Here is a 142,082-nt window from a genome sequence, read left to right as displayed (position 1 = left end):
TGGGCTACCCTGGAATTTCAAGTTCTATCTCGACTTAGTTTAAGCTCATAAATTAGATTATCTTATTTTTGCGTGTGAACTCGATGCTTGTTTAGATTTGCTCATGTTTTTATTAAGAACAAAAACCGTGCTTTTTCTTCTTGATATTCAGGGCTCCTTTCTGATACTGTTTTCTTCTTTAAGATATATCCTTTCTGAGTTTCTTTAAAAGTTGGAGGTCTCTTGGGAGGTAAACCTTCCCACTTTGTATTGATCAGAATAGTCTTTATTATATCCAGTTCAAGATAAATAGTCTCACTGGATATACAATCCTACCTTGAGCTAAATGTAACCAAATTCTGGTGGCTTTTAAGATCTTTTCCCTTTCTTTGGTGTTCTGAAGATTTACTTCAGAATGTGTGGGTGTGTGTGGATCTCTTTTCCCTTGAAAAATTCTTCCTGAGGAATTATTTTAAGGCATTCTGAGACCCAGAACTCACACTTTTGTTTTTAAAGATTTACTTACTAAATAAATAGAAAGAAAGAGAGACCACACTGGCAGGGAAAGGCAGAGGGAGAGGGAGAGAGAGTCTGAGCCTGAAGCAGACTCCGTGCAGAGTGTGGAGCCTGAGGTGGGGCTTGATCTCATGACCCTGAGGTCAGGACCCCCACCCAAAATCAAGAGTCAGGGCTCAACTGACTGTCCCACCCAGCCACCCCCCACATTTTTATTTTTAAGACCTGAGAAACTCCGAGTTACGTCTGTAATCAGTCCCTTTCCTGCCACCACCACCACCCCACCCCGCCCCCGCCCATAATTCCTTCTGAATTCTTGTCAGACATGCATTCAACCCTCTCACTCCAGCCTCCTGATCTCCTTGTTCCTTTTCTGTTTCTCATTTTCCATCTCTCTGTTTCTACCTGTTGGGTTCCAGATAACTTCTTCATAATTACTTGCTGAGTTTACTCATTACTGCCTAAGTTATTATAATCTGTTTTTAACCGTTCTGTGAAATTTTAGATTCTTGTTTAACACCTCCCGAAATTCTATTTTCTTCTATTCTCTTTTGATCCACTGTTGTTCGTCAGTCAGTCACGTCACTGAGGATCTATTTTATTTCTGGAAGCTTATCGCATTATCTGTTTTATTTTCTGTAGGAAACAACACCAAAGTTTGAAGTCTTTGCCGTTTTCTGCTATCTGCGTTCACTAATGATATTTATTTATTTTTACTTAACATTTTTTTTTACAATTTTATTATTTTATTCTTTTAAAGATTTCATTTATTCATTCATGAGTGACACAGAAACATAGGCAGAGGGAGAAGCAGGCTCCCTGTGAGGAGCCTGATGTGGGACTCGATCCCAGAATCCCAGGATCATGACCTGAGTCGAAGGCAGACACTCACCACTGAGCCCCCAGGCATTATTTATTTATTTATTTATTTATTTATTGCCATTTTTACCATGTTTAAATGTACAGTTTGGTCACATTAAGTACATTCACATTGTTGTGCAACCATCACTTCTGCCTATCTCTAGAACATTTTATCTTCCCCAGCTGAAACTCTGTCCCCATTAAATGCTAACTTCCCCTTTCCCCTTCTTTCGCCCCTGGTAACCACCATTTTCCTTTTTGTCTGTGTGAATGTTATGGTCTAGTTATCTTATAAAAGTGGAACCATACAATATTTATTCTTTTGTGACTGGCTTATCTCAAGGTTCATCTATGTTGTGGCGTGTGTCAGAGTTCCTTCCTGTTTAAGCTTGGGTGATATTCCATCCTATGCATATAGTGCATTTAGTTCAGCCAGTCTCCCGTGGGTGGACCCTATGGTTTGTAAATGTAAATTTGGAAGTCAGCAGTGAATTGTAATGGTAAACAAACCCTCCTGTTTGTATATGCAAGAGAGATATCTGAGAGAATTGGGAGGACAGTTTCTAAATATTTTTTGGACGAATCAATAAATGGCATGACTTATTTTTTCCAGCTGTTCACAGACTGTGTTTGGGCCAGTTACACTATATGCATTGTGATTCAATGTGGGATCAGAAGAATATTCCCACTAGGAGATACGTTGGAACCATCTGGAAGCTCTCTCAAGTTATCTATGTTTTCTTGGTTGAAAAATATTAAAGTGAGGGAATTACTTTTTGAGAACCAATGGGCTAATGTTACTATGGAATCTCATAATGAAGTGGCCTTGGTATTCATTCCCCCTTTTCTAGGAACAGCCCTGGATTTCCATTTGGGAAATCTCTTTTTCTCACTGTCTGGCTATGTGTTCATGGTGGGGCTTTATCCTCAGTTCCAGGGATAAAGTATGTGACCCAAACTTAGATCAAGCAGCAGTACGTTTCCCCCAGACCTTGGTGATTGTTTTAGGAGTGGGCACACCTAAGTTGGTCACATCAGGATAAGTCTTCAGGGTACCTGAAAAGGCTCTTGCTCTTTACGCTGAACTTGAACCTGGAAGACTGTAGAGTCAGAGCTGTAGCAGCCCTACTGCCATCGCGAGAGGTCCTCTTGGACCTGCCAAAGAGCACCCCAGGAACTCGAGAATAAAGACAAGCTGTGGAATCAGAGCTGAAGTGGGAAAAACCCACTCTAGGGGATATCGCTTGAGTCTGAAGCCAGAGTGACTCTTGACCATTTTTAGTATGTGACCAAGTAAGTCATCCTTTGCTTAAGCCATTTGCAGTTGAAACAGTTCTAATTAATAGATGGAGAGACCGAGATATTGAACTGGCATTTGAGTTGGTGGCCAGGAATCTCTAGATCCCAGATCCTGGCATGTTATCAAAGCATCCTGAGCCAGGAGTGAACCCAGGTACTTGCTCGATTGTTGTGACTTGGTGGGATAGAATATTATCTAACCCTGGGGAGAAAAATCACATATGCACCAACATGACTCACATTATACTGACACCACTTCCCTAATTACTGCTCCCTTATAAGCAAATTTGGGTTACAAAACATCTGTGTAGGGGCACCTGGGTGGCTCAATCTTCAAGCTCTCGACCCCTGATTTCAGCTCAGGTCAGGATCTCAGGGTGGTGACATCAAGTCCCACATGGGGTTCTACAATCAGCAGTGAGTATTCTCTTCCTCTCTTTCTACCCTCCCCCCCCACTCTCTCTCCTTCTCTCTCTCAAAAATAAATAAAATAAATCTTTTTAAAACAACATATGCGTAGCATAACTGATTGTATATATTCTTTGCAATGTAGGCAAATATACACACAAATACATATGTAAATGTATGGATATTTATTTATATATGCACAGGGTGGTTTTGGAAGGAAACACCAAAAACTAGCAACATTGACTGCCTAGGGGTGGGGGTGGTATGTATGTGGAATTGAGCATGTAGGAGATGAGGGAGGAGGGAGATTTTTTTATTGTATATTCACTCCTATGTTCTGCATATTCCCTAACCAAAAAAGGAGTTTGAATTAAACCATTAAAAATTATTAAAAATTGAAGGAAGACTTCCCGTAGATCCTTTTTGTCCTCTCTGAGCCATCTGACTTTATTGCTAACCCTCCTGCTTGTGTCATTTTACTTCTTAGAAGGGAGACAACAGCACGACATCCTGTGATCCATGGGATGACACTGCGCACACAGAGAGGAGCCCAGAGAGCAGTCAGGCCAAGGCAGAGGAGCACAGAAAGTTGTAAATCGTGAAGAGCCCTTCCCTAGGATGACTGGGCAGTCTCTCTTGGGAGAGCTGAGATTTCAAGTGGTCCTCCTCCTTGGCTCCTTTAGGGATTGGAAGTCCCTGACCCCACTGCCCACGTGGGGAGGAGCACCTGGAGAGTCTGTGCTTGGGCACAGCTGTCTGAGTGGGTTGCTCCTCCTTCATTTGCAAGGATGAGCAGAAGGCCAAGGAGGTACATGGGGGGGAAGTAGAGGCTCAATGAGCTGAGAGAAAAACAGGCCCTAAGAGAAGCAGAAGGGAAATTAAGAACATCCAAATAGCATATTTAGCATCCTTTTTAATGGCTGCACAGTATTCCCCCCACCCCGCAACCCCCACCCTGGTCTCCCTGCTGAGTCAATGCAGAGCATTGACTTCACTTTTTGTATTTTTGTGCCTGGAAATGGTACTGAGCTGCTGGACTGCACTGACAGGAGCTTTTATTGCTATGAGAAGAAGTCTTTGGAGAGGATTGCTCATTGAAGGGTATAAATATTTTAAAAGGCAATAAATGTCATCAGAGAGCTTTCCAAAAAGGCTGCAATAATGTACATTTCACTGGCAGTACATGAACGACACATCCTTAGTATGTCTCCCTAACCTCATCACTAGTTTTTTTGTCTGTGGTGGATATTATAACTCTTTCCAATTTTTGCAAGTTATTTTAATTTTTACCTCCTTTGCTGTTTGTGAAGTTGAATATCTTTTCATATGTATATTGGCTGCTTATTACACACCTTTGAACAGTCTACACATATGCTGCACACTTCTGGATTGTTGTGAGCTCTTTTTAGAACAGATTTTAAATTTTCATCTTTTTTTCAAATCTGTTGGGTTTTTTTTTTTCCTCTTTTAACTTCATGGCATCTTTGTCATTATAAAGCATTTAAAACCATCTTTTCTTTGATAACTTCTGTCTTCATGTTTTGGCTAAGAAAGTATACTCAACTCTTAGATTGTATAGTTTCCTATATTTTATTTTAATATTTTTGTTCTATTTTTTATAGAAAAGAATTTGCTTCTTCTTAGATTCGTATATCGTGTGAGGTAGGAGCTCAGCTTTATTGTCTTCTAGTTAGAAAATTATTCAGGTCGGCAACATTGACTAAATAAACTGTTCTTTTCTTGACCTTTGTCATATGTTAAATTCCATTTTACCTGGGATTCGTTATGTACTATGTATTATTCTATTGATTTGTCTGTTCTTAAGTCAGTATAAGACTGATTTGATTATGCTCGGGCATTTTTCATCCCATGAGAACCTTAAGAAACTGTTAACTGGGGCACCTGCGTGGCTTAGTTGGTTAAGTGGTCAACTCTTGATTTTGGCTCACATCATGATCTCAGGGTCCTGGGACCCAGCCCCTTGTGGAGCTCCCTGCTCAGTGAGGAGACTGCTTCAGGATTCTTTCTCCTTCTTCCTCTCCCTCTGTGTGAGTGGGGGCACATGTTCTCTCTCAAATAAGTAAGTCTTTTAAAAAGGAGAAAGTGTTATCTAATTCTGCACATGGGAAGTTGGGGTTTCAATTGGGATTAAATGTCTATCAATTTTGGAAGAATGTATACTTTTATAGTATAGTATTTTCATGCAAGAATACAGCATATTTTTCTATTCAGATCTTGTTTCATGCTTTTCAATGTGGTTAAATTTTTTATAATTAAGTATATCATATAAATGAGTGTATGGCCAATGTAAAGAAGATCAAACAAGTAAATATCCAGTTTAAGAAGTAGAGATTGGGGAATCCCTGAGGGGCTCAGTGGCTCGGCGCCTGCCTTTGGCCCAGGGCATGATCCTGGAGTCCCGGATCAAGTCCCACGTTGGGCTCCCTGCATGGAGCCTGCTTCTCCCTCTGCCTGTGTCTCTGCCTCTCTCTCTCCTCTGTGTCTTTCATGAATGAATAGGTGAAATCTTAAAAAAAATAATAATATTAAAAAAAAAGAAGTAGAGTATTGACTTTGAGCCTCTCCACTCTATCCCCATCACTTCCTTCTTGACCACATTGCTCTTCCTCCCTCTCATCGTGGTGTAATCACTCGCCTGTTCTTTATGACCATCATTCCTTGCTTTTCTTTATAGTTTTACTGTAAAAGTTATGTCTGTTGCCCTAAATAATATATATTTTTGTTTTGTCCATTATTAACGTTGACAAAAATTGAATCAGATTCCATGTTCTCCTGGGAATTGCTTCTTTTGTTCATAGTGTATATGAGATCTGTCCATGTTGATGCTGGTACCTGTACTTTGTCCATTTTTACTGCTGTGTATTTTTCCATTGTTTGAGTATTCTGCAATTTGTTTACCCAATCTCCTGTTGATGGATATTTGCCTTGGTTATAGGTTTTAACCTTGATGAGCTTTCATATAAAAATATCATCAAGTGTTTATGTAAGAGGTTATCTAGGGCAATGATCTTCCAACCTTTTTGCTTTTGTATTCACTAAAAGAACTTTAAAAAATCTAAGTGCTCTCTCGAGCATTTTAAATTGAACTTATAAAATTTTTTCATCATGAATACTTGCAAAGAATGCAATTTTTAGCACATTGTAGATATTAAAAAATAATATAAAAACAGAAATTGAGGGCTCCCTGGGTGGCGCAAAGGTTTAGCGCCTGCCTTTGGCCCAGGGCGCGATCCTGGAGACCCGGGATCAAATCCCACATCGGGCTCCCGGTGCATGGAGCCTGCTTCTCCCTCTGCCTGTGTCTCTGCCTCTCTCTCTCTGTGACTATCATAAATAAATAAATAAAAATTAAAAAAAAAAAACAGAAATTGAGGGATCCCTGGGTGGTGCAGCGGTTTGACGCTTGCCTTTGGCCCAGGGCACGATCCTCGAGACCCGGGATCGAATCCCACGGCGGGCTCCCAGTGCATGGAGCCTGCTTCTCCCTCTGCCTGTGTCTCTGCCTCTCTCTCTCTCTCTCTCTCTCTGTGACTATCATAAATAAATAAAAAAATTAAAAAAAACAGAAATTGATACCAACCAGAGGTTATTTAAAAAATGCATGAACAAGCTCTTTCCTAATAGTCTGTTCCTTTTTCTCCTTCACTGTCCATTTACTTCCCCTGCAGAATTGTATTTTATTATAATGGATTTCTATTCCAGGAAATTCTTATCGCCCTAGCTGCATACATCTCTGCTATAAAAATATCTGTGAAAAGAAAAACAATGTGACCATAAAGCTTTAAGTTTGAATAATCTTTTCTGCATTTGGTTATTACCAAATGTTATTAGTACGCAATTGATCAAAGCAACACAGAATATCACATTTAGAGAAAAAACAGTATTTTTTTATTTTGGAAATACATCTCTTAATGAGATGAATGAGACTTTTTCCTGTTTATTTCATATATACATGTGTCACTATTATTCTTTGCTAGAATGAGATAATGTTCAGATTAATTCTATTCCTATATTTTGTTTTAATTGGTGCAGACACTGAGAAGCCCCATTCACATAAATAAATAAATAGGAATGGAAACAATTTTGTCATGACAATGCCACTCAGTTCTTAGTTCTCCTTCCAAGATAAATGTCTCATAACCACAATAGTGATCTATCATTAATTTTTAATTGTCTGTTAATGGATACATCTGCCTTCGTTTTTGTTGAAGTCAAAATAGTCTAAACTGCTTAACTTGCAAAAGGATTTATTAGCCAGTCATTGGAGACATTAGATTTTGCAATCTCTGGGAAGTATATCAAAAAGGCTTTACCAAGACCTATCAAATGACTGTATTATATCTCTTACTCTTTCCCTGAGAGGCTGGAAGCTATCCTTTTTAACACAATATATCTAAAGTGCTTTAGAAAATGGAAATATTGTGAACTTTGACAAACTTTTGTCAATATATTTTGAGTGGAAAATTCTATACAGAAAGGAAGCTGAAAAAATAGTACTAAACGATGTATTCATCATTAGGTGTCAAGTGTCATCATATGTGGCAATTTTGTTTCATCTAAGCCCATCCCTTTCTCTCCTGATTATTCAAAAGCTAATCCTAGATATTATCATTCCATCTGTGAACATTTCAGCACATAATTCTAAAGCAATAGGACTCTTTTTATTAATATCACATCTAGGAGATGAATACTTAATATGAAATACCTAGTGTTCAATACTCCTCAATTGTCATGCACTTTTTTAAAAACATTTTATTTGAATATAGATCTACGTAAGGTCCACACATTGTAACTTGCAACTAGTGTATACTTCCTTTTGGAGGCATATGATATCCAGCTGTGTCTTTTTTAGTGATATCTAGTAATCATTGATGATCCTTGCCTAGGTCCATTCATTTATTAGGGGTTGCAAAATGATAATACTTTTATCATTCCTGTGTCTATTAGCGGGAATATTTCTATAAAAAGAAGGCTTTGGGTGGGTGGGTGGGTGTGTGCAAGCCGTCGCGCACAGGCCCGGGGGTGGGGGTTAAAAAAAAAAAAAAAAAAAAGAAGGCTTTGGCCAGTGGGAACTTTTTCAGGTTGCTGCTTCGGTCCTTTTGATATGCTCCCATATAATCCTATATCTCTCAAGGAAATTAAATCCATACTTTAAAACACTCCAAAAACAAAAACAAACACAAAAACAAAAAAACAAAAAGGAAACTCCAGGGATACCTGGGTGACTCAGTCGGTGAAGCGTCTGACTATTGATTATGGCTCAGGTCATGATTTCAGGGTCGTGAGATTGAGCCCCGTGAGGGGCTCTGTGCTTAGCATGCAGTCTGCTTGAGATTCTCTCTCCCTCCTTCTGCCCCTCCCCTTCCCTTGCATGCACTCTCTCTCTCTCTAAAAAAGATATTTAAGGAAGAAATAATGTCAACTATACAAACCTCTTCTGAAAATAGTGTACTTCCTTACTTTTTGGCACTATGAGATACTCCAGGCTCATCTTGTATATATATTCTTCCTTTGTTCATTTGTAATTTCTTTCTTTGAGAGTGAGAAACCTGGTTCTCATTAGCTACAATATATTTACTGATTGGTTGGACCATAATAAACTATAGTTTCAAAATTGCTAAGTTTCCCATCTTAGGGTGAAATCATTCAGTGTTGCACCACTGTATATTATTAATATAATAATATATAATATAATATAATATAATATAATATAATAATTTGGCAGATGCCCTTTTCCAGATTGTAGAAATTCTTTTCTATTCTTAGCCTCAGAGAGTTTTACTATCGTTCTTGAATTTTGTCATTTTCTGCATCTAATGAAACGATTACATGGTCTTTCTTCATTAGCTTATACACACGGTGAATTGCATTAATTGATTTTTGAATGCGGCTTCAGCCTGGCATTTCTGCAATGAAACACATTTTCATCCTTTTTACATATTGCTGGATTCCATCTCATGACGTTTTGTTGAGGATTTTTGCATCTATGTTTATGAGAGATAAATGAGAATTTTCTTGTAATGTCTTTCTCTGATTGTGGTATTAAGATAATGCTGGCCTCCCAAATGAGTTGGAGAGTGTTCCTCTCTTTTCTACTTCCAGAAGGGGTTGTGTAGAGTTGATATTTTTTTCCTTAAATATCTGATAGAAGTAGATGGTAAAATAATCTGAGCCTGGAGTTTCTTTTCTTTTTTTTTTTTCTTGAATGTTTTAAAGTATGGATTTAATTTCCTTAAGAGATATAGGACTATTTAGGTTATGATCTGTGTCTTTCAAAGAAGTGAGAGACTGTTCAAAGTCTATTTCACTTAATATGTCAAATCTATGGACAGAGGGGGTCGTTCATAAGCATTTCTTTCTGTGAGATCAGTACTGGTCTCCCCAGTTTTCCTGGGGATATTGGTAGTTTATATATTGTTCCTTCTTTTACTTGGTAAATATTTTTTAGAGCTTTGTTAATTTAATAGTCTTTTCAAAGAATGATCTTTTGGGTTTGTTTATTTTTCTCTATTGTTCCTTCTTTTTTTAATTTTATGACTTGTGCTCTCATCCTTATCACTTTTTGGACTTTTGGGTGGCTTTGGGTTTGCTTTGTTGTTATTTCTCTAGTTTCTTGAGGTGCATGCGAAATTACTTTTCTGAAAACTTTCTTCTTTTCTGACAGAAGCATTTAATGCTTGCTGTGATCTGAATGTTTGTGTCCTCATATTCACTTGTTTACCATTAGTGTGGACATTTATCATGATTGATGAACCAGTATTGATACATTATTAATAATGAAAGTCCATAGTTTACATGAGGGTTATTCCCTCTTCCCTCTTGTACATTTTATAAGTTTGGACAAAGATATAATGACATGTATCCACCGTTATATCACACAGAGTAGTTTCACTACCTTGAAAATCCACTTGGTTCCACCTGTTACCCCATTCCCCCCAAACCCTGGCAACCCACTGATCGATAGTTTTGCTTTTTCCAAAATGTCATAGCGCTGGAATAATACAGTATGTAGTCATTTCAGATGGGCTTATTTCACTTAGTGATGTGCATTTAAGTTTCCTCCATGTCTTTTTATGGCTTGATAGCTCGTTTCTTTTTAATACTCAATAATATTCCATCATCTGGGCTGGGCAGCCCCGGTGGCGCAGCGGTTTAGCGCCGCCTGCAGCCCGGGGTGTGATCCTGGAGACCCTGAATCGAGTCCCACATCGGGCTCCCTGCATGGAGCCTGCTTCTCCTTCTGCTTGTGTCTCTGCCTCTGTTTCTCTCTCTCTCTCTCTCTCTCTCTCCCTCTCTCCTCTCTCTGTCTCTATGAATAAATAAATTTTTAAAAATCTTAAAAATAATATTCCATTATCTGGGCGGCCCGGGTGGCTCAGCGGTTTAGCGCCACCTTCGGCCCAGGGCGTGATCCTGCAGACCAGGGAGCAAGTCCCACGTCGGGCTCCCTACATGGAGCCTGCTTCTCCCTCTGCTTGTGTCTCTCTCTCTCTCTCTCTCTGTGTCTCTCATGAATAAATAAATAAAATCTTTTAAAAAATAATAATAACATTCCATTATCTGATGTACCACTGTTTATTTATCCATTCACTTCTTAAAGGTATCTTGGCTGTTTCCACATTTTGCCGATTATGAATAAAGCTGCTATAAATATTTGTGTGCAGATTTTCTTGTGGACATAAGTAATATGTACATATATATATATAAATAATTTTATTTATTTATTCATGAGAGACACAGAGAGACTGACAGAGATCTAGGCAGAGGGAGAAGCAGGCTTCCTGCAGGGAGGCCCATGTGGGACTCAATCCCAGGACCCCGGGATCACAACCTGAATCGAAGGCAGATTCCCAACCACTGAGCCACCCAGGTGCCCCAAGTAATATATTTTTAACTAAAGGGAAAATAGGGGGCTTTCTAAGAATGACAGAAGCCATAAAGAAAACATTTGTTGAAATTTCCAGGCTTAGCTAAAAATGTACCATAAGTAACTTAAGACAAACAGCAGGGGGGTGGTATTTGCAACCTATCTGACATTTGACAGTTCTATTTGACTTAGCATACTGTGATTCAAACCAGACAAGATTCCCAAACTCTTTGATACGATATTTTGTTTTATCTTATTACTTGCATGCCTGTAGTATAAGAGGGAAGTATCAGTGACCTCTGGATTTGTCTAAGAAGTCTTGTACATATTTAAATCTGCTAGGAATTACTAGATTTCAATGTACATCTCACTAATAGAGAAACACATTATTAAGAAAGACAAATATAATTCTACAGACATTCAGAGATGAAACAGGACAGAGCTCCAATTTTCAAACACTAACTCACTGACTCCTTTGTAGGACCAACAATTGCTCTTTTTACCTGCAGTTGTAGGAGAAAAGGAATGATTTTCTCCCATCTTTATTGCTCATATTTCTTTCACCAACGGTTGGAAGCACCTGTGTTTTGAAATGCTATCACTGGATTTCCGTGAGTTAATGCTGAGAGAAAAAAGGAGACCAAATGATTACAAACTCTGAGTGAAAAAAGAAAAGGGCAGAAAAGAATTTTTAGCAGGTGTAACAGAGAGTGAGTGATATTTTAATTTCTTGAATCATAAATAAAAGCCTTTCTTGCACAAGAAAAATACATATAATTTAATAGGAAAAAAAGTCAACCATTCAATGAAGAGATAGTTTAGAGAAAGAGGAAACTGTCCCAAATAGAAAGTCATCCCATCTTGGTCAACAAGAGCAACTGAAGAAATGCCTAAAGACAGAATCAAGGTTCTTGTTTCCAATGATTAATTTGTGTTTTCTCTAATGCACAGAAAGTAGCTGGTCAAGATTCAGTTTTTTCTCTATGGTGGGGACACAAGAGTGTTAGCCTGGGTAGCTTACAGTACATAAAACTACATGTTCATCTCAACCACGAAAAACTCATAAGGCTTGTGTGGGTTTGAAACCTTTAAGCAATGTTCCTTCCTTGTGTATCAACTATTTTAAAAATATAAACTGAGACAGTTAAATGACTAGACTTTAGGAGTAAAAATAAAATAAAATTTATGATAGTTTTGAGCTGATAAATCTCTATTAAAAACAATTATTTTTGTTTTGGAAGAGCAGATCTTTAGCTCCCCTCCTCTTTTTTTTTTTCCTGGCAAAAACGAGATATAAGAGGTGTTTCTAGCTGGTGAAGGAAAACGTGTTTCTAGCTCGTGAGGGAAAACGTCTTCTACATATTAGACGCATGCCTTTCTATCCTCCACAGCAAGAGGGCAGACATCTACCTCATTCAGTGTAATAGGCATTATTATTTGAAAAGTGAAAATTATAGTATTAATATAGGAGGATATTTTGTAAGTCAATCATGGGTTTCATTGCAAAATGTTAATTGTGTTATCTGCATTATAATTGCTCTCCTCTATAAACTAAGCAAGGAACCGAGAGTTACCTGTATCTCACTTTCCTGCTAGAGCTGTTCTTCAATAATCAATCTGAATACAAACATGCAAGCCATCCATGGGACTCTACCCCACTCACCCTAAGGATGTCTCCAGAGAGGCATTTCAACTCCCCGGGAGGAGTCAGGGGCTCTGCAGCAAGGGCCAGTGCAAGGGCCAGTGCAGTGCAGGCAGAGGCGAAACGTTAACCAGGGCAGCGAGAGGGGCCCAGAGCACCCCCACCCCCTGCATTGCCTGTTAGTTTGCCTAATTCACATTGTGGGTGGGGATGGATGCTCCCCAGGTTCGGTGGAAGTGCAAGTCCACTTGGGGAAGACACCTACTAAACCTTGTTTCTACCCTCAGGTCAGAGCATGGGCAATCCAAGGGCAGGGCATTTGGCAGAGAAATAAGAGGGAGAGCAGAGCCAGAGACCATCTCAGTGAGACACTTGCCTTGAACTCAGCCTTCACTGCCATCAGGAATTATGCAAAAGAAACTATCCTTATGCCAGAGAGGTTCATGGTGGGGATGAGGAGATGCATGTCCAGTTTTGAAATCTTTATTTCTTCCAGAACCACCAGATTTGGGTCCAGTGAAAGGCCATGGATAGCTTGGTTTGGGATGCCCCAGATGTTCATTGGCTTCTCTGGATCTCCATTCTCCCAACTATCTTGGGTAGAGAATTTGTTTTGCACAAAACTATTGCAAAGATGTGGTGGGGAGAAAAGAAACAGTGATTACAAAAAGCAGAACAAGACAAAAATCCCTTCTCTTCTGTCATCTCTGATGGATCACCCCAAGGATGGCTTTTTGAGGAAACAATCTGTTCTTTTCGTGTTCCCAGGTACATAGTCTAACACCTCCTCCTTCCGTAGAATTTGTGGCTAGTTTTAAAAAAATTTTATCTGTGTGTGTGTGTGTGTGTGTGTGTGTGTGTGTGTGTGTGTGAAGAGACCAGAAGCCAATGAGAGAGGCCGTATAGGAGAGGAAGGAAGATTCTGCAAAACTTACAAGATTTTCCAGGATCCACTAAGCCACAAGGCTTGCTCTCTCTCTCTCTCTCTCTCTCTGCCTCTCTCTATCTCTGTCTCTCTGTCCCTTTCATCCCAGGTTTACCAGTAATTGCCATGCCAATCTGGACATTTGAACTTCCTAAGCCTCATCTTTATTCTTAAATAATTAAGGTTAACAATTATCCACCCCAAGGTCCCCAAAAGTGCAAGCTGAAAATATTACTGATACTACCTTTTTCAGAACCTAAAATTTTGAACAGAATGAGCTCAGAGTAGAAAAACCCTTTGGTGATACTACCAAACTTCTTTCCCATGTTTGTGCAAAACCGTGTTCATGTATGCATGTATGACACAGGGAACAGCATCCTCTGCCAGCCGGTGTTCCAGTCCAGGCTGGGGAACCAGCCTGTGACCAAAACGTGCCAGGGGGAGACAGGGACCTGGAACGGAAGGAGCACCCTGGTGGTCGACACGCTCAGACCCAAGAGCTGTACAAGGCCATCGGGGACTGCTACCTGCTGTCCGCCCCGGGGCCCCACGTGCTGCTGCTGGTGACCCCGCTGGGGCGCTTCACCGCCCAGGACGCGGTGGCCGTCAGGAGGGTGAAGGAGGTCTTCGGGGCGGGGGCCATGAGGCACGCGGTGGTCCTGTTCACCCACAAGGAGGACTTGGCGGGCGAGTCCCTGGACGATTACCTGGCGGACACGGACAACCACAGCCTGAGGAGCCTGGTGCAGGAGTGCGGGAGGAGGTACTGCGCCTTCAACAACAGGGCCACCGGGGAGGAGCAGAGGGAGCAGCTGGCCAGGCTGATGGCCGTGGTGGAGAGGCTGGAGAGGGAGACGGGCGGCGCCTTCTACAGCAACGACCTCTTCTTCCAAGCCCAGCTGCTGCAGCGAGGCGGGGGCGGCACCCGTGGGGCGGAGCTGGGGGGCTACCTGGCCAGTGTGCGGGTGCAGGTGGAAAAGCAGAAGCGAGACCTGCGAGGTCCCGGGAGTACCTGGGCCTGCCCGCGCTCCTCACATCAAAAGCTGGCTCATTTCTCCTTATGAATTTTGAGTTTGTCTCATCCTGTGCAGCTTACTTCTGCTGATCATCCTGTATCATCTTTAATTTTGTGTCATCTGGGATGTCTGGCTGGCTCAGTCTGTAGAGCATGTGACTTTTGATTTTGGGGTCGTGAGTTCAAGCCCCATATTGGGCATAGAGTTTAAAGATATTTATTTATTTATTTATTTATTTGGCAGAGACATAGGTAGAGGGAGAAGCAGGCTCCCTGCAGGGAACCTGGTGCAGGACTTGATCCCAGGACCCTGGGATCATGACCTGAGCCAAAGGCAGACGCTCAACCACTGAAACACCCAGGTGTCCCTGGGCAGAGAGTTTTAAAAAACATTCTGTCATCTGTATGTCACAGCACTTCCTGAAGTATCTCCTCATGGTTCGTTGTCCTGTGTGTCCCCAGTTCTGAAATTCTCATCTTCCACAGATGACACGGCTTGTTGTCTCTACAGCTCCCATTCTCCTTCTTCCTTACGGACTTAGGGTTTGGTTCAGGTCCCCACCTCTCCTGAACGGAGCCAAGTGCCTCAGAAGAAGAGGACAACAGTTCAGCTCTGGGAATGCCTTGCTGGTCTATATATGACCCCATTCTCTGGGGCAGTGACTAGTTCAAGAATGGGCCTGAGACCCAATTCAGGCCAAGGAGAAGTAAGTAAAAGTCTGTAGAGGTGGAGACAAAAGGTCTCTCCTTTCTCAGGAGAGACCCACAGAGAGAGACAGTCTTCTCCCTCTGGCCTTGTTGGGTGGGGGCGTGATGCTTGGAACCCCAGCAGCCATCTCGCAGCCAGCCTGAGCTTGAAGCCAATGCTTCAAAGCAGATAGAGAAATGAAATGAACCTGAGCCCTGAATTAGCCAGTCCGGAAGCCCACTCTATCTCTGGATTTCAGAAGTGTCTGCCAACACATTTCCTAATTGCTTCTACCTGCATCTGAAAACATGTGAAGTAATGAAGAATTCTCCATATTCCTTTTTAAACATCTTTCATCCTATCAGAGCCTTCTTGTTCTCATGCTTCTTTCCAGGAAGGTGCACTGAAGAAAAATGAACTTGTTCCTAGAATTAGGAAGGGCCCACCTCTACTACTAAAGTGCCTGCTCCGTTGTAGACACTCAGTGAATCATGAGTAAAGTGAAAACTCCATCTCGTTGGATTATTTTGAAAAAAATCAGAGAGGGTAGGGGAATGTGAGCACCTCTGGGTAGGTCTCCTCTGTACTTCCTTCACAGTCTGGGGGAGAGACAGAGCTCACTCTTGAACACTTTCCAAGGAATTACTTTGTTTTTTTTTTTTAAATAATAAATTTATTTTTTATTGGTGTTCAATTTACCAACATACAGAATAACACCCAGTGCTCATTCCGTCAAGTGCCCCCCTCAGTGCCCGTCACCCAGTCACCCCCATCCCCTGCCCTCCTCCCCTTCCATCACGCCTAGTTCGTTTCCCAGAGTTAGGAGTCTTCATGTTCTGTCTCCCTTTCTGATATTTCCCACACATTTCTTCTCCCTTCCCTTATATTCCCTTTCACTATTATTTATATTCCCCAAATGAATGAGAACATACACTGTTTATCCTTCTCCAATTGACTTACTTCACTCAGCATCATACCCTCCAGGTCCATCCACGTTGAAGCAAATGGTGGGTATTTGTCGTTCCTAATGGCTGAGGAATATTCCATTGTATACATAAACCACATCTTCTTTATCCATTCATCTTTCGATGGACATCGAGGCTCCTTCCACAGTGTGGCTATTGTGGACATTGCTGCTAGAAACATCGGGGTGCAGGTGTCCCGGGGTTTCATTGCATCTGAATCTTTGGGGTAAATCCCCAACAGTGCAATTGCTGGGTCATAGGGCAGGTCTATTTTTAACTCTTTGAGGAACCTCCACACAGTTTTCCAGAGTGGCTGCACCAGTTCACATTCCCACCAACAGTGTAAGAGGGTTCCCTTTTTTCCGCATCCTCTCCAACATTTGTGGTCAAGGAATTACTTTGGCAAACATTCGAATACGAATGAGTAAAGGTTTAACAAAACCCTTTCTCCATCTCTGCTATAAAATCTCTTTGGGCTAGGAGAGCAACAAAGAAGGGATGCGGATTATTGCACATCACTGCTGCTGGTGGTGGGGAAACAGGCCCCTTGCTGGGTATGGACTAGCCACACACCTGGGGGGGGGAGGCCCTCCTCTTGCAGCCCTGCTCCCCCATGCTTTCTTGGGCCAAGTTTTTGCTTCATCCAGGTGACTTCCTGGTGGGAGGCAAGGTCACCCACTGTCTCCTGGATCTGGACTTGTGCCTCCGATGGCCTCAAGTTTGGCACATTCAGACCCAACCTTGTTGGATCACCTTCTTTTGCTCAACCCACTCACCCTCTGAAGGCCCAGGGCCCCAAGGCTGAAACCTGGTTCCCTCCCTGATCCAGGAATCCCCTGCTTTTGAAAGTGCGTGTCATGTCATTTCCACTTCGCTTTTATACAACCATTTACATTAGTGCCTGTTTTCCCTTAGTGAAAGAAAACTCGAAGAGGATTTTCATTTTTACGACAAGTGGCAAAAAGTGAAAATAACATTCAGCTGGTTTTGCAATGAGCCGATGGGAGGGGCAGCGTGCATCTAGGGCAGCCAGAGTGGCTTGGCCGGTGCTTCTCCGGGAGCCCCACACAGCATCTTGGTGTCCGCCGCCACAGCTCTGGGCTTCATTCTCAACTGATTTCATGCATCCATTAGCAAAATGTGTCTGAGGGTATTGGAAAAGCCAAAGAAAGATCATTTGGCGGGAGTGGTGGGGTGGTGGGGGTGTCTGGGAATGTTCAAAAATGTTCCATATAAATTAACGGTAATTGTTTCTTTGCTTTACGCCGCCGTGTTGGCTTTCAAAAGGTTTCCTAGGAATGCCCTGCCTTCAGAAATCGGAAATTGGGAAGGGTCTGCATTGCTGTCCAGAACCACCTGGTGTAAATTCCACCCTTTGTCAGGGTGGCCCATGGGTGTCCTCTCCTCTCCATCCCATTCCCTCTGCTGCAGCTCAACCCCTGATGGCTCAGATGGAAATCTTCTTTTCTAAATGTTATCCCTGCCCCCAGGCTTACATTTATATAATCCAACCACCACATTGCTGCCGCGGAATCTTCCTAAAATATGCGAATCTCCTTAAAAACCTCCAGTGGCTCCCTTTTTTTCTTTTCTTTCTTTTTTTTTTAAGATTTTATTTATTTATTCATGAGAGACACACAGAGAGAGGCAGAGACATAGGCAGAAGGAGATGCAGGCTCACTGTGGGGAGCCTGACACGGGACTCCATCCCAGGATCCCGGGATCACGACCTGAGCCTAAGGTAGACATTCAACCACTGAGCCACCCAGGCGTCCCAATGACTCCCTTTTTCTAGAAGACAGCAGTGGAACCCTAAGGGACCTACTGAGATCCCCGCCCAGCCCTGTCTCTCCCTGCACCTCTCAAGTGCTGATTCCCTTCCCCTCCTGGATAGTGGCCTCCCCAAGCAGGGAATGCCCAGAGAGGCCAGCCAGCGTGTTCCTAGACAGACACAAACACTACCCTGTCTAGGGAGCCTGTGTGCTCTCCTTTTGGCCAATATCTTACCTCTGAACAAATTACTCTTACATCCATGTCTGTGTGCCCTTCATCCCTCTATCATGTGATCCCTTATGTAGAGCAGGAGCCGTGTACCATTCATCTCATATTCCTGGTGCCCGGCATAGAACCCAGCTCTCAGCACTCCCGTAGTAAATGGAGCTGCACTGGATTGACTCAAGCAAGGAGAGATCCGGTAAGGTGGCACAAATTGAGAATGCTGCCTTCAGGGGGTGGTCCTTGGTCTGAAAACTTGGTTCCTTGGCATGTCCCGGGTTTGAGGACTTGAATATAACGTCTCTTGACATATCTGGAGTCAATTACTCAATGCAGCTGTAGAGGTCAATGTGGTACCTTTGTCACCCATAGAGGTTTGGAGATTACACCTGGGTGTCACATTGAGTCCCTAAGACTCACCTCAGAATTAGCTATTTACCCATCCAGCCACAGGCTGCCTGGGATGACTGCAGGTCTCCCTCCCAGAATACAAAGGAGCAGAGAAGGAGGGCAGGGGGTGGCTACCAAAGATCCCCGTCATCTGATTTGTCTGTTTCCACTGAATTCATGACCTCGGCTTAGAGTCCACCCCAAGGTCTGCCCTCTTCTCTTTACTACCATTGAAATGTTGGGTACGACACTTTCCTCAAATTCCCACAGAGAGCACATCTGATTGAACTGGACTGTACTGGGTTTGAGGTTAAGATGTTGCATGCGATGTAGCTCGACCAGCAACAGGAAACACACTGTGAGATGGACCCAGTCTGAACTGCGAGGTGTTTTATGCAGCCTGTGAGGTGCGAAAGACCTTCACAGTTTAAAATGGTTGAGGACATCAGAGGAAGAATAATGTTTTCATGGCCACATGTGAAAGTTACAGCAAATTCAAAGGTCACAGTTTGTCAAGCTTTATGGGAATGCAGCCTCCTGGAGCCTGTGGAGGCTTTTGCATTACCAGGACAGAATTGAGTAGACTATAGACCATTTCTTAAAAAGATATTTTATTTATTCATTTGAGAGAGAGAGAGAGGGAGTGAGAGCACAAGTCAGGGGGTGTGGGAGAGGGAGAAGCAGACCTCCTGAGGAGCAGGGAGCCCGACGTGGGGCTTGATCCCAGAACCCCAGGCTCATGACCTGAGCCAAAGGCAGATGCTTAACCCACTGAGCCACCCAGGCACCCAACTATAGACCATTTTTAAGCCTAAAATTTTATTCACTATCCAGCCCTACCACCCCTACTCTAAGAAATTACAGTTCCTTTGTTTTCTCAGCCACTGATAATTTCCTAGTGACTGCTTTTCCTGAGGCTCAGCCCCTATCGTGCTGTTATGACCCCCTCCTGTACCTGTTCCAGGGCCTCTCTGGTCTCAGGAACTGGCCCTTACCCCTCCTCATCATTCTTTCTCCCAGGGGGTGGGGGTGGGTGCCAGCTTTTATGACTAACTCTGATGAAATCAGAGCATGTTTCTGAATAAAATAAGGCATTCTGTCACCAGCTTTTAATATAACACACGTGTCTCCCCTCAACAGCACAACGGCTTAAAGCAGGGCCCAGAGGTGGCACATCCCCATGGCTTCGCCCCCCGCCACCTGCCTCCCTGCACGTCCCAACCACTTCGTGACAGTTTCTCTTGTACCATCACAATTCTTAACAAAACAAAAAAGAAAAATATTTTTTTTCCTTTGGGTTTTATTTACCTAAAAGGCTTGAAGAAAATGGACAGCGTGTCCAGATGTGATGGAGAGAAATGGAACGTGACATTAGGTAAAAAAATCAAAGGCTCTGGCCCAGAGATGGTGACTCTGAACACACAAACCAGCTGACTGCAGCAATCACCTGAAAAGGCTCAGTGCCCATGAGTAATACACAGGTTAATTAAAGTGGCAAGGAAAATCAAAAGGCATATAATAAGGACCACAGAAATCCCGATATGAGAAAGCATCCACTTTGTGATTTTAAGGAGCGCCGGGCAGGCCCAGGTACTCCCGGGACCTCGCAGGTCTCGCTTCTGCTTTTCCACCTGCACCCGCACACTGGCCAGGTAGCCCCCCAGCTCCGCCCCGCAGGTGCCGCCCCCGCCTCGCTGCAGCAGCTGGGCTTGGAAGAAGAGGTCGTTGCTGTAGAAGGCGCCGCCCGTCTCCCTCTCCAGCCTCTCCACCACGGCCATCAGCCTGGCCAGCTGCTCCCTCTGCTCCTCCCCGGTGGCCCTGTTGTTGAAGGCGCAGTACCTCCTCCCGCACTCCTGCACCAGGCTCCTCAGGCTGTGGTTGTCCGTGTCCGCCAGGTAATCGTCCAGGGACTCGCCCGCCAAGTCCTCCTTGTGGGTGAACAGGACCACCGCGTGCCTCATGGCCCCCGCCCCGAAGACCTCCTTCACCCTCCTGACGGCCACCGCGTCCTGGGCGGTGAAGCGCCCCAGCGGGGTCACCAGCAGCAGCACGTGGGGCCCCGGGGCGGACAGCAGGTAGCAGTCCCCGATGGCCTTGTACAGCTCTTGGGTCTGAGCCTCTGCCTCGAAGAGGGAGGGCGTGTCGACCACCAGGATGCTCCTTCCGTTCCAGGTCCCTGTCTCCCCCTGGCACGTTTTGGTCACAGGCTGGTTCCCCAGCCTGGACTCGAACATGGGCTGGCAGAGGATGCTGTTCCCTGTGGCACTTCTCCCGCTGCCTGTCTTGCCCACCAGGATGATCCTCAGGGAGGGTGGTGTTGCAAACCAGTTATCTTCGTCTCTGCCTATAAAAAACCAATTTGTTGTGTCTATTAAGTTAGTGATTATTTTTCTAAAGATTTTATTTATTTATTTGACAGAAAGAGAGAGTGAGTATAAGCAGGGTGAGCGGCAGGCAGAGGGAGAGGGAGAATCAGGCTCCTCATAAGTAGGGAGCCCAATATGGGGCTTGATCCCAAGACCCCAGGATCATGACCTGAGACGAAGGCAGACACATCAACGACAGAGTCACCCAGGCACCCCTAAGTTAGTGATTCTTAGTATTTTTAGGTTATGGGCCTTCATAGTATCTCACGAAAGCTGGTGAACCTCCCTCCCCCAAAACAATCATATCTGAAGAATCACAAAAGTTTGTATACCACTTGAAGATGTTCATGGATCCCAAAAAGCTGACATTAGAAGCTCATGCTTAGACCCACGGCCAAGTGAGGCACTGCCCCAAGGATGCTCTAAGCACTTCATCTAAAGCAGGGAAAACGTGGCTTTTTTTTTTTTTTTTTTTTTCCAGAAAAAGAATGTGTCCCCGTGCTTTTTCACAGATGGTGCTTTGGCCATTTTCATGCTAAATAAATATAAGATTAGAAGGAGGCAGAGGATGAGAAGCTACAAATGAGAAAATATTATCACCTCTTCTCCACCCACATATCCCCAGGCATGCCCGCACAGCAGTACCCAACATTTGCATCTAAACCTCAGGGGTAAAGGGCGTCTCAGATGCCAGCTACAGTACCCTTCCGCCAACGACCAGCTGAATGGCCCTAGGTCTCTACTCTCTTGGTGGGCAGTTGGGCATTTGCAACTGAGATGACAAAAGACTTGTTTATGTCAAGGACAAAGTCTGGGAGATGCCCCTGGACGGGAGGCTGAAGAAGAGAGGAAGAGCAGTAGAAGCACGTGTGTTGGAGAGATCTGTCTGATTGAGTTACCGGAAATGATCACAGAAGTGGTGTTGGGGAGGGTGACTATCGGGCTCCTATATGGAGCCTGCTTCTCCCTCTGCCTCTCTCTGTGTCTCTCATGAATAAATAAATCAAACCTTAAAAAAAAAATCTTCAAGGGATGAAGGCGGGTGAGAACCCCAGGACTTTTAGACTTCTTATGAGTCCAAATGAATTAAATTCATTTCGGTCTCCTAAAATCTCTTGCTTTATTCCTTCTACTTTGTGTTGGTTCTTCCTCTCCTTAAGTATTTGCAGCAAGCACCATTACTCAATCTCTACGGGAACTTAGCCTCTTTCCAGTTCAGAGCAGACCAGGAAAGAGAGATTGTTTTTCACAATCATGTTCCAAATCCTCCAAACTGACGTGGAGTTTCACTTCCACGTTTCCCACAGGTCAGGTGGCATGACAGTGTGCGGGGTGTGATGATAATAGGGAAGGTAAGGAACAAGTGATAATTGCCTCCTTCTTCATTTTATTTATGTATTTATTTATTTTTATTTTAAAGATTATTTATTTATTCATGAGAGACACAGGCAGAAGGAGAAGTAGGCTCCCTGCAAGGGGCCTGATGTAGAACTTGATCCCAGGACCCTGGGATCACGCCCTGAGCCAAAGGCAGATGCTCAGCCACTGAGCCACTCAGGAGTCCCTCTTCCTCACTTTATTTTTTTTATTATTATTTTTAAAATTTTATGTATTAATGAGAGACACACACAGAGAAAGAGAGAGAGAGGCAGAGACACAGGCAGAGGGAGAAGCAGGCTCCATGCAGGGAGTCCGACATGAGACTCGATCCCGGGTTTCCAGGATCAGGCCCTGGGTCAAAGGCGGTGCTAAACTGCTGAGCCACCGGGACTGCCCTCTTATTTACTTTAGAATAGCGGGGTTTCTGTCCCTGTGTTTGAGATGGAGGTGGGTGGAGGGAGAGCAACAACTCTCCCAGGTGCCTGGAGCTCCTGAGAACATCCAGGCTTTCTTACCTTCAGCCATCGTTCCGTATCTGCTCCTCTGAAGCCCTTCCATGCTCTTCTGGAATAGAAAACAGAAAAGGAATAAAAGCAAGTGTCCATATGGGAGTTGCTAAGGCCTGAAACACTTTCAATTCAGACGTCTAAGAATAATTATCCTAGGATAAGCCATTTCCATTGCTAATTTTCTAACTCATATTATACTTTCAAACATCTATGACTAACTTTAGGCAAATCAGGCAAAGCTAGGTTATGTTAACGCAATGCACTGTTGAAAAAAAATTTTTTTCAACTTACAGGAAATTAGGAAATATTTTAAAACAAATCAGTTATCTCTCTCCAACTTTTAAAGGCATAAAATGAAGAGTGCATTCTTCTATGGAAGCAGGAGTGGGACATTACTATTATTGTTTGGAATCAAAGTAGATGAACTTGCTAGAATACAGGGGGAAAAACTGCCTTTCTGTAAATGACATTGATTTGTCAGAAGTCCTGAGAATTTCCAGTCCCAGAAGCTGTGGTAGATGGATATTCCAGGGGCAAAGAGGAAAGTACAAGGTTCCTTCCAGTGGTAGGGCGGAAAGGGGACAGGACTCCTTCAGGGACTGACAGGAGAGGAAAGAGTGGTAGGGAGGTGAGCACTGACATCTTCCTTACCCCTTCCACCCCCAGCCCTGCCCACCCTCCAAGTCGTGGGTAGAGAAAAGATGGTGCCATAGTTGAAGGGAAAGAATCGACATTCAAGACAAATTGAAGATAACCTCATAGCCTGCTCAGATTTTATTTTATTTTAAAATTAAAAAAAAGATTTTATTTATTTATTCATGAGAGACAGAGAGAGGGGGGCAGAGACACAGGCAGAGGGAGAAGCAGGCTCTCTGTGGGGATCCCAATGCGGGACTCAATCCCAGGATCCTGGGATCATGACTTGAGCCGAAGGCAGCCACTCAACCACTTAGCCCATGCCCCACCTGCTCAGATTTTAATACAACTTCTTTCCTGGTGGGCTCTGAGGTTCTGGTCTCCTCCAAATCACCATTTTTTGTATCTCAGCAGATTTAACTGGAAATTGACACAACCATTAGCATAAAAGTTTCATTCAAATGAGGCAGAGTACTGGGTCCTCTTCCTTGATGTTAAAAGTTAAGTGTGGGATCCCTGGGTGGCGCAGCGGTTTGGCGCCTGCCTTTGGCCCGGGGCGTGATCCTGGAGACCCAGGATCGAATCCCACATCGGGCTCCCGGTGCATGGAGCCTGCTTCTCCCTCTGCCTGTGTCTCTGCCTCTCTGTCTCTCTCTGTGTGACTATCATGAATAAATAAATAAAATCTTTAAAAAAAAAAAAAGTTAAGTGTGCACGAGACATGCAACTATCATTAAGAGGAACTCTGAGGCTCTATTATGTGTCCCTTTTCAGTCTGAAAAGTGATGCAGTTATGAAACAAACTTCTTAAGTGGAGGAATACACAGAGTTATAAAACAAATGACATCGTTTGCCATGAAAAATGTAAATATTTCAGCATCTTGGCTGCAGCTGTTCTGTTTGATCGAGAAGTGGAAACATTACACATATGGCTCCATTCACATTTTTCGGCTTCCAATCTTAGTCCCCCTCCCTCTGTCCTTCTAAGGCAACCAATATTCTGAGGATTTTATGGCTCATTCTCATTTGTGTATTTATACTTCTACATACAGTGTCTCTATAGATATTGTATTGTTTTTGTATTTGAAACTTTTTATATAAATGATGCTATTTATGTAGTATTTTATCAATAATTTTTAAAAGATTTATTTATTTATTTATTTATTTATTTATTTATTTATTTATTTGAGTATGAGCAGGTGGGAAAGGCAGAGAGAGAGGGAGAGAGAGAATCTCAAGCAGACTCTGCAAAGAGTATGGAGTCGGACGTGGGCTTAATCTCATGACCCTGAGATCATGACCTGAGCCAAAATCAAGAGTCTGACCAACTGAGCCACCTAGGCACCCCTTCACTCACAAACGTTTAAGCTGTTTCAAACTACATGCTTGCTACTACAAACAATGCTGTAGAATGATCCCGTATATGTCTCTTCGTCACATGTGCAACAAGTTACCTGGGACAGACAGTTGCCAGATGACTAGGTACTACCAACTAGGACCCCAGGATGGTTGGGTGAACTCCCACACTGGCACCAGCCACATATGAGAATTCCTAAACCTAATTAGACTTACTTTTTTTTTGTCACTCTTATGGGTATAATAAGTAAGGACATCTTAATTAGCTTAAACTTGCATTTTGCTAATTTCCACTGAATCAAAAATTATTTTCATAGTTTATTTGCTATTCAGGTTGCTCCCGTCATATAGAAATAAATTTTGCACATTCTTCTATTCACACGGTGGATCTTTTGGGGTCCTCTTTGGGAGAAACTCTCTACTTCCACGTTATCAGAGTATATTGAGACAACTTACTTCATTCATTTCCGTTCTTCTTTTCCTTCTCCTTCCTTTTCCTCCTCTTCTTCCTTTCCTTAAGCCCAGAGAAGAGCGTTTTCCTCACCAGACTACCATGGGCTATCCTAGTCTCTGGTAAATTATACTTCAACTTTTGCTAAAACTGCTCAAATTCTCTGGCATCTTTTGTATTTTAGATGACATTTTCTGAGGTTTGGGAACTTCAGAAAATATTCTGGAATCAATCTATTCAAAAAGCCGATGATAACAGTGGTGAGGATGTTGACAATGGGCTTCATCATTGGAAGCATCCTTGTGTAGCCATCCCTAACCTGAATTCCTTCATATCTGTGATTCTAATTGTTCTTCTAAATTCCTTGTGATGTGATCAAGATAGGTGTTGAAATTTCTTTTAGAATACTAGGAAATTAAACATCAAATGACTTGCCCAAGGTCATCAGATTGCTGTGGAGCTAAGAGTAAAAAAAAAGGGGGGGGGGAATCCCTGGGTGGCACAGCAGTTAGGCGCCTGCCTTCAGCCCAGGACATGATCCTGGAGTCCCGGGATTGAGTCCCACGTTGGGCTCCCTGCATGGAGTCTACTTTTCCCTCTGCCTGTGTCTCTGCCTCTCTTCTCTCTCTGTGTCTCTCATGAGTAAATAAATAAAATCTTAAAAAAAAAAAAGGATTAAAAAAAAGGCTCCTTTACCTGCATATTCTCTTGATTCCACAGGGGGGAGGAGAGAAGATTCCAAACAAGTTCACAAGCCTCTTGGGACACCACATACAACATTACCATCCCACGGTCAGGACATAAACTGATGTTGACCGACTGAAAGCTTGCCTTAAAATCAACACAGAGAATTGTATTGCAAAATTATGATAGCATGTGTCTTTTTAAAAAGATTATTCAAAAATAAAAGTGCAGGAGTCACTCCAAATTGAAGTATTTCCATTTAAAACAATCTGGTGTTTTGATTTAAGTGTGACCAATGGGGCTGACACAAAAGCCAATCAAACTCAGGTTGAGATGCAGCCGGGTCGTTCTCCTGAACCATCTTCTGAGAGGTCAGGCTGCAGGTAGAGACATACGTCTCCCTGAGGGATAGATTTTTAGGCAGATATCGACAAATAAGAAAGTGTCCAGGGGTGGCTCAGTCGGTTAAGCATCAGACTCTTGATCATGATCTCAAGTCATGATCTCAGGGTCCTGAGATTGAGCCCACTGCTTGGCTTCATGCTCTGCCCGGAGTCTGCTTGAGATTCTCTCTTTCTGCCCATCCCCCTACTCTCTCTTTCTAAAATAAAATAAATAAATAAAATATTTTTTTAAGTGTCCAGAGGCGAGTCTGGAAGGATATTGACAGAAATGCTAAAATGAGTCATAGACAAAATATTAACAGGATAGAATAAAGTGTCAGAAAAGAACGGGGGAAGGACTGTACATACACCCAAAGGAATGTGGCGTCAGTCTCAGAGTAGGCAAAAGTGGAAACAGGGAATGGAGGCAGATTTCTTCTCCAAAAGTAAAATTCTACTAATCTTCTCCAAAATGGGGCCAGCTATCACGAGAGAGTGGCAGGCAGCATGCAAGCAGAGATTATGACAATATCAGACAGGGATTGTGGGAGGATCTCGCTTAGGTAGGAGTTTCAAGCAAAGGAACATAAAGTGCACTTTGATTTTAAAATTATATGAGCCAGATTTTATCATGATGATACTTTATTTTATCAAACTATGAAAAAGCAGGCTCTCTAATGCTGTTCTAGGATAGATAAAAGTATTTATCTACCTTATTCATAAGTATCCCTTCACTCATCTGCCCAGTCCCTGTATTTCCTGGTATAAGTCACTTGTTGGGTACTTTAGTCATTGTGATGTTGTGATCTGTGTCTCACTAAGAATTAGTGGACAAAAGGATTGTTTCCATGTGCCCTGAGCATAGTCTGTTTGTCACAGGATAGAGTCTTACATCATGTCACAGGAAATGGGGAGAATAGAATGGCTTTCAGATCAAAGTCATGAGACAATGTCCACAATGTCCTTTGAAATGCTGGGCTCCTGGAGGTGGGGTGGGGAGGGGGATAATGATCCGTATTTGCCCTTTACAACCCTGAGAATCCATCCTTCTCTACCAGACCTTTCTGGGATTTGGCACAAGTCAGGGCTTGGGAGTGGTGGGAGGGCTGAGAGAAGTTAGGAGAGTTGAGAATGAGAAGTGTGTCCCCTCCCAGCCAGGGCACCTCTGGAGTTTGTTTTCTCATCTGTCGAATGGGAGGACATTATCAGTCCAGCTTTATGAAACCCTGCGGGGCCTCGGAGATCGTAGGAGCTAAGAAGGAGGCAACCCGACGGAGAAGACCGTCGCGCCGTGGAATGCGCTGGGTTGCGAGCGCAGGGTCAGGGGGTCCCAGCCTGTTTCCGCGGCCACCCCAGGGCGGCTGTGCCCGGGGCTCTGACCATCACCAACCCGGTCCACCGAGGCGCGAACCCACAAGGACGGTAACCTGGGCGAGATCACACCAGAGTCACCGGCTGGAACCAAATCGTGGGCCCTCAGACCCCCAAAGACGCTGGGACCGGCACCGGGTTCCCCTTACCAGGCGCGGCGCTGCGGGCTCGGTGCTCGACCGCGGCTCTCCGGGCGGCTTGGGGCCTGGAGGCGGGCGGCTCTCGCGGCACAGGCAGCTCTGGGGGCGGGGGGTCAGGCTCTCCGGGCAGCGGGGACGCGGGAGCTCTCGGGGCCGCTGGAGGGGGCGCGGCTCTCCGGGGAGGGACCGCGGGCGGCTCCTGGGGCGGCTCGGGGAGCGGGCGGCAGGGACACGCGAGCTCTGGGCGCAGCGGGGGCGGGGGGCGAGGGCGCAGCAGGAAGCAGAGGTGGGGTGCAGCTGGGGAGGAGCCGCGCGGGAGGCGGTAGGTTCCAGGGCTGGGCCTCGGCGCCACCGGAAGGCAAACTGGTTTAGGGAGCACGACCCCCCGCTCCGCGCCGAGGCGGACGGTCCCTGGTCCCTCGGGGTCCGTGGCCAAACCTGCCCGCAGCGGCCGGAGAGCAGCGTGTGGCTCCCCTAAGGGGACGGTTCCTGCCGGAGCCTACCGGGGTTGCCATGCCCTCTCCCATGTCCTTCTTTTGACTCTTTAAAACGAGCAGAATTTGGAGGTAGAGGCTCTGAGGGCAGTGACGGACCCCCGGACGCCCCCAGTGACCCAGGAAAACCCTAGTGGGGCACCAGGCACTCCCCTCCGCGTCTATGGCAGGAGCACCTGCTCCGCCGGACTCCTCAGACCCTTGTTCCAGGCTCTGCTTCTAGAATGCTCCTGCTTACCAGGGACACAAGGCTGAACTGGTAGACGGAGGGGCTGAAAGAACAGCTCTAAGGACGAGATCTGAAGGACTCTCCAGACCTCCTGGCTGGCTGCCCCTTCTCTGTCCTCTGACAAACCAGCCCTAAGAGGCTTTAGGGGCCTGAAGCTTCTGTGTCCATTTATTGGGAGTGGGGCTGGGGGGAGGCTGTGGTTCTTGTATTTGTCAACTGATTCACATTTAAGGCTAAGGTAGTGAATGTAAAACAATTACTCTGCATTTGTTTCTCATGCCTCAGGAAACCGTTGGGACCACACCAAAATACAAAGCTTCTGCGCAGCTAAGGAAACAATCAACAAAACTAAAAGATGAACTACTGTATTTGCAGCATTATTTACAATTAGTCTCCAAGTAAGAGGACTTGACAATACTATTTGTTACACACAATTCGTCCTAAATTCACCTGCTAATTGGGGTGACCACCTGTGTTAGGTAATTGCCTTTATCCAAGGGGAAAGTAAACTCCAAACCTATTCCTCAGAGACCAGGAAGCACAGCCCCGGGCAAGGATAAAAAGTGAATGCAAAACCGGGAACAATGAAGGGGGTTGATTTGCACAAGAGGTGCTAGAACCAGTTCAGTGACAACATAAGAAGTCCTAAGAGACCACCACCTGCATTTTTCTATGATGCCCAAAGCCTTTGCTGCCATTAACCTCAGGGAGACGTGCTTGCACACATCTGCAAGCTTAACCCAGTGAGTAAATGAGTTCTGTGGAAGCAGAAGGCAAGACAGCCATGGGAGATGAGAGCTAGTAGGATCTCAGAGCTCATCTAGAATAGTTTTTTTCCTTTTTTTTCTCTCTCTCATTTTACAGATAAAGAGACCAATGCCTACAGTAGAGAAATGCCATTCACAAAATCACATAGTTAATTTTAGTATATGGTGTAAAGTATGCATCGAGATTCTTTTTTTTTTCCCCAAATGGATGTCCATTTTCCAGTCTTGGAAAGACTATCCTTTCTCTAATGAATTACCTGGCAAATTTTGCCAAGAATTTATTGTTCATATTGCCATTGGTCTATTTCTGGACTTTATTCTGTCCCACTGATCTATATGTATGGTCATTTTTACTAATACCTTGCAGTTATGATGAGTGTAGGTTTATAGTAAGGCTTGCAATCGGGGAGTGTGAATCCTCCAACTTTTTCTCATTCAAAATAGTTTTTGTTGTTTGTTTTTTCATATAAATTTTAGGAGAAGTTTGTAAATATCTACAAAAAATCCCACTCGGATTTTGATTGACATTGTGTAATGAAATTGGGGGAGAATTGACATCTTAAGAATATTGAATTTTCTTATCCACAAACGTAGGCTGTTTCCCCATTTATTTAGGTCTTCTTTGATTTTTCTCACCAACATTTGTAGTTTTCAGCTTTAAAATCTTAGATTTACCCCAAAGTAGTTTGTGGTTTTTAATGCTCTTGAGTAAGGGACAGGTGGGACTAGGTAATGACAGATAGATAGGGAGCTACAGGATCAGGCTCACAAAAATCCCCCAAATGTGGACGTGTAAGGAAACTAGAGATAAAAAAAAAAAAAAAAACAAAAAACCAGACCATCCTGTCCTAAGTGTCAGAGGTGGGATCCTGTTCTAACAGCTACTTGTGACCAACAAAAAATTACCAGTCTCTAAAAAGGAAGTAAGCCATTAAAGGTGTTATCACTAATCCTTACTCAATGGTGCTATCAGTAGAGATGTTAAAAGGATTTAAATTCCCTGGTTAGCTTTCAATAAAAGTCTGGTCCTAAAAGCCCTCAGTGGCAACCCTGTTGGGAGCACTCTCACTCCTGAGAGCTTTTTCTATAACCTCACCTAATATAAATCTAAGGCTTTACTCGTTCCCCTTTGTCCACAAGATTCATTCTTCTACTCTGTGAGACAGGAACTTCGCTCTCCCGCTTCACTATTATAATAGTACTGATGATTTAATTCCAATTTCCAATGGTTCATTGCCAGTAAACAGACATATAATCAATTTTGTATGTTGACCTTGCATTCTCCTACCTCGCTAACCTAATTTATTAGTCCTGGGATATTTTTCTCCTGAACTCTTTAGGATTTTCTACATAGATAATCATGTCATTTCTGAATAAAGAGCTTTATTACTTCCCTTCCGCTTTCTATGACTTTTTTTCCCCCTTGCCTCATTTCTCTGGCTAAATGTGCAGTATGATGTTGAATTGGAGTGATAAGGATGGATATCTTGGCCTTTTCCTGACCTTAAGGGGAAAGTGTCCAATCTTATGCCTCCTGTATTCTTACTGATTTTCTGTATGTTTTACTGAATACTAAGAAAGGCGATTAAAGTCTCTAACTATACTTTTGGATTTATCTATCCTTTTGATTTGTTTAGCTTTTGCTTCATGTATTTTGAAGGAGTTTTAGGTGAATACATTTTTAGGACTGTTATGTCTTCCTGGTAAAATGACGTATTTATCCTTCTGCAATGTCTGTTTTTACCTCTCTCTCTCTCTCTTTTAAAGATTTATTTATTTATTTGAGAGAGGGAGAGACAGAGCATGAGCAAGAGGGACAGAGGGAGAGAGAACCTCAAGCAGATTCCAAGCAGAGTGCAGAGCCCGATGTGGGGCTCCATTTCACCACTCTTAGATCATGACCTGAGCCAGAATCAAGAGTTGGATGTTTAAGTGACTGAACCACCCAGCCACCTCTTTCTTTGATAATATTCCTTGTTTGTAGCCTACTTTTCTATTAATATAGTGATTCAGCTTTCTTTTCATTAGCATTTTCATGGTATTTCCTATGTATCCTTTTACTTTTAACCTATCTATATTGTTGTGGTAGACAGAGTTTTAAAACTGGCCCCCAAAACCCCCTATGACAGTGTACGTGCCCTGGACTCTCCCCTCTCCTTGAGCATGGGCAGACCTGTGAATAGGATGGAAGCCATTCTACATGATAAAAGTGAAGGGACTCTACCATGGAATTAAGGTCCCTGATCTTCTGGTTCTAGGTTAGTCAAAAGGGAGATTATACCAAAAGGGCCTGACCTAATCAAGAAAGTTTTATTTTTTTAAAAGATTTTATTTATTCATTCATGAGAGAGAGAGAGAGAGAGAGAGAAAAGCAGAGACACAGGCAGAGGGAGAAGCAGGCTCCACACAGGAAGCCTGATGTGGGACTCGATCCCCAGACTCCAGGATCACGCCCCAAGCCAAAGGCAGACACTAAACCGCTGAGCCACCCAGAGATCCCCAAGAAAGTTTTAAAAGAAAGAGATTGTTCTGCTGGCTTTGAAGAAAGCAAATATCCATATTGTGAACTGCCTATCAAGAGGGGCAGCCTGTAGGACCTTCCAGAAGGACCTCAGTCCTACAACCACAAGCTACTCAATTCTACCAACAACTTGAATGAATTTGGAAAAGGATCCTGAACTTCAGATGAGAATCACTGCATGGCTGACTCCTTGACAGAGCTTTTGTGGAACTCTGAGCAGAGGACCCAGTTAGGCCATGCCTACACTCCTGACCCACGGAAACTGTGAGCTAATAAGCGTATGTTGTTTTAAGTTGCCAAGTTTGAGATAATTTATTAAGCACCAACGGAAAACTAATATACTTGTTATATTTATAGTGAGTTTCTTTTAAATAGCATATGGTTGGTCTTGCTTTTTAATCCAATCTCACAGTCCCTGCATTTTATTTGGGGGTGTTTAGACCATTTATCACAGTCTACATGTAAGCAATATTAGGCCACTTCATATGTAATTTAAGAAACTTACACAAGTACTTATAATTTCTACCTCCTGGGACTTTTAGGTATGTGGTAGGTTCCTCAATACACTGTTACTGTTTTTGTTTCAGATAATTATCTTTTAGAGCTATAAGTCCTTTATATTTATCTTCTTTTTTGCCATTTCTGGAGCTTTTTATTTCTTTAGGTAAACACAAATGTCTGTCTGGTATCACATTCACTCCTTCAGTCTAGAGAATTTCTTCCAATATTTGTTGTACTGCAGATGGGCTGGCAGTGAATCAGCTCAGCTTCTGTGAGAGTCTTTAGCTCACCTTCATATTTGAAAGCTAGTTCTATTGTTTTTAGAAATCTGGGTTGACATCTGTTCTTTCCCTGATACACAGATATCTCTCAATTGTCTTCTGGATTGCAGGCTCTGACGAGAAATCATCTGTAATTACAATCTTTATTCTTCTAATATAATGCCTTTTTTCCCCCCCTGAGTTATTTTTAAGTTTTTCTCTTTATCTTTGGGTTTTCACAGTTTGAATGTGAAGGGGCTAGATTTGTATTTGTTTCTGTATTTATCCTGCCTGAGCTTCTCTGGGATTCTGGGGCCCCTTTCACAACCACCTTCTTTTCTCACCCCTGAGCCCTGGGCCAAGTGAGTAGGTGCCTCCTCTGGGATCCACACCTCTTGACTAGAGTATGGCTGATTTAAAGAGAAGGACTGACTTCCTTTAAAGTGTTTTGTCATATTCTGAAATAGAAATAAGGAAATCCTATCAGTTGGTTACACAACCCAAGGAAGGCATCTGATTTTCTAATGATGAGGCTTCAAGTACTTTTGTGGGCTGGCCCACCCCCATAAAACTCCAAACTACCAGCATACGCTCCTAATTTAGGGTGCTCTGAGGCTTTCTGCCAATGCACCTGTGGCTCCCTCTCTTCTCTATTGTCTGAGGAGCTCAATTTTTTTTTGCATAAAAATCCAGATCAATAATCATGTTGAAGACATTACCTAAATTTCTACTTCATGTTGGTAAGCCATGAACCATCATATGTGCTACAAAATTGGAAAATATTATTTTCAGTATAATTCACATTTGTCTTTTTGGCAATAAATTATTATAAAGTAGATAGACTGATATATCAGAAGTAAACATTAACATGCAAGACCTGACATCTCTCTCACAGGCAATAATAAAACCTGGAAGGATCCCAAAGGGCAATATGTAGCCATATATAAGAACTAGACGGGTATTAAGGAGGGTCGGTGTCTGCTTTTGTCTGAATGTTTGTGTAGTTTCTCCACGTTTTGTATGTTGAAAACTCAATGCCCAAGAGGATAGTTTTAGAGGTGGGGCCCTTGGGAGATGAGTAGGTCAAGAGGGTAGATCCCTTATGACTCAGAATTATGCCCTTCTATGTGGTCTATATATACAATGGAATATTCCTCAGCCATTAGAAACGACAAATACCCACCATTTGCTTCAACGTGGATGGAACTGGAGAGTATTATGCTGAGTGAAGTAAGTCAGTTGGAGAAGGACAAACATTATATGGTCTCATTCATTTGAGGAGTTTAAAAAATAGTGAAAGGGAATAAAGGGGAAAGGAGAAAAAATGAGTGGGAAATATCAGAAAAGGAGACAGAACACGAGAGACTCCTAACTCTGGGAAACGAATAAGGGGTGGTGGAAAGGATGTGGGTGGGGGGATGGGGTGACTGAGTGACGGGCACTGAGGGGGCACTTAACGGGATGAGCACTGGGTGATATGCTATACGTTGGCAAATAAACTCCAATTTAAGAATATACAAAAAAAAGAAGAAAGAAGAAAGAAAGGAAAGAAAGAAAGAAAGAAAGAAAGAAAGAAAGAAAGAAAGAAAGAAAGAAAGAAAGAAAAAGAAAAAAGAATTGTGTCCTTCTAAAAGAGGCCCCAGGAAGCTGACTCGTCCCTTCCACCAGGTGAAAACACAGCCAGAAGTCAGCAGTCTGCAACCCAAAGTCTGCTTCTCACCAGAATCTGACCCAGCCGGCATCTCCATTCTGACATCCAACCTCCAGAACTTTGGGGAAAATTCTTCTGTGTTTGATGAGCCGCCCAGTCTGTGGTATTTTTGGTCTTTTTAATATGTAACGGCTCAGGCAGACTAAGCGAGTGTCTAACTTTTTATAAATGCTCCAAATAAAAATGTTTTCTCTTTGCTATGAAACCACTGTCTTCCTCAAAACTACCAGTCACTTCACTATTGTTTTCAAGAAAGGAAAAATGGGTCAAGACTGCTAAAATAAATTACGGATTTTTTTTTTTTAAAGATTTTATTTGTTCATGAGAGACGCACAGAGAGGCAGAGACGCAGGCAGAGGGAGAAGCAGGCTCCCTGCGTGGAGCCCGATCCCAGGACGCGGGATCCCGCCCTGAGCCAAAGGCAGATGCTCAACAGCTGCGCCGCCCAGAGGCCCTCAATTACGGACGTTTTAAAGTTAGACGAATTCATTTAAAACTGTGCAAATAGTCAGAGGTAACCTCTAAACACTTGAAGTGAGCCCTGAGCCTTTGCAGAGTTGATACAAGTGCTCGAGGCTTCCTGGGCCAATCAGCCGCGTCTGACCTGCAGGGTCTCCCTTGGCAAGAGCTCTTCCTCCCGGCTCAGCGCCGAGTGCCCGCGGCCCTTCCCGCCCCGCCCTGCGGTCAGCGCTCTGCGCGGCGGCACCGGGACCGCAGGCGGCGGAGCAGCAGGCCGAGCAGCAGCGCGCGCCCAGCTGCACGAGCACCCCCGCCCCCGCCCCGGGCCGCAGCCGCTCGCACACCCGCCGGAGCCAGCCGTCCGGGGCCCCCCCGCGCAGCTCCGCCGCCAGCGCCAGCAGCGCCCATGCTTGCCTGAAAGAGTTCCAAACACAATTGGTTGGTTCACTCGCTCATTCATTCATCTGTCACCCCTACCTACAATGGGTCAGGCAAGGTCCAAAGAGCTGGTGACACCACAGTGAAAAAGGCACGGTTCCTACCTTCCCCTGAACATCAGAATTTAGCGAAAAACATTGGAAGGACCTGGCTAGCGTTGGAAGGATACCGTGAGAACTTTTGGGGGCTTGTCTTGTCTTTCCAGGGACCCCAAATACAGAAAGCAGAGGGCAGATTATAGCGCATCCTCTGTGTCAGCGAGGGAGCTTTAGATGCTAGTTTTCCCAGGTAGTTCTGTGTCAGTGACCTAAGCTGTGGGTACTAAGTTTTCCCAGGAGGTTCCACAGCCAGGGGAGACTTTGGAAAACCCTGGGAATCAGGAATTTGCTCAGTGACTTGGGGAACCGCCTGAGGGTGGTTGGCCTGGGGAAAAAGCAAGAAGAGAATTTGCCTTTTGTTTTTGGAAATTAGAAAGAGAATATATCTGATCTGAAGAGCCTATGATCAGCTCTCAGAAAACCAAACACTTTGCTTGTGCAATTTGTCTGAATATGATCTGTGTGCTGGAGACATGGGCCACTGCCCTCTGGCTCCTACTGTCCTTGCCCCGAATCTGAGGCCTCTCAGAGTAAGTGATTTTACCCAATTCCGACCTGATTTAATGCAGTTAAACACTCAGTGAACAAGTTTGCCTGAGCACCGGAGTGCCTGGACACAAGCACACAGCCTGTGCCCCTGGATTGCCTGATACTCAGTCCAAAGCTTTTTGTGTTTCTGCAGTAACACCCTTGCCACGTCCCCAAAGTCCTCAGTAAAGTTCACTCCACAGGCCTTAGGTGATTAGTTATCTTATGCATCCAAATCAGCAAAGTCCTATAACTGACCCCTGAGCAGAAGTGAAGAAACAGCCAGAAGATTCAGTGCACAGAACAAGAAAGTAGCTACAGCATGAAGTCCTTGTCAATGCTGGAAATGAGAAAGTGTGCTGTAGGCAATTCACTGAACTTTCCAGTAGGTCCCTGGAATTTTCTGTATTGTTTAGAAAGGGTGTTGAAATGATTTAACCTAGTTTTTAAGAGAGAAGTAAGCCCCAGCTTAAATCTGGGCTCTCAATTGTTGAGACTTTAAACATGTAGAAGCCCATATTCTTAATACTCTGAGTCTTCAAAGTTCATCTGGTTCAGTGTCTCCCAAAATTGCTGCTTTTCAGAATTACTTGAGTGTTCATTAAAAATAAACAGTTTTGTGGGCCATCCTCAGAGTCTGGTTCTTGATCCGATGTTTCTGATGTAATCAGTCCACCAATCAGAATTTGGAAACCAGTTATTTATTCAAACTCTTGCATTGTACAGATGAGGAAATTGAAGTATGCTTGCAGCTGGGAGGGGGAGGCTGGAATGAAAGAGCGGATGACCCCTTTTAAGGTCATGCAGAGAGAGGGGTTGAAGACCCAGTTCCTAACCTCAGATGTCTCCTAAGGGCCTAGAGTGGGCAGTGAGGAGAGGGAGGGGAACAAATTAATTTGTATCTAGATTTCCCACATTGTGACTTGCTCTGAGGTTAGATTAGTTATGGCCCACAGCAATCTTTTGCCTTTGCTGAATATGCAATTTGGGCAATCTTTAGTGCCTTCCCAAATGTATTTTGTTCCTGCACCCACTTCTCTTACTGTATTATGAGAATGTAGAAGGAGACAGGCTTTGCCCCTAAACAGTTGTGCGTACCCTCCATGCGGGAGAAGATGCTTGTCAGACTTCTCTGAACTTCCACTATTTGAAACTCAGAACATCTTTAAAAACCTGGAAGCATGATCTTGATTGCTCTGCCTCTTACTCACCCACATGGTGTTCAGTGGAATGTAGGTGCTCAGGCAATAAACACTCTCAGAACCATGTTCCTGCTGGTTGGTCACAGCTCCCACTGCTCGGGGAGACCCCCTTCCCCTACAGGCTCTCCTTTTCTGCAGCAGCAGTAACAGGCTGTGATGTTGGCTTTAGAGGCCCCTGACCTAGTACTTTCCCTTCAGCTGTGAGTACAGAAGGCTGCTCCCCCCAGTGCAGGGAAGAAGTCTCAGAGCCTCTCAGAGCTCAGAGACCCTGGAGGGAGGGCTCAGTGGTGACAATTTAAAGGGACAGAAGTGTTTGCCATGAGTTGTGGGTTTGCAGCGTTTCTCCTACAAAAACCTACCCCCTGCTGTGACTAAGGTGGTATGTGAATCCAGCAGGGCCCCCAGTACCAAATATTTTGCTCTAGCCAAGGATGGGAAGGTAGGTGCCCCCATGGTCTGACTCTATGTCTTTTTTTTTTTTTTTTAAAGTAGGCTCCACACTCAACATGGAGCCCAACTCAGGGCTTGAACTCACAACCATGAGATTGAGACCTGAGCCAAGATCAAGAGTTAGAACTTGACCGAATGAGCCACTCAGGTGCCCCAGGGCTGACTCGACTTCTAGAATTGGTTACTGATCTAATCTTTAATTACTTTCACTCTCTAGGGATTTTTAAGAAATAAAATAGATCTAGAGAGTCTTCTGCCTCAGAACAAAGAATGTGATAGCTGTTCTCAACACCTATCTATTGATTGGACATTCATGTGGCCAGTGCTACTCTCGGATCCAATCTGTCAGAAGAGTCTGGAAGCAGAATCTCATCATCCTCTAAGAAATGCAGGCTTCCCAGCTCATATAGAAGGCCCAAGGGCTAGCTAGTACATTGAAGATGAGTACCTATACATAGTTCTTAAATTAGCCTTATTACTAGGCTTGGTGATATCTGTGTTGATATCACCAATTCTAGTTCTTTTCTCTTCTAGAGCCGACTGTTACATGGCGAACAGGCTACAAAAGACTGGCGATAGACCCAATAAGGTCACTAACCAGCTGTGTGACCTGACCTAACACACATAAACTTTCTGAAGCTGACTATTCTTCTTGGGGACCCTAGCCTGAGCACCAATCTATTGGGCTGGGAGCTGCTTTTCCATCTCTTTCTTGCTGGCCTTTTTTTTTTTTTTTTTTTTTTCAGGTAGGGAAGATACTCAGCTTCCAGTATTTCCCATCCTTTTTGGGAGACAGAATTTCTTGGTTGACTGACACCCCTACTGTTTGCATTCAGTGTTGCTGAAGCAGAAAGCCTCTTGTTCTCCTACTAAATCAGCAAGGCCCAGGCTTAGTGTGGGGTAACTGTGGTGTACAGAACACAAAATTTAAGGAGGCGCTCCGTCCCGCATCCACTCAAGTGCTATCTCTGCAAGTGAGTGCTTCCTTAAGAGTAAGATGCTGGTTGCTCCCCAAATGTCCATCAGCTCATGAATGGATAAAAAAGAAATGATGTGTATATACAGTGGGATATGACTCAGCCATCAAAAAGAATGAAATCTTAACATTTGCAATGATGTAGATGGAATTAGAGGGTATTATGCTAAGCAAAATAGGACAATCAGAAAAAGACAAATACTGTATGATTTCACTCATATGTGGAATTAAACAAAACAGCTGAATGTAAGGGAGAAAAAAAGAAAGAAGGGCAAATAGTAAAACAGACTCTTAACTCTAGAGAACAAACAGATGGTCGATGGAGGTGAGGTGGGGGATGGGCTGAATGGATGATGGGGATGAAGGAGGCCACCTATGACGGGTGTTGTATGGAAGTGATGAATCATGAAATTCTACACCTAAAACTTAAATTACACCATATGTTAGCTAACTGGAATTTAAATTAAAACTTGAAAAAGAAAAAAAAAAGGTGTCTACATCTCACCAGCCTCATCCTACTCCAAGCCATGTAGATTGACCTTGATTAAATCTTTAAAGCTTGACATGTACTTTTCATGAAGATGCCTTCAGTGCTTCTGTCATAATTCCTTATCATTTACTATTTCTATGAGTGCACATAATGTCTTACTTCAGCCACTTGTAACTCTCTGTGTGGAGGTTTATCTGGCTACAAGAATTGCTTAGCTAGTGCATGGGACAGGTTGAAGTTGTTGGAGAGCCAGTGTTTCCCAGGGCAGACCTTATCAATGACAGTCAGAAGTGAGTGGTTAGATACTTCAGTGTCCTTGCTTATTAAATTATCTACTGCTCCCCAAGTGAGGTAACTCTAAAGTGTATTCTACACAAATTTATGGGGTCCCCAACAAGACCAATATCCAGGTTTCTACAGTTTATACTCATCAGTGCAAGCCGGATCGGCTCATATCCTTATGTCTCTACTGGTGCTTTCTGTGGTCACAATTGTCTCTGTCTCCATTTTCCTCTACATTCCTGTTAGCCTCTGATTATTTATCACTGTGTCTGGGCTTGGTCCCCTGTTACTCACTGACTTGCCATCAGTTGTGGAACCCATCTGAGATCTATGGCCCTGAGAATCCTGAGACTTGGAACTATCCAGGACCTCTGCTTCCTCTCTTCCTCCTCCACTTCTTCTCTCCTTTTTCAGTATTTGCATGTTCATTGTTTTTTTCTCTGTCCTTATAAAGTCAATAAAGATGACATGGAAAGTACTGAATTCCTGAGTTGTAAGGGAAACATCCTCCCTGAACAGACCTTCAATGAGAAGTTCAAACCTTCCAGGATGATTCTTCAGGCCTGATATCTCCTTATCTTTTCTTGGTGTGCTCAGAACTCAACTATCAGCACCCCCAGAGTTACAAAAGGATAAAATAAACCAAATATTCCCTTAGGAAAGGAGTACATAAGGAAATAACTCCTTCAATAAAATACTATGTGAAAGACATTGGCCCACTGTGCCCCAGGATTTTGGAGCACTCTTTCAGTGTCATGGAGATTCTACTTTCCTTTTTGTGGGGAGAGAGAGGTTGTGATAATCAAAGTTTAGTTGTTAGAAATACCAACTAAGTAGGTGGTATCCAGGACTCAATTTCACAGGATGTTGGTTTCCTGGTTTCATCGCATAACATAAAAGGAGATAGAAGTCTATAAGCCAAATCAGAAGCTAAAATGTGCATTTCACCTTCAAATATTATGTACAATGGGTCACTGAAGTCAAAGGCATAATATTAAAGTTCTAAGAGAGACACAAATATCACAATGACCTGACATTTGTGTGAGAACTCAGGATGAGTTTCAGTTAATAAAGGAGCAGGAGAAAGGACTTAGGTGGAAGTATATTTGAAGAAACATCAGCGTGCTCTAAGACACAAATGAATGGGAGAGGGGAATCATTCAGAGAAAATGTGTAGGGCATAAAGGAAAAAGGGCTGAGGACAGAACTCCAAAGACCCTTACAATTAAGGAACCATTAAAGAGAAAGCAGTGTAAATATTTGAGAAGTAGGGCGATAGCCAAAAAGTGTGTTGTTATTAAAGACAAACTGAAGGAAGTTTGAAAAAGAAAAAAAGTCAGTTGAAATGATGGATTTTTTTGCTTCTGGTTGGGTTGGAGAAAGATGCAGAAGCCTTTGGTCTCCATACTGACAAAAGGAATTAGAGTGAAAACATACTTCTCTTTGTCTAGTGAAGAATGTGGATGCCAAGAAGCAGTGAGGAACTGAATTCTTTGTAGAAGAGTTCTTCCTAGGTGAGCAGAGAGCTGGAGGAGTCTGTCTTCTATACCTGGAGTAGGCACTTGATTTGGATAGAAACAAATGGAGATATTGACTTACCAGAGAAAGTAGACTTTGCAGAGTGGAGGAGGAATTAAATGATCGTTTGACATTGTGAACTATTAAAATATATTGGAATCTGTATGATCCCAAGGGGAAAACCAAATTGCTTATCTTAATAACTCCTCTCCTTCCCATCACACATTTTTCCTAAAAAAGCAGAGTAGAGTAGTCAAGAAAACAGAAGTCAGTTGATCCCAATAGGCCCTATTAGTGAAGTAAAACCATTTTCATTTAGAGGCTTACACTATCCCAATTCCGATGCTGACTAGATACAAAAGCTGGTAATGGTTGTATAGGAGATTATTGTAGGTTGCATGAATCAGAAGTGAATTAAATCTATTTAAAGTGGCAGCTCATTCTAATTTCAGCTCAAATTTGGGAGCCAGTGATGTGATCATTCTAACCAGCAGACAGATCAGTGAACTTGTACTCTTCAGGAAATAAACAAAACCAGGGTAAACATACTTGCCTGGAATATAATACAAATTTACATGACAGGAAGAATCAGGGCAATATGACTTATAATCAAAAGATTAAACAGTTAGTAGAAACAGAACCACAGATGACTCATTCATTGGAATTATCAGTGAAAGACTTTTTTTTTTTAAGATTTTATTTATTTGTTTGAGAGAGAGAGAGAGCATGAGCAAGGGGGAGGGCAGAGAGAGAAGGAGAAGCAGGATCTCTGCTGAGTAGAGAGCCCGATGTGGGGCTTGAGCCCAGGATCCCGGGATCATGACTTGAGACAAAACGAGGTGCTTAACCAACTGAGCCACCCAGGTGCCCCTTAGATAAGGACTTTAAAATAGCAATTATACACATATTAAAGATTTATAGAAAAATAAATATAATGGCCTAAGAATTTCAGGAGAGAAATATAAACTCTAAAAAGAATTAAATCTGGGGTGCCTGGGTGGCTCAGTCAGTTGGGTGTCTGCTATCAGCTCAGGACATGATCCCAGGGTTCTGGGATTGAGTCCTGCATAAGGCTCCCTGCTTGGTGGGGAGCCTGCTTCTTTTCCTTCTACTTGCTGCTCCCCTTGTTTGTGTGTGTTTCCTCTCTCTCTCTCTCTCTGTCAAATGCATAAATAACATATTTTTTAAAAAGTAAAAAATAGAAAGAACTAAATCTGAAGAACTAAAGAATTTCAGGAGAGAAATATAAACTCTAAAAAGAACTAGAAAATAAAATATCTGAAATTTTAAAAAAGAACCACCCAAGTGGATGTACCTACAAGCATATGGGATACTGAAGATGGGATCTACAAACTTGAGGACAGGTTAAGAGAAATTATTATTTTTTATTTTTTTATTTTTTTTTGGTTAAGAGAAATTATTGAGACTAAAACAAGAAATTGAAAATATTGTGAAGAAAATATTGAAGAAAACAAATGAATATGGCACTAGTGATCAGTGGAATAGCATCAAGCAGTCTAATGCAATTAGAATCCAAGAAGAAGATAACACTGAACTTGGTGGAATTAAAACAACAACAACATAATGACCAAAATTTTAAAAATTTGATGAAAAACTTTAACTTTGAAATCCAACAATCTTAATCAACCTTAAGTAGAAAATAGGAAGAGAAACAAACTCAGACACTTTATGGTCAAACTACTGAAAACCAAAGAAAATGAAAAATATTAAGTCAACCACAGGAGAGGAAAAGACAGTATACATAGGGAACCAATAAGAATGACATCTACTTTCTTATCAGAAGCCATATAAGCCAGAAAATATTGGAATATGTTTAAGATGCTGAAGAAAAATAAAAGATCAGGCTAGAATTCATTATTCAGTAAAACTATCCATCGAGAATGAAAATTGTTTTAAAAAATTGAAGACAATGAAAACCAGAGAGAACTTATCCCACTAGGGCTCGCATAATGGAAATGTTAAAGAAATTCTTCAAGCCAAAGCAAAATGATGCTAGATTAAAAAAAAAAAAAAAAAAAAACTTGGAAAGACTGCTAGGCCTTATTATATATTTGGTTAAAAAATGAGTTTGTAATATGAGTTCTCCAAGGAGGTCCTGACATAATACAGAAGCCATAGAATCAGCTCTTTTACTTCACTGACCACCCAAGGCTGACTTTCTTGACTCAGAATTGATGTGGGCATTTGTCCATTGGCCACCTCTGCCTTCTACGTTTGCATCTTCCTAATGGCTCTCAACTCGTTTTAGCTCCCCGTTATTTTTATGCGTATTGTTTGCTTCACCCTTGGAGTTTTCCTGATCTTCCTTTTCTTTCTTTCTTTTTTCTTTTTTAAAGATTTTATTTATTTATTCATGAGAAACACAGAGAGAGGCAGAGACATAGACAGAGAGAGAAGCAGGCTCCCTGTGGGAAGCCCGATGCAGGACTCGATCCCAGGACCCTGACAATGCTGCAGAATACCCTGTCGATCACCATGTCTGAAGTGTAAGCTTCTATGTGTGTTTTAATACTAACATGACCAGAGATAAAATCTGGCTGAGCCCATTTCAATGTTAAGCAAATTTGATGCATGTAAAACAGACGACTGATGAGTGAATGTGTCTGTGTGTGGTTGCTGCTCGTGGATCCGCTCCATTTTAGAGTAAATGTGCCATGTGTTCAGTCACCATCTTCCGAGGATAAAACTATGACAGAATCAAAGATGTGATCTCAGCAACTTTACAGATTATTGCTAGGTTATTATATGGAGGAGAAATTTTATTGTTATTTTTATTATATTCAGTAGAAATAGGAGTATCATAAAGAAGAAAACAAGTTTCCAGGAACATAAAACTGGCTTTAGAGATTTGCAAATGAGAGGAATCTTGTGTTTATAGCCTTCAAAAGGTTTTCATACTGTATTCCAAAACAGACAGTATCTTTTAAAAGAACTTGGTTCATCAATAGAGTGATGTTAAGATTTAAACACAACAGAATTGCAAACATTTAATGATGTTAGGCACTGTGTCTTACAGAGGAGGCAGTTGGATTCACCCAGTATCTGGCCATGAATAAACCATCACTGACCTGTAACTATAATGTACGAGTCTTGCCTTCCAGTCTAGTGATCTTTTTCAAAATTATCATTAATGTTTTGGCTATCGTTAATAGTAGGCTACAGAACAAACAGCATACACTAAAAAGAAAGCAGCAAAACAAGATGCACATTCTATACAATACACAAAATAACAGAATTAGCAATTTGACAAACAAATGAATAAAATATAAAATAAAGACCAGGGTTCTGATTAGGGCTTGTTTCAGATAATTTTCTTTGGCTGTGGTGGAGTAACATCTCTGATTTTCCATGTACTTCATAAGATCTCTTCTGAAACCCTTTAACCTTTCCCTTGACCACACAGATTCACATTCTGTTACTAGGCCGTAGAGCCCATTGGTGTAGTGCTCACCCCTTCTCTCCAATACCAGGTCTTCCATCAAGGCCATTAGCTCCTTCACTTGGTCATCCCTATCACTCCCTGTAGCATGGTTGTCAAAAGCACACACTCGACCCCCGCATGCTGCCACCAGCTTGCACAAGGCTTTGTTATCTATGTCGAGGATGTAATCTGTCAAGGATTCTCCTTTGAGGTCTTCCTTGTGGGTGAAGAGGACAATTGTGTGTCTCATGACATCTTCTCCAAAGATCTCCTTCATCCTTTGCACAACCTGCTGGTCCTGGGTGGTGAATCGGCCCAGCTGGGTCACCAGGAGCAACACGTGTGGTCCTGGTGCAGAGAGTAAGTAGCATCTCTCCACCTCTTTGTACAGGGAATCAGAGTGGTCCCTCTCAGAAAACATATCTGGTGTGTCAATAATGACCATCTCTCTCTCTCCCCAGCTTCCCTGGCTTTCACTGCAAGTCTTAGTGAAGGGCTGTGCAGCCAGCCGTGACTCAAATGCTTGCTTCCTGAGGATGCTGTTCCCTGTGGCACTTTTGCCAGTTCCTGTTTTGCCCACCAGAATGATTCTCAGTTTTGATTCTCTGGCACCTTGGTTCTTTATATACAGTCCTGTAAGAGCAAGTTTCCTGTGTTATGACTATACTGGTTATATCAACGGAATATTTTTAACAATAGGAGATATTCCCACATTATGGGCAAAGATAGTTTCCCAATACATTGTATTCATAAAATAGAAGCCAACTAGCTCCATTACCAAAACAAATAAACAGTGATTTTTTAAAACATCTCAATTTCTTGGGGCATTTGGGTGGCTCAGTTGAGCCAGGTTGAGCAGCTGGCTCTTGATTTTGGCTCAGGTCATGATCTCAGGGTCCTGGAATTGAGCACCAGGTAGGGCTCTGTGCTCAGTGAGGAGTCTGCTCAAGGATTCTTTCTTTCCGTCCCCCGGTCTCTCCTCCTGCTTGCTTGCACAGACAAGCTCTCTTTCATAAATAAATAAATAAATAAATAAATAAATAAATAAATAAATAAATGTTTAAAAAAAATCTCAGTTTCTCTAAGACTACAGGATGCAGCCATGTTGGATCCTAAAAAAAAACATACTTGGGGCACGATATGGATTTAAAAACATATCTTGTCATGTGAGGCTTGCCTGAATCACTCAGTTCTAGCTATCTAAGACAAGTTTTCTGAATATCAGAGATGTGTAGCCAAGACTGTGGGTTCCATCTCCAGGTGGGCCAAGCAATTTGACTGTTCCAAGACCACAGATGGCTCCTCTGACCTCACTGGGTGGGGATGTGTTCTTGACTACCCATGAAATGGCTGGACTGGGGAAATACTGGAATAAGCAGAGTAAAATTATTCTCTCTAATGAAGAAACATGATAGCTTATATTTTGCTTAGAGAGGGTAGCATGATTTTTCCTTTTTTAGATTTTATTTATTTATTCATGAGAGACACACAGAGAGGCAGAGACACAGGCAGAGACACAGGCAGAGGGATAAGCAGGCTCCCTGCGGGGAGCCAAATTCAGGATTCGATCCCAGGGTCCTGGGATCATGAGCTGAGCCGAAGGCAGACGCTTAACCACTGAGCCACCCAGGTGCCCCAGGAAGCATAATTTTTATATGAAATAGGCACAAAATATGATAATGTAATCACACATAAGAAGTCATGTCCTTACCGGAGTGATCACATTCGTGTTGGTCCATTGCTGTTCCTGAGAGACAGAGAGACCAGAGACCGATTATGTATGTAATATAGACATTCCTGAGCCAGACTGGGAATTAACAGTAATGGACCCTTAAAGGATTTTGAAGTAACTCACTCATGGCTTCCATGACCCCCTGCTTTTTTTCCTATCCAGCTCTGTAATTTCAAGGAATATATATGTACAATTTTTTTAGTTCTGAATCATGAAAGACCCTTGTATTCCTACAGCATTGTCACAGCCCTGCCTCAGTTTGTTTACACATAGTTGATGGGGGACATAGTCACTTGCCCAGAGTCACCCAGTGAGTTAGAGTTGGAAGAAGTAGGTTTTGTTTGTAAGCCCCACCTACTCCTGGTTTCTTGCCCACCTCTTCCTCCTCCTGTGGCCTCCCAGCCTCTTTCTTGTTCTCCTTGGCCTCACCCATTCCTTCTCTCCTCTTCCTTTATAGGTTCAATCTTGTCTTCCCTTCTCTCCTCCTTTCCTCACCTTGCTCCCTCCCTTCCCATCCTCTCCCCTCTCCCCAAACTTCCCCCCTCATTTGGAATTCTTGCTCCAGAGAGCCTCCTTGCTGAATTGAGTACACTATCCTTGAAGCCTGAAATACATTTCATTCAATCCATCAAGTTACTCAACAGCCAGCTTGAAGAAGCCCTGGGACCCATTCCCTTTTCCTGTGCAGTGAGAAGCATCAGTTCATTTTCATCAGATGGTTTTCCTCTTTGCTTAGGTCTGGCAGCGTATACCAAAGGCACAGAAGACTCACGAGCACATGTGAATTCCCAAATTCTTCCCAGTTAGCACTCTTTATTGGCTTCATGCTAAGGGAGCTCTGTTTGCCAGTAACACATAAACTCAACTATACAAAGTTTACAGTTCCTGCAAGCTGGCTGTACTTCAGCCAAGGGCAGCCACTCTAAATTGTTTCCCTTAAAATAGGAAACTTTTATCCTGAGTGGCTCAGTCGGTTAAGCAGCTGCCTTCGGCTCAGGTCATGATCTCCGGGATCCTGGGATAGAGAAGGACTCCCTGCACAGGGGGGACCCTGCTTCTCCCTCTCCCTCTCCCTCTGCCGCTCCCCCTACTTGGGCTTTCTCTCTCTCTCTCTCTCTCTCTCTCTCTCTCTGTCAAATAAATAAATAGATAAAATATTTTTTTAAAATAGGGAAGTTTTGTTCTTAAAAAAAAAGAACCACACAACAACTTTTCTTCAAGCATAGCCTGGGAACTCGAAATCAACACTGGAACTTTTCATGAATGTGGGCTTACCTGAGTTACTGTCAAAAGAAACAGATGTCTCCCAGTTCAAACCTGTGAATTGTCAGCTCAGAGAAAGAGAAAAAGAAAAGAAAGCAAAAGCGCCGGCTTTCTTCTTCCGCTCCTCTCCTCGGTATCTGCAGAGCTTCCCCGCTGCGACAAAGCCCTACCGTATGCTGTATTAACATGGGACAATTTAATCAGTAGTTACTGGCTATCGTGTAGACCACATTTTCTTGCCAGGAACGAAAAAAACAGTGTTCGAATGACTTCAGCTGGACAGGAAAGAAAGGCAGGCAGGTCCCGGCAGCTGTTAGATTTGATCCCTTCCTGCCCCAGACTGTGTCCTCAGGTTCACAAGTTTGTCTAAATGTAAAGCCTTCCCAGGAGTTAAGCCTCTTACTCACTGGTGGCAGTGACTGTTCTAAAGGCAAGTATCATCAGGGGAGGACAAGAGCATGGTTCTGGGGGTTAGGGGGGCCCTCTAATGGGGCGCTGGGCAGAGGGGAAAGGGTGTGGAAAGGGGAACCTGTGAGAAGCCCATTTCTTGGGTCAGACTGGGAGTTAACAGTCATTAACCCTGAAAGGATTTTGAAATAACTCACTCATGGCTTCCATGGCTCCTCTGTTTGTCTTTCCTATCCAGCCCTGTGATTTCAGGGACCACACCTCCGGGGAGCAATGATCTCAGAGTGTCTACAGTAATAATCAGGAGTGTCCATATTCAGGAAGTAAAACACATCGAGTTAAAAGTCGAAATCGTTCAAATGCTCTTTCTCCTTATTTGTATGACAGTCATCAAGGCAGGGGGGAGAGAGAATAGGGAGTTTATATTGTCCTCCAGGTTCTTCACTGGCAGTTCCTTAAACATACTTAAAGAACAAGACAACATGGGCAACTTTGGCTTCATCACCGTAATCTATTCCTAAAAATAAAATATTCTGTGTCAGAACCCTAACAGGGACCTATTTCCTAGTCTTTTATATGTAAAACAAATATAATGCAATATGCATCAAATCCAAAGCCTATCAATTTTCTAAATCATAGATAAAATTCAGTACATCACCTATATATACAATTTTTTAAATAGTAAAAACTTAAGACATTGCTTTTTTGAATACAAAAAAATATATTTTGGGCTTTAATAAAAGAAAGCTCTTGGCTGATGTAAGTATCCTGACAAATAACCCAATTTAAAAATGGGACAAAGGACTGGAATAGATATTTTTTCCAAAGAAGACATACACATAGCCAACAGGTACATAAAAAGGTGCTCAGCATCACTAATTATTAGGGAAATGCAAATCAGTGTTCAACGAGCTGTCCTGACACCTATCAGAATGACTATGGCCAAAAAGACAAGCAATAACAAGTGTTGTGAGGATGTGGAAAAAAAGGAAACCCTTGTACACTGCTGGTAGGGAAGCAAACTGGTGTGGCCATTATGAAAGATGGAAGTTCCTCAAAAAATTAAAAATAGAACTCCTATAGGATCCAGCAATCCCTTTCCTTGGTATATATCCAAAGAAAACAAAATTAGTATCTTGAGGAGATACCTGCACTCCCATGTTCATTGCAGCATTATTGACAATAACCAAGTTATGGAAACAATCTATGTTTGTCAACAGATGAATAGGTAAAGAAGATGTGATAGATGTATACAATGGAGTATTATTTAGACATGAGAAAGAAGGAAATCCGGCCATTTGCAACCACATGGATAAACCTTAGGGTATTAAGCTAAGTAAAATAAATCAGGGAAAGACGAATACTGTATAATTTAATCTCACTTATATGTGGAATCTAAAAAGAAGGGGAACTCATAGAAATAGGGAGTATAATGGTGATTAGCAGGGGCTGGGGATTTGGGGAGATGGGGACATGCTGGTTAAAAGGTAAAAGCCTTAAATTATAAGATGACTAAGTTCTGGGGATCTAATGTACAGCATAGTGACTATAGCTGTAATTCTAGATTGTATGCTTGAAAGTTGTCAAGACAGACGATCTGAAGCATCCTCACCACACACATTTGAAGTGCAGTCAGAGTGTGTGAGATGAACTAGCAAAGGGAGGGGGTGGGTGTGTAGAACAATCCACTTCCTGAGGTTTGTTGCTCACTTCCAAAGTTTCATGGAGGTGATACCAAGGAAAGACACAACAGAACAAATAAACTTTGACAAACTAACAAAAAACCCAAATTAAGTCTTTTTAAATAGGTTAGATTTAGTGACTTGTCCATTGAAAAGTGTGAAGAACTTTTAGTTTAATAAAGCACAGGACTTGCTGCCAAGGACTTGGTTTGAATTGATGCCCATTGTTGTAAAAAGGGCCAATCTCATAGTATAATCATAAAAATTAATGACTAAACTTTTAAATTAAAAATGTTTAGGGACACCTGGATGGCTCAGTGGTTTAGCATCTGTCTTCGGCTCAGGTTGTGATCCTGGGATCTGGGATCGAGTCCCATGTCAGGCTCCCTGCAGGGAGCCTGCTTCTCCCTTTGCCTATGTCTCTGCCTCTCTCTCTCTGTGTCTCTCATGAATGAATAAATAAATCTCTAAAAGAAAGTTTAAATAAATTTCAAATCATACCAAAGATATCAACAGAAGCATTCCACTAAATGATGCGATTATCAGCAATGTCATGTTACCAAGGAGTGTATACTGCAAATGAGGGAGCACAAAGAGATATCCATTTTAAAAAAGATTTTATTTATTTATTCATGAGAGACACAGATAGAGAGAGAGAGAGAGGCAGAGACACCGGCAGAGGGAGAAGCAGGCTCTGTGCAGGGAGCCCGATGTGGGACTCGATCCTGGGACTCCAGGATCATGTCCTGGGCCAAAGGCAGGTGCCAAATCGCTGAGCCACCCAGGGATCCCCGAGATGTCCATTTTGAACTTTATTCCATTGCTTTGTTTATGACCTCAGAGGATTAATCACAATCATCCCCTTCTGTAGCATCAGGTACCATGACGTGAGGATCGTTCCCAGTTCCTTGGAATGGGACACGGAAGAGCCTCAGGGGTGAGTCACTCTGCTCTCTCCTTCACCAGGTCATCCCCACACCATCCCTACCCCTCTGAACAGCAACCATGATTGCTCTTCAACCTTCCTACTCTCTCAGGGATGAAAGCTGACCAATAATCCCCTTAAATTCCTGACTTTCCCTCACTGTGAGGAACTAGGGAATCAGAACAATCAGGAAAAGAGGGCTGTCCCCTTGGTGAAGGAGTAGAGAAGCCATCTTGGATGTTCCAGCCCCAGTAGGCACAACGTGGAGAACAATCTAGGAACATGGTTGATAATCAGGAACCCAGAGCCATGTGGCTCTTGTCTAGCTGGGCCCCAGCTACCTGCAGCCATTTCAGCCTCCCCACCTGAAGCCCCAGTTTGCATGGAGGAGAGACAAGTCTTACCATCCATCTCTGCCTGAATTCCTATTATGAGCATAATAAAATTGCTGTTGTATGCCATAAGTTTTGGAGTGGCTTGTTGTACAGCAAGAGAAAGTTGGGTCACCTGAATAGATTCCTGGAAGTAGCATTGCCAGGTAATTAGTACACGTATTTGTAATTTTGATCAATGTTACTAGATTGCCCACAATAAAATGTTAGTCAAGTTACATAAATCAGCATTTATTAGTTTCCCCATAGCTTTGCTTATGATTTTATCTGCCAATCTAATCAGTGAAAAATGGTATCTTCATTTTTCATATGCATTACTCAATATGAATGTGGCTGAGTATTTTTCATATGTATAGGAACTATCTTTTTCTTTATTGACATCTGACTTATATATTTATTGCCTGTGTTTAAATTGTGTTGTTAATCATTTTGATATTGATTTGTGGAAGTTCTTTATGGGGCACTAAATGATCATTTTTCCTCTTCTTGGCTTTTTTCCTTTAAACTATCAATTTTGTTCACTTAAAAGAAAAAGATTTTATTTATTTTTTGAGAGAGAAAGAGCACGAAGCGGGGGTGGGGGGCGGGCAGCAGGAGAGTGAGAAGCAGACTCCCCGTGGAACATGGAGCCTGATGCAGGACTTGGTCCTGGGATCCTAGGATTATGACCTGAGCCAAAGGCAGATGCCTAACCAACTGAGCCATCCAGGCCCCCAATTTTGTTCACTTTTATTTTATCATGGCTAGTATCTAGAAGAATGTCAAATAATCACAATGACAAGAGGCTTCCTTATCCTGTTCCTAACTTTTATGAGTATATTTCAGGGTTTCTCATTGAACAAGATGCTTTGAGGTTCAGATGGAAATTTTTACCATGCTAAAAATGTAGTTGTTTATGAGATGTTGAATTTTAAAAACTTACCTTTCAGTAGGTAAGGGGATTATCAGATTATGTGGCTCCATAGCTTTATAATACATTCAGTTATACAAAAGCATTTCCTGATATTGATCCTTCTTTGCCTACCAGTTAAGGTATTGCTGGATTTTATACATTAATTGCAACATTAGGATTTTGCATTGCTGCATAGCCAACTCATCCATCTCTCAGACAGAGTAGCTCCTCTCTCTCTGATTGCCCCATTGCCCAGGTTCCAGCTGTATCATCTTTCGGGCTCCCCTCTTCCTTTCAAACATAACAACCATGTTGTTTCTCTGAACAGATTCTTCCACTCCAGAGGAATTCTAGTTCCATATTTTAAGAAAACAAGATTTTTTTTTTTAATCATCACCACCCTTCCCCATCATGACTTTCTTTCCTAGGCAAGCCTGACATTGAGCAGAAACTTCAGCATGGTTAAGTATTCTCAAGGAGAATGTAGGTGTACAGGGTGATAAGCTAAACTGATGGGAGAAAGATAATTGGGAAAGACTTCTTAGAAATAACATCATATAAGCTGAAGTTGAAGAGTGCACAGAAGGTAGAAGCTGGAGGGATTGAAGTGTTATTTTGAGGCAAGTGACAACATGGCTCTGTGTTGGGTATTCCAAGGAAAGCCAGGATGTCTAGAACCCAGAGGCAGTGGGTGGAAGTGAAGCTGGAGTTGGAGAGAGACCTTTGTTTGGGAACTTGTCATCAAGTGTGGATCCTGAGTGTTTTCTTACATAAAGTGGGAAGTAGAGGCAGGATTGCCTCGGGGTCATGCCGCAGTCAGATATATGTGTTTATGGGCTGTGTGAAGAATGGCTTAGAAAGCCCTGTCCCTCCTTGTGCTTTACATGATCTGCATTTGGTAGCCTTACTGAGGTTTTGCTTCACTTCCTCTGCCCTGCTACCCGCATCCGTCTCAGTGCACAGAAACAGAACAGTTGAGGTCAAAACAAGCAAGAGAGGAGCCGTGGCCGTGACCTCGGAGGTGAGGGTGAGCAGTCTGTCTCCTGACACCTTCCCCTGTGCTCTGGGCCCTCCCTCTTTCATTTCCTCACCAACCATTTCTGCACGAAATCCTTTCATGTTACATATTCTCTCTGAGTTCAACTGTACCTTGCAAAGAACCTGGTCTCAGGGTGTTTTTGTCAAGACTGAAAAACAAGTTTTCTGGTTTAGTGAAAGAAAACCACAAGGCCCAAAGATGCTCCTGAGGCAAACTGTCCTCCGAGGGAGCAGAGAACCTGGTATGATCAGAAGGCACTGAAACTCCTCTGTGCAAACACATGCCTGCAGCCCACCACCCTAGAGCTATCGTCTCTCTCTCAGGAGGTAAGGTTTTCCAAGGAATAGCAGGTAGGCAACCAAAACAACACACAGGGAGAGACTGAGAAGGTCAAAGTCATTCAAGCAGAGTTGAGGATTCAAATTCTGAGATACCAACCAGAAGGTTTGTTTGGGTAGCTCTCAAATGGGCAACATCTTATAAGAGATGAGCTCTGCGGACCTAACTTGCTACCAGATCTTGGGTCTGAAGATTATCCATTGAAATGGTAGACATTGATCTATTCGGTCTCTTTCTAACTTGCCCTCTCCTTCTTTGCCCTGGTATGCTACCCTCCCCCACCCCCACCAACATTTTTAGTTGCCCAGAGTTCATCAGTGAACATGTGTGGCCAAAGCACAGTCTACAATGATCTGTGGTCATTGATCTACAGTGGTGATGGTCTCTTGAGCAACAGACACATGGCAAATCTGAATTGCTTAATCTTGACACTGTAAACGCAGATTAAATTAAAGAAGTGAAATCAGGACAAGAGAGAAGTTCCTTCTAGCTAAGTAAACTTCCTCTTCTCTCTCCCTTCTCTCATCTATCTTATCCCCCAAACCCTGAATCACCCACTCTTGTTGGTGCCTCTCTGTCCTGCATTTCTCTCTTCCTTGCACAATGTCCTTTTAGCAGTGCTGGTCCCAGTGCCGTAGCTCCCTACATCAGGGAATCTGAACTATCCCACCTTGCTAGAACACCTTTCCCCTCAATCCTAGCTTGCAGTCCTGACAGATTCTAGAACTGACAGGTCCTGATGCTCACAAACAGCAGACAGAGGCACAGGCTCTTCTGGAAAAGGCTACTCTAGACTCTGCCCAAGGTGCATCTCAGATACTGCCATAACCAAAATACATACCACACACATGCACACACTCACACATACACACACACACACACCTCCACACACACACTCCCACCCATTCCCATCCTTTACTTTTAGGTTTTATCCTTTCCGAGTAGTGTAGAGCATTTTCATGAAGAATTTGCTTCAGAGATTATTTTAATCTGGAGACTAAGCAATGATTTCTTTTACAAGAGATAGAGGAAGTTTCAGGATGCAGGCAGACCATTCTGCTAGGGCAGTCAGAGGTGGTTGCTGGGTCCCCTTTTCCTCGAAGTGTGGCCCACTGGCCATAAGACATTCTCACACGATGACAAGAATTTGAATTTCCAAAAAGAGAATTGTACAGATGTTAACCAAGGGGAGTGTACAAACTCCCAAATCTGTGTTCTACTGCATGAGCGCAATGAGACATTTTTTCTAGCCTTCCTCTAAAATTAGCTCTGCCCCTTCCTGTCAATACATCAGGGCCTCCCTTCTCTGAGAGGCTCGAGGCTCTGACTGTGATCATGTAGTGATATTAGGACTCTTTCTCAGCACTGGGGCGCTGGTTTTCTAGCATTTGTGCCACAAGCAGAGTGGAAAGAACATGGGTTTGTGGGTGAGGAGGTGCAGGTTGTAGGCATTAGGCTGTGTGTGTGTTATGGCTGCAGGCCAGACTCATAGAGCCTCTGAGGCTCACTTCAAGCATTTTATGTTTAAAATGAGGGTTGTGACAGATGATCAAAGGCCTTTTCCTACTACCGCATTAGAGTTGCCCGCTACTTCTGGCCTTATCCAGTGGGCATGAGAGCCCCATTCCGCTGGTAGTGCAAGCCCCAGCCCACCAACCCCTACCAGGGCTGAGTGGATTTGCAGAGAGCCCAGTGGCATGTGGATGTAATGGCAGGGCTGGCTCAGAGGACTAGTGATCCCTAATGGGAGGCCATAGGTAGTGACCAGATCAGAGGAGGGACAATGACAAAACTGGGAGGCTTGGAATTAAGAGCCCTGTCAGAGCAACACCAGTAAAAGCCCACAGGTCCTGGGGTTTTGACTTCTAGGTTCATGAGAGAAGTGTTGAGTTGGAGACATTTAAGGGTAAATTAAGTCAGCTTTATCCACCTCTTGGCACAAAGTAGTCAAGGAGGCAGGTGTGCATTTACAATTGCACCCCAAATCATAAGATAGGAATAAACTAACCAAAGAGGCAAAAGATCTGTACTCAGAAAACTATAGAACACTCACGAGAGAAATTGAGGAAGACCCAAAGAAATGGAAACATGTTCCATGCTCATGGATTGGAAGAACAAATTCTCTTAAATGTCTATGCTACCTAGAGCAATCTATACATCCTATGCAATCCCTATCAAAATACCATCAATTTATTTCAGAGTTGGAAAAATAATCCTAAAACTTGTATGGAACCAGAAAAGATCCCGAATAGCCAAAGGAATGTTGAAAAAGAAAACCAAATCTGGTGGCATCACACAATTCCAGACTTCAAGCTCTATTACAAAGTTGTAATCATCAAGACAGTTTGGTACTGACACAAAAGCAGACACATAGATCAATGGAACAGAATACAGAACCCAGAAATGGACCCTCAAACAACTAACCTTCAACAAAGCAGGAAAGAATATCCAGTAGAAAGAAGACAGTCTCTTCAACAAATGGTGTTGGGAAAATTGGACAGCCATATATGGAAGAATGAAACTGGACCATTTCCTCATACCATACACAAAAATAGACTCAGAATGGATGAAAGACCTAGATGTGAGACAGGAATCCATCATAAACCTAGAGAAGAAGACAGGCAGAAACCTCTGTGACCTCAGCCACAGAAACTTTTGTAGGACACGTCTTCAAAGGCAAGGGAAACAAAGGCAATAATGAACTATTGGGACTTCACCAAGATGGAAAGCTTTTGCACAGCAAAGGAAACAGTCAACAAAACCAAAAGACAACCAACAGAATGGGAGAGGAATATTGCAAATATTGAATATTGCAAATATCCATTTGCAAATGACCAATCAGATAAAGGGCTAGTATCTAAAATCTATAAAGAACTTATCAAACTCAACATCCAAAGAACAAGGAATCCAATCAAGAAATGTGCAGAAGACATGAACAGACATGTCTCCAAAGAAGACATACCAATGGCCAAGAAACAAATGAAAAATGCTTGACATCACTCAGCATCAGGGACGTGCAAATCAAAATCACAAGACGATACCATCTCACACCTGTCAGAATGGCTAAAATTAAAGTCGGGAAACAACAGATGCAGAGAGGGCAGCCCCGGTGACTCAGCGGTTTAGCACCGCCTTCAGCTCAGGGCGTGATCCTGTAGACCCGGGATCGAGTCCCATGTCGATGTCGGGCTCCCTGCAGGGAGCCTGCTTCTCCCTCTGCCTGTGTCTCTGCCTCTGTGTGTGTGTGTGTCTCTAGTGAATAAATAAATAAAATCTGCGAAAAAAAAAAATAGATGCAGAGAAAGGGGACCTCTCTACACTGTTGGTGGGAATGCAAGCTGGTGCAGCTGCTCTGGAAAACAGTACGGAGGATCCTCAAAAAGCTAAAAATAGATCTACCCTTTGACCCACAATTGCATCACTGGGTATTTACCCCAAAGATACATATGTAGTGATCTGAAGGGGCACTTGCACCCCAATGTTTAGAGCAGCAATGTCCACAAGAGCCAAACTATGGAAAGAGCCTGGATGTCCATGGACAGATGAATGGATGAAGGAGATGTGGTCTATAAATATATACAATGGACTACTACTCAGCCATCAAAAAAAAAAAATGAAATCTTGCCATTTGCAATGACATGGATGGAACTAGAGAATATTATGCTGTGAAATAAGTCAATCAGAGAAAGACAATTATCATATGATCTCACTCATACATGGAATTTAAGAAACAAAGCAGAGGATCAGAGGGGAATAGAGGGAAAAATAAAACAAGATGAAATCAGAGAGGGAGACAAATCATAAGAGACTCTTAATCATAGGAAACAAACTGAGGGGTCCAGGAAGGGGGTGGTGGGATGGGGTAACCGGGTGATGTAAGACCACTGGGTGTTATATAAGGCTGATGAATCACTGACCTTTACTTCTGAACCCAATAATACATTGTATGTTAATTAATTGAATTTAAATAAAAAATTTAAAAATAATAATAACATAGAATTTAAAAATCAAATAAATATAATTAGGGGGAAAAATGGAGAAAGGGTGTGCACAGCCCCTCCTTCTTAAATAATAGGGAATTGGGAACAGCTTAAATTTTCCTTGTGATTCCCAGAGGCAGAAGCAAGAAATGACCCATGTCCAGCATCTTGGAAAATAAGCCAAGTTAAGCTTTGTTTGTGAGACTACTTGTTTTTGCCTAGTTTTGCTGAGGGAATTGCCAAGCTTGTCTCCGTGTTCTACTTCAATGAGATGATGGGGTTTTTGTTCTTGTGCATCTCCAGGAAGTCTGTGGTATATACTCGATGTCAGCCTATTTCCCAGAAACGTCTCGAATGGTAAGAACGATAGCGTTTGTCACTTGTCTAGACGTGCAGCAACACATTTTCATTTCGTACCTCACCTCCTCCATCTCTGGCCTTCCCTGTCACAGAATGCCATGGTCACCTCACAGGACAGAGCTGGGATGTTGGGCCATTGGCACTTGGAGGGTTTAGAGGGGCCAGGGAGGGACGAAGAGAGATTGCCCTGATCCCCCACGCTGGCCTGGCGAGGGTGAAGCAGGTGCATTTTGCCCTCAATCTCACACCCATGCTAGGGCCTTGGGCACAACAGGTGCAACAATGAGCCGTTCTGACTCTCTAGTGAGCAAACAAGAGACCACTTTAGTAGGCACGAGTGTTTCTGCCCTTCCTTTGCCTTCCAGCTCAAGTGCAAGGTGTGGGCTCGTGTGAGTGACACCTGAGCTGTGGGCAAGCATGCTGCACAGGAGAGCCGCATCTAGCACATGGGGACCCTCCACCACTGGGTGATGGTAAGAGTTTGGGTTGGGCTCTGTGAGTCAAGCTTCTGGGAAACGAGTGCTTACAGGAGGCCCAGGAAATGACAGTGCCTTTGGTGTGTGACTGTTTCTTTCCGTGTCCTTGCTGAAGGGTTTGCCATTGCCCTTTCCACGTCCCACTTGATCTTCATGAAATGACACAACGCAAAAAGGGGCAAACGTGAAAATGGGACCAAAACTGGCAAATACTGTCGGAAGACCAGAAAAGCCAATTTCCCCAATTGTTCCCTGTACAGTTTTCCCCACCTAAGCCCTCACTATTCAACTTTCCATGTCCGGGTGGCCAGAGGGACCCCCGCCCACCTCCCCTCGAAGACTGGGGTGGGGGTGGGGTGGGGGACATCCACCTCTCACCCAGCCTGGCACCCACCCACCTGACTTCAGGGACTCCCTCCCCGGCCCTGGGGGACTGTGCTTGGACCCTGGCCCCCTGCCCTCTGCCCTACAACCACGTCTCTGTGAGGCAGATTCTTAGAGGAGATGCTTTAGAGGGTGGAGGGGGGGAGAGTTTAAAAAGTTGGCTCTCAAGTCCCGCATAGACGTTGTGCCGTTGGACTGAAGGCAGAATCGGCAGCTCCTGAGCCAGCCATGTGCCCCAGCAGTGGTTCCCCTTGCTCTTCTACAGAAGCGCCCACCTCTTCCTCTCCCTGCTCATGATTGAACCCACAGGGCAGTCCAAGCTCTCTGTTCCAACTCCAGTTTGGATCCCTTTTCCATTTTTGGACACCTTAGTTAGATTTTCCTCTGTGGTGAAGAAATCCGGAAATACGTGCCCATTTGTCTGTTCTCAGCATTACAGGTCAACAGACAGTAAATTTCATCCCATCTGTGTAATTGCCAAGCATGTTCTCTTGAAATTTTTATTCGATTCCTTCATCATTTTCCCTATAATCATTTTGCACAATTCTTTCATAGTCTTTGCTCTGAACGCTCCACATTGGCAATTCCACCCTCCACCCCACCCCCAAGTCTAGTCCCTGGAATTGGCCACATGCTTGTACCTGCTGCCCAGACCCTGGATGTCTGTTAATAAAACCTCAGTTAAAGGGGCTTCTATTTGGTGATTGCTTTTTTTGCACCATTGGTTCATATTGATTTTAAGCTCCACTAAGAGCTCTAGATTCTTTTCTACTTAAATTATCCTATTTAGAACACCTCTAGTCTAGTTTTTGAAAATTTATTTTTGGAGGAACTCTCATTTAAGAATTTTCAAAATAAGGGGCGCCTGAGTGGCTCAGTTGGTTGAGTGTGCATGCCTGCAGCTCAGGTCATGATCCCAGAGTCCTGGGGTCCAGCCCCACCTTGGGCTCCCTGCTCTGCGGGGAGCCTGCTTCTTCCTCTTCCCCCTGATTGTGCTCTCTTGCTGTCTCTCTCTCTCTCAAATAAATAAATGAAGTCTTTTAAAAAAATAATTTTCAAATTAATTATCCAGCTGGTTTGCTGGTTTTAGTGCAGGGTTCTAGCCTGCCATTTTGTTTCCTAGCCTTAGAATGTCTCCTGGCAAGTATTATTTAGAATAATAGTTTTCTCTCTGGAGAATTAAGAGTTCATGTGAAAAATAGAAACTTGACTTAGTCTTATTATCCCCAAGCTGCACAGAAAAAGGAAGATAAATTTGATGTCATTATTTTAAAAATACTCCAATCTTTAGAAACAATGAGTCCCTTATGATTAATAATAACATAAGGAGTAACCAGCACTTGGATAAAGAAACAGAAAATCCCAGAAGTCCTCCTAATGCTCTTCAGGGGTGACCTTTAGCTGAACCTCTAATAGCATAGATTAATTTTAGCCATTCTTGTACTTTACATAAATTCTTGTCTCTGGTTTTTGTTTTTGTTTTTTAATTTTTTTTTTAAATTTATTTACGATAGTCACACACACAGAGAGAGAGGCGAGACACAGGCAGAGGGAGAAGCAGGCTCCATGCACCGGGAGCCCAACGTGAGATTCGATCCCGGGTCTCCAGGTTCGCGCCCCCCGCCAAAGGCAGGCGCTAAACCGCTGCGCCATCCAGGGATCCCTCTGGCTTTTGTTTTTGATTTTTACTTACCATTATGTTTGAGCTTTATCCCTATTATAATATGTAGCAATATTTTGTGCATTCTCATCATTGTATATAAATTGTATTTTCACACTACAGACTATAACCCAATTTATATATGTATAATTTATAATTTACGAGTGAATATATAATCAATACAATTACTCCAATTAATGTAGTCTACATTGTTTTTGCATTTTTGTTTTAAAAACACTTTTTCAGCTCTTTTACTTTATTGTATTTTCCACTATATTGAGGTATAATTTTGACAAATAATAATCACCTACTGACAAGATAAATTGACAAATTGACAGAATTGTATCTGTTTAAGGTCTACAACTTGATGATTTGATATAGGCATACACTGTGAAATATTCACCACAATCAAGTAATTGACATATCCACTGTCTCACAAGGTTATGTTTCCTTCCTTCCTTCCTTCCTTCCTTCCTTCCTTCCTTCCTTCCTTCCTTCCTTCCTTCCTTCCTTCCTCCCTCCCTCCCTTCCTTCCTTTGTGAGAATACTTACCCCTTGGTGGGCATTTATGTTGTTTCCAGGTTTGTGCTATTCTGAGTGTCACTATAATATCACAGGCATTCCTTTTCAGGGAACACAGGCACCTATGTCTGTTGGGGGTGTGCTTCCTGGTAGGATAGCTTGGTATTGACTCTATTCCTGGGTACTGCAGACTTTTCCAAAGGGGTTCTACCAACTTCTGAGTTCTATTTCCATAACCTCAGAAGTTTCCTTTATATAGAATGTTTACACGATTTTCAAGTCTATTCTTAGGCATTTTACTTTTTGTTGTTATTTTTTAAATCACAAGTTATATCTAGTTGGCTATTGTTTTTATGTTAGTCAGTTTGTATGGTTTTTATTTAATTTTGCACTCATTAATTTATTTACTGCTCTTAATAGGAGCTTATTGTGATGTAGGAATGAGTCAGGGACAGATGGCACCTGGCAGGGAAAGATAACGGAATGGCCCAAAGTCAGGCTCCCATAGATCTGTAGGCTCCCATAAACCCCAAGGACACCAAAAGACCCAGAGTCAGGCTCCTACCCATCCCAAGGAAACAGAGATAAGTAAAAAAGTAAAAAAAAAAAAACAAAAAACAAAAAACAAAACAAAACAAACAAAAAAACCCCCCACACACACAGAGAGAAAGAGGGACGCCTGGGTGGCTCAGCAGTTGAGCATCTGCCTTTGGCTCAGGGAGTGATCCTGGAGTCCCAGGATGGAGTCCCACATGGGGCTTCCTGCATGGAGCATGCTTCTCCCTTTGCCTCTGCCTCTCTCTCTGTGCCTCTCATGAAGAAAGAAAGAAAGAAAGAAAGAAAGAAAGAAAGAAAGAAAGAAAGAAAGAAAGAAAGAAAGAAAGAAAGAAAGAAACCCAGCTCCCTAGCTCTAAAATGTTAGGGAGTATCCCCCTTTAGTGGCTACTAAGTAATCACAGAAACTCACCAAACCACAAAGAATATGTCATTAAGGTATTATCAATAGTCCCCTCTCACACCAAGACTGTACAAGAATCCCCAGGCCGTGGGCTCCCTGGCTAGGTTCTCAATAACAGATTGCCACTAAAAGCCCTCACTGGCAACCCTGTTGGGAGCCCTTTCACCTCTGAGAGCTTCCTCTGTATCTTTGCTTAATAAACTTCTATCGCTTTACTCACTCTCCGTTGTCTGCGCGATTCATTCTTCGACTCTGTGAGACAAGAACCTAGCTCTCACGTATCAATTGGTTTATTCATGTTTTTAAGATTTATTTATTTATTTGAGAGAAAGTGTGTGTATGAGCAGGGGGAGGGGCAAAGGGAGAGGGAGAGAAAATCTTAAGCAGACTCCCTGCTGAATGTGGGGCCTGATGGGGGGGCTTAATCCCAGGACCCTGAGATCATGACTTGATCTGAAATCAAGAGTTGGGTGCTTAACCAGCTGAGCCACCCAGGTGCCCTTTGGTTTATTCTCTTGATTTTCTCAGACATATAATCACAACCTTTAGAAATAATGATAATTTTACATCCACTTTATGTTTTTTATACATGCGATTTATTTGTTATTTCTGGTTTTAGTGTATATTTCCTCAAAACATTTAAAATAGTGTTAACATTTTAAACCTCCAGATCTCCATTAAACCTCCGAAATGCTTATCAAAATCTTTTGATTAACAGAACACCTTCCCTGAGGAGCCTTTCAGCTCTAGCTCTTCACAGCAGTTCCTGAGAAAAAAGATGGGATGAAGCATTCAAGTAACCAAAGGAAGTCCATCAAGGCGGGAGCAGAGGGGAGAAGAAAGAGGCTGGAATGAAGTGGTGAGAAAACAGTACAAAGTGACCATATCACCTGGGTCATCCAAAGCAGCCATGGTGGGGAGGAAAAGCTAAATAAATTGTGATGATCACAGACCCACTCAGAAAGGGTGATTTAATTTCAAGATCATGCTTCCCCCTCCCACTCCTACCACCACATTGACAGGGCCTCGGTATAAAAACAGTGAATTAAAGCCAAAAGAACAGCACTGCACAAACTCTATTTAAGAAGGGCTTCTTAGGGAAACCCACAGACAACAGAGAAACGAGACAACAGGAGCACTGAAGGAAACTATGGGAGCCTGACTTTGGGCCATTCCGTTATCTTTCCCTGCCAGGTGCCATCTGTCCCTGACTCATTCCTACATCACAATAAGCTCCTATTAAGAGCAGTAAATAAATTAATGAGTGCAAAATTAAATAAAAACCATACAAACTGACTAACATAAAAACAATAGCACCTACATCCATGGGAAACATGAACACAGCCCGACTCCTAGACAGATGGACATGAAACATCACACTACAGCCCTAGTTACCTCAGTTCCTAAACTCTGATAGATCACGTTCAGCTTGGCATGTCAACACAAGCTGTGCTAAGAGGCAAGAAGCACAGTCTGGAGGGGCACCTGGGTAGCTCAGTGGTTGAGTGTCTGCCTTCATCCCAGGTCGAGATCCCAGAGTCTTGGGATTGAGTCCTGCATGGGGCTCCCTGCAGGGAGCCTGCTTCTCCCTCTGCCTAGGTCTCTGCCTCTCTCTCTGTGTCTCTCATGAATAAAAAAATAATATCTTTTTAAAAAAAGCACAATCTGGAGACACAGAGCAAACTAGACTCAGCTATAAGTCAGATATTAGAATTGTCAGACGTGTGTGTACACACATATATAAAAAGATTTATTATAAAGAATTGGCTACAAGGTTTACTCTACAGGATGGGCTCAACTGTGGTTCAGCTGACAAGTCCCAAGGCCCCATAGTCCCAGAAAGAAAATGTGTAAAGGGAGTTGGAATTGAGGAGGGAGGAGGAGATGCCAGGCACCTGCCACTATGGTAAAGGCATGGGGTCTCTGTAGCAAGCAGGCAACTCGCAAAGAAGGGACATCTGTAAAAAATCATTCCCCTTGCACAGCATTTTCTAGAGAATCTGCTGCTTCTTTCTAAGCCTCTGAGATCTCAGTGTCCTAGTGCAGGATCAAAATCATAACAACACGGGTGTTCATGTTTTTCCTGTTTCTACTACCAAAGCCGCAGACAAAATGCAAACGGTGGCGAGTGTCTTCTGACGGAGGAGGGGCTGCCCTGGGTGTTCCTGTTCACTTCCTGACAGCTGCTCTCTCAAGGGCACTTCTCGGAGCTGAGCTTTCTGATCCCATTTTGCTGGAAAAAAAAAAACCAAACAAGCCATGTCCTTTATCTATTCCTACACCGTGGACACTTTCCTCCACCTCCTTCAGTCAAGGTCCTCAAAAGTCCACGATGCGTCGGCCCCAAAAGGAGAAACAAAGAATTCACAAGAGCATGTGGCCTCAGGAGACAGAGAACATCGCCATTCCTCCTGCCCAGCAGCTGACAGCGTGGTAAGTCCAAGTGTGTGGGGAAGTGTGTCTGTGTGTGTTGTTTGTGTGTGTGTGTCATGTACCTATGTTCCCGTGTGTGTTGTGTTTTTGTGTTTGTGTGAATATGTGTTGTGTTTGGGAGTGTATGGGTGGAGTGTGTGTAAAGGGTTTGTGTATATGGGTGTGTTTATGTATATCATGTGTTTGTGTGGATGTGTGTGTTGTGTATTTATGTTTCCATGTGTGTTATGTTTGTGTGTACGAATGTATGTGTGTTCATTATGTTTGTGCATATATTTGTGTGTTTATGTATTTGTATGTGTATGTGGTGTGTTTTGAGTGTATGTGTGTAAGTGGTATGTGTGACATGTTTGTGTGTATGTGTGTATGTTTGTGAGTGTTGGTGTTGGTGAGTCTATGGGTGTGTGTTGTGTTTGTGAGCCTGTGGGTGTGTTTGTGAGTGTATGTATGTTTGTGAGTGTGGGTGTTTGTGAGTCTGTGGGTGTATATGTTAGTGAGTGTGGGTGTTTGTGAGTCTGTGGGTATGTGTATATTTATGAGTGTGGGTGTTTGTGTGTGTGAGTCTATGGGTGTGTGTATGTTTGTGAGTGTGGGTGTTTATGAGTCTGTGAGTGTGTGTATGCTTATAAGTGTGGCTGTTAGTGAGTGTGGGTATTTGTGAGTCTGTGGGTATGTGTATGTTTGCGAGGGTGGGTGTTAATGAGTCTGTGAGTGTGTGTGTGAGTGTGGGTGTTTGTGAGTGTGTGGGTGTGTGTATGTTTGTGAGTATCTTTGTGGCTGTGTGGCTGTGGGTGTGTATGTTAGTGAGTGTGGGTATTTGTGACTGTGGGTATGTGTATGTTAGTGAGTGTGGGTGCTGGTGAGTCTGTGGGTGTATGTACGTTGGTGAATTGGTGGGTGTGTGTATGTTAGTGAGTGTGAGTGTTTGTGACTATGGGTGTTTGTGAGTCTATGGGTGTGTGTATGTTAGTGAGTGTGGGTGTTTGTGACTATGGGTGTTTGTGAGTCTGTGGGTGTGGGTATGTTTGTGAGTGTGGATGTTTGTGACTATGGGTGTTTGTGAGTCTATGGGTGTGTGTATGTTAGTGAATGTGGGTGTTGGTGAGTCTGTGGATGTTGGGGAGTCTGTGGGGTGTGTGTTAGTGAGGGTGGGTGTGGGGGAGTCTGTGCGTGTTGGTGAGTCTGTGTGTGTGTGTTAGTGAGTGTGGGTGTTGGGGAGTCTGTGGATATTGGGGAGTCTGTGGGGGGGTGTGTTAGTGAGTGTGGGTGTTGGGGAGCCTTTGGGAATGTGCTGTGCGTGTAGCGCATGCACGCGCGTCTACAGTGGAATAGAAAGAGCCGTGACTAGGAGGTCAGGAGAACCCTTGCCCTACGTGCCCTGCCGCGAAGTCACTGCTCAATTCTGGGCAAGACGCTTCTGCGAGCTGACCTTCCTGGGAAACATGAGATGACAGGCTGCTCGTGCTCATGCTGGAGGCAAAAACTGCCAAGTGTGGCAAACATGTGAGGTGCTGCTCAGGGCCGGCCGTGGGGCGAGGCGGCGCGGGGCGGGGTGCGCACTCCCTCGGGGTGCCCGGCTGCAGTGCCCGGTTCAGATTCTCTGCCCAGGTGCCTCCCCCGCCTTGCCCACCAGCCCTGCTCATACCTTCCAGGAAGCCTCGCTAGAGGAGCCACCAGATTTCCCTGGTGAAGCGCTGCCTCAGTTTCCACCGAGGGTGTAAGGGAGCCAGGGGCAAAGAGGGTGGGGGTCTCCAGGTGCAGAGATAGGAGCGCTAACCTCCTTGTTCCAGAAGCCCCTGGGAGAGGATCAATGCTGTGTCCTCACCAGAATGTTGCTGACCGGTCTGGGGGGAAGCTGTTCACCTGGGCCGGTCACTTTCTTGTCCTGGAAACTCCCAAGACTCACTGGCGGTGTCCACTCTGAGCCTGGGGCCTTGGAGCTGGCAGGGCTGCACACGGCTGACGGTCACGAGGAACGGCCTCAGCGGCCTCCCACCGGCCAGCTGCTGGGACCCGGGCAGCACCGAAGTCATCGCCAGGCCCACAGACCAGGCCCAGTAGCCTTTCGGGGCTGTCCTCATCCTAAATGACGGTGATGGGAGATGAGCTCTGAGGTCCCCTGGCTCCCAGCCAGACTCTGTCCCTGTTGTTCTCACACAGAACCCGGCCACCCACCTCTTGCCCTCTGCAACCCTCACCGCTGAGCCTTTCCCAAAGGTCAGGCATGGATCCCTCTTCTTGGTCCAAGACCCGCGTGTCCCCCCACCCCCACCCCCAGCCCAGCCAGCCTGTGGCTGCAACTTCCTGCCAGCGCCCTCCAGATCTTTCCACTGCTCTCAGGACCCAGTATCAGACCTGCCTCTGCTCTCTGCTCCTCCCTCTCCTCGCAAAGCATGTTGTTCCAGGTCCCTGTCTATAAAACGCCACCTGCTCCTCAGCCTGCCGCTGAGGCCATCCCCCTTTTTCTGTGAAGTCTCCTAAACAGACAGTAGAAACCACAGTGGTGGGGGGGCGGGGAGAGAGGAGGGGAAAGGAAGACAGAAAGGAAGTGGGAAATACCAGAAAGGGAGACAGAACGTAAAGACTGCTAACTCTGGGAAACGAACTAGGGGTGGTGGAAGGGGAGGAGGGCGGGGGGTGGGAGTGAATGGGTGACGGCACTGGGGGCTATTCTGTATGTTAGTAAATTGAACACCAATAAAAAATAAATTAAAAAAAAAAAAAGAAAGGAAGTAGAGACCCCTCGGGCCCCCTCCTCTTTCAGGCTGCTCCCCCTCAAACCAATGCTTCTGGCAAGAGAAAGGCAACGCCTCTCCGAACTCTGCTGAGAAACTAACAAGACGCATTATGGTTATCTCTAGCCGGAGGAAGAAGAATGCGAACATATTCTGGAGGAGGACCCTGCAGGAGAGCTGAATCTCGATCCTAGACCAGGCATTTTAGGAGGTAAACCACTTTCTAACAGGAATGAACTTGAGAGAGGTGCGGATGGCGGCATTCAATGTGTACGTGGGTGTGTAGGGACCGGCGGCAGGGCTCATCCTGGTCAGAGATTTGCCCACCTGGGCCGCCATCAAAGGGTCTTTGGGTGGGGGCCCTCCTCTACTCAGCCAAGTAAGAGGGAAAGGTCCCTGACAGGCAGACGAAGGGAGAGAGAGTGCCAGCCACCACCTTGACTAAATCTCTGTGCCAGGCCCAAGGGAAAGGGCCTGTGCCTTCTGGGATTTCGTCCTCAGGAAGGAGGTGCTGATGGTCAGTGTGACCAAATGACTTGCCCAGACCTCGTACAGGTGTCTGGATCCGATGGGAGAGCTCCTGGGGTCCTATGGGCTGCAGAGCACCACCGGCACAAGCAGGATATCCTAGGCCTGCACTTGGCCTTCTCAAGGGCTTCTGTCCCCCCAAAAGTTATGGCATCAGGGTCAGGAGCTGAGCTTCTGAGGGCTCAGTGTGGCCACTAACCTGGGGACACAGAATCTGGGACTGCTGGAAAATGAATGGATTTCATGGCAGCACTGTTCACAATGGTAAAAGGTGAAAACAACCCAAATGTTCATATATGTGTAGGAATAATCAAGAAGCGCCATATACCTACAATGGAGTATTATTCAGTCTTAAAAAGGTGGGAAATTCTGTGCTGGGCTGCAACATCCATGCCCTGGGAACCACTGTGCTAACTGAAATAAGGCCGACACAGAAAAACGAATGTAATTACAATTTGGAAAATGAAATAAAATAATTACAATTTGGGATGATGAAAACATTCTTGAGAGGCACCATGGAGATGATTGCACAACAGCGTGAATGTCCTGGGCGCCACTGAACTGCGCGCCTAAAACTGAGGACAGTGATAAGTTTGATGTTATACTATACTTTTTTATGCTATATAAATACCATGATAATAATAATAAGCGGAACAAAAGCAAGGCAGAAGGGGAGCCCCGCAGGTCACAGTCCAGGGCGAGACGCAGGTCTCCGCGCTGCCCGTGGACCCCAGGGCACGGCTCTCACCCCCGCTCCCTCTGCTTTGTCCCCCTGCTTCCAGGCCTGTGGGAGGCCCCACGGACCCCGCAGAAACTGCGACTGCTCCTGGTGGGGAAAAGCGGCAGCGGGAAGAGCGCTACAGGGAACAGCATCCTGGGCAGGAGAGAGTTCCCGTCCCGACTCAGCCCTCAACCGGTGACCCGGGACCTCCAGCGGGGCAGCGGCGCCTGGGCCGGGCGGGAGCTCGAGGTGATCGACACGCCCGACCTCCTGTCCCCGCAGGCCGGGCCCGAGGCGGCGGCGCGGGCCATCTGCGAGGCGGTGGCCTTCTCGGCGCCCGGGCCGCACGCGGTGCTGCTGGTGACGCAGCTGGGCCGCTTCACGGAGGAGGACCGGCAGGCGGTGCGGGGCCTGCAGGAGGCCTTCGGGGTGGGCGTCCTGGCGCACACGGTGCTGGTGTTCACGCGCAGGGAGGACCTGGGCGGCGGCTCCCTGGAGGAGTACGTGCGCCGCACGGACAACCCGCACCTGGCCCGGCTGGACGCGGTGTGCGCGCGGCGCCACTGCGCCTTCGACAACGCGGCGGCGGGCGCCGAGCGGGAGGCGCAGCTGCGGGAGCTCCTGGCGGCGGTGGACTGCGTCCTGTGGGAGAACGACGGCCGCCCCTACAGCAACCCGGCCTACCGCTACTCCCAGCAGCGCGGCCTGCCCGCGGGCCCGGGCCCCGAGGGCGCAACCGGCCGGGCCCCGCTGCCGGAGGGACTGTGCCGGCTCCAGAAGGAATCCCAGGAGGCGCACAGACGCCTGCTGGAGAGGGCGCCCGTTTAAGCGGAGGCGGGACCGCAGCCCCCGGGGCCGGCTGCCTGCCCGTCGCTTGCGCTCTCTCCCCGGGGCGGGGGGGCGGGGGGGGCGCTCCCTGACCATCCGAGGCTCCTGGGGAGGTGTCCGAGGCGGTCAGGGGCAGGTGCGTCCCAGAGGTCCCCGCTCGCACATCGGGAGCCTGCAAACGAAGCTGTGGAAGGCCTTAAACGCTGGAGGGAGCAGCCTGCCTGGTTGAGGGGGAAACCTCTCAACACGGAGGTGTCTCTCTGGAGGGCTGCTCCAACGGACGGGGTTCCTAAGAAGCCACCTGGCATTCAGAAGAGGCCAGGGTGGCGGTCTGGCTCTGGCCATCTGACTGTGTAGGGAAATGGATGCACCTCAGGTACACCTCAGCCTCTTTGAGGTTCTAGGTTCTTCTGGGGAGTCTGACCTTCTGATGGAAACAGAATGGGAGCAGCCAGGGGCAAAATGCCTCCCACTATGCTCTTCTTTTCCTTTCTTGGAGCGGTGTGACAGAGAGTTTCGAGCTGCCTTCTGGGAGGGGTGGGAAGTAGAGGTCAGGGAGACAGTGCTGGAGGACAATCAGCAGAGGACACAGCTCCGGGTCTGTCTGGACACTTGCCCTCTGGTTGGAGATTCTCTACAATTACATGCCCATGGACTAGAGTCTCCAGGTATAGACCCCGTGACACCCATCTCCCCCAGACTCAATGGACTCCTACCAAAGATGGAGCATTTCTTCTGCTAGAAGATTCAGAAAAGTGTCTCAAAACACCACAGAAACTTACCTTGAGTGCATACTAAGATAGTCATTGTGCCAGAGCCATGTACCAAATATGCCCATTTCCCACTGAGCTGAATCAGCTTTATCATGTAGTAAATTTTCATACTCCCTAAGATCTGTGTCAGGATTTTCAATTCTGTTTTTGTTTTCTACTTTTTTTCCGTTGTTATAAATAAAATCTTGATTTGATTACAGCGGCTGAGTGTAATATGGCACTCCCGACTTCCTCCTCAACGGATTTCTATTTCCTTTGTTATTCTCAGGCATCTATTCTTCCATGTGAGAGTTAAAATAACTTGTTTACTTTTCAGAAAAGAACCTATGGGCATTCCAGGTGGAATTGTCTTCCATTAAGTTTATTTTTTTTTAAATATATTTTATTTATTTACTCATGAGAGACACAGAGAGAGACAGAGACAGAGACACAGGCAGAGGGAGAAGCAGGCTCCATGCAGGGAGCCCGATGTGGGACTCAATCCCGGGTCTTCAGGATCACGCCCTGGGCTGAAGGTGGCGCTAAACGGCTGAGCCACCCGGGCTGCCCTGTCTTCCATTAAGTTTAGAAGGATTGGTAGACACCTCAAGGGTAAATAGATCAAGGCCATCGTACTTCTAAGTGGATAGACTTGCAACTTCAGAGCTATTGAATAAAAGCTAATATCATTTGCATTTCCATTAGAAGATTAATCTCTTTAATTTAAGGGATCTTGTTTTAACTGTTAGCTTGGTTAAATTTCATAACAGAAAATATAAGAATTGGCCAAAGACAGTCAGTGGCTCTAAATGGCAAGTCACTGAAACCATGCCATTCATTCAGAAGCCTAAAAGAATTGGTTTAAATTGTATCAAATATGGTGGGTTTTTTTTTTCTCCTTTATGATTAAAAGTTAGGGGAGAAAACTCCTATAACATTTCAGGAGGAGGGATAGATGCTGCTCCCCTGTCATCACTTTCTCAGCCTCAGAGAATGGGGAAGGCTTGTGTGGGTATGTTCTGGAAACTCTACATCTATGTACCTATAAGAAAACAGTGATGTGGATGGAGATGGGGGTGGGCTGAGGATGGAGGGTCATCTTGGCTAAGGCTGTGAAAATAGCCACCTTTAGAATTTGTTCCTTCTTGAAACATCTCTCCACTGGAGCAAAGCATCAAAGATAGGGATTTGGGCAACTAGAAGAGCTCAATGCATACAAGGTTGTTTTCTACCCGGTGGGTCAGAGCAGCTCTTTCAAGTCTCAGGGGAGGTTTCCAAGTCCCAGTGCTCCTGTAATAACACTTTATAAACTATGTAGAAAATACAAAATAATAATAATTTTACAACAATTGTTTGAAGGTACTGGGAAGTGACCAAATGCAGGCAGACATTATAGGGAACTGTAATCCCCAGAGAGTCCAGGGGAAATTTTTTCTGGAAGCCTGAAAGAGTTGGTCACAGATGTCAGCAGTTGCCCGTGGCAGCACAGATGGAATCTGAGATTCTAGTTCATCAAACGTTCCACTGAAATACTGTGAAAAGGTCATATTTTATAAGTAAAAACCATACCAGAATAAAGAGATTTGCCCTAAAAGAGGAACAAGACCTAAGTAATCCCTTGCTAGTGATGTTTAAACCAAGCCTTCCCAAAATCAAAGCAATCTGCCAGTAATTTAAGTCCCTGGGAAAACAAACTCAATATGCTTCAGGACATAGTCATATCCTGAGTCGACGTATTATCTACAATATTCTATAAATTATTTTAAATTTTTCTTTTCTTACTTTAAAAGATTTTATTTATTTATTCATGAGAGACACAGAGACACAGGCCAGAGGGAGGAGTAGGCTCCATGCAGGGAGCCCGATGCAGGACTCGATCCCAGGTCTCCAGGATCATGCCCCGGGCTGAAGGCAGCGCTAAACCACTGAGCCACCAAGGCTACCCTAATTCTTCTTTTCTAACATAAGGATAGAAAGATGTGAATTTTTCCTCTCTGGGTGCCTGGGTGGCTCAGTCAATTGAGCATCAACTCTTAATTTCCACTGGGTTTTTGGTCTGGGGGTTGTCAGGCTCCACACTTGGTAGGGAGTCTGCTTGAGAGTATCTCTTTTCCTCTTCCTCTGCCCCTCCCCCCTCCTCTCTAAAATAAATAAATACATTTTTTTTAAAAAAAGGAATTTTCCTCTGTACATGTGTATCTATGTCTCACAAATTTTTGTATATTCTCTTTTCACTATCATTCAGTTTGAAATATTTTCTATATTCTTTGTGATGTCTTCTTTTCATTCCTGGATTATTTAAAACTATTTCCAAATAATTGAGTATTTTCTAGAAGTTGTAATATTCAATGGTAGCCACTAGCCACGTGTGGCTCTTGAACACTTGAAATGTGGCTGGTACACCTGAAAAAAGGAAGTTGAAATTTTTATTTAATTATAATTACTTTTCACTTAAATTTAAAAACTGGAGCAGTGTAAAAAATTTCACCATGAAACACAGCTTTGTTGTTTAGGTAGAAATAAATTTCCCTCCAACTGTTCTAGCACATATTGTTGTTGTTTTGCAATGCAAAAGTTAGCCGTAAGCACCCTTACTAGTGTTACACATAAACTTATAATTGAGAAGAACATATGGTTCCTGTCTTTTCTTTTATTAATGTGATCTATCACTTTGATTGATTTACCAATGTTGTACCACCCTTGCATCCCAGGAATAAATCCCACTTGGTCATGGTGAATAATCCTTTTAATGTATTCTTGGGTCCTATTGGCTAGTATATTGGTGAGTATTTTGACATCCATGTTCATCAGGGATATTGGTCTGTAATTCTCCTTTTTGATGGGGTCTTTGGTTTTGGGATCAAGGTAATGCTGGCCTCAAATAGTGAGTTTAGAAGTTTTTCTTTCCATCTCTATTTTTTGAAACAGCTTCAGGAGAGTAGGAAGCCATCTGGCCCTGGATTCTTGCTTCTTAGGAGGTTTTTGATGGCTACTGGTCTGTTCAGGTTTCCTATTTCTTTTTGTTTCAGTTTTGGTAATTTATGGGTTTCCAGGAATGCATCCATCTCTTCTAGATTGCCTAATTTGTTGGCAAATAGTTGCTCGTAACATGTTCTCAAAATAGTTTGTCTTCCCTTGGTGTTGGTTATGATTTCTCCTCTTTCATTCATGACTTTATTAATTTGAGCCTTTTCTCTTTTACTTTTAATAAGCCTGGCTAGGGGTTTATCTATCTTACTGATTCTTTCAAAGAACCAGCTCCTAGTTTTGTTGATCTGTTCTATTATTCTTCTGGTCTCTATTTCATTGAGTTCTGCTCTAATCTTTATTTCTTCTCTCCTGTTTGGTTTAGACTTTATTTGTTATTCTTTCTCCAGTTCCTTTAGGTGTAAGTGTAGCTTGCATATTTGAGATTTTTCTAATTTTTTGAAGGAGGCTTGTATTGAATTGTACTTCCCTCTTAGGACTGCCTTTGCTGCATCCAAAAGATTTTGAACAGTTGTGCTTTCATTTTCACTAGTTTGCATGAATCTTAAATTTTTCTCTAATTTCCTGGTTGAACCATTCATTTTTTAGTAGGATGCTCTTTAACCTCCAAATGTTTGAGTTCCTTCCAAATTTCTCCCTGTGATTGAGTTCTAGTTTCAAAGCATTGTGGTCTGAAAGCACACAGGGAATAATCACAATCTTTTGGTATCGGTTGAGACCTGATTTGTTACCCAGCATGTGGTCTATTCTGGAGAAGGGTCCATGTGCAGTTAAGAAGAATGTGTATTCTGTTGCATTAGGATGGAATGTTCTGTATAGATCTATGAAGTTCCTTTGGTCCAGTCAAAGCCCTTATTTCTTTGTTTCTTTGTTGATCTTCTGCTTGGATGATCTGTCCTTTGCTGAGAGTGGGATGTGGAATGTTGAAGTCTCCTACTATTAATGTATTATTATCTATGTGTTTCTTTACTTTGTTATTAATTGGTTTATATAATTGGCTACTCCCACGTTAGGGCCATAAATATTCATAATTTTTAGGTCTTCTTGTCGGATAGACCTTTTAGGTATGATACAGTATCCCTCTTCATCTCTTTCTACAGTCTTTGGTTTAAAATCTAATTTATCTGGGGACACTGAGGTGGCTCAGTATTTGAGCACCTGCCTTCGGCTCAGAGCTTGATCCTGGGTTTCCAGGATCGAGGCCTGCTCAGGCTCCCTGCAAGGAGCCTGCTTCTCCCCCTGCCTATATCTCTGCCTCTCTCTGTGTGTGTGTCTCTCATGAATAAATAAATAAAATCTTTTCTTAAAATCTAACTTAGGGATGCCTGAGTGACTCAGAGGTTGAGCGTCTGCCTTTGGCTCAGGGCATGATCCTGGAGTTCTGGGATCGAGTCCCACATTGGGCTCCCTGCATGGAGCCTACTTCTCCCTCTGCCTGTGTCTCTGCCTCTCTCTCTCTCTCTCTCTCTCTCTGTCTCATGAATAAATAAATAAAAATCTTTTTAAAAAATCTAATTTATCTGATATGAGGATTGCTACCTCAGCTTTCTTCTGTGGTCCATTTGCATGGTAAATGGTTCTCCATCCCCTCATTTTCAGTCTACAGGTGTCTTTAGGTCTAAAATGAGTCTCTTGTAGACAGCATATAGATGGGTCTTGCTTTTTTATCCAGTCTGATACCCTGTGTCTTTTGACTGGAGCATTTAGCCCATTCACATTCAGAGTAACTATTGAAAGATATGAGTTTAATGTCATTGTATTACCTGTATAGTCCCTGTTTCTGCAGATTATCTCTGTTTCTTTGGGCTCCCTCTTCGCTTATAGGATCTCTCTTAATATTTCTTGCAGGGCTGGCTTGGTGGTTACATATTCTTTCAGTTTCTGTCTGTCCTAGAAGCTTTTTATCTCTCCTTCCATTTGACTGACAGCCTTTCTGGAGAAAGTATTCTTGGCTGCACGTTTTTCTCATTTAGTACCCTAAATATATCATGCTAGCCCTTTCTGGCCTGTCAGGTCTCTGTGGATAGGTCTGCTGTTAATCTAATATTTTCCACCCTATATGTTAGGAATCTCTTGTCTCAGGCTGCTTTCAGGATTTTCTTTTTATCTCTGAAATTTGCAGACTTCACTATCATATGTCAGGGTGTTGATCAGTTTTTGGGAGGGGTCTTCTCTACCTCTTGGATATGAATGCCTATTTCCTTCCCTGAATTAGGGACATTCTCAGCTATGATTTGCTCAAATACACTTTCTGGTCCTCCCCCCCTCCATACCCTCTGGAATTCCAATAATATGGATTTTTTTTTTCAAACTATGACTTATTTCTCGGAGCCTCTCCTCATGGGCTCTTTTTGGGTTGCTTTTCTCTTTTCCTCAGCTTCCTTCCTTTCCACCATCTTGTCTTCTATGTCACTTATTCTCTCTTCTGCTTTGTTTACCCTAGCTGTTAGAGCATTCAGTTTAGATTGCATCTCAGAGTATTTTTAATTTCGGCCTGATTAGATCTCTTTTCTGCACTAAGAGATTCTCTAGGTCTTTTATGTTTTTTTTCAAGTCCAACTAGTAACTTTATCATTGTAATCCTGAATATATCTCTGATATTTTACATAAATCCAAATCCATTAGATCTGTGACAGAGAATATAAATTCTAGTTCTTTCTTTTGTGGTGAATTCTTCCTTCCAGTCATTTTTTCCTGTGTAGAATGGCTGTTCAAGTGAGCAGAGTCAAAAATACCAACCACAAGCTAAGCAAAATACACACTGGACAATTCTTAAGAGGTCAGGGAGCAGAAAATAAAAGAAAAAGATAAAAGAAAAAGAAAAACAAACAGAAAAGAGAAACAACGACAAAGGGAGGAGGGGAGAGTATATAATCTCACAGAGTGGACCAACAGTCCACTGGTTCTGAGTGTATTTTTGTTTATATGTTAGAAGGTACTAAATTCCAAAATTATAAAAAAGAAGCAAAAATTTATATATTTATAAATTCAATATTTATATTTATATATTTATTTATTTTACATATATACAAAATAAAATTGAATATGGTAAGAGGAAGCCAAAAATGAAGACTATAACACATAATTGTAAAATATGAAAGTTAAAAAAGAAAAAAGTAAAAACAAGGAGTTGATAAAATGAGATGGGAAAAAAGAAAGAATAAAAATTTTAACCTGAAAGATAAATCATGAGAGAAACCTCGAGTCCTATGTACTATTTCACCCCTAGTCCCAGAGCTTTCCTGTCCTGTGTACCCTGTAAACTTGCTGTTCCCCTGCTCTTCCAGCTGGTCTTCTGTGGGAGGGGCCTGCTATGCTGGCTCACAGGTGTTCATGCTTGGGCGGGACAACAGGTGGCCAGGCTCAGTGTAAGCAGTTTGCCATGTGAGGTCTTTGTCCTTGGAGGCTTTCGCCTCTCTATTGGAGGTATAAGGGTGGGGGGCGGGAAACGGCCCGCCCAGCTCTCCAGCCTCGGAGCTGAGAGATCCTGGCGCGTGCCAAACTGCAGACTCCTATAGTGCCCACTCACTCAGATCCTCCTTGCGGACAGGTGAGGGGGACACTGATGTGTACAATTTGCAGGGCCTCGGCAGGGAGAGGTTTTGCCCTCTTGTGCACATACTCTCTTTGCCCACCCTGGAGGGAGCGGAGGGTTGCCCCACTTGTAGCCGTTGCAGGGCCCTGGCAGCGAGAACATTCACCCGGTCAAGTGCGCGCCCGCTTTGCCTCTCCAGGATGAAAGTGATGCGCTGCGCTCTAGGCCTTTGCAGGGACCCAGCACGGAGAGGGTCCCCTCAGTGGGAAGGTTGCAGTTACGGCACAACAGGCTGAACCTTCTCCCGGGCTCGCTGACCTAAACCCCTTTCCTTGCTCTAGCGCTTGGGAACTCTGCCAGCTGAGGTGCCCCTGTTCTTTCTCTACCTCTGGAAATATTGAGACCTCACTGGCCGGCCTGCGAGTGGGCCCCGTTTCACCACTGAGCACTCTTCAGGCGGGGAAAGCTCTCCCAAGAGCAGATTTCTGCAGGTCCTGATTTTGAGCCCCAGGGCTGTATCACTTTCCTGTAGCTGGCTTACAAAGGCTCCCTCCCTACCCCCGTTTATCTTCCAATATATCCCCTCTGTTTCTCTTCTCCACACTCCTATCATGCCAAAAGTGGTCACTTTTCTATTCGTAGAGTTGCAGCCGTTCATTCCTTAGATCTCAGGTTGAGTTCATAGGTGTTTAGGATGGTTTGATAGTTATCTAGCTGAATTTGGGGGACCAGATGAAACCAGGACCCCTACTCTTCTGCCATCTTGCCTCCTCCACCTAATAAATATAAAATCAGCTTCTAGGGGATCCCGGGGTGGCTCAGCGGTTTAGCGCCTGCCTCCCTCCCACCCAGGGCCTGATCCTGGAGTCCCGGAATCAAGTCCCACATCCGGCTCCCTGCGTGGAGCCTGCTTCTCCCCCTGCCTGTGTCTTTGCCTCTCTCTCTCTCTCTGTGTCTCTCATGAATAAATAAATAAAATCTTTTAAATAAATAAATAAAATAAAATCAGCTTCTAATATTAACAAAATAGTAGTAGGGTTTTGTTGAAAGATGACCACCTTATAATGCAGGGTGTTTCTTTAGAACAATTGTCTATATTCTCTCACTTCCCCAATTTGCACGACAAAGCCCATGTCTCATTGGCTGAACAGTGACATTTTATATAGTAGATTTCCAGATAATAAGAGTTGGGAATACTCCGTTGTCTTATAGGGGGAAAAAAAAAAAAGAAACAACAACAGAGAGAAAGAAAGGAGAATAAAGCAATGAGATGTGTTTCCCAAATTCTGCCTCTCTAGGTTCAAGAAGCAAGAAGTATACAGGATAATTGAGCTCTAGTCACTTCTTGACCTGTGGTCTAGGGAGTGCCCTTGGGGAAAGGCTTTTTTTTTGGGGGGGGGGAAGCCTTTTAAACATGGGTATAGTTGTTGTAGTTTCAAGGACAGAAATATCTTTAGTTTCTATCTGGTTTTGGTTGCCCTCCAGTGCCTTCTAGTATTTGATTCTTCATAGTTTATCCAAAGTTTAACTGTAGGATATTTAGTCTGTTACAAACCTCTCTGTTGGTTTTGGAACGGGACTCAAGCTCTGAGGTTTTATTTTCTTGTCTTTTCCTTGGTTCATGCGTGAATAAATAAGAGTTGAGAATTACATGAAAATTTGGTTGGGAGATTGTCAAGGGAATTCACCATGGGGGAAGACCAAGGTCACTGTGAAGTGAGGTGTAGAGCAGATTCGCCCAAGCGACATATGGCACATGTTGCTCGTCATGTGCGTGTTATCCATTTGGCCCTTCTTGCTTACTAACAAAACTACAATTGTGCTTACAAAAGTGATATGTCATGTGGTGCCTGGGTGGCTCAGTCAGTTGAGCATCTGACTTCAGTACAGGCCATGATCCCAGAACCCTGGGGCTCCGTGCTCCGTGGGGAGCCTGCTTTTCCCTCTCCCTCTGCCCCTTCCCTCACTCGTGTTCTGTCTGTCTCTTTCTTAAATAAATGAATGAATAAATAAATAAATAAATAAATAAATAAAATCTTTAATTTAAAAAAAGCGATGTGTCATGTGAAATACTAAATTGCACAATGTTTCATGTGGCTGTGGTAACCAAATGATCCAGAGATAGAAGCAGAAGTCCTGGTGGAGATTTCTGGGTTTGCTTTGCTTTGTAATACAAGTAACATCCCGTCTTCCTTATTGTTCCCTCTTCTTTTCTTCTTGTAAGTCAGATGGGAGGCTGAAAGTGAAGCAACCATCTTGCTACTTTGAGACAAAAGTTACTTGCAAAGGATGGTGGAGAAGGTAAGGAGACAAAAATCAAGGTGTCAAATTCTTTGGAGAGTTACATCACCATCTGTCCTATCAACTTTGAATCCTTTGATTGTTAAGCCACTTTGGTGAAGTTTCTCTCACATGCGGCCAAATGCACTCCAGCTAATAGTCCAAGGCTGAATGAGAGTCCCTGCCAGATCAGCCATAGAGAATTTTAGATGAGCAAGAACCAAAGTGGGGTGAAGCCAGCCAAGGAGCGCCCCAAAAGGGCACTGCCTAAACTGAGAGATTAACTCTGGATTGCACCAGTTTGTGGACTCCTTGTTGGGTACCTGAAGGACTTCAACAACCTGAGAAATGCAGGACATTATCCAACGAGTAGAAGAGACCGGCTGAGGATTGGGACCCTAACTTTCTCAAGAAACTCCAATACCACATAGACATCTATCACCCACTGAAGGAGAGAAATGTGATAGCTGGGGGGAGGGGAGGAGAATATCGAAGTCACCTAAATAGGGAGACTGAACACTGTCTGAGAGGTCTCTTTAACAGATCAGATTGGGCTACTTTAAATAAGATTAAATGTTTAGTTATAGTTTTTCCCTAGAAGTAATGGATAGGAGATAGGAAAGACTAGAAAAATAAAATTTTTTGCATCTTCTCTTTATATTAAATGTAGTCTTTGTTTACTTTTGCTATGTTTACTTTTTGCTATGTACACTGCTCCACAAGAAGCAATTGACTTAAAGTCCTAGGGGGCTCATTTGCATAAGCTTGCTGAAGAATCTTTCCTACAAAAGCAACTATTAACTCAAGAGGAATTAAAAATAGAATTAAAATTCCCCCATCTCATTGTCCTTGCTCACAAAACTGTATCAGAGATATAATGCTTAAGATAAATGTGCACACTGGAGCTCTGGGTGGCACAGTAGGCTAAGCGTCCAACTCTTGATTTTGGCTCAGGTCATGATCTCAAGGTTGTGAGGCGGAACCCCACATCAGGCTCCATGCTCGGCGGGGGATGGGGTCTCCTTGAGAGTCACTCTCTCCCTCCTCCTCTGCCCCTCCCCCTACTTTTGCTCTCTATATAAATGAAAAAGTATAATTAAAAAAAAAAAAAAGAAAATGTGCACACCCAGAGCACAGTGGCTGTGTTTATTAAGCAAAAACTACAGAAAATACAAGGAGATATGAGTAAGAATGCCTTAATAATAGCCTTCAATACACCATTCTCAGTACAAAACAAATCGAGTGGGCAAAAAATAAAGAGGTAGAAGAGTCAACAATGTAATGAAGAAAGTAATGGATTATTACTCAGCCATTAGAAACGACAAATACCCACCATTTGCTTCGACGTGGATGGAACTGGAGGGTATTATGCTGAGTGAAATAAGTCAGTCGGAGAAGGACAAACATTATATGGTCTCATTCATTTGGGGAATATAAAAAATAGTGAAAGGGAATAAAAGGGAAAGGAGAAAAAATAAGTGGGAAATATCAGAAAGGGAGACAGAACATGAAAGTCTCCTAACTCTGGGAAACGAACTAGGGGTGGTGGAAGGAGAGGTGGGTGGGGGTGGGGGTGAATGGGTGAAGGGCACGGAGGTGGGCACTTGACTAGATGAGCACTGGGTGTTATTCTATATGTTGGCAAATTGAACACCAATAAAAAATAAATTTATATTAAAAAAAGAAAATAAATCTCATGGCTATACTGAGAATGCAGTCTCTTCTCTATAATAACAGAGAATAGGGGATCCCTGGGTGGCTCAGCGGTTTCGCCCCTGCCTTTGGCCCACGGCGCGATCCTGGAGTCCCCGGATCAAGTCCCGCTTCGGGCTCCTGGCATGGAGCCTGCTTCTCCCTCTGCCTGTGTCTCTGCCTCTCTCTCTTTCTCTCTGTCTATCATAAATAAATAAAAATAAATCTTTAAAAAAATAACAGAGAATATACTCTTTCTACAGACACACATGGCATATTCACAAAAATTGATTATGTATTAATAAACATTAGCACACATCAGTAAAGTTCCATGAAGTAGAAGTCTCACAAACAAACTTTATGACCACAATGCAATAAGACTAGAAATCATTTTGAACAGTAATCTGGAAGTTAAAACACCTTCTACTAAAAAACTTTCATTGAAAAGAAAAATACTAACCGAGGCTTTAGAGTTTCTTAAAGACCATGATAACGAAAATCCTATCTAGCAACAGATCTGGGACTCCTTTAGAGAAATGAGGGGAGGAAAATGCATTGTACCCAAGACTTCTTATTTCAATAAAAATAATGGAAATGAATCAGTTCAATTCCCACCTCAGGAGAAAATTGGAAAAGTCCAGTGAAGTAAAACCAAAGGAAAAGCTCAAGTTTGCAAATAATAAGGATAAAAACAAGAATCACTGTAGTAGAAAATACAAAACACTAACTAGCTAACAAATTAAAATTCTTGTTTATTGAAAAAAAAAAACTATTAACTTTTTCAAGAAAAAAAAAAGGGAAGGCAGCCCGGGTGGCTCAGCGGTTTAGTTCTGTCTTAGGCCCAGTTTGGGATCCTGGAGACCCGAAATCGAGTCCCGCATCGGGCTCCCTGCATAGAGCCTGCTTCTCCTTCTGCCTGTGCCTCGGCCTCTCTCTCTCTCTCTGTGTCTCTCATGATAAATAAAGTCTTAAAAAAAAAAAGAAGAAGAAGAAGGGGAAGAGGCACAAATGAAATTTTCAAAATGATAAGAAGTAATGATCCCTGAATTAGAGGAAATTTTAAAAAGTTAAGATCTCTTTGCAAATAAATGTGAAGACCTGGATGAAATGGATAATTTTCTAGAGAAATACAGATCACCAGCACTGTCTCCACCAGAGAGATAAAGTTGAAATAGACCAATTTACATGGAAAAGATAGAGAAAGCCATTCAGGAACCAGGCCACAAAATAAGTACCAGGGCTGGGTGGTTTTTCTTGGAAATCCTTCCGAACTTTCAATGTCCAGATAATCCTAGTGCTCTTTAAATTGTTCCAGAATATTGGAAATTAAGGAAAATTTCCCTATTTGCTTTTTAAAAAGAAGTATAGCATTGATACCTAATCCTGACAAAGACTATACAAAAAGATAAAACTATAAACCATTATTTCTCTTGAGTATCAATACAAAAATACCACACACAAAAATTAGCAAATAGACTCCAGCACCACATTGTTAAATGTGGTGCATCAAGACCAAATAGGATTTAAAACAGAAATGAAAAATTGGTTTGTTATTAGAAAATCTAAGAATATCATTCACCTTATTAATAGATAGAAGGAAAAAGAATCATAAGGTTATTTCCGTAGATGATTTTTTGAAAGCCTTGACAAAACATATTAGTCATTCAGGCAAATAATATGATAGCTATTCACTCAAGAAAAAAGTGGTTGGAGAATACTTTCTTAAAATGTTTCTACACACACACACACACACACACACACACACATTATATACTACTGTAGACAGTGCCTCACTTCACTGGAAATCACAAAAGATATATCAGGATAAAGCAAGTGTGGCCATCCACTATCATTAAGCATCATGATGGAGGTTTTAGCCAATGCAGTGAGATGAGAAAAATCAATTAGGGGCAGAAGACTAAATACAGAGGGACACCTGAGTGGCTCAGTCGATTGAGTGTCTGCCTTTGGCTTGGGTCATGGTCCCAGGGTGCTGAGATCGAGCCCTGTGTGGGGCTTCCTACTTGGTGGGGAGCCTGCTTCTCCCCTTCCCTCTGTCACTCCCCTTGTTTGTGCTCTCTCTCTTTCTGTATCAAATAAATAAATAAATAAAATCCTTTAAAAGAAGAGGAAGAAAAAGAAGATGACTAAGTACAGAAGTGACAAAGTGTGGTGCATCCATCAAATGGAATCCTAACCAGCAATAAAAGAAGACAAGCTATGGACACATACCACTTGGATGAGTCTCAAAATCTTTATGCTGAGTGAGTGAAGCCATTCTCAAAAGGAACTTGGTTTTACTTATCTCTAGATTCTCCATGTTTTCTATGATATAAAATCTACCCCACAGTAAAACAATCAATGAATATTAATGAATGGATGAAAAGCTATAAACTCCTAAAACTCAAGGGACGGGAATATGCCATGTCTCATTTCCTATTGTATGAACCACAGTGTGTAGTATTTATCAAGGACCTCCTCTCTGTCTTCTACCCTGGTAGACAAATGGGTAACACTGCTCTCAGGGTACTTCATGTGGGCCTCTCATCTTCCCCTGCATTTCAGAAGCAGAACCTTTTCTCTGCTCCACCTACAGCATTAGCCTGAAGGCAAAGGTGAGAACAATCGAATGTATTTATACTGGAAAGAATCACTTAAAGACATTTTTTTCAGATTAAGCCTGCATTTACTTTTTCTGGGGAGCTATACGTGGCTCTTTGATGAAATATTTGCTTACAGAAGGTCATAACACAACAGGATGTTAAATTCATAATGGAATTTTGCCTGAAACTCCAATGATGGAAACGGTACACTCAAAGTGCACCTATGTTCTGCAGAGTGCAATCAAATCTGTCTCCCTCTGAGTGGCTATTTCAAAATGTAAGTTTTCTGTGTTATGCTTCTCTTATCCTCAAGCCTTTGCTAACTTTTAGTAAATGTACAGTCCAAACTCATTTGTGGTTTGGGAAAATAAGGGAGAGGCATATTTAAACTTTAAGAGAAGGTTTGCTTTGCTTTGCTTTAATGAAGGTTTACATTGCTTTAAAGGGAGGTTTATATTTAAGGTTTAAGTTTTATATTTAAACCTTCATTCAAAGCAAAGTGGCTTGCCAATTTCAAGATGGCAGAGCAAGGAGAGTTGGCATAAGTCACATATCTCCACCAGGACATGTTGGTAGAACATGGAGATGTGCTTTGGGAAGCCCTAGAAATGATTAGGTGAGAAGTACCCAGGAGAAAAGGGATAGAGGCACCTCTTACTTTTGTTATCCATATCACAAAGGGGAATTTTTGCACCAGGAAAACCAGAAAGGTCTCTGAAATCTTGGTTACACATGATTTCTATTAGTGCAGAATGAATGAATCAAGGAGAATGTGGTGTTGGACTGGTGGAGGGGCTGAAACTGTGGCTGGAGTGTTCCGGGAAAGAGGAGGAGAGATGTCTTGAAGGTTGATGAAGACTAGTTCCGAAATCATCTTGAAATTTTACAAAAAAAAAAATGAAACTCATCCCTGTGTTCTTAGAAGATATAGCAGTGGTATTTTCCAAGAAAGAGTGGACTCCAATTTTATACAAATATGAGAGAACAGAAAAGATTTATTGTAGTAACAGTAAACAAACAATTCAACTGGGTGGGGGTGGGCAATGTGGGGATGACCTCCAAAGCAATAAGTAAGCAGTAAATAATCAAGATGTGATGGCAACAATTGGTTTCACAAGGAAAAGTGGTTATTCAGCAAATACTTTTGCATTGAGGTTGGTCAAAGAGCTGCTTTGGATGTCTGAACATTGCTCTCTTATGTGTTGAATCTCTTTCATCCACTCTTTCTGGAATTTTACTTAGTTGAGTTCTGAGAGATCTATTTTCCAGATGCTCCATTGTTCTTCAGGGGGCAGATGGTAAGGAACAATTTGAGTCCTTCTGTAAAAATATAATTAAACACATATTTCCAATCATGTGGAAAGAGTTCTATAAGTATCTCCATCTATAGATTACCCAACACACAGAACTGATCTTTCTAACCAACCCTATGGCTAAGGTTATCCTCACTATGTCCTAAGGGCAAAAATAAGTGGTAGAAGCAGCAGAGGGAGATGATCCAGCAATCTAGAAAGAATCTAGAGGAGAAACTTTTATGAGGGAGCAATAGAGAAAGTTCGAGGTCATCTTCTTTGAAGAATTCACAAGGCAGAGGGCATCAGTACTTTCTGCTTTGGAGTTCCACAAACTGAGAATTTATCCCTCCTCTGTTAAGTCAACCAGACCTCTACCAATTGCTGACAGTGAGCTTTATTACACACTTTAGTTGGGAGAGCCTGGGACACACAACTCGGAGCACTCTGACTTTGGTGAACAAGTTGGGAGGTAGAGGTGGGGCAAGACCACCAGGAAACACACAGGGAATAAGGAGATCTTTTCATTCAGTTTAATCTTCCTTAAATAGGTAGAAGAAAACATGGAAAGCCATCTCCAGTACTTTCATGATGATATCAAGTATCCCACTTTCACTCTCAACTTCATTTCTGGCATTCTGCTGCTTTAGAGCGTAGAAAGCCTCCCTCTCTGCCAACTTCATCTCCATTTCTTCCTGTCGTTTTTGCTGCTCCAGTTTATCCTCCAGCATTCTGATTTTCTCTCCAAACTCCTCTCTTATCTGCACTCTCTGTCTCTCTAGCTCTGCTCTGTAAAATTCTTGTAACACTTCGATTTTTTTCTGAATCTCCTCTTCAGCCTTTTGGAACATCTTATTGGTGTAACATCCTCCTTCATTCTCCATCACCACGCGCTGGACCAGGGTGAGTAGCTGCATTCTCTGAGCCTCCTGCTCAGTTCCTGTTGCTCGATTGTTGAACACACAGTAGCGATCCCGGAACATGTCCACCAGCTCTTGGATATCTTCTGAAGCATCCTTTAAGTAGTCCTGGAAATGCATGCCATCCAAGTCATCTTTCCGGGTGAATAAGAGAATCATATACCTCCGAGCTCGGGGTCCAAACATTTGCAGAATCTTCTCCATGGCCTTGCGTTCTTCCTGAGTATACCGGCCCAGCGGGACCACCAGGAGCAGAGCGTGAGGCCCCGGGGAGGTCAGGAGGATGCAGTGAGCAATCTCTCTGCACGTGTCAGCATCCTGTACCTCGGTGTCGAAAATGCCAGGCGTATCCACGACGATGAGTTCTCTCCCATGCCACCTGCTGCTCCCTTTCTTACAGACCTTGGTGACAGATTTTGCTGCGATGCTGGAATGAAACACTTTCTCTCCAAGGATGCTGTTGCCTGTTGCACTCTTTCCCGCTCCAGTCTTTCCCACTAAGACAAGTCTCAGTTGTGAGTCTCTGCAGTCTTGGGATCCAAGCCCTTGGATATCAGGAAACAGAAGCCACAGCATTAAGATGGACCTCTAGCTGTTTCCCCAGCAGGGCCCCTGTCCCCCTCATACAACCCCCTCCTCTATTGCCTGAGGCTCCCCTCCTGTGAGTGACTTCAGCACCCTTCTATAGAAGCCTATTGAAAGTCTATAGACAGCCTGAGGTTCCTCTTGCAGCGCTTGGAAAAGGGCCAAATACTTTCCAGGATTCTCTTGAGCTTCTTATTCTTACCTCTTATAGCTAAGTAGCCCACAGAAGAGGAAACAAAATAGTTCAAGAAGAGAACTCAGAGCTGCTGCTGGTAGCTGGTCATCAGAGCCATGCAGGAAGTAACACGAAATCTGACTTTGGGACCTCTCAGTGGGAGTTCCTTCCCCAAACTGTATTCAAAATGGAACTTTTCCTCTTTCCATTAAGGAGTCAAGTGGGCAGGTCATACAAACCATCCCATCCTTGCGAGGTACAAAAGGGATGCCAGGGCAGAAAGACAAAGCATCCCTTTCTAGTTCCTATGTGTGACCATCCTGTCAGGGATTGTGACCCAAGAGAGAACAGAATACCTTCATTTAAAGTTAAAGACCTTCAGGGTCCTGGGTGGCTCAGTGGTTGAGTGTCTGCCTTTGGCTCAGGTCATGATCCCGGGGTCCTGGGATCGAGTCCTGCATCGGGCCCCCCGCAGGGAGCCTGCTTCTCCCTCTGCCTGTGTCTCTGCCCCTCTCTCTGTGTCTCTCATTAATAAATAAAGAAACTCTTTAAAAAAATAAAGACCTTAGATTAGAATCTAGCTACATTTTTTTTACATTCTAAATTAAGACATTAAAGAATTATAGCCAGAAAATATTGACAGTTCTCTGAAGGGACTATAAAATTCTTCGATAGATCAAAAAAGAAAGAAGAAACCCATACATCGATGGAGTTATCCTCTCTTATTTCCACCAGATGAAGCACATTTTCTTCCTAGGAAAGTCGACAGCTAACACCTGCACAGCGCAGCCTAGCAACAGAAACTCTGTTCTCGGAACAACCACTGAGCCTTGAGTGCAACTCCAAATCATCTATGCAGTTCTTCCGCACTGGTATTCAGTGATCCTCTGCACATCTTACTGTGTCAGTACGGGCCTGGGCTTCAGTATTTGTTAAGCACAGAGCCAGGACCCCTGGGATGGATAAACAGGGCGCAATCACATTTGAGAGCCTGTTTCTCCGAGAAGGTGGACCCTACCTGCATAGCCCTTGAAGGAGGCTGATTTCTGCATGAGGAATCCTGTATCACAACCTTCCATTTTGGCTTGAAGATGATGCATACATCACCACACTCACAATTCCAGACACTGTTATAAGCCCCATCTTATTTCTCAGGGGGAATATTGCCATTCGGACCAAAAATCTAGGCACTGCTCTTGATTCTTCTCTTTCCTTTACTTTCCACATCTGGCCCAGCAGCGTGTTCTCTTGACTTCACCTGCAAATCTGTGCCTCTCTCCACTTGGAAGCCCACTACACTAGCTCAAGCTACCATCAGCATCCATGCTTCCAGAGGCTCCCAGGTGGTCTCTCCGCTTCCATTTTGTCCCCTTCCATCTACCCTGTCAATTGGAATATTCTTTTAAAAATACCAAATAGAGGAGAGAGATTGCAGAACCCCAACTCTGGCTTCCACGAAATCTATAGGGAATCCCCCTCTCCTTCTGAGGATTAGCAGAACCAACCCTAATGCAGAGTTGCCTGCATCTGATAACCAGAATCCTGGGGTGAGACAAGTGACTTCCAGAAATCAAGAACATCGAATACAGGATGGTGAGGATTATCTAAGGAAAAATGTAGATGGGAGTTCAGATGATTATTCAGTTAGCAGCACCATGGAAGACTCCAACCTCAGGACATCCTGAGGGCATTGGTAGAGAGGGAGCAGAAAATCAGGGGAGGAGAAACAGAAAGGCCCTTTACCAGGAGAAAGTGCAAGAGGGTCCAGAGTGAATGGAGAGGAAATCAGACATGGGGATGGGGTACAGTGCTCCAGCTGGCATGAGGGCTGGTGGCCAGTGCAGGAGAACACCCCCTAATAGCTGTCCTCCCTCTGGGCCGGACACCCTCTCACCGAAGCTGCTCAGGGGTTCACTGGCACCGGAGCTTGCACTGGACATCAGGGCTGCCATTGCAATGAACTCCTGGACAGAAAGAAACATGACATGTCATTTTAGGGAAATAGAAAGTAAGTAGAAACCTCAACCCCGCGTAGCCATCAGTTTCATTTTTTCTGTAAACTGGCTTCTTGCTTTCTCCTCCTTGATTTCCCAATGCTTCTCCACTCTCCAGATTGTTCCTTTTTCTCTACACAAACAAATGTTTCGAGGGCTTCGAGGACTTCATAGGCACTGCTTCCAGGTGCCCTTTCCTGGCAATCCTAAGGACTGTCTGAAGCCAGCAGTGCCTAAACAATGCATTCCTTGCTAATAAATTCCTTTCTTCTTCTATTTTAATGACCTCTCTCTGCCCTTGTGCCTTTCTTTTGTGTAGGTCAGTGGTTGTCCCCTCTATTTGCTGGATAAGGTGCTGCCTGATTCAGGAATCATTAATAAGACCAACTGGATCTTCAAATTTACTTGGTTGAATTTTGTTTCCCTACACAGAACTCTTATTGGAGCGGACTTTGACTAGGACAGGCTGAAAATACTAGTTGTTAAGGCCAGGCTCATCTGATAAGAAGCCATCAAAAAAAAAAAAAATCTAAATACTATTACAAGGACAGATATTTCTTTTGTAGGAAGAGTCGTTCATTTCTTTATCCCGTAAGGATAAGGAATAAGAAACAGCTTCTTGTACACTGAGAAGAGAAATCACACAATTTTAAAGATCAGCTTTGGCCACAAACTTGATGTTAGTGATGGGTGCTAGGGAGTAGGTAGGTAGAATAACAGAAAAGGAAAACAAAAGGTTTTGGGGTATTTCTTAAGGTCCTTCTTCCAGCATGTGGGCTCTCTCTCTCTCTCTCTCTCTCTATATATATATATATATTTTTTTTTTAATCTTATTTAAGTGAGTCAAGGGAGCTGCAGAGGGGGTAGGAGAGAGAACCTTAAGCAGGCTTCATGCCCAGCACAGATCATGATGCGGGGCTCAATCTCATGATCCTTAAATCATGATCTAAGCCAGATGTTCAAGGGTCTAAGTCACCCAGGTGCCCCTGGGTTCTCTCCATTCTGCAGTGCTGTGCTGTTTATCCCAATTCCGATGTAAAAACAGAGGACTGTACTTTTGTGGCACTGACTCTGGGGGCTGAGTTCTCCTACTCCCTAAAAATAAGCATCCAGGGGAGCCTAGGTGGCTCAGTCAGTCAAGTGGCCAACTCTTGATTTTGGCTCAGGTCATGCTGACATGGGGCCCGTTTAAGTCTCTCTCTCTCCCTCGGTCCCTGCCTGCCCCCTCTCCTTCTCTAAAACACAAAACAAAAAACCCACAAAACATAAAAACAAAACAAGCATCATTGGTCCTTAGCTCCTCCTGAACTGCCGAGAGTCACCTGAGGGCGGCGGGGTGGGGTGTGGGGGGACATCTCTGTCATCCCACCTCCTAAGATTCCTTTTCCCCAACTCTGAGCGAGGCTCAGACCTCCCTCTGGAGGCAGGTCTGAGTAGGCACTTAGGTTAGCTGGGTAAGAGAGCCTCTGAGGGATCCCTGGGTGGCGCAGCGGTTTGGCGCCTGCCTTTGGCCCAGGGCGCGATCCTGGAGACCCGGGATCGAATCCCACGTCGGGCTCCCGGTGCATGGAGCCTGCTTCTCCCTCTACCTGTGTTTCTGCCTCTCTCTCTCTCTCTGTGACTATCATAAATAAATAAAAATTTGAAAAAAAAAAAAAAAAAAGAGAGCCTCTGGGCCTGACCTAGGTGCTGGCTTTGGGGCAGGTGACAGTGAGCTGTACTTCTCACATCTCCCATCTGCTCCCCACGGAGTGACTTCTGTCTGCTTACCCAACTCTACCCCTGAAAGCTTTAAGTTTATTTATATATTCTATAAATAGTTAAAGTGATGAAGTTTTGGAATATAGGTGAGGTTTGGTGGGGTGAGGTCTGGAGCCGACGACCAAAAAAGAATTCTTGAGATGTCTTTGGTGCAAAATGGTGGGTTTTTTTTAAAGCCCGAGGCCAGGACCTGTGGGCAGGAAGAGCAGTTGACCCAGGCCCCTGAGGGGTGGCTCACTATATACCTGGGAGTCAGGAGGGGTTTGGGGACAGCGTGTTCTCTAAGGAATTTTGGAAGCAGGGTTTCCAGGACTGTGAGGGGGTAGCTATTATTGGGGAAAGGTCACTGATTCCTGTCTAATTAGGCCTGAGTCATGAGACCCGTCAGATGTGTAGGGGTGCAACATGTGCTTGGGGGGTGATCATATACTTTGGGGGGTTTAGAGACAAAGGAAATTTCCAAAGGAGTTTTTTTTTTTTAGCACTTTCTTTTTAATTTTTTTAATTTATTTTTATTTATTTACGATAGTCATCACACAGAGAGAGAGAGAGAGACAGAGAGAGAAAGAGGCAGAGACACACAGGCAGAGGGAGAAGCAGGCTCCATGCACCGGGAGCCCGACGTGGGATTCGACCCAGGGTCTCCAGGATCACGCCCTGGGCCAAAGGCAGGCGCCAAACCGCTGCGCCACCCAGGGATCCCCCAAAGGAGTTTTTATATGTTAAAGTAGACCTACAGGCTCCTGGGGGTCGGGCTAAGATGGACTTTCACCTTCAGCACATTATGAACATGGAGGCAGTTGAGTCCCTAGAAGAATGTCCCTCTACCTGTCTCAAGGGCTTGCCAATGAGCTGCCCCGGCTTGTGCCTTGTCCCCAGCTAGTCCCCTGTTCCCCTACCATAAGGAATCACTTATTTTAACAAATATCCTTTGGACAGCAACCCCTGAAAGATGCATTGATTTGTAGGGCTCAGCCTTCAAAACAGATTATAGGGGTGTCTGGGTAGCTCTCTGGGTTAAGCATCTGCCTTTGGCTCAGGTCATGATCCCAGGACCCTGGGATCAAGCCCCACATCAGACCCTCTGCTCAGCAAGGAATCTGCTTCTCCCTCTTCCTCTGTCCCGCCCCCACTTGCATGGAGGTGCTCTCTCAAATAAATAAGATCTTTAAACAAACAGATTACAACCTAATATCAGCAAAAACAAGAAACAGGTAGTAACAAGACCTATACCTTCTGAGAAGGAATATACCAGTAGGTTTAAGATCTACACCCAAGGGAGAGGTCCTCTGTCCACCAAATCACGTTACCCTCTCCCCAAATACCCCTTTTCCTCTTACCTGGAAAATCTGGGTGCTGCTCCCTTCTCTAAGTTTGAAGGCAATTCTAAGACAAGATGTTGAGAAAAAGAAGAGAAGAGGAAGTGAGAGGAGGAGCCGTCCAAACGTGCTAGAGTAAGAGACCTGCCCACTTCATCATCCAGTGGTTGCAAACAGAACTTTCTGTAGGGGTCCTGGGTGACTTAGCTGTTCTGAAAGCCTATAGTCCCCAACCCCACAACTCAGCATATCAGGCCTTCCAGCCTAACATCTGCCCCTACTGCTTTAAGCCAGTATCAGTGTAGGCAGCCCTACTGCCTCTCCTTCCTCCCAGTGACTGAGGGAGAAAGAGCTGCTATTTCCAAGGTCTCATCCGCTCAAGCAAGAGAGGGTAAATGATCTTCATTTAATTAATTATATGGGTACAAAGTCACCCTGTGAGATGGTGCTCAGACCATTTGCAATAGGCTAATCATTGACATCTGACACTACCTGCCATGAAAATGCAAACTGTGAGTATGGGGGGGGGGATCCCAGTATGAAAGCCAGTTTACTATTACACCCCATAACTGAGACTTTATTTCTTTCCTTTTTTAAAAAAAAAAAAAGATTTTTTTTATTTATGAGAGACACACACAGAGGCAGAGACACAGGCAGAGAGAGAAGCATGCTTCCTGCAAGGATCCTGATGTGGGACTACATCCCAGGACTCCAAGATCACGCTCTGAGCTGAAGGCAGACGCTTAACCGCTGAGCCCCCCAGGTGTCCCTGAGACTTTATTTAAAGTTGCATAGCACTTGAGTGATTATACAAACTGCTAACAATTCCAAAGAGATAAAATAGAAGATATAAGTATCTCTGAGGATAGTATGGGGTTGGCCTGGTGTATATAAGCACCGGATGATGACTACATTAATTATTTATTTATTAGAGCTTTTATTTATTTCTTCATAAGAGACACACAGAGAGAGGCAGAGACACAGGCAGAGGGAGAAGCAGGCTCCATGCAGGGAGCCCAATGCAGGACTCAATCCCGGGACCCTGGGAATCACAACCTGAGCTGAATGCAGATGCTCAGCCACTGAGCTACCCAGGCGCCCCTGATGACTTCTTTAAAACAGGAGACAGGGCAAAGGAACAAATCATGCACTAGCAGTGAGGATAAAGAACATTCCAGAACAATAGAACCTAAATAACAAGCACAACTCAGCCCTTAGATGAAATAAGCAAACGAAAGCAAGTCAGAAAAACAAGCAGAGTATGAACACATATCTGTGATTCTGAAGTGATCTGAAGAGAGAAAGGATAGGATTATATTTCATTTCTAAGCTTAAGCCCAGCTAGAAGGTCTGTATCATTCTCTATTTAAGTGTGGGAGTGGGAGCAGAGATTGATGTAAAATATAACAGAAATTTTAAGTACTATTAAACCCCCAAACCATTACTTAGATATTCTTTATTTGGGTCACAAGCATCAATACTTACAAGGAAATTCTCTGTGATGGTTTACATTTGTAACAACACCCAGGTTCATGACCTGAGCCGAGGTTAGACACTTGACTGAGCTACCCAGGCACTTCTGAAATGTATGTATTTTGCTTTCATTTTTGACAGTTATTTCCCTGAGTGCAGGATTTCAGGCTAGTTGTTATTTTCTCTTAGCACATTGAAAATCTGCCTCCACTGTTTCTCTGGCTTCCTCTATCACTATGAAGAAATCAGTGGAGGGGGTGCCTGGGTGGCTCAATGGGTTAAGTGTCTGCCTTCAGCTCAGGTCATGATCCCAAGGGTGCTGGATCGAGCCCTGCATCAGGGCTCCCTGCTCAGCAAGGGGGTCTGCTTCTCCTTCTGCCTATGTCTCCACCTCTCTGTGTCTCTCATGAATAAATAAAATATTTTTAAAAATACATTTCAGACAAGAGAGACTGAGATTTCTTGCCACCAACACAGTCTCAGATGAGAAATTTATAGGGAATATATCTGAGGCAAGAGGAGAGCAATCACAGTAAAATCAGAGGAGGAGGAAAATAAAAAAAGACTAAGTTTAAACAAATGTAAACTATATAAAATACTGTTAATACTTCCTAGGGTTTAAAAAGGAAAAAAATAGGAAAATTAAATATTCAACAATAACAATATATAGATTGGGGTGGAGAGTGGGAACAGAATTTAAATGTTCTAAAGTAATTTGTTGTATAGAAGAAAATTAAAACGTAAATTTCTTGTGACTTTGAGAAGTAACGACTGTGTTTTATAATCACTGGGTGACTACAGGAAAAGTGTAATATAATTTCCAAACTAATAGAGAAAAAAATAGAATGTGGGGGGCAAAAACCGAATAATTCCAATTAAACCACAAAGAGGAAGGGGAAGAAAGTGAAATATGGAATAGGCTGGACAAGTAGAAAGCTTACAAAATGCAGCTAAAGCAGTAACTGCAGATTAAAATTTAGCTTTCAGTGTACATAGTAGGAAATAGAAAGAATGAAAAATAATCAGGAAAATATATATCTGAAGATAAGCAGTAAGGAAATAAATTTTTTAAAAAAGAGCAAGCTACAAACTGGGAGAAACTATCTGCAATTCATATACCAGATAGGGATCCCTGGGTGGCGCAGCGGTTTGGCGCCTGCCTTTGGCCCAGGGCGCGATCCTGGAGACCCGGGATCGAATCCCACGTCGGGCTCCCGGTGCATGGAGCCTGCTTCTCCCTCTGCCTGTGTCTCTGCCTCTCTCTCTATCTGTGTGTGACTATCATAAATAAATAAAAATTAAAAAAAAATTCATATACCAGATAAAGAACTTAGGTATATATTTGATAAAGATTGGACAAAAAAATAGAATGTGTAAAGAGCTCTTAAAATTTATAAAAATACAAAGACAATCCCATTTATTTATTTATTTTTATTTATTGGAGAGAGAGAGAGAGAGAGAGAGGCAGAGAAGCAGGTTCCTCGCAGGGAGCCCGACGTGGGACTCGATCCTGGATCCCGGGATCAGGCCTGAGCCGAAGGCAGACGATCAACCGCTGAGCCACCCAGGCATCCCAAGACAACCCCATTTAAAATAGAAAATACAAATATCTTTGACATGTAATAAACCACACATAATTAGAGAATGCAGTTGAATAAATGCTCAAGTATGTAGACACCAGTGAAACACCATCACAAACAACGGCTGTGGGTATGAGCCACAGATGTTCCTCATGTGCTGTTCACTTACCCCTGTCCCCAGACAGCCACCTCCATGTGTCCCCTCTCTGTACAATATGCATAACTGACTCCCACCTCTGTGGCCCACATTTAATTTATGAGCAACACTTACTTTTCCCCTGCAGTTAGTGAAAGTTTTGACTGTTCCCCAGACAGCTACCTCCATGTGTCCCCTGCTCCCTCCATAGAGCACAGCAACATCTCTTCATGTCCTATGTCCCATGGGACCACTAGACAGCAAAGCCAAACTCCAAGGGACACAGATCAAGTCCCCTCAGGAATCTCGGAACATACGCAGCCACACTCTCTGGCAACATCAAGGTCCAGAGGCCACCTCACTTGGTTTGAGGCAGAGGGAACCTCCATCTGCTGGGCAGGGCCACAGATCAGAGTCCCTAGGGTCCCTCCTTTATTTAATCCCACAACTACACCTGGTCACTTTTTGCACCAGGTAGGTAGACTGTTCTCCAGATGAACCCCTAGAATTAGGTCATTGTCCCTATAACTGAAATGATCTCTTTCAAAAAGTCTTTTTCTCTTGGGGTCCCTGGCTGGTTCGGTTAAAACAGCATGGGACTCTTGATCTCAAGTTCTTGAGTTCGAGAGCCCCAAGTCGAGTGAGAGATTACTTAAATAGGTAAAATTTTAAAAAAATTGGGGGTGCCTGGGTGGCTCAATTGGTTGGGTGACTGACTCTTGATTCCAGGTCAGGTCCTGGTCTTAGGGTCTTGGGATCAAGCCCCCTCATCCACCTGCCCCCACCCCAGTCAGGCTCCCTGCTCAGCAGGGAGACTGCTTCAGGATTATCTCTCCCTCTGCCCCCTCCCCTCTTCACATGCTGCCTGTCTCTCAAATAATAAATAAATAAATAAATAAATAAATAAATAAATAAATAAATAATTCTTTTAAAAATCCTTTCCTCTTGACTCCTCCAAATAGCTATCAAATTAGTTGAAGAACTAAACCTCACAAAACTGGTTCTTGCTCCTTCCTTTGTAAGTCTTACATGGATCTTCTAGCATACAGCTTTGGACGGTGGGGATATTGGCCAGGTGGGGATATTGAAGACCCAGGTGAAATTGAGGGGGATATTTATATTTATTTATTTTGGGGGGGGATATTTATATTTATATACTATCCTACCATTCATTCCAAGACTGTCACATAATCTTCAGACCAAAATTTCAGGTTAATGCAGTTCATTTATATTGGACCCTTTGACAACTGATATTCAACTTGTCACAAACCTAACTGAACACTATTGCTCCTGACCCTACCCTTCCCCTGACAACCTTACCTGTCACCTTTAACTTTCTCATTTCTGGAAGAAACTCATCACCCATGTGGACACATTCTCTGCCTATGTCTCTGCCTCTCTCTGCGTGTCTCTCATGAATAAATAAATAAAATCTTTGAAAAAAAATCCTAGTTTAAGTTCCACATTGTGGGTCATGACTATCACACATTACAATAACAAGTTTCATGCACACATAAAAGGCTGGAACTTCCAGAGTCCTCATCATGTGGAGATAGTTGGGATACAAAATATGTAGATAATTGAGTAAGCAATATTTCGTTTGACAAGTAAAGAGATAATGATTTATTTGATTTACTCATTTTTCCTCTGGTATGTTTTAATCTTCCAAAATAGAATATGAGGTTAAGAGAAAAAAAATCAACTCACAGAAGTTGTATGTTCAATAGTCCAGAGAAAGCCAATGCTTCCCTAAAGGGGACTCGTAGACAAGCCCTAGAACAGTGCATGTTACCAGCGGCACTAACACTTAATGTATGCAGGATTTCTTATTTGAATTTTCCTAAATGGAGTCTTTCAACTCTATATATCATTGCCTGAGCATGCTAATTTTGTAACTTCTTCAATTTGTTGGCCCTGTAAAGAGGGACAGGTGGGAAAAGGAGGTGGTGGCAAATGGAGCTGGGAAGGGGCTCCACTCTGGTTAGCTGTCACTACATAACAAACCATTCTGAAGCTCAGTGGCTTAAAACAACCACCATCATTTTTTTTTCTCTTCAATCTGCAATTTGGAAGGGACTCATCTCTGCTCTTTGCAACTTTGTCTGAGGTGGCAGGGCAGCCAGAGAGCTTCCTTCCGTGTTGCCTTGCTTGCATGGCTTCCAAGTTGGTCCGGCTAGGAAATGAAAGATGAGCCAGGGGAGTAGGCCAGCGACGTCAAGCCCTCTTCATGGGAGCCTCTCAATGGACAACATGGCCTTTCTCATAACATGATGGCTTAGTCCCAAGGGCAAGCCCCCCTGCAGGGCAAGGGGCATTTTCCATGTCTAGCCATAGAGTCACAAGAGGTTGCTTTAGCCATCCGCTATTTATCAAAACAGTCACAAAGCCTGTCTAATTTCAAAGTAGGAGACACAGACCCTGCAACTCAGTGGGAAAAGTAACAAGGTCAGATTGTAAGAAGAATAAGTAGGATAGAATATATTGTTAGCTATCTTTGGAAAATACAATCTACCACTATTACAAGCCATAGTAAATTCAGAAGCAAAAGTAAAATTGACATTATTACCAAAACATATGCCATATTCTTGAAAGTACCCTCATAATACTATTTAAAACATCTCCAAATATTCCCTTCTCAGCTTCTTCCCTTAGATTTTTTATTTGTTCCTCATACTTCATCCTCAGTACTTTTATTTTTTCCTCTCTTTCTTTCTGTGATAAATGAGCATATTCCTTTTCTATTAGTTTAATTTCTTTATTTAATTGATCAGTGTAGATTTTCTTCAGGATTTCTGCCTTTCGTTTCAGCCTTTCCTCTGTGTCCTTGTAAATGTCATCAGAAAAGTAAGCCCCGCCATTGCTCTGCACCATCTGCTCTATCAGCTCCACCAGCTCCTGCACTTGAGCTTCCTTCTCGGCTTCTTTGGCTCTGTTGTTGAAGGCACAGTAGCGGTCCCCACACTCCTTGGTGATGTTCTTTAGCTTCACATCTGCGCTCTCTATAAAGTCACTTAGGCTCTGATCCTCTAAGTTATCTTTGCGAGTGAACAACATGATCATGTGCTTCAAGGCTGGCTTCCCAAAGACAGCCTTGATCAATGCCACGGTCTTCTGCTCTTCCTCTGTGTAGCGGCCCAACTGTAGAACCAAGAGGATGGCGTGGGGCCCAGGACAGGAGGAGATAACACACCTGCTGATTTCCTTGCAAGTAGTGTCCAGGGTCTCCTTGGTATCAAAGAGCCCTGGGGTGTCAACAACAAGAAGTTTCCTCCCTTCCCATTCCCGGGATGCTTTCTGACACTCTTTGGTGATAGCATGGGCTGCAATTCTAGAGTCAAATACTTGTCTCCCAAGAATGGTATTCGCTGTTGCACTTTTTCCACTTCCAGTTTTCCCTACCAGAACAATCCTCAGAGTGTTGTCCTGAGGGTCAGCCATGTTAATATCAAGAGGCTTTAGGGCTTAGTATCCACAGACCTTAAGGAAGGCAAGGAGAAGGTAAAGGATCAATGTAAGTGGAAAATATTACGCCCTCTTTTCTTTTTTTTTGTTCTTCCTTGAAAGTGTATAGTAGTCTATTATCCATGTTGATCCCATAAAGACAGAGATGAAACAGTTCAATTATTGTGGAAGAAATAATAAAATAGCTATAGAGTTTCCACACAAAAGAGTACTAGATCCAGATGGTTTCATGGGGAACTCATCTAAACCCTTAAAGATCTAATAATCTCAATGCTTCTTAAGCTATTCCTGATCATTTAAAAAAGAAGGGAAAAATTTCAGGCACCTTGGTGGCCCAGTGGTTGAGCGTCTACCTTTGGCTGAGGTTGTGATCCCGGGGTTCTGGGACTGTGTCCCATATCGGGCTCCCTGCAGGGAGACTGCTTCTCCCTCTGCCTATGTCTCTGCCTCTCTCTCTGTGTCTCTCATGAATAAATAAATAAGATCTTTAAAAAAGGGGAGGGGATTTCAATTCTTTCTATGGCAGAAGTATGATATTGATCCTGAAGACTAATGAAGATTTCAATAAATAAAGCTACAGACCTGTCATTTATGATACTAATACAAATATCCTAAATAAATTATTAGACACTAAAAAAGTAATACACCATGATTAGATGTGATTTCAGAAATACTAGGGTAGTTCAATATGAGAAACTTGGGTTGTTATAATACATTCCCATGAATACATAAAGAAAAAAATACCTAGACGCAGAAGACATGTCACCAAATTCAACACTGATTCATGTTTAAATCATTTCATAAAATTTGAGTTAATAGATACTTCTTTTATGCTATTTTATATAAATTTAAAATTTTTTGTTACCACTTTTTTCCCCTTACACCTAAAAAGTTGACTAACAATTCATCTGGATGCATAAAAAAGAAAATTAGCCTGGACAATCAAGAAAGAGAAAAACTGGGCAGCCTGGGTGGCTCAGCGGTTTAGCGCTGCCTTCCGCCCAGGGCATGATCCTGGAGCCTCGGGATCGAGTCCCACATCAGGCTCCCTGCATGGAGCCTGCTTCTCCCTCTGCCTGTGTCTCTACCTCTCTGCCTTTCTGTTTCTCATAAATAAATAAATAAATAAATAAATAAATAAATAAATAAAATCTTTTTTAAAAAGAAAGAAAAACTATGAGGGATGACTGGCTCTACAGGATAGTAAAGCATTTTAGCCTCTAAAATTAAGGCAGTATGATGTCAGTAAATGAATAGAGAGAACAGTGAAACAAAACCAGAAAATTCAAAAACAGATCAAACTTATCATACTATATTCCTGAATATTCAATTCAATTATATTATGCCACAATTATATTCAATAAGACAGCATCTCATATCAATGGGGAAAAAGATGGACTAATAACCAGCATTGGGGTAACTATAAAACCATATAGAAAAACACAAAACTGCCTCCACTGTCTTATGCCATTCAAATTCTAAGTAGATTAGAAATCTAAACATAAAAATTAATTCATAAAAATACTAGAAAAAATGCAGATAAATTCTTTGTAACCTAGGGGTGGGGAAAATATTTCTAAGATTTTAAAGAGAGTAAGAAAAAAGACTCATAAATTTGATGACATAAAAATCTAAAAGATAATGTGAAGCCAAGAACACTGTAGACAATTAAAACACAAATGTCAAAGTAGGGGAGAAATTTTTCCAACCCATATCAAAGAGCGTTAATTTTCCTATTAGACAAAGAATAACAATGATGAATAAAAGAGAAAATTAACCTACTATACAGAATTCCTAAAAGTAGAGAAACAAAAGACCAACACCTTGATAGAAAATGGAGCAAGACATATGAATGAACAGTTCAAAGGATAAAAATGTCCCTTGAATATATAAAAAGATATTAACACCCACTTAAAGTAGAGAAAAATAAATCAAACATAGGAAAAGTAAGATAACTAAATTAAAACAATTAAAATTACACTGGAGATACTATTTCTCACCTACAGGTTTGGCAAAAATCCAAAAATTTGCTAGTATAATCTGTTGGTAAAAGTTTAGAGGAAATAGGTCCTCTTCTCCATTTCTAATGGGAATGGAAAAACAGTCCAAAATCTACAGAGGAGAAGTTAGTAATATCTTGCAAAAGTACATGTGTGTTTATCCCTAGATTATTTAGACCCAATTTTAGGATACATGCCTGTATATAAGGGCAGGCCACTCCAAAATGTGCCACTTTGGCATACTGATTATTTTAAATGAAAGTTACTAAAGAGACAGCCTGTGCAAGAAAGACACTCAGACCGTCTTCTATCCCCCTGTAAGTAGGAAATTAATCTCCCATGTAAAAGGTGCCCTCCCTGTTCCAGGAGCTAAAGAGACATCCTTATGACCAGAGATGGGAGATTTAGAGCCAAGAAGGCTGTACAGACAACTCCCGTTCGTTTTTACTAATTTTCTATCACAGCCCAAAGTCTGTTTAGAATTCCTTACTAATTGAAACTCCCAAAGTTAAGATTTCTTTGCTTGTCAATTCCTCCCAGATTCATTGTCTCTTTGTCTAAAAAGTATAAAAATTGCCTGCCTTGGTTATTTCTTTTGGTCTCAACTTCATTACTGGGCCTCCAGGCACACTTTGTCTTTTCTCTCGTTAATCTGTCTCAAGAAAATGTAGTTCTTAGTCCAGCTGGAAGACCTTGAAGGGTAGGGGAGGAATTTTTCCTTCCCTACATCTCAAAGCTACACTGACAAAAATACAGGATAAAAATTATGCATAAGTCTATTCACTGCATCACCATTTGTAATAGCAAAAAAACCCAAAAATCTACCAAATGCCTATTAAGAAGGGACTGGTTGAATAAACTAAGGTATATTTACACAGAGAAGTGTAGAAAGGTCTAAGAAATATCTCTATATGCCAGTATGAAGAGATCTCCAGGGTATTTCATTAAACAAAAAAGGCAAAGTGAAGAAAATAATGCACACTTTCCTACAATTTCTCTAATTAAGGAAGAACATGAACTATATGTATAAAATATAATATATATGTATATATATGTATTTCATGTACATGAAAAAGCAATGGCAGGAAAATCTGAAAAGTGAACAAACAAAAAGGTTACTTTTGTGGGGATGGGAAGAACAGGGTGAAGGGAACAAGAATAGAAGCTGGGAAATGCATTTCTTTGAATATACTTAGACTTCACAGATCTGATCTCAAACGCATGTACAGGTTATTCCCTGCTGTTTTAAAGTTCAAATTATACCACTTTGCTCTTATGAAAGACCTACTTCTGTGCCTGTTCTTGCTAGCCAAAGTAAATTTGAAGAGAATTTTCATTTTTACAAAAAAACTGAAAGCAAAACAGCGTTCAGAGTTTTTTTACAGTTAGATGAGCCACTAAAGAGGCAGCACACATCTTAGGCAGCAAGAGTGGTGCTGCTAAGCCCCTTTCTCAGGAACTCCATACAGCATCCCAGCATCCAGTGGATAGAGCTTTGAACCATGTGAGCGTGTGGGCTTCACCTCAATTGATTTTGTGCATCTGTTAGCAAGTTGTGTCTAGAAGTATCAGAAATGCATAAGGGAAATTATTTGGGGGGAATCTGGGGATACCCCAAAATGTTTCCATATAAATTAATAGTAATTGTTTCTCTGTTTTATGTCATTTTGGTTTATGAAAGATTTTATAGGAACATTCTGCTTTCAGATAGTAGGGGAGACTTGTAAATAGTTTATATAATTATACAACAAAAACTGTATTTTAAAATACTAATAAGGGATGCCTGGGTGGCATGTTAGTTAGGCATCTGACTCTTGATCTCAGCTTAGATCTGGATCACAGAGGTTCCCTGGGTAGCTCAGCAGTTTAGTGCCTGCCTTCGGCCCAGGGCGTGATCCTGGAGTCCTGGGATCGAGTCCCATGTCTGGCTCCCAGCATGGAGCCTGCTTCTCCCTCTGTCTGTGTCTCTGCCTCTCTCTCTCTCTCTTTCTCTGTGTGTGTGTGTCTCTCATGAGTAAATAAATTTTTTAAAAAGTCTTTAAAAAAGATCTTGATCACAGAGTCATTAAGTTCATACCCCACCTTAGGGTCCAGCGTGGAGCCTACTTTAAATAAGTAAATAAATAAATATTTCTTAAAACACTAGTAAAAATCAAAAGCAAATGAAACATATAGTATTTCATGTAATGGATAAACCACACAAAAGTTGCAAAGAAACTTGAAAAATGCAGTAATTTTGTTGTCCACCCTTAATGGGGTATATCATAAACCCAAAAAGGGAAAAAAATCTGCCAAAAAAAAAATCTTAAATTTTTTTAGGAATCCTATCCTGTACTTGTGTGTGTGTGTGTGTGTGTGTGTGTGTGTGTGTGTGTGTTTAGTTTTGAAGACCAGTGACAAACCCAGTGGCAAAGAGAACCCTTGGTGACCATACTGTGCTCTTCAAATGCTATTTCCCACTAAACACATTAGGACTCTTAGGAAAAAGTACTGATCCCAGGTCTGGGCCAGAAAATGTGCAAGTGGATCCTAGACTGTCTTGTCATACTATAAGGCAAGGGTGCTATCAAAAATTACTCAGACCATGGAGCACCTGGCTGGCTCAGTTGGCAGAGCATGCAACTCTTGATCAGGGTCACATTCGGTTTAGAGATTACTTTAAAAAAAATTACTCAGAACTTATCAAAAGGACTAAAGCATCAAGAAGAGGCTCTGACAGATGGGCAATTTGGGATCAATAAGAATAATATTTTCAAAAAAAAAGAATAATATTTCCAATGGGTTGAAATATATCAAATATGTTGAAATCTATGAATTCATAACAATATCATCTTCTTAAAAGAAGTCAGTTGTTCCCTTTGTAGTGTGCTAGGAAATAATTACATCATTCTGAACAAGGGAAAGAATCAAGCATTGCTTTCATTTTACATAACTGTACCTCATGGAAATGAAAGAATTGTTAAGGGGGAGTTTCTTTTTACAGGATTATTCCATCCAATAAATGAAGAAAGAAGGATAAAATAAGAATATAATAATTTGTGACCCTTAATGAAACAATTTTACTATAGGCTGTCATTAGCATCTGCTAAATCACAGGAAGAGAGAGAAGTGAACATAATATGCTGATATGTTTACAACTGCTCCTATGAAATATTCCAAAAAACCAGGCAAACCTTAATCTGATCAAGTCTCTCCTTAAATTTAAATTCATACACTGAATTTAAACACTGAAACTGGAAGAGCATGTTAAATAACATCTTGAGGGTTTAATCAACAAAATGTACACTGTCCAATTCTTTTGGACAAAAGACTGCCCTTTTCTGAAACAAAAAAATTTCACAGAAAGAAACAGGAAGGTGGAAACTTATTAAGCTAAACCTAAGAGATATCAAACAATTGCAATTTATGAACCTTATTTGGATCTGATTTCAAACAATTTTTAAAATTATGAGACCACTGGGGAATCTGAACACATCTGGTAATATTTTAAAAATCCTAATTGCTTTTCAAAGTCTGAAAAAGTCATATTTTTAATGGTCTTTATCTTTCAGACTTACATATTCAAATATTTACTAATAAAGTGATACAATGTCTGATATTTACTTCAAAATAATCTGGGGCAGATGAGAGGGGTTTATAGATGAAACAAGATTGACATAAATTGATAATTGCTGAAGCCTGGTTTAGGTACACAGAAGTTATCTTTGAATGAGTTAAAAATTTCCCTCAGTGAAAAATTTAACTTGGGGACGCCTGGGTGGCTTAGTCGGTTAAGCATCTGCCTTCAGCTCCGGTCATGATCTCAGGGTCTTGGGACCCAGCCCCCCATCTGGCTCCTTTTTCATCCGGGAGTCTGCTTCTCCCTCTCCCTCTGCTTCCTCCCTACTGCTTATGCTCATGCTCTCTCTCTCTCTCTCTCTCTCTCTCAAATAAGTAAATAAATAAAAATCTTTTTAAAAATTTAACTTGTTTGTAGTGTAACAACTATTAAATGTATACAATATACCAAGCACCCTGATAAATAGTTTTTATACGTTATTTCCTTTTCTCCCCAAAAATAGCCTGCAAGGAAGCTAATTTTGTTATTCTAATTTTAAAAGTTTATTCGCTTATTTAAGTCATCTCTACACCCAACGTGGGGCTCGAACTCATGATCCCCAAGATCCAGAGTCACACACACACGCTCTTCTAACTGAGCCAGACAGGCAGCCTTAATCTAATCTTTTTAAATGAGGAAATTGATGTAGCTCAGAAATGCTGAGAGACTTGCCCAAGGTCACAGTGCTAATAGGCATTGGGCAGAGGAGGGACCAAATCCAAAGTCTGACTGACTACTACGCTCATGCATAACCATTACAAACTATGGCCTCTTTCTGGTTCCTTCTCAGGTCCTTGATTCTACATTTCTGTCTACATTGAATCAGAAAGATCAGGGAAGGACAAGGGAGATAGACAGTGCACATTCTTTCCGGAAACGTAACTTATAGCAGGCCTGGAATTAAGGAAGGCAACGAAAGGATTTCATGCACTTTGTAGAATAGCTACTCCCGCCCCCATGGCATTCCCGCCTTGCCTCATCTGCTACACTATCAATCATACAACTTCCCTCCTTAAATGTTGTAAGGACTCAGCAACCTGAGTTTTTACTTCTTATGCCATTAGTGACTGGGCTATCCTTGGGAGATTAACAAAATCACATTCACACAGGCTTGGATTCAGATTCTTTTTCAGGAGAAAGAGGGATTTAGATCCAGGGGTCTCTAAATTGCCTTCTGGCTCTAAAGACCTGCCTTGAGGACAACAGCTGTCCTGTCACAACAGCAACTAATGGAAGGTGTATCATGCTATTCAGCAAGTTTGTCCTGTTAAATATGAGACAGGTGGACATTGGGTCAACGAGTCCCCTTCCTCCCACCCTACCCTCCCACTACCCCTCTGACAGCATCCTCCTTGCTGTGCTGCTGGTACAGGACCTCGTCCCCTCTCACCCCAGAATCCACCCCCATGCATATCCCCATGTCCCACTGCCTCTCACAGCTCCATTGCTCTGAGGCCAGGCTCACCTTCTTTTGAACGATGGGTTCTCAGGTTTTCTCCAAAGAAGACTTCCGAAGCTTTTGTTCTAACTGTGAGGAAAGTGTAGCTAGCCTTTGAAACCGCTGAGCCAGGAAGTTCTGATTGGGTGGAGCTAGTGAAAGAAAAGTTTGCCTTTAAAGAAACAGAAATACTGTCCCATAATTTGGGGAGTGTTATGAACAGAACTGAAGGCCCTTCTGAGAGAGGAGGAGAGTTCAGAAAACCCTAACTTCATGTTTTCTATCCCTGCAGAGGGTCTGTCCCCAAACCCTGAGAATGGCTAGACCTAACTAGCAGATATGAAAGTTCTAGGACTCTTGATTTCTGGCTCAGTGTCTCACCCTCTGTCTAATGCATCTGAAAGTACTTCCCTCCTACATCTTCAAGAAATAAAAATCACAAAGGGGCACCTGGGTGGCTCGGTGGTTGAGCGTCTTCCTTCAGCTCAGGTCCTGATCCCACATCGGGCTCTCTGCAGGAAGCCTGCTTCTCCCTCTGCCTAGGTCTCTGCCTCTGTGTGTCTCTCATGAACAACAACAACAAAAAATCTTTAAAAATAAAAAGAAATAAAACCCACAAACTTTTGACAGGAAACTCCACTTCCTTCGGCCAGAGATCAATGTAGGGACTGATACAGGGCTTGATCAGTTTGTTATTTAGCAAGAAGGTCAAACAGACCACAGGTGAGGAAAGCGGCCAGCGATATTAGAGGCTTCTATCTTGCCACTAAATAAAATTAGTTACTTCTCCTTAAGAACAATCTCCTTCAAGTAAATTGTTGGATGTCACTCAAGCTTCCTGAGCTCTCCCCACTCACTCCTCCTCCAAAGGGTACTGCATGAAAATGAAGAATCAGCACCTCCACAGCCTGTCTACCAGGGTAAGGGACCTGAAGTCTCTTATTGTCTTTATTGAAATGGCTCCACGGACATCCAAAGAGAGATGCTCCCTGCAGTCTGAGAGCAGCCTTGTAACAGAGATAGAGGGGCTACGTGTGCTAGTGCGCTAGGGGCTGGATCCCTCAAAGGAAATACCAATCAAAGCCTCATGAAATAAGGACCAGCCCCCCAAGAGACTTACTCTCTTCCACTCTGATATATTTGGTTATTCTAATGAGTTAACCACAATCATTCAGTCCTGCCATCAAACAGGTTTCTGCTTCCATCTAAGGCTCCTCTGAAGACTCTGCCAAAGACTACCATTCCGGATCTGTGTCTTCATCAGAGAAGCATAGTCTCAGAGCTTCACAGGAAAACCGTAGGAGGTACTCCGAGCTATCGTTACTCCAAATAGACTCTTAAAAAAAAAATAGACTCTTCAGAGCAGGTTTCCAAGATGGAGTGCTTAGTCAATGCTCAGACTGTGCCAATGAGTGGAGCCAGGACTGCTGGGACTCAGTCTGGAAGCATATGTCCCTCATGAAATCAGATGACTGGTTCAAGATCCAACAGAGTGAGAATTAATTACATAGGACCGAGTGAACTGATTAAGGAAATTGCAGTGTGGTTATTTGCTTGGAATACTGATGGCGTTATTTTCAATGTTCTACTTGTACAGATATATGAGGAAACTTCCCTTCTTTCGCTGTAAACTATCTCCCATTCACAATTTAGTAGATCATGTATTTGTAAACTGATACCATTTTTATTTTTTTTAAGATTTTATTTATTTATTCATGAGAGACACAGAGAGAGAGAGACAGAGACACAGGTAGAGGGAGAAGCAGCCTCCATGCAGGCAGCCCAACATGGGACTCGATCCTGAGTCTCCAGGATCATGCCCTGGGCTGAAGGCAGCACTAAACCGCTGAGCCACGCGGGCTGCCCTGATACTAACCATTTTTAAATGTTAGCTGATCTTCACTTAACCTTCAGAATTCCAAAGCAAATACTTCTGCTGAGTTTTGTTCCACTTTTATATTGATATTTATATTGTATAGGTCCATTAAAAATCTATCTTCTTTTTTACAAAGATACAATTGAAAAAAACCAATTCTGCACCAAGGTCATCTATATGGTGTGTTTTGGCTTTTTTTAAGGAGGAGGGGAAAGGGAGAAGGAGAGAAAGAATTCTAAGCAGGCTCCATGCCCAAGGCAGAACCCATCATGGGGCTTTGATCTCACGACCCCGAGATCATGACCTGAGCTGAAATCAATAGTCAGACACTTAACTGACTGAGTCACCCAGGTGCCCCTATAGTGTGATATCTGAGAGTGATTTTTATTTAATCAAGGATAACCAGACCACTACTAGGGAGCAATGGTTGGTGTTGTATATGGAGCAAACGCCTATAAAACCCTCCCGAGAAAACTAATATGACGTCTGGCTTCCAGGATCTGTCTCTCAGGTAATAAGGAAGTCCACTCCCTGGCAGTCCAGAACCCTTGGCAAATTTTGGAGACCTCAAGAAGAGGAAAATTCACTGAGATTTATAGGCACAATATGCAAATTTTATCAGAGAAAGTGTTTGGGTCTCGGCTTCCTACCCTTGGGATAGAAGAATGATAGAGTCTGATTCAAGATTTGTCTTGAAAATTTCCAAAATGAAGTCTGTTCTTTGGAATTAAGAGTTGCTTAGTACTGTTAAGCTGAACAAATTCAAGGAGGCTATTCCATTTTTTTTATTTTTTTTTATTTTTTTATTTATTTTTTTTTAATTTTTTATTTATTTATGATAGTCACAGAGAGAGAGAGAGAGAGGCAGAGACACAGGCAGAGGGAGAAGCAGGCTCCATGCACCGGGAGCCCGACGTGGGATTCGATCCCGGGACTCCAGGATCACGCCCTGGGCCAAAGGCAGGCGCCAAACCACTGCGCCACCCAGGGATCCCCGAGGCTATTCCAATTAATTAAGATTTTTGCTGCATCCATGTAAATAATCAGGCCACACATAATAAAATCAATCTTTGAAGATCAACAATAATTGTTGGGGGCTGTTCATTATCATGACGTGGAGAACACCATTAAAATAGTCCAAAATTTAAAAATAGGTAAGAGAGGGCAGCCCTGGTGGCTCAGCGGTTTAGCGCCGCCTTCAGCCCAGGGCGTGATCCTGAAGTCCCGCTATCGAGTCCCATGTCCAGTTCCCTGCATGGAGCCTGTTTCTCCCTCTGCCTGTGTCTCTGCCTCTGTGTGTGTGTGTGTCATGAATAAATAAATAAAATCTTTAAAATTAGGTAGGAGAGATTACTGAGTGTTCTTTCTGTGTGGCCTGTGCTTCACTGTCGTCTGAGATATTTTACAACTCTATAAGGAAAGAGAGGTATTTTGCATATTTCTGCCTTATAGATATGCAAATAATTTTCTGTCTAATGGAATGTATAACTCAAAAGTTACATCTTATTACTCTCTTGGAGAGTCAACCCTAGATTCTTAAATGAACTTTGAACCAATTCTTGTATCTTGCCAGTTCCCTCATTAACCAATGAGTTGAGCAAAATCTTTGTTTATACTTGCACAAGAGTCATGATTTTGCTTTTTTCTTTTTTAAAGTAGGCTCCATGCACAATGTAGAGCCCAATACAGGGCTGAACTCATGACCCTAAGATCAAGACCCAAGGTGAGATCAAGAGTAGGCCACTCAACCGAGCCACCCAGGCACCCAATGGTTTTGCTTCTGTTTATTTTTTTATATTTTTTAACGCTGCACTCTAAGAAAGAGAGGGGGGCAGCCCTGGTGGCTTAGCAGTTTGGCGCCGCCTTCAGCCCGGGGCGTGATCCTGGAGACCCAGGATGGGTCCCATGTCATCGGGCTCCCTGCATGGAACCTGCTTCTCATTCTGCCTGTGTCTCTGCCTCGCTCTCCTTCTGTGTCTCTCATGAATAAATAAATAAATAAATAAATAAATAAATAAATAATCTTAAAAAAAAAAGAAAAAAGAAAGAGGGGGGAAATAGTAGGACACAGGTAGAGAACTGCAAACAATTTGGAGTGGAGGAATTATTACCAGTCTCTATTGAGCACCTACTGTGTTGCAGGCACTGGCCTTCATATCGTTACCACTTTTGATCCTCACAACAGTAAAACAGATATCAACAGGAGTGATGACTAATAATTTGGATATGCAGAACTCCACTGAAACTACTGTATTATACTACTTCTCAAGGAGAGAAATAGAAGATTGGCTTTGGAAGAAAAGTTGATGCAGATTGTAATGATTGTTAAGTACCAGGCCAAGGAGTGGAGTCTCAGCCCTAGGCAGTAGAAGGCTCCCCAGAACCAGTGACATAAGAAAACTATACCAATGGGCTTAACCTAGTAACTGCAACTAGGGTGGAAAGGGAAGAGATGGGAGGATGGTATTTTACCCTCCAACTGCATGCACTTTCCCTTTCTTACCACCCAGGTTCAATTGTGTCCTCCTCAAAGATATGTTCATGTCCTAACTCGTAGTACCTGAGAATGTGAATTATTTGGACTAAGGTCTTTGCCATGTCACTAAGTTTAGATTACGGTGAGCCCTAATCCAAGACTGGAATTATTCTAAAATGAGGGAAATTTAAACACAGAGACACAGGGGCACCTGGGTGGCTCAGTGGGTAAAGTGTCCGACTCTTGATTCGGCTCAGGTCATGATCTTGAGGGTCAGAAGACTGAGCTCTGCATCATGCTCTGTGCTAGGTGGGGAGTCTGCTTGAAGATTCTGTCTCTCTTCCTCTGCTCCTCTACCCCCCTCACCCCTGCTCATACACACTCTCTCTTTCTCTCTAGAAACAAACAAACACAGATACAGAGAATACCATGTGACAAAAGGGGCAGAGATTGGAGTGATATACTTATAAGCCAAGGAACACCAAGGATGGCCAAGCAGCCACCAGAAGCTAAGAAGAAGCAAAGAAGGATTGATCCTATCCCAGAGACCCTGAAAATGTCCTGATTTTGAACTTCTAGCATCCATAACCATGAGACAATAAATTTCTGCTGCTTTGAGCAACCATTTGTGGTCATTTGTTACAACAGTCCTGGGAAATTAATATAGATTTTGGAGCCAAGAAACGGGGTGAAAATCACCTTAAGTGTAGAAGTGGTTTTGCAATTGGGTAATGGATAGGGGAAGGAGGAATCCTGGGGTACAGGACAGGAAAGGCCTAGATAGCCCTGAAGAGACTATTGATGGAAAGATGAACATGAAGGGCACTTTCTGGTGAGGTCCCAGATCGAGGTGGGGACTACATTGCTAGACACTGGAGGAAAGGTGGTGCTTGTCACAAAGTGGCGAGGAAATTGGCTGAATGGAGTTCTACTGCTGGGTGGACAGCAGGCTGTGTGAGCGATGAACTGGAATATTCAGCTGAGGAGGTTTTTGAGAAAAGTGAGGAAGGTGCACACCTTGCTGGTTTCTCCTTGCTACTTACCGTAAAAATGCAAGAGGAAAGAGACTGGCGATGCATCTGCCAGCCAAGGAGCACTAAGATGGCCAGCGACTAGCAGAGCCCAGGACGAAGCAAGCAAGGCTCTCCCCCTAGAGCCTTCAGAGACAGTGCGGCTCTGCTGCCATCTCGCTTTTGGACTCCGGAGCAGAAATCACATTCTGTTGTTTCAAGCTTGAGTTTGGGGCAATCTGTGAGAGCAGGGCTAGGAGCTTTCTATGTCACCTTCCCCCCTCCTCTGCCTTTCCACCGGCCTACATTTTGTCCCATCCTCTTAACACCCCAAAGTTCTCCCCTCTGCACTACACAGTGCGAGAAAGGGTGAATTCCATTGACCACGTTCTTCCTCATTTTCCACAACATATCTGGCCCAGATGGACCACGGATCTCAGTGATAAGAGAAGCTGTGGCTTTCTCAGGAGAATTTAGATTTAAATCCTCCAAAGTATTTAGTCTTTGTCAACAATATACACAACACCAAAACAAAAACTAAAAATTGTTTCTTTTAAAGAGAAAGAGAAGGGTGCCTGTGTGGCTCAGCCAGTTAAGCATCTGCCTTCAGCTTAGGTCATGATTTGTGGGTCCTGGATGGAGCCCCAAATGGGGCTCACTGCTCAGGGGGGAGTCTGCTTCTCCCTCTGGCTCTGCGTCTTCCCCTCCCCTGCTCATGCACGTGCTCTCTCTCACATACATACATACATACAATCTTTTAAAAAAGAGAATGAGAAGGAGAGAGAAGGAACTTAAGGCCTGGCAGTACAGGTAAGGCCTCCTGAACTCTTCAGGGGGGCAGGCAGCCTATTCAGGTGGAGTGAGCTGAAGGGGTGATAAGCCCCCTCTGCCTAAAAGGTAGAAGCATGCCCCAGCATGCCCCAGCAAGAGCCAATCCCACACTCTTAGAGAATACCAAAACCACTCAAAAGAATTTTTTATCTTAATCAGCATGGGAGTGTCTCTCCCACTAATATGTGAAATGCAGTCAGTGGGAAGTGTGTGGGTCTGATTCAATCTATGGCTTAGAGATTATCAAAAAACAAGACAAAAATCCATAACCCCTGTGAGCCCCAGTATCTTTATTGATAAGATGATAGGGAAGTACTAGATTATCTAAACTTGACGCCAACTATAGAATTATATCATATGATAATATTCGGGCCTCGCCCGCTAAGGATAAATCCCCGGACTCTCCCACTGGTATGAGCCGTAAGCCCTGACCCACTCAGCCACACGACTTCTCAGATGTTGGTTGGTTATAGTTATAAACCTCCACTGTGGAGCAGGGAATCTGTGGTCCTCAAAGGGAGACCACAAGCAGGGGCTGGGGCTCTGGGCTTGAGGGGTCTGCCGGAAAGGAGCAGTATGAGGCTGGACCTTCTTCTCCCAGTGCTTGTGAGTCACTGGGGCCATCAGAATGGACAGTTATGGACAGTTCCCAAAACCAGCTTTACTTACCACCTGGCACCAACAGCCAAAAAAGCAAGAAGCAAGGAAACAGGCATGTTTCTGCTAGTCTCAACATACACACACAGTTCCCTTCCTCACTTGTCCATAGACTTTTCTGCCCCACAACTCCAAACCCCACAGTGTTTGCTTGGATAGCCCCCAGATTCTTAACCATTCCATGGTGGAAGAGGCCACTCAGGACAACAGGAATCAGGGAAAGAATTCAAAGCTGCCAGAACCAGCCCATACACTCAGTGACTTGCTCTCTCTCTCCTGGGATTTACAATTAAGTTGGCACACCCTGTGCTATTACCGTAATTTCTTTCTTTTGGTTTCAATGCACGTCTTTTGTTGCTTCACTCCAATCTTCCTGTAAGATAGTGCTTCCAAGTGCTTTACCACAAATGATGAACATGATAAATAATACTCTGACATGATAAATAAAACTCTGACAAGGGGGGCAGGTGATGCCTGAGTGGCAAAGTTGGTTAAATGTCTTGGTTTCAGCTCAGGTCGTAATCTCGGGGTGGTGCACCTCATCTGGTCCCGTGTTTGTTGGGGAGTCTGCTTCCTCTCTCCCTCCCCCTCTGCCCCTCCCCCCGTGCTCTATCTCTCTCTAAAATAAATTTTTAAATCTTTAAAGAAAAGTGAAAAAAATGCTGACAAGGGACAAAAGTAATGTATATGTCAACATCACAGCTTAGTATTTTCTCGTTCCCATAATCCCCTATAATTTCAAGAAACAAGCAACCTTTATTGTAAATTCACTTGTGTACAGAAACACATGCATCCTTGATGGCATGAACACTATATATATATATATATATATATATATATATATATATAGTGTCAAAAAATATATATTTTTTTTCCTTTTTAAAATTTAAATTCAGTTTGCCAACATATGGTAGAAAATAAAATAAAAAAGAAACCCATGCATCTTATCTCAGGTGCAGCCATTTCCTGCCTCAGCTCCCCGCGAGTCTGTTTCCTCACCACTTCCTCCCTGAGCTGCGGCCACAGCACAGGTCCCAAAGGCAAGCTTACAGACCCATGTCTTCCTCTATTTTTTAAGATTCATTGATTGATTTTTTGATTGATTTAACAGAGAGAGTGAGCAAGAGAGAGCACAAGCAGCAGGAGCAGGAGAGGGAGAAGCAGACTCCCCAGCTGAACAGGGAGCCTGACTCCAGGCTTAATCTCAGTACCCTGTATCATGACCTGAGCTAAAGTCAGAAGCTTGACCAACTGGGCCCCCCAGGTGCCCCCATGCCATGTTCTCTTATTTGTGCGTGCTGCTGTGCTCCCAGGGGGGGGACTGGAGGAGGAAGGCAGGACCAGGGAGCCATTCCATGATGAGGATGGCACTGACCTCTACACAGGACTCTCTCCCCTTCCATCTGCAGGCTGATGCCAGGTTGAGGACGAAGAGGGGTTTTCCTGGGAATCTCCAACCCACATAGGGGCCTGGGTCTGAACAAGCACAGCATTTTAGACTCTGACATGAGCTGAACCAAATCAGCTCCGCTCTACATGGGTACAGGTGCACCTGGAGGTTGCTATCTTTCAAAATTTTAACAAATTTTAACACAAAGCCTAAATAGCTAAGAAACAGCTGAGCAGCCTCATTGTTCTTGACTATTATTTAGTCAAGAAAGAAACGGAACTTGAACATTGTGTTTACGTGACTCAGTTTTAAGCTGTGAAAGAGCACACGTGACTATTTGGAGATGGAGGGTGACACCAGCATTTCTCTGGCCCTCTGTAAGGATTCCAGATCTGCACACAGCAGGAGACCAGGGACTCCAGATACAACTGCCACCTGGCTCTCCATGTGGCAACATTTCCTTCAAGTACAACAGATATCAACAGCACGGTAGAAACAAAACTATACAAAATCCAGCACCCAGAAGCAAGAGGGAAGCAAGGTGGCTGGGGTTTGATCAACTACTGACATGCTTCCACTTCCAGAATGCACCGTGAAGAACCAGGCAGACTTCTTACTGGTGGAGAAGCTACAACTGGTCAAAGTTATTTCAAAAAAAACTTAGTCTCTAAGAGTTGTTCCAAGGTCATATAGCAAACAAAGAAATATTTATTTTTTTAAAAAATACACTAACCCTTAGTAAGAACAGTGAGTCTGTGACACTTAGGCCATAACCTGCTTCTTCCCTTCCAACTCAGCTCATCTAGGAGGAACCTGCATTCTGGGCAGGTGTGGCCAAGAAGGTGGGGCTCCCGCTCTCCTCGGCTAACCAGTAAGACTACCGTATCTTAGAAATAGGTGTGAGTGCGCAACCTTTCTCATCCCCTCTGATTCTGGTTGTGGAAACTAAACTCTTGGTGGGTGCAGCCAGCAGCACCCTCCTGTTCCTCTACTCACAGGGCAGCGGCCGCACCCCAGAGCCAGCAGGCTGCCAACACTGGCGGCCCAGCTGCCCACAGTCCAGTTCGCTCAGAGGACAGCAGGTCCACGGTGGGAGAGGCAAGTTGAAAAGACCAGAGGCTATCATCCCCTGCTCTGGGCCTAGGCCTCCTTTACTAGAAATTCAAGTCAAAGGCTACTCTTTGAAAAGAATGAACATTTTGTGGGACAAGCAATTTAGAGGAGACTGGTAACCCTACAAGCGATACAAGAAAAATCACAGGCCAGCCAGCTGGCCAGAGAGAATCAAGAAAAGAAGCATCTAAGGAGAGTCCTTTTAGGGTCAGAGAAAAGCTGAAAGACTGGCCACAGAAGCCACTCTCTGTGGATTTAGTTAAATCAGACTGTGGAACAATTTATGTCCCAAGGCCTTCTAAACAACCAGAGAGCAATCAGCTGGCAATTCGTAGGCTTACAGCTGAGTGTTGTACCAACAGAGGCATGCAGAGTAGCAGAGCGATTAGGGAAAAGAGATAAGAGTACTGCTACAACTACTGTCACTCCATGACTGTGTGCAGGTTCCAGGTTATACCTTGTGAGGGGCGCACCTGAGGTTTCATACCACAGGAGTTTAGCCAAGATGGTAAGCACGGCCACACAAAGCTGAAATGAAGTGACCAGAGCAGACATCCCTGCCTCATTTCCGATCACAGGGGCTAGGCTTTCAGATTTTCGTCATGAACTAGGATGCTAGCCATGTGATTTTCCATAGACGCCCCTCACCAGGTTATGAAAGTTTCTTTCTTCCTTTCTTTTTTAAAGATTTTATTTAATGATTGATGAGAGACAAAGAGAGAGAGGTAGAGATATAGGTAGAAGGAGAAGCAGACTCCCTGCAGGGAGTCCAATTCAGGACTTGATCCCAGGACCCCGGGATCATGACCTGAGCCAAAGGCAGACGCCCAACCACTGAGCCACCCATGTACTCCTGGAAGTCTCCTTCTATTTCCAGTCTGTTGAGTGTTTTTATTATGAAAGGCTGTTCAGTTTTGTCAAATGCTTTCTCTGAATCTATTATGCTGAGATATTGTCTCCATAGCTTTCTTTATTTCTCTAAGTGTGATTTCCATCAGTTCCTTAAATGCACTTATAATTGCTGCTTTGAAGCCCTGTCTTCAAATCCAATATCCAGGGGCTCTCACATGCCATTCCTGTGGCCTGATTGTTTCCAGTACGTGGGTCATACTTTCTTGTTTTGATGTATATCTTGTAGTTCTTGTTAAGAACTGGGCAGCTGAGGTAACATAGCATATAGTAGCTCGTCTGCAAACTGATCCCCTTTCTGCTTTTCTAGGCCTTGATTTGCTATCCTTCGCATGTCAATAAGAATACAGAAATTATATTTTAAGAACAAAATAGAAATTCTCCAGTTGAAAAGTATAATAATTGAAATGAAGAATACACCTGTGGGGCTCAATAATAGATTCAAGCTGGGTGAAGAAAGAATCAGTGAATTTGAAGCTATAGTAATTATAAACATATATGAACTTCACAATCAAGCCCTGAAACATACAAAGCAAAAAAATAACAGAAGTCAAGGACAAATAGACAATTTGACAATAAGCTGTAGGCTTCAATACCCCACTTTGAACAGTGTGTACAGCAACTAATCAGAAGGTCAAAAGAGAAAGAGATGTGACCAACACCATAAACCAATTGGGCCTACCATTGGAACAGTCTACTCAACAAAGTAGAATACATATTTTTTTCAAGGGCACAAAGAATGTTCTCCTAACTATGATCAATAGGCCATAAAATGAGCCTCAATAAATTTAAGAGGCTTAAAATCAGTATGATGTGGGTAAGCTCCTTTACATCAGTCCTGGCAATATTTTTTTGGATTTGACCCCAAAAACAAAGGCAATGAAAGATAAAATAAATAAATGCAATGACATCAAACTAAAAGCTTCTGCACAGTGAAGGAAACCATCAACAACATGAAAAGGCAACCCAATGAATGGGAGAAAATGTTTGCAAATCACATATGCGATAAAGGGTTAATATCCAAAGTATATGAAGAACTCATATCATTCAAACATTAAAAAAAAAAAAAGCAATTCAAGAAGCACTTGGGTGGCTCAGTTGGTTAAGTATCTACCTTCAGCTCAGGTCATGATCTCAAGGTCCTGGGATGGAGCCAGAAACAGGTTCTCTGCTCAGTGGGGAGTCTGCTTCTCCTTACCCCTCTGCCTTTCCCCCTCATGCTCACTCTCTCTCTCATATAAATAAATAAAATCTTAAAACAACAGCAACAACAACAAGCAATTCAATTTTTAAAAGGGCAGAGGAACTAAATAGACATTTTTTTCCAAAGAAGACATACAAATGGCTGATAGGTAACATGAAAAGTGTTCCGTGTCATTACCGTCAGGAAAATGCAAATCAAAACAACAATGAGATGTCCCCTCATACCTGTCAGAATGGCTGTCATCAAGAATAGAAGAGACAGCAAGTGTTGGCAAGGATGTGGAGAAAGGGGGACCCTTGTGCACTGCTGGCGGGAATGTAAATTGGTGCAGCCACTGTGGAAAGCAGTATGGAGGGCCCTCCAAAAATTACAGATAGAATTACCATGTAATCCTGTAATCCCTTCTGGGTATTTACCTAAGGGAAATGAAAGCAGCATCTTGAAGAGATATCTGCACTCCCATGTCCGCTGCAGCATGATTCACAAGGGCCAAGACATGGAAACCACCAAAGTGTCCATCTGTAGATAAATGGATAAAATATATATATGTATATTGATAGGTAGATAGATAGATAGATACAGATATATAGATATAAATGTTATATTCAGCCACAAGAAAGAAGAATCTTGTCATTTGCAACATGGGTGGAACTTGAAGGCATTGTCCTAAATGAAATAAGCCAGACACAAAACAACAGATACGTACAATATCACTTCTACGAGGAATTTTAAAAAGCCAAACTCATAGAAATGGAGAGTATAGTAGTAGTTACCAGGGGCTGAAGGACAGGGGAATGGGGAAGATATTGGTCAAAGAGTACAAAGTTCCAGTTATAAAATGAGTAAGTTCTGGGGGTCTAATGTGCAGCACAGTGGTGAGAGTTAATAGCACTCTATCTATAAGAAGTTGCTAAGAGAGTAGATGATCTTAAATGTTGTCACTCAAGGGCAGCCCGGGTGGCTCAGCGGTTTAGCGCCGCCTTCAGCCCAGGGCCTGATCCTGGAGACCCGGGATCGAGTCCCACATCCAGCTCCCTGCATGGAGCCTGCTTCTCCCTCTGCCTGTGTCTCTGCCTCTCTTTCTGTGTCTCTCATGAATAAATAAATAAAACCTTTAAAAAAATGTTGTCACTCAAAAAAAAAAAAAAAAAGCAATGGTAATTCTGTGTTGTGATGCAGGTGTTAACTAATAATCCTATGGCCTTAATCATTTTGCAACATGTAAGTGCATCAAATCAACACTGTGTCCTCTAAACTTACACAGTGTTACAATTCAATTATATCTCATTAAAGCTGGGGAGAGGGACAAGATGGAGGGTAGTGGGGTAGGTATCATCACTAGAGAGAATGAGCTGGCGAGAATGGGTAAAAAGATCCCAGCCATTTAGCTTTGGTTGAAGTTAACTCCAGAAAGTTTAAGTGAGTTAGGCAAGATCTGAGCTGATTAATGACCTACCCAGTTCCAGGGTCCGTATCACCATATCCTGTTGTAGCCTTCTCTCCACATAACGGCTGGCTATTTTACTCACCTCCCCCATGACCCTCCTGAGAGAGGAAACCGAAATTCAGGTCTGAGGCTAGTTTAAGCCTTGTATGAAAAATTTACATTCCCTTCCTGCTGTCTGATCTTTAATAACTGGAAAAGTCCTCCTTCTCTTTAAGAAAGATGAGACTGGCATCTGGGCAGCTCAGGGGTTAAGCATCCACCTTTAGCTCAGGGCGTAATCCCAGGGTCCTGGGATTGAGTCCCGCCTCAGGCTCCCAACAGGGAGCCTGCTTCTCCCTCTGCCTATGTCTCTGCCTCTCTGTGTCTCTCATGAATAAACAAATAAAATCTTAAAAAAAAAAAAAGAATGATGAGACTCGCAGAGAAGACCACACCAGTGACCCTGTCCACACTGATCTCCAGTCAAGCCTCCTCCCTGAATCCTGCCCTGGGGAGGGAGACTCTCAGGAGGCCATTTCATAGGAAAACACCCCCAAGAATAAAAGGCAACTGGAGATACGATTCGTGGGTAGAGGCTGGAACTGAACACAGGCCTCAGAAATCTAAACTGCTCTTCTCTTGAGGTTACAGCCTGTGCTGGGGACAAGATGGGGTGTCATGGGGACCAGTGGGAAACATCACCATCATCTAAAGCAGGGGGTGAGGTTTGCATGGGAAAGGATGTAGAGGTGCCACTGGCTGCCCCATGTTCCTGTCCCTTTAAGTCGGCACCCCTGGGCCCTCCCTCTGGGGCTCTGAGCTCTGAGAGGCCCTGACTTCCTCCCTGCGCTGGGAGGAGCAGCATTCTGTGCTCAAGACCAACTGAAGGGAAAACACTAGGTCAGGGGCCTCTCCAGCCAACGTCAAAGCCTGTCACCATCGCTGCTGGAAAGGTGAGCCCATACGGGGAAGGGGGTCGCCCAGGTGTGGGAGCTGTGAAGACTTCAGGACCTGTGTGTAGCTCACTGAGTGAGTACCCGCACCCTACCCGCACCCTACTTCCTCTGAGGAGGGGGCGTGGGATCTAGAAAGGACACCTTCACACTTCCAGGCTTTTGAGGATGCTTTGAGTTTCAAAGAAAGTAAGTTCAGGGCACCTGCATGGCTCAGTCAGTGAAGCATATGTCTTGGGCTCAGGTCATGATCCTCGGGGCTGAGATGGAGTCCCGTATCGGGCTCCCTGCTCCACCTGTGGAGAGTCTCCCTCTGCCTCTGCCTCCCTCTCTCTCTGTCTCTCATGAATAAGTAAATAAAATTTAAAAAGAAAAAAAAGTAAGTTCAGAAGTGGTAAGTATCTCCTCCAGCTGTGGAGTGCACACCTTCATATTTGGGACTCAATCCTTTCTCCTTCCCTAATCCCCTACTAGTAATAAAGGTATTTGCTAGAAGGAACTGCAGGAACACGGCACCCCAGAGAAGCCTGCAAAAACTCCCTGAGTGCATATGCAGCAAATGCCAAAGGTATTACTGCGGCCTGTCTGATCTCAGAAGGCATTACAAAGTGAAAGTTATGTATGTGAGCTGGATCCTCCTCAAACACTCCCCCTCCTCAGCCCTGTGCAGACAGGGACTTCCAGGAGCCAGCGACCATGATGAACAAGGTCTTCAAATCCTTGCCCTACATGTGCCTTTACACATCCCTTTCCCCGGGGCCCGAGCCACCCAGGGCTCTGGGGGCTGCGGGCCCTCTTCACACTCGGCTGTAAATGATGGGGCTGGACAGGAGGAATGGCTCAGAAACTCAGAGTATGGACCAAATGCATTACAATGCATTACAACCACTCACTCCAATCCCAAGGGCTGGGGCGAGACATCCTTATTTTATTTTTAAAGTACAGATCTGTTAATTGAAATGTCAAAGAATTATATATTTTAAAGATTCCCTAGATACTTCCAAAAGATAGCAGGTTCAGAAGCACTGGACTAAATAATCTCCAATGCCATTTAAGATTACAGGAGTCTCCATGTTTTACATTCTTCTATGACTACGACCTTTGTAACCCCAGATTACAGCTCTCAAAAACTCTGGAAGAGCTTTCCAAATCCCCATCCAAACCTTGTAAGGGGTTCCAAAGAGCCTAGGAGTTCAGTGAATTGCCTACAGCACACTTTCTCATTTCCAGCATTGACAAGGACTTCATGCTGTAGCTACTTTCTTGTTCTGTGCACTGAATCTTCTGGCTGTTTCTTCACTTCTGCTCAGGGGTCAGTTATAGGACTTTGCTGATTTGGATGCATAAGATAACTAATCACCTAAGGCCTGTAGAGTGAACTTTACTGAGGACTTTGGGGACGTGGCAAGGGTGTTACTGCAGAAACACAAAAAGCTTTGGACTGAGTATCAGGCAATCCAGGGGCACAGGCTGTGTGCTTGTGTCCAGGCACTCCGGTGCTCAGGCAAACTTGTTCACTGAGTGTTTAACTGCATTAAACCAGGTCGGAATTGGGTAAAATCACTTACTCTGAGAGGCCTCAGATTCGGGGCAAGGACAGTAGGAGCCAGAGGGCAGTGGCCCATGTCTCCAGCACACAGATCATATTCAGACAAATTGCACAAGCAAAGTGTTTGGTTTTCTGAGAGCTGATCATAGGCTCTTCAGATCAGATATATTCTCTTTCTAATTTCCAAAAACAAAAGGCAAATTCTCTTCTTGCTTTTTCCCCAGGCCAACCACCCTCAGGCGGTTCCCCAAGTCACTGAGCAAATTCCTGATTCCCAGGGTTTTCCAAAGTCTCCCCTGGCTGTGGAACCTCCTGGGAAAACTTAGTACCCACAGCTTAGGTCACTGACACAGAACTACCTGGGAAAACTAGCATCTAAAGCTCCCTCGCTGACACAGAGGATGCGCTGTAATCTGCCCTCTGCTTTCTGTATTTGGGGTCCCTGGAAAGACAAGACAAGCCCCCAAAAGTTCTCACGGTATCCTTCCAACGCTAGCCAGGTCCTTCCAATGTTTTTCGCTAAATTCTGATGTTCAGGGGAAGGTAGGAACCGTGCCTTTTTCACTGTGGTGTCACCAGCTCTTTGGACCTTGCCTGACCCATTGTAAGTAGGGGTGACAGATGAATGAATGAGCGAGTGAACCAACCAATTGTGTTTGGAACTCTTTCAGGCAAGCATGGGAGGACGGAAGATGGCAAGAGATGAAGAAAATGCCTATGGTAAGAACCTACATCCTGGGGTGTACTTGCCCCCAGGTGCCGCCTCTGGGGAAGCCGGTGATGGGATAACTCAGAACTGGGCAGAACCAAATCCTGAGGTGTCTCCAGGCTGGGGTGAAGCAGCAAGAGCCCCGGATTTGCCTTTTCGCTGCATCTCTGCCCCTGCCCCACTGTGAGATAGTAAGTTCTCTGACTAGTCTGTGCCTCCAATCCCAAAGGGTAAAATGAGGATAAGACATCTACCGTGACACCACCCCCCCCAGAAGAGGATGTGGAGGGTACAACACCATGTAGTAGGTGGAACACGATTCCACACAGGTAGAATGTGCCAGAGAACAAGGATGGGGGCGTCACAGGTATCTTCTTGGCAGCAGGTTTAAGAGCCAGGGAGGAACGGAGGGGGTGGGTGGGAAGAAGGGGAGAGACCCTGGGAGAAACAATTCTGTCGCCACTCCCATTTGTGCAGAAGGGTCTAACACTCAGATTAAGCAACCTGCCCAGGGTCACGCTGCTGGCACGCGCTGGGGGCTGGCATCCCAGCCCGGGTGCCCGGGCTCCAGGCAGCACTTCACCTGGACGCCTCCCGCGTCCTCCGCCTCTCCTGGCCCGGACCGGGCGCCTGGGAGCAGTGGCCCAGAGGCCTCGGGAGTTGTCAAGTGCGCCACAGCCCTGCACGGTGCGCACCACCCAAGACGCCCTGGGCTGCAGTCTCGGGCCTGCCATCGTCCAGGGGTCCACCTCCCCGCCCCCGCCACCGATGCGCACCGGCCGGGGGGGCTGATCCAGGTGCAGGTGCACAAGCTGCAGCCAAAGAAGGAAGAGAGACGCTAAAGACGCCCCAGGTCTGACCAGAGCGAGGGCCTGGGAACAGCCCGGGTGCAGAAGCAGAAGCCCAAGGCGCCGGTGCTCTCCTGGGTTCCCCGGGGCACCGCGGCCCACGCCTCCTCTGCCGTCCCCACAGGTCGCGAGGACGGGGACGACGCGCCCCCCGCACGCGAGCCCCGGCTCGGGCTAATCCTGGTCGGCAGGACCGGCGCGGGCAAGAGCGCCACGGGCAACAGCATCCTGGGCCACAGGAGCTTCCCGTCCAGGCTCGCCGCCGCCCCGGTGACCAGGACGTGCGCCCTGGGGAGCCGCCGCTGGGCCGGCTGGCGCGTGGAGGTCACCGACACCCCGGACCTCTTCAGCGCCGAGGGCCGCCGCGCCGACCGGGGCTGCGCCGAGCGGGGCCGCTGCTACCTGCTGTCGGCGCCCGGGCCGCACGCGCTGCTGCTGGTCACCCAGCTGGGCCGCTTCACCGCCCAGGACGAGCAGGCGGTGCGCGGCGTCCGCGAGCTGTTCGGGCCCGGCGTGCTGGCGCGGGCCGTCGTGGTCTTCACCCGCCGCGAGGACCTGGCGGGGGCCTCGCCTCACGACTACGTGCGCGCCACCGACAACCGCGCGCTGCGGGCCCTGGTGGCCGAGTGCGGCGGCCGCGTGTGCGCGCTGGACAACCGGGCGGAGGGCGCCGAGCGCGAGGCGCAGGCGGGGGAGCTGCTGGCGCTGGCGGCGCGGCTGGCGCGGGAGCACGCGGACGCGCCCTTCACCAACGACGTGTACCGCCTGGCGGCGGAGCTGCGCGGCGCGGCCCCGGACGGCGGGCTCCGGCGGGTGTGCGAGCGGCTGGCGGCCGGCGGCCCGGGGCGGGGGCGGCGGGGGCGGGGGCGGTGGCGGCGGGTGCTCGTGCTGCTGGGGGGCGCGCTGCTGCTCGGCCTGCTGCTCTGCCGCCTGCGGTCCCCGGCCTTGCAGGAGATCAGTCCGGACTGACCCTGCAGCTCGGACCTCATCTCACCCGATAACCACTTCGCCGCCGGTGGGGTGCCCCTGCACGGCCCCGGGCTCGTCGTGCCCCATCCCTACCGGTACGACCTGTTCAGAGCCCCACCGGGGCCGCTCTCCCGGGAGCGGGAGACCTCCTGGGACGTGACCTTCCCTGAGCTCTCCTTTCACTGACACCCAACCTCCAGCGTTGGCTTTGTCTCTTCTCCGCTGACCTCGGGGGGGCCTTTCCCTGTCATTGGATAGTCTTCGCTCCTTTTTTTTGCCCTGGCGTCCCGTGGACTCCCCGAAAGCCACAGGGCAACAGGCGTCACAGAGCAAAGCCTCACTCCCTATTCGTGTATTTGAGTTGAATCTGAGTTTAATAAATACATATACTAAAGAGTCACTTCCCGTTAAAGGAAATCGATATTTCCATTGGTGGTACATGTCTTTTTTGCCTTATATTCCCATTAAACGACACGACTCCTGTTATTCCTCACCCTGTCTGCAAAAACCACACACCCCAGTGCCCGTGCACACACGCACACATGCAGGCATATGATCCTAAGAATACACTGGAGTAAAACCATCTTTGTACCAGCAAGGCAATGTCTCCCTGGGCATGGCCATTCCTGCCCCCTCAGCAGCCAAAGGCAGATGGGTGTACAGGTCCAGAAGAATAGGCAGAGAGCCCTAATTCCTCAGGGGTTATTAAGAGCCTGCAGAAAGTCAACTCCCAAAGAGGAGTTTGTTCACTGGCTCACACACTCACAGGGTAAGGTTACACTTTTCAACTCAGGGATAGATAAAACATTTGGGGCACCTGGGTGGCTCAGGGATTGAGCATCTGCCTTGGGCTCAGGTCGTGACTTCGGGGTCCTGGGATCAAGTCCTGCATGGGGCTCCCTGCAGGGAGCCTGCTTCTCCCTCTGCCTACGTCTCTGCCTTTCACTCTGTGTCTCTCATGAATAAATTCCTTTTTTTTTTTTTTATAAGAGGTTTGGAATTTTTTCTTTTATTTCCATCTCAGTAAGAGGAGGGCAAACAGTCTTGTAGGCCAACTGGTGAAATGATGTGAGGTGCAGAGTCATCTTCATCTCCGGTGTGTCTCTGGGAGGGTCAGCTCTCTGGTCCAGGTCAAATGAGCCGGGTTAGCCTACATCAAGCCCCCTAACTCCCTATCTCTCCACCCATGTTTGCTTTGTCTGGAACACCTCCACCCTCATGCACAAACTCAAGCTCCTCTCTGATACTGCTGCTTCCAAATCTCTTCCTTCTCATACCCCCTACCCAGTTGCCCTCACAGCCAGGGATTTTCAGATTACTGATGACCTCAGATTACTAATGAGATGCATATACATGAGCACAAATTGCAGAGAGAGGCCCACAGTCCTGCATGGAAGCCATGCAGACACTAACAGGAACTCTGATGCCAAATGCTGAGATTTTAAATTCCCCCGGCTGCAAAGGTCATTTTGGCTTAAGGGGTTGTGTGCAGATCCCAGCAGAATACCTGATAGGGAATCTTGATTTTGGTCTTATTCACTTTTCAATGTATTCTTGCGCTGTACAAATAGAAACAAATGAAACAAAACTCTGGCATTGTCTCTCTGCTGAGAAAGAAGATGGTCACTAGCAGAAATGAATTAAAAAATAAAAATTAAAAAGGAATAGCAAGGTGTCCAGAGTGAACAATGGAATGTTTTAACCCATAACCCCCCAAAAGTCGATTCTTCTCTTTAGGTGGGAAGGTTGGGAGCCCAAGAAGCTCCCAAGGGATTGAAGTGATGGAAATTTGGGAAGGTGCACTCTGGGGATCCCAGAAGGCAGGCATGTCCCACTAAGACTGCAATCTAGGACACACTGGGAAGAAAGTGTGTTTGTGGGCACCATGTTAGAAGCTGTCTAATACAAGGGATATATGTGAGAGGATAGAGGATGGCATGAAAAATATCCAAAACAGATTAAGGAACAAAAACAGCATATCAAAAAAATCCCAGCATATCATGCTAGGACAACTGGACATCCACAGGCAAAATGTGAATTTGGATCCCTGTATCACGTACATATAAATATTTGTATGCAAAGTGGATCAAAGAGCTAAACATAAGAGTTAAAACTGTAAGATACTTTTCTTTTCTAAGATTGATTGATTGATTGATTTGAGAGGGAGAGAAAGGGAGAGAGAGCATAAGCAGCAGGGCAGAGGAGAGGGAGAGAGACTCTTGATCAGACTCTACACTAAACCAAGAGCTGGATGTGGGGCACTATCCCATGATACTGAGATCGGAACCGAAGAGTCAGGCACTTAAGTGACTATACCACCCAGGCGCCCCAAAACTGTAAGACTCTTAAAACACAGGTATAAATCTTTATGACCATGAGTTAGGCAATGGTTTCTAATATATGACACCAGAATCACAAGCAACTAAAGAAAAATAGATAAACTGGGCACGTGGGTGGCTCAGTGGTTGAGCGTCTGTCTTGGGCTCAGGTTGTGATCCCAGAGTCCTGGGATCGAGTCTCACATCAGGCTTCCCACAGGGAGCCTGCTTCTCCCTCTACCTATGTCTCTACCTCTTTGTCTCTCTCTCTCTCTGTCTCTCATGACTACATAAATAAAAATTTTTTTAAAAAGAGAAAAATAGATAAACTGGATTAAAACTTTTGCCCATGATAGAACACTATCAAAACTGAACAGAAAACCCACAGAATGGGATAAAATATATGCAAATTCTGTGTCTGATAAAGATCTAGTATGAGAATAAAGAACTCGGGGATCCCTGGGTGGCTCAGTGGTTTAGCGCCTGCCTTTGGCCCAGGGCGCAATCCTGGAGTCCTGGGATTGAGTCCCGCGTCAGGCTTCTGGCATGGAGCCTGCTTCTCCCTCCTCCTCCACTCCCTCTCTCTCTCTCTCTCTCCCTCTCTCTATGTCTATCATGAATAAATAAATAAATAAATCTTTAAATTAAAAAAATCGTTTAAAAAATGTTTTAAAAAAGAGAATAGGGATCCCTGGGTGGCGCAGCAGTTTGGCGCCTGCCTTTGGCCCAGGGCGCGATCCTGGAGACTCGGGATCGAATCCCACTTCGGGCTCCCGGTGCATGGAGCCTGCTTCTCCCTCTGCCTATGTCTCTACCTCTCTCTCTCTCTCTCTCTCTCTCTGTGACTATCATAAATAAATAAAAATTAAAAAAGAGAATAAAGAACTCTCATAACTCCACAATAAAAAAACAAAAACTCAGTTTTTAAATAGATAAAAAAAATTGATTAGACATTTCTCCAAAGAAAATACACAGAGTCAATAAGCACGTGAAAAAGATGCTCACCATCATTAGTCAGTAAGGAAATGCAAATCAAAACCAAAATGAGATACCTTTTCATATTTGCAAGATGGTTATAATTACAAAATAAAAACAAAAACTCACAAATACTAGTGAGGATGTGGAGAGATCGAACCCTTCTACATTGCTGGTAAGGGTGTCAAATGGTACAACCACTATGGAGCATAGTCTGGCAGTTCCTTAAAAAAAGTACCACATGACTCAGTAATTCTACTCCTAGGTATGTTACTGAGAGAACTAAAAACGTGTTCAAACAAAAACTCATACATGAATGTTCCTAGCAGCAGGATTCATAATAGCCAAAAAAGTAGAAGCAACCCAAAGGTACATCAACTGATGAATGGATATACAAAATATGGTGTATCTACACAATGGAATATTATTTAGCCATAAAAAGGAAGGGAGTACAGATCCAGGCTACAATAGGAATGAAGCTTGAAAGCATTAAACTATGTGAAAGAAGCCAGACACACCAAAAAATCACATAAAAGTATGATTTAATTTGTATGGAGTGTCCAAAAACTGGAGTGGGCCCATGAGAATTTCCTTGAGAGGATGTGAGTTTTAGTTCCTTTATACTCTGTTAACATTTATATTCAACTTCACTTTTTGAAATGTGTGTGTGTGTGTGTGTGTGTGTGTGTTAAAGTAGGCTCCACACCCAGCATGGAAACCAACATGGGGCTTGAGACCCAAGACCTGAGCTGAAATCAAGAGTCAACTGCTCAACAAACTGAGCCACCCAGGTGCCCCTCAATGTCACTTTTTAAGCTTTTCTCCCCTCCTGTGGGTTGAACCATGTTTCCCTTCATAAAGATATGTTCAAGTCCTAACCCCTAGTACCCCTGAGTGTGACCTTACTTAGAAATAAGGTTAGGTTTGCAGGTTTAATTGTTAAGATAAGGCCATTGCAGTGGGCCTCAATCCATATGACTGGTATCCTCATCACAGGGTAGAAATGTGGACACAGATACATATAGAGGGAAGACAGGCATGTAAAGATGGAGGCAGAGATGAGACTATGCTGCCAAGAAATCCCTGGGGCCATCGGGACCTGGAAGGATCCTCCCCTTCAGGCTTCACTGGGAGTATGGCCCTGCCAATACTTTTATTTTGGATTTCTGGCCTCTAGAACTGTGAGAAAATCAATTTCTGTCCTTATAAGCCACCCAGTTTGTGGTACTTTGTATTAGAAGCCCTAGGAAATAATATAGTTAACCTTTGAACAATCTGGGGTGGGGTATTTTTTAGGCACTGACACCCCACCCCTACCAATTGAATATCTGAGCATAACTTTTTTCAAGATATAATGATTTTAAATTTTTTATTTAAATTCAATATCTGAGTATAACTTTTGACTCCCCCAAAACTTTACTAATAACTTAAATGGTCAACTAACACATATTTTATATGTTATTGTATATTGTATATCTTACAATAGAGAAAGGAAAATGTTATTAAGAAAATCAGGGCACAGGACGCCTGGGTGGCTCAGCAGTTGAGCGTCTGCCTTCAGCTTGGGGCCTGATCCCAGAGTCCCAGGATCGAGTCCCACATGGGTCTCCTTGCCTGGAGCCTGCTTCTCCTCCCTCTGCCTGTGTCTCTGCCTCTCTTTCTGTGTCTCTCATGAATAAATAAATAAAATATTTTTTAAAAAAGAAAGAAAATCAGGGAAACTTGGGTGGCTCCGTGGTTTAGCACCACCTTCAATCCAGGGCGTGATCCTGGAGACCCGGGATCAAGTCCCAGGTCGGATTCCCTACATGGAGTCTGCTTCTCCCTCTGCTTGTGTCTCTGCTTCTCTCTCTCTCTCTCTGTGTGTCTCTCATGAATAAATAAAAAATCTTTTTTAAAAAAATAAAATCATAAGGAAGAAAAAATATTTACAGTGCTATACAGTATTTTTTTGAAGGATTTTATTTTTAAGTAATCTCTACACCCAACAGGGACTTGAACCCACGACCCTGAGATCGAAAGCCACATGTTCCACTGACTGAGCCACCAACTGTCCCACATAGTACTGCGCAGGATGTACTGAAAAAATATTCATGTAGAAGTTGACCCACACTATTCACACCTATGCTGTTCAAAGGCCTACTGAACATCCACCATGTTGTGATTCCCTCTAGTTAACCCTAGTCAACATACAATAATTACATGTCTGTGCCATTCGAGGAGATGAAATGGCAGGTCACACATAGATGTGAGTAGACAGGGCAGTAAGGGAGTACAGACTGCCCCCACATCACCCTCCTCTGAGGATGGCCCAGTAATGACCTCAGGAAGACATCAGTCCCAAAGGAGCAGCTGTTGATAAAAACCAAAGCAAGCTGAGGCCCACTGTGAAGCTGGGTGACATTCATGCAGTAGCTGATACATAAGGACAAATTGAAAGCCCCTGAAAACAGATACACGTCCTGACCCTAAATACGTAGTGGGATGGGTGCCTGGATCCTGCTGTTCTGTAGACAGGGGATATAGAAATGGCAGACCTTGGAGGGGTACATTTGCTCAACCTCCTTGGCAGTACAGAGTCATCCCCAGAGTTTTCTTCAGGAACTATGGACGTTGGAAGGAAGTGGCTAAACATTTTTGAAGTGTTGAAAGGAAAGGACTGTCAACCCAGAACTCCGTTACCAGAGAAAATATTCTTCAAGAATAAAAGGGGAGGGGATCCCTGGGTGGCTCAGTGGTTTGGTGCCTGCCTTTGGCCCAGGGTGTGATCCTGGAGTCCTGGGATCAAGTCCCATGTCGGGCTCCCGGCATGGAGCCTGCTTCTCCCTCCTCCTGTGTCTCTGCCTCTCTCTCTCTCTCTCTCTCTCTCTCTCTCTGTCTTAAATAAATAAACAAACAAACAAATAAAACTTAAAAAAAAGAATAAAAGGGGAATCGTGACATTCTCAGGTGAAGGAAAACTAATTAAAGGAATTTTTCACCAGGAGACCTTCTCTAAAAGACTAAGGAAGATTTGAAACAGAAAGGAAACAATAAAAGAAGGAACCTTGGAACACCAGGAAGAAAGAAAGTAGCAAAAAATGTGGGTTAACAGACTCTCCTTCTCCTTGAGTTCAAATTACTTTTGATGATTGAAGAATATATTATAATACTGTCTGGTGTGTTTCCAAACTGATGTAGAAGGAATAAATTTAATACAATTACATTGTAGACAGAGGAAGTTAAGTGTTGTAAAAGAAGGTTAAGTTCATATACTTCACTATATACTTCATTATAATACCTAGAACAACTACTGAACCACTAAATAGTTATTTAGAAAGGGATACTTTAAAAACACTATTTTGGCTCCCTTTCTGAATAACTATATTAGTGGTTGTCCTAGGTAGTATAGTACAAAAGTAGACACATAGATCAACAAAACAGAACAGAAAATCTGGAAATGAACCCACAACTCTATAGTCAATTAATCTTTGATAAAGCGGAAAAGAATATCCAACAGAAAAAAAAAAAAGTCTCTTCCACAAATGGTGTTGGGACACCTGGACAGACACATGCAAAACAATGAAATTGGACCACTGACACCATACACAAGAAAAAATTCAAAATACATTAAAGACCTAAACGTGAAACAGAAAACCATTAAAATCCTAGAGGAGAACACAGGTAGAAACCTCTTTGACATTGGCCATAGCAACTTCTTACTAGATCTGTCTCCTAAGACAAGGGAAACAAAAGCAAAAATAAAGTATTGGAGACTTCATCAAAATAAAAAGCTTCTGCACAGCAAAGGAAACAATCAACAAAACTAAAAGGTAATCTACAGAATGGGAGAAGATATTTACAAATGATATATCTGATAAAAGGTTAGTATCCAAAATATAAAGACCTTGTGGGGGGCGGGGCAAGATAGTGGAGGAGTCACCTGTGCCCCAAATTACCTAGATAACTTTCAAATCATCCCAAAAACCTATGATTTCAACCTGAGATTTAAAGAGAGAACAGCTGGAACGCTACAGAGCGAAGACTTTGTACTTCTAACAAGTACAACTCATTTTTAGCCACTCTGCACTGAGCAAAATGACTAGAAAGAAGAACTCACACAAAAGAAAGAATCAAAAACAGTCCTCTCTGCCCAGAGTTACAGAATTTGAATTACAATTCGATGTCAGAAAGCCAATTCAGAAGCACAATTATAAAGCTACTGGTGGGGATCCCTGGGTGGCTCAGCTGTTTGGCGCCTGTCTTTGGCCCAGGGGGCGATCCTGGAGTCCCGGGATCGAGTCCCACGTCGGGCTCCCGACATGGAGCCTGCTTCTCCCTCCTCCTGTGTCTCTGCCTCTCTCTCTCTCTCAATCTCTCTCTCTCTCTCTCTCTCTCTCTCTATATATATATATATATATATATATATATATATAGAAACAAATAAATATTTTTAAAAATAAAATAAAGCTACTGGTGGCTCTGGAAAAAAGCACAAAGGATTCAAGAGACTTCATGACTGCAGAATTTAGATCTAATCAGGCTGAAATTAAAAATCGATTAAATGAGATGCAATCCAAACTGGGGGTCCTAGCAAGGAGGGTTAATGAAGTAGAAGAAAGAGTGAGTGACATAGATGACAAGTTGATGGCAAGGAAGGAAGCTGAGGAAAAAAGAGAAAAACAAAAGATCATGAGGAAAGGTTAAGGGAAATAAATGACAGCCTCAGAAGGAAAAATCTATGTTTAATTGAGGTTCCCGAGAGCGCTGAGAAGGAACAGTGGACCAGAAAGTGTATTTGAACAAATCATAGCTGAGAACTTCCCTAATTTGGGGAGGGAAATAGGCATTCAGATCCAGGAGATAGAGAAGTCCCCCCCCCCAAATCAATAAAAACCATTCAACACCTCAACATTTAGTAGTGAAACTTGCAAATTTCAAAGATAAAGAGAAAATCCTTAAAGCAGCAAGAGACAGGAGATCCCTAACTTATATGGGGAGAAATATTAGACTAACAGCAGACCTCTCCACAGAGACCTGACAGACCAGAAAGGGCTGGCAGGATATGTTCAGGTCCTAAATGAGAAGAACATGCAGCCAAGAATACTTATCCAGCAAGGCTCTCATTCAGAATAGAAGGAGAGATAAAGAGCTTCCAAGATAAGCAGAAACTGAAAGAATATGTGACCACCAAACCACCTCTGCAAGAAATATTAAGGGGGACTCTGTAAAAGAAAGAGGAAACCCAAAGAAATAATCCACAAAAACAGGGACTGAATAGGTATTATGATGACACTAAATTCATATCTTTCAATAGTAACTCTGAATGTGAATGGGCTTAATGATCCCATCAAAAGACTCAGGATTTCAGACTGGATAAAAAAGCAAGACCCATCTGTTTGCTGTCTACAAGAGACTCATTTTAGACCTCCCGACACCTACAGCCTGAAAATGAAAGATTGGAGGACCATTTACCCATTCAAATGGTCCTCAAAAGAAAGCAGGGGTAGCCATCCTTATATCAGATAAATTAAAGTTTATCCCAAAGACTGTAGTAAGAGATGAAGAGGGACACTATATCATACTTAAAGTATCTATCCAACAAGAGAACCTAACAATCATGATAATGTGGGAGCTACCAAGAATATCAATCAATTAATAACCAAAGTAAAAACATACTTAGATAATAATACACTAATACTGGAGACTTCAACACAGCACTTTCTGCAATTTATAGATATTCTAAGCACAATATCTCCAAAGAAACAAGAGCTTTAAATGATTCACTGGACCAGGTGTATATTCACAGATATTTACAGAACTTTACATCCAGATGCAAGTGAATACACATTCTTTTCAAGTGCACATGGAACTTTCTCCAGAATAGACCACATCCTGGGTCACAAATCAGGTCTCAACCAATACCAAAAGATTGAGACTGTCCCCTGCGTATTTTCAGACCATAATGCTTTGAAACTTGAACTCAATCACAAGAAGAAATTTGGAAGAAACTCAAACACGTGAAGGTTAAAGTGCATCCTGCTAAAAGATGAAAGGGTCAACCAGGAAATAGGAGAAGAATTAAAAAGATTCATGGAAACTGATGAGAATGAAGATACAACCTTTCAAACTCTTTGAATCTTTTGGGATACAGCAAAAGCAGTCCTAAGAGGGAAATACATCACAATACAAGCATCCCTCAAAAAATTGGAGAAAACTCAAATACACAAGCTAACCTTGCACTTAAAGGAACTGGAGAAAGAACAGCAAGTAAAACCTACACCAAGCAGAAGAAGAGAGTTAAAAAATATTCGAGGGGATCCCTGGGGGGCTCAGCGGTTTAGCGCCTGCCTTTGGCCTGGGGCATGATCCTGGATTCCCGGGATCGAGTCCCATATTGGGCTCCTGCTTGGGGCCTGCTTCTCCCTCTGTGCCTGTGTCTCTGCCTCTCTCTCTCTCTCTCTCTCTCTCTCTCTCTCTCTGCATCTCTCATGAATAAATAAATAAAATCTTAAAAAAAAAAAAAAGATTCGAGCAGAACTCAATGAAATAGAGACCAGAATTGTAGAACAGACCAACAAAACCAGGAGTTGGTTCTTTGAAAGAATTAATAAGATAGATAAACCATTAGCCAACCTTATTAAAAACAAAAGAGAAAAGACTCAAATTCATAAAATCACAAATGAAAAAGGAGAGATCACAACCAATACCAAGGAAATATAAAGATTTTTAAAACATATTGTGAACAGCTATACGCCAATAAATTAGGCAATCTAGAAGAAATGGACGCATTTCTGGAAAACCACAAACTACTAAAACTGGAACAGGAAGAAACAGAAAACCTGAACAGGCCAATAACTAGGGAGAAAATTGAAGCAGTCATCAAAAATCTCCCACGACACAAAAGTCCAGGGCCAGATGGCTTCCCAGGGGAATTCTATCAAATGTTTAAAGAAGAAACAATACCTATTCTACTAAAGCTGTTCCAAAAGATAGAAAGGAATGGAATACTTTCAAACTCGTTTTATGAGGCCAGCATCACCTTAATTCTAAAACCAGACAAAGACCCCACTAGAAAGGAGAATTATAGACCAATATCCCTGATGACACAGATGCAAAAATTCTCAACAAGATACTAATCAATAGGATCCAACAGTACATTAAAAAGAGTATTCACCATGACCAAGTGGGATTTATCCACAGGATGCAAGGCTGGTTCAACGCTCGTAAAGCAATCAACATGATAGATCATATCAACAAGAGAAAAAACAAGAATCATAGGATCCTCTCAATAGATGCAGAGAAAGCATTTGACAAAATACAGCATCCATTCCTGATCAAAACTCTTCAGAGTGTAGGGATAGAGGGAACATTCCTCAGCATCTTAAAAGCCATCTACGAAAGGCCCACAGCAAATATCATTCTCAATGGGGAAGCACTGGGAGCCTTTCCCCTAAGATCAGGAACACGACAGGGATGTCCACTCTCACCACTGCTATTCAACATAGTACTAGAAGTCCTAGCCTCAGCAATCAGGCAACAAAAAGAAATAAAAGGCATTCAAATTGGCAAAGAAGAAGTCAAACTCTCCCTCTTTGCAGATGACATGATAGTGTACATAGAAAACCCAAAGACTCCATCCCAAGATTGCTAGAACTCATACAGCAATTCGGCAGTGTGACAGGATACAAAATCAATGCCCAGAAATCAGTGGTATTTCTATACACTAACAATGAAACTGAAGAAAGAGAAATTAAGGAGTCAATCCCATTGCACCCAAAAGCATAAGATACCTAGGAATAGGGATCCCTGGGTGGTGCAGCGGTTTAGCGCCTGCCTTTGGCCCAGGGCGCGATCCTGGAGACCTGGGATCGAATCCCACGTCGGGCTCCCGGTGCATGGAGCCTGCTTCTCCCTCTGCCTGTGTCTCTGCCCCTCTCTCTCTCTCTCTCTGTGACTATCATAGATAAATAAAAAATTTTTTTAAAAAGCTTAAAAAAAAAAAGATACCTAGGAATAGACCTAACCAAAGAGGTAAAGGATCTTACCCTAAAAACTACAAAACACTTCTGAAAGAAATTGAGGAAGACACAAAGAGATGGAAAAATATTCCATGCTCATGGATTAGAAGAATTAATATTGTGAAATGTCAATACTACCCAGGGCAATTTACACATCTAATGCAATCCCTGTCAAAATACCATGGACTTTCTTCAGAGAGTTGGAACAAATCATCCTAAGATTTGTGTGGGATCAGAAAAGACCCCGAATAGACAGGGGAATATTGAAAAAGAAAACCATAGCTGGGGGCATCACAATGCCAGATTTCAGGTTGTACTACAAAGCTGTGGTGATCAAGACAGTGTGGTACTGGCACAAAAACAGACACATAGATCAATGGAACAGAATAGAGAACCCAGAAATGGGCCCACAACTCTATGGTCAACTAATATTCGACAAAGCAGGAAAGACTATCCACTGGAAAAAGGACAGTCTCTTCAATAAATGGTGCTGGGAACATTGGAGAGCCACGTGCAGAAGAATGAAACTGGACCATTCTCTTACACCATACACAAAGATAAACTCAAAATGTACGAAGGATCTAAAAGTGAGACAGGAATCCATCAAAATCCTAGAGAACATAAGCAACACCCTTTTTGAACTTGGTCACAGCAACTTCTTGCAAGATATATCCATGAAGGCAAGGGAAACAAAAGCAAAAATGAATTATTGGAACTTAATCAAGATAAAAAGCTTCTGCACAGAAAAAGAAACAGTCAACAAAACTAAAAAACAGCCTAGAGAATGGGAGAAGATACTTGCAAATGACCTATCAGATAAAGGGCTAGTATCCAAGATCTATAAAGAACTTATTAAACTCAACAGCAAAGAAACAAACAATCCAATCATTAAATGGGCAAGAGCCATGAACAGAAATTTCACAGAGGAAGACATAGACATGGCCAACAAGCACATGAGAAAATGCTCCGCATCACTGGCCATCAAGGAAATACAAATCAAAACCACAATGAGATACCACCTCACACCAATGAGAATGATGAACATTAACAAGACAGGAAACAACCAATGTTGGAGAGGATATGGACAAAGGGGAACCCTCTTGCACTGTTGGTGGGAATGTGAACTGGTGCAGCCACTCTGGAAAACAGTGTGGAGGTTCCTCAAAGAGTTAAAAATAGAACTGCCCTACGACCCAGTGATTGCACTGCTGAGGATTTACCCCAAAGACACAGATGCAGTGAAATGGCAGGACACCTGCACCCCAATGTTTATAGCAGCAATGTCCACAATAGCCAAACTGTGGAAGGAGCCTCAGTGTCCATCAAAAGATGATGGATAGGAAGATATGGTCTATGTATACAATGGAATATTACTCAGCCATTAGAAATGACAAATACCCACCATTTGCTTCAAGGTGAATAGAACTGGAGGGTATTATGCTGAGTGAAATAAGTCAATCGGAGAAGGACAAACATTATATGGTCTCACTCATTTGGGGAATATAAAAAATAGTGAAAGGGAATAGAGAGGAAAGGAGAGGAAATGAGTGGGAAATATCAGAGAGGGCGACAGCACATGAGAGACTCCTAACCCTGGGAAACGAACAAGGGGTAGTGGAAAGAGAGGTGGGCAAGAGGATGGGGTGACTGGGTGATGGGCACTGAGAGGGGCACTTGACGGGATGAGCAATGGGTATTATACTATATGTTGGCAAATCGAACTCCAATAAAAAAATATACCAAAAAAAGGAAGAAAAAAAGAAAACAGTATTTTAATTCTGAGAATATTAAGTTAATATTGACTTGTATATTTTGATCTTATGTTCCAATCTGCTAATAAAAATTATTAATTCTAAAAAAAGAACTTATAAAACTCAACACCCCCAAAACAAATAATGCAGTTAAAAAGCAGGCAGAAGACATGAATAGACAGTTTTCCAAAGAAGACAGACAGATAGCCAATAAACACATGAATGGATGCTCAACACCACTCAAAAATCATCAGGGAAATGCAAATCAAAATGACAATGAGATATTACCTCACACCTGTCAAAATAGCTAAAATCAACAATACTAGAAACAACAGGTGTTGATGAGAATGTGGAGAAAGAGGAAACGTCTTGCACTGTTGGTGGGAATGCAAATTGGTGCATCCACTCTAGAAAACAGTATGCAGATTCCTTAAAAAGGTAAAACTAGAACTACCCTATGACCTACTATTTACCCAAAGAATACAAGAATACTAATTCAAAGGGATATATGCACCTAGATGTTTATTGCAGCATTATTAACAATAGCCAAATTATGGAAAGCACCCAAGTGGCCATTGACTGATGAATGGATAAAGAAGTGGTATGTGTATACATACATATTTATATATATAATGGAATATTACTTAGCCATCGAAAAGAATGAAATCTTGCCGTTTGCCAGAACATGGATAGAACTAGAGGATATTATACTAATCGAAATAAGTCAGTCAGAGAAAGACAAATACTATATGATTTCACTCGTATATGGAATTTAAGAAACAAACCAATGATCATAGAGGGGGAAAAGAGCAAAGAAAACCAAAAAACGATTCTTAACTATAGAGAACAAACTGATGGTTACCAGAGAGGAGGTGGGGGCTAGGGAGATGGATGAAATAGGTGAAGGCGATAAAGGAAGGCATTTGTTGTAATGAGCACCAGATGTTGAATGTAAATGTTGCATCACTAAATGTACACCTGAAACTTTTTTTTAAGATTTTATTTATTTATTCATAGAGACACACACAGAGAGAGAGGCAGAGACACAGGCAGAAGGAGAAGCAGGCTCCATGCAGAGAGCCCGACGTGGGACTCCATCCAGGGTCTCCAGGATCACACCCTGGGCTGCAGGCGGGGCCAAACCGCTGCACCACCGGGGCTGCCCTGTACACCTGAAACATATATTACACTGCATGTTAACTAATTGGAATTTAAATACAAACTAAAATAAATAAATAAATAAATACACTATATTAAAAACAAAATAGAATTATGAAATTGTTCAAGTAACCCACAGAAATGTAGAGGGGAAAATAGAGAAGTGAAAACCGGAGAGAACGAAAGTAAAAACAAAATAAAAGTGGCAGACTTATGCCCTAACACCTCAATAACTAATTCTATTAAATGCAGGGATCTAAATATGTCAATTAAAAGATAGAAACTGGAGAGCAGATTAAACCATATGACCCAGCTCTCTGCTGCTGCCAGGAAAATAACTTCAGATATTATGGTAGAAACCGGTTGGAAATAAAAGGATGGAAAGAAGATAAATAGTGTGAATATTAAACATGTCAATGGCTATATTAATATCAAATAAGGTCCACATCAGGGCAGAGAAAATTACCAAAACCAGAGAGCGACATTATACAGCAATGAAAAGGTCAATCCATCAAGAAGATAAAGCGACCCTAAATGTGATTTTACTAGTATTGATAGAAACAAGCACAGCAGACATACCCCTTAAGTGCACATGAAACACATATCTAGATAGACCACATCCTGGGCTATAAGACAAATCTCAACAACCTAAGAATTGAAGCCATATGGAGTGTGTTCTCCAACCACAATGAAATCCAGCTAGAAATCAGTAACAGGGGTGCCTGGTGGCTCAGTCGGTTAAGCGTCTGCCTTTGGCTCAGGCCAGGATCCCAGGGTCCTGGGTCTCAGTGGGGAAGTCTGCCTCTCCCTCTCCCTCTACTTCTCTTGCTCATGCTCTCTCTCGCTCTCTCTGTCTCTCTCAAATAAATAAAATCTTTAAAAAAAAAAATCAGTAACAGAGCAGAAATGTCTTCTTCTCTGCCCTATCAGCAGCTTCATGATCCTCTAAACCATCATCAAATCTGAGCAAAGGCCTTATTGATGCCCCTCCAGTGTCGAATTGTAAGGCTAAAAGTGGGCTTTTCTGGGTGTGGAAAACACTCAGGACTCTGTCACTAAAGGATGGAAAAGTAAGTGGTAAAGACCCATTTCCTCTTTTTTCCCACCCATTGCTAAAGCCAACCTCCTTTGACATTGGAGAGAAGAGGGGAGAATACCTTCCCTACTGCACATCTTTCCCCGGCCCTAACACTCACTCCTTTTCTGCTTTGGGTGCAGATGACTTTGCTTAAGAATGGACAAACCCAGTGTCTACCCATCCTTAGCCAACCCCTGCCCACGTTACGGCTTAGCCTACCCTCTGGGCATGAGCAGCTCAACTGTGTAATTGAGCCCCTTGGTGAAAATTCTGAGAACAGCTGCCTGGTCAGGGCAGATACCTTCCAGGCTATGTGAGAAGAGACCTTACAGGATGCTGGGAACACCACGACTCACAAACCTGGGACACTGGTGACAGCCTCTTCCATCCACTCATGGGGACAGAAACAACTCTTTCTCTCTCTCTTTTTTTTAAATGTTATTTATTTGAGAGACAGCAAGAGAGAGAGCAAGCATGAGGGGGCATGCAGAGGGAGAGGGAGAAGCAGATTCCCTGATGAGCAGGGAGCCCGACACAGGACTCAATTCTAGGATTCTGGGATCATGACCTAAGCCCAAGGAAGATGCTTAACCAACTGAGTCACCCAGACACCCCTCAACTCTTTCTTGACCAGAGAGGAGCCTGAGTCCTGGAAAGCATATAGCATATACCAAGCCATCCTGGTGTAAGATCTGGAGCCATTTTTTGAGTTCTACAGTTCATCTTCCATCTCCACGCACCTCACCAGATCCCACCCCATCCACTCAGTGATGAGATTGTGGGAAATGTGGAAGTAAAATCTCAAGTCAGGGCTTGATGGGAAGAAATCCGAATTATGAAACATGATTTCTCTTCCCTTATCTATGCTCAGTCTTCAGAAGGAAAGGAAATAATACACACTTTTGAGAAAGGAGTGTTGAAATCTCCAACTATTACTAAGGATTTGTCTGTTTCTCTATTCATTTCTGTCAGTTTTACTTCTTCAATTTTGAAGTTCTCTTGTTTTTTTGAAGCTGGGTGACTTATAAAGTCCACCTGATGAAAGTTGGAAGAAAGGCAAGCAGGGAAGACGCCCCATCACCCTAAGAGAAACCACCCTTAGAAGGACTTTACAACACCCTTGAAGGAGCCGGTCCAGCCTTTCCCACATGATGGATAGATGACAAAAACCTGATTGGATGACAGGCCCATAGAGGGTTAATCAGATTAAAACAGCCCACCAAAAAGCCCATAAAAAACCCTAGATTTAGAAACTCCCGTGTCAACCCTCTTGGGTCCTCTCCCTCTTTAGGAGCTTTGCACTATCACTCAATAAACCTTGCTTTGCTGCCCACCACTCTGCCTGGTGTACCCCTTCGTTCTTCAAAGTGGCATGACCAAGAACCTCGGGCACCGAAGGAAACATTCAGTATTGGCACATTCAGTTTTGGCACATTCAGCATTATTGTGCCTTGTTGATGAATTAACTTATTCATCACTGTGAGAGGGCCTTCCTTATCCCCAGCATAGAGATGGTATTCTGCCTGCTTTGTCTGATAGCAATATATGTTCACTATGTCTTTTTCAATTCTACGACTTAAACCTATCTGTGTCTTCATATTTATACCCAGACTTTTGGGCTTCTGTGGAGGCTTCAATGCAAAATCATGATTGACTAAGTCATTGACCCTTGGCTGATTCAACCTCCACCTCTCAGGAATGGGATGCAAAGTCTCAATCCTCTAAATCACATTGTTATAAATAAATAAATAAATAAATAAATAAATAAATAAATAAATAAATAAATAAATCACATTGTTGGTCCTCTGGACAACCAGTGCCCCACCTTGGGTAGGTAGGAAAATCACCTTCATTAACATTATAGAGACACCTTTATCACCATTATCACCAGAAATTTCAAGGGGTTTAGGAGCTGTGAGCCAGGAACCCCGGACGAAGACCAAATACATATGAAAAATATACTTTGGTCATTTGATTAAATACATATGTATTCTAAATCACAATATCACAGGATGAATAGTAAATAATAACCTTGTTTATGTCATCACAGCCTGAAACAGAAGACCTCGCTGCCATGTCTTCTTTTGGAAAGTAGTTATTGAAGACACTAGACATCTCTACTATTGATTTTCCCATTCTGAATTTTGCATCCTCATGTCATTTAATATGTTCCTCTGTCTCATACATTTTTGTAAGCTAGAACTTAGCTGTAGGTTTGATTAGACAGATCAGAATCAAGGTCAATGTTTTGTACAACGTTACTCAAAACTGGTGCCCTATATTTCCATCATGGGGGACTTGGGGTCTTGTTTTACCACTTTTTATTAGTAGTCATTGAAGATCACTGTGTAAATCTATTATTTATATAAGTATTGCAGGGCAGCCCTGGTGGCTCAGCGGTTTAGCGCGGCCTTCAGCCTGTGGCGTGGTCCTGGAGACCCGGGATCGAGTTCCACATCAGGCTTCCTGCTTGGAGCCTGATTTTCTCCCTCTGCCTGTGTCTCTGCCCCCTCTCTCTGTATCTCTCATGAATAAATAAATAATAATCTTAAAAAAATAAGTATTGCAAAATAGTGATTCTCTATTCTAATATTTCTTTTCCATTACGTAGCCAGAATATTTGTTTTTTTGTTTTGTTTTGAAGATTTTGCTTGGGCAGCCCCGGTGGCTCAGCGTTTAGCACCGCCTTCAGCCCAGGGCCTGATCCTGGAGAACCCCGATCTAGTCCCACGGCACGCTCCCTGCATGGAGCCTGCTTCTCCCTCTGCCTATGTCTCTGCGTGTCTCTCTCTCTCTCTCTCTCTCTCATGAATAAAATATTTTAAATATTTTACTCATAAGAGACATTGAGAGAGAGGCAGAGACATAGGCAGAGAGAGAAGCAGGCTCCATGTGGACTCGATCCCGAGACTTCAGGATCACTCCCTGGGCCGCAGGCAGACGCTGAACGGCTGAGCCACCCAGGCGTCCCTAGCCAGAATATTTGTGTTAGGATATTCTTTCCCGTTTTACTTAGTACCCTGAAGTACAATCTATGCTAGAAAGGCAGGATAAATGCTTGATAAACACCAAGATAAATTACAAATGAATAAAAGATTTAAATGTTAGCAAAAAGGAAACCAAAAAAGTTCTAGAAGGAAACAGAAAAGTATTCCACCAAAATCTATGCATGTGGAAGTTCTTTTTTTTTTTTAAGGATTTTATTTATTTATTTGAGAGAGAGAGATCACAAGCAGGGAGAAGGAAGATAGGGAGGAGACTCCCCACTAAGCAGGAAGCCTGATGCTTCCCAGGATCCCAGGACCAGGGATCATAACCTGAGCCAAAGACAGATGCTTAACTGACTGAGCCACCCGACTGAGCTTAACTCGTCATGTGGAATTTCTTTCTAACTATGATTCAAAAGCCTTGGCAAAAACACACAAACTTATTGATTCATGTGCCTACATAATAGTGATACACACCTACAAGTAAGAAAGAAAGAAAGAAAAAGAAAGAAGAAAGAAGAAAAAGAAAGAAAGAAAGAAAGAAAGAAAGAAAGAAAGAAAGAAAGAAGAAAGAAAGAAAGAAAGAAAGAAAGAAAGAAAGAAAGAAAGAAAGAAAGAAAGAAAGAAAGAAAAAAAGAAAGAAGGATAAGGGACTCCAGGCTGGCTCAATTGGTGGAGCATGGGACTTTTGATCTCAGGGAGTTGTGAATCTGAGCCCCACACTGGGTTCAGAGATTAGTTAAAAATAAAATCACTAAAAACAAACAAAAAGGGGTGCCTGAGTGGCTCAGTCAGTTAAGCATCTACCTTCTGCTTGGGTCACGATCCCAGGGTCCCGGGATGGAGCCCCGCATTGGGCTCCCTGCTCAGGTGAGAGCCTGCTTCTCCCTCTCCCACTCCCCCTGCTTGTGCTCTCTTTGTGTCAAATAAAAAAATAAAATCTTTTAAAAAAATAATAAAATTTGAATAACAAACTAGAAAATATTTGTAACCCGTATAATAGGCAAATGACTAATCTATCTAATCTGTAAAGTTTCTAGGAAATTGAAAGGTAAGAGACCAACAACGCATTGTAATAATAGACCAAAAAAAAAAAAAAGAGCAGAAAAACAAACCGATACTAAACATATGAAACGATGTTTAATTTCACGCATATGGAAAGAAATGCACATCAAATTGCATTCAGGTATGATTCCTCTTCTATCCGGTTTTTTAAACCCAAAAGTATGCCTCTGACAGATTTTAGCCATGCTCATATGCTTAGAAAGACAGAAGAGTAAGAGTGTTAACATTTTTTGAACTGCTACTCCAGATGCCACTGTTTCCACTCAGAATGCCAAGGACCCCCTTCTTTCCTCCATAGCTCTGAATAAGAGCACATACACACAGAGAAGGAGTCATCTGGGCAAACCATCACCTCTTCCTCCGAAGCAGAGAGCCCACTAGTAAGTCAGGGTAAAGAATGCAGCAGGAACCAAGGTCAAAATGGAGCCCCCCAAACCTTCTCCCTGAGTGGAGGACTGTCTGGCCCAGAGTGAACCTTTGCTCATGGGCACCACATCAGACCAAGACAGGTGAGCCCTGAAGAGGAAAACTCACCCAAGTTGGCCAGAAACAGGCCTTCTCTGGTCAGCTTAGAGTGTGAAAACAGGAAGCCCCAGGCAGGCAACACATGTGTCCAGGGAGATCCAGAAACGGAAGAGATGGGACATGGAACCTATTTCCTGATTTGAGGCAAAGAAACTCTAGTCCAAAAAATAAAAAATAAATAAAAATGAAGAAAGAAAGAAAGAAAGAAAGAAAGAAAGAAAGAAAGAAAGAAAGAAAGAAAGAAATAAAGAA

The 142,082-nt window shown here is 43.4% G+C and overlaps 7 protein-coding genes and 1 long non-coding RNA gene across 17 annotated transcripts; 3 read left to right on the top strand and 5 right to left on the bottom strand.

Annotated features, from left to right (window-relative positions):
* The first annotated feature begins 13,872 nt into the window (after positions 1–13,872).
* Positions 13,873–14,582, top strand: LOC102151258 (GTPase IMAP family member 5-like). Its single transcript, XM_038559189.1, is given in 2 exon segments — positions 13,873–14,002; positions 14,005–14,582. Coding segments are annotated over 2 exon segments (708 nt in total).
* A 5,269-nt stretch (positions 14,583–19,851) lies between these two features.
* LOC100687459 (GTPase IMAP family member 5) lies at positions 19,852–28,048 on the bottom strand. Of its 4 annotated transcripts, none has more exons than XM_038559705.1 (4): positions 27,857–28,048; positions 25,966–26,100; positions 22,833–22,881; positions 19,852–20,915 (listed from the first exon to the last, which is right to left on the bottom strand). In XM_038559705.1, exons 2-4 carry the CDS (start codon positions 26,053–26,055, stop codon positions 20,029–20,031), a joined length of 1,026 nt encoding a protein of 341 aa, XP_038415633.1. In that variant the 5' UTR covers positions 26,056–26,100; positions 27,857–28,048; the 3' UTR covers positions 19,852–20,028. The 4 variants fall into 4 exon arrangements, with proteins under 4 accessions (XP_038415633.1, XP_038415630.1, XP_038415632.1 ...); XM_038559702.1 differs by having other exon boundaries at positions 22,833–22,878; positions 27,857–28,047; XM_038559704.1 differs by lacking the exon at positions 25,966–26,100 and having other exon boundaries at positions 22,833–22,878; positions 27,857–28,047.
* A 15,497-nt stretch (positions 28,049–43,545) lies between these two features.
* On the bottom strand, positions 43,546–47,959 carry GIMAP2 (GTPase, IMAP family member 2). Of its 2 annotated transcripts, XM_038559707.1 has the most exons (4): positions 47,814–47,959; positions 47,221–47,384; positions 45,925–45,960; positions 43,546–44,846 (listed from the first exon to the last, which is right to left on the bottom strand). In XM_038559707.1, the coding sequence occupies exons 3-4, from the start codon at positions 45,950–45,952 to the stop codon at positions 43,867–43,869; spliced, it is 1,008 nt and encodes a 335-aa protein (XP_038415635.1). In that variant the 5' UTR covers positions 45,953–45,960; positions 47,221–47,384; positions 47,814–47,959; the 3' UTR covers positions 43,546–43,866. The 2 variants fall into 2 exon arrangements, with proteins under 2 accessions (XP_038415635.1, XP_038415634.1); XM_038559706.1 differs by lacking the exon at positions 47,814–47,959 and having other exon boundaries at positions 47,221–47,799.
* Positions 47,960–62,954: 14,995 nt separating this feature from the next.
* Positions 62,955–66,162, bottom strand: LOC111090251. 4 transcript variants are annotated; one of them, XR_005371333.1, is made up of 3 exons: positions 66,014–66,162; positions 65,436–65,740; positions 62,955–63,458 (listed from the first exon to the last, which is right to left on the bottom strand). It is a non-coding gene; the product is annotated as an uncharacterized LOC111090251 (long non-coding RNA). The 4 variants fall into 4 exon arrangements; XR_005371332.1 differs by having other exon boundaries at positions 65,484–65,740; XR_005371334.1 differs by lacking the exon at positions 66,014–66,162 and adding an exon at positions 65,857–65,957 and having other exon boundaries at positions 65,484–65,740.
* Positions 63,274–69,442, top strand: GIMAP6 (GTPase, IMAP family member 6). The gene is made up of 3 exons (XM_038559701.1): positions 63,274–63,658; positions 66,520–66,604; positions 67,704–69,442. The coding sequence occupies exons 1-3, from the start codon at positions 63,485–63,487 to the stop codon at positions 68,468–68,470; spliced, it is 1,026 nt and encodes a 341-aa protein (XP_038415629.1). The 5' UTR covers positions 63,274–63,484; the 3' UTR covers positions 68,471–69,442.
* Positions 69,443–83,284: 13,842 nt separating this feature from the next.
* GIMAP4 (GTPase, IMAP family member 4) lies at positions 83,285–104,219 on the bottom strand. Of its 2 annotated transcripts, XM_038559696.1 has the most exons (4): positions 104,081–104,214; positions 90,388–90,433; positions 87,187–87,256; positions 83,285–85,077 (listed from the first exon to the last, which is right to left on the bottom strand). In XM_038559696.1, the coding sequence occupies exons 3-4, from the start codon at positions 87,242–87,244 to the stop codon at positions 84,146–84,148; spliced, it is 990 nt and encodes a 329-aa protein (XP_038415624.1). In that variant the 5' UTR covers positions 87,245–87,256; positions 90,388–90,433; positions 104,081–104,214; the 3' UTR covers positions 83,285–84,145. The 2 variants fall into 2 exon arrangements, with proteins under 2 accessions (XP_038415624.1, XP_038415625.1); XM_038559697.1 differs by lacking the exon at positions 90,388–90,433 and having other exon boundaries at positions 104,081–104,219.
* On the bottom strand, positions 95,150–104,205 carry GIMAP7 (GTPase, IMAP family member 7). The gene is made up of 2 exons (XM_038559700.1): positions 104,081–104,205; positions 95,150–97,032 (listed from the first exon to the last, which is right to left on the bottom strand). The coding sequence occupies exon 2, from the start codon at positions 96,991–96,993 to the stop codon at positions 96,118–96,120; it is 876 nt and encodes a 291-aa protein (XP_038415628.1). The 5' UTR covers positions 96,994–97,032; positions 104,081–104,205; the 3' UTR covers positions 95,150–96,117.
* A 13,202-nt stretch (positions 104,220–117,421) lies between the features above and the next one.
* GIMAP1 (GTPase, IMAP family member 1) lies at positions 117,422–123,634 on the top strand. 2 transcript variants are annotated; one of them, XM_038559698.1, is made up of 3 exons: positions 117,422–117,898; positions 120,119–120,167; positions 121,129–123,634. In XM_038559698.1, the coding sequence occupies exons 2-3, from the start codon at positions 120,125–120,127 to the stop codon at positions 121,971–121,973; spliced, it is 888 nt and encodes a 295-aa protein (XP_038415626.1). In that variant the 5' UTR covers positions 117,422–117,898; positions 120,119–120,124; the 3' UTR covers positions 121,974–123,634. The 2 variants fall into 2 exon arrangements, with proteins under 2 accessions (XP_038415626.1, XP_038415627.1); XM_038559699.1 differs by having other exon boundaries at positions 117,422–117,974.
* The last annotated feature ends 18,448 nt before the right edge of the window (positions 123,635–142,082 follow it).

This window comes from Canis lupus, chromosome 16, assembly GCF_011100685.1.
Source record: "Canis lupus familiaris isolate Mischka breed German Shepherd chromosome 16, alternate assembly UU_Cfam_GSD_1.0, whole genome shotgun sequence".
In the NCBI taxonomy this organism is placed as follows: Eukaryota; Metazoa; Chordata; class Mammalia; order Carnivora; family Canidae; genus Canis; species Canis lupus.
This window is presented reverse-complemented; position numbering and strand designations above follow the sequence as displayed.

Bases quoted from the DNA above. Each gene is read 5' to 3' on its own strand.
- LOC100687459 (XM_038559705.1), bottom strand. From the start codon at position 26,055: ATGGTAATGTTGTATGTGGTGTCCCAAGAGGCTTGTGAACTTGTTTGG. The intron at 22,882-25,965 runs GTAAAGGAGCCT...TTTCTATTCCAG, and splicing joins GGAATCAAGAGAATATGCAG to AAGAGCATGGAAGGGCTTCA. The intron at 20,916-22,832 runs GTAAGAAAGCCT...GGTTTTTTATAG, and splicing joins ATACGGAACGATGGCTGAAG to GCAGAGACGAAGATAACTGG.
- GIMAP2 (XM_038559707.1), bottom strand. From the start codon at position 45,952: ATGGACCAACACGAATGTGATCACTCCG. The intron at 44,847-45,924 runs GTAAGGACATGA...TTGCTCTTACAG, and splicing joins ACACGAATGTGATCACTCCG to GACTGTATATAAAGAACCAA.
- GIMAP6 (XM_038559701.1), top strand. From the start codon at position 63,485: ATGTCCTTTATCTATTCCTACACCGTGGACACTTTCCTCCACCTCCTT. The intron at 63,659-66,519 runs GTAAGTCCAAGT...GGTTATCTCTAG, and splicing joins GCCCAGCAGCTGACAGCGTG to CCGGAGGAAGAAGAATGCGA. The intron at 66,605-67,703 runs GTAAACCACTTT...CCCTGCTTCCAG, and splicing joins TAGACCAGGCATTTTAGGAG to GCCTGTGGGAGGCCCCACGG.
- GIMAP4 (XM_038559697.1), bottom strand. From the start codon at position 87,244: ATGGCAGCCCTGATGTCCAGTGCAAGCTCCGGTGCCAGTGAACCCCTG. The intron at 85,078-87,186 runs GTGAGAGGGTGT...CTGATATCCAAG, and splicing joins TGAACCCCTGAGCAGCTTCG to GGCTTGGATCCCAAGACTGC.
- GIMAP7 (XM_038559700.1), bottom strand. From the start codon at position 96,993: ATGGCTGACCCTCAGGACAACACTCTGAGGATTGTTCTGGTAGGGAAA.
- GIMAP1 (XM_038559698.1), top strand. From the start codon at position 120,125: ATGGGAGGACGGAAGATGGCAAGAGATGAAGAAAATGCCTATG. The intron at 120,168-121,128 runs GTAAGAACCTAC...CCGTCCCCACAG, and splicing joins AGATGAAGAAAATGCCTATG to GTCGCGAGGACGGGGACGAC.